General features: G+C 46.0%; 4 protein-coding genes and 1 long non-coding RNA gene across 7 annotated transcripts; 4 read left to right on the top strand and 1 right to left on the bottom strand.

The window, feature by feature from the left end:
• Nucleotides 1–56,322: 56,322 nt before the first annotated feature.
• On the top strand, nucleotides 56,323–60,452 carry LOC119825111. Its single transcript, XR_005287167.1, has 2 exons — nucleotides 56,323–59,032; nucleotides 59,804–60,452. It is a non-coding gene; the product is annotated as an uncharacterized LOC119825111 (long non-coding RNA).
• Nucleotides 60,453–73,458: 13,006 nt separating this feature from the next.
• Cldn5 (claudin 5) lies at nucleotides 73,459–74,875 on the top strand. The gene has a single exon (XM_038346170.1). It carries the CDS (start codon nucleotides 73,604–73,606, stop codon nucleotides 74,258–74,260), a length of 657 nt encoding a protein of 218 aa, XP_038202098.1. The 5' UTR covers nucleotides 73,459–73,603; the 3' UTR covers nucleotides 74,261–74,875.
• Nucleotides 74,876–77,230: 2,355 nt separating this feature from the next.
• Cdc45 (cell division cycle 45) lies at nucleotides 77,231–113,243 on the bottom strand. 2 transcript variants are annotated; one of them, XM_038345675.1, is made up of 19 exons: nucleotides 113,165–113,243; nucleotides 112,579–112,638; nucleotides 111,428–111,520; nucleotides 110,145–110,282; nucleotides 109,113–109,256; nucleotides 106,719–106,774; nucleotides 98,171–98,219; nucleotides 95,158–95,219; nucleotides 93,683–93,733; nucleotides 92,192–92,311; nucleotides 91,243–91,374; nucleotides 90,934–91,032; nucleotides 89,620–89,781; nucleotides 83,258–83,396; nucleotides 83,098–83,181; nucleotides 81,327–81,445; nucleotides 81,103–81,179; nucleotides 78,658–78,724; nucleotides 77,231–77,357 (listed from the first exon to the last, which is right to left on the bottom strand). In XM_038345675.1, the coding sequence occupies exons 1-18, from the start codon at nucleotides 113,165–113,167 to the stop codon at nucleotides 78,660–78,662; spliced, it is 1,653 nt and encodes a 550-aa protein (XP_038201603.1). In that variant the 5' UTR covers nucleotides 113,168–113,243; the 3' UTR covers nucleotides 77,231–77,357; nucleotides 78,658–78,659. The 2 variants fall into 2 exon arrangements, with proteins under 2 accessions (XP_038201603.1, XP_038201602.1); XM_038345674.1 differs by lacking the exon at nucleotides 113,165–113,243 and adding an exon at nucleotides 112,789–112,887.
• Nucleotides 113,244–113,536: 293 nt separating this feature from the next.
• Ufd1 (ubiquitin recognition factor in ER associated degradation 1) lies at nucleotides 113,537–133,740 on the top strand. Of its 2 annotated transcripts, none has more exons than XM_038345515.2 (12): nucleotides 113,537–113,674; nucleotides 116,236–116,368; nucleotides 116,747–116,779; nucleotides 119,614–119,735; nucleotides 121,819–121,949; nucleotides 124,513–124,585; nucleotides 127,147–127,215; nucleotides 127,992–128,057; nucleotides 128,489–128,536; nucleotides 129,242–129,330; nucleotides 129,863–129,944; nucleotides 133,624–133,740. In XM_038345515.2, the coding sequence occupies exons 1-12, from the start codon at nucleotides 113,672–113,674 to the stop codon at nucleotides 133,696–133,698; spliced, it is 924 nt and encodes a 307-aa protein (XP_038201443.1). In that variant the 5' UTR covers nucleotides 113,537–113,671; the 3' UTR covers nucleotides 133,699–133,740. The 2 variants fall into 2 exon arrangements, with proteins under 2 accessions (XP_038201443.1, XP_038201444.1); XM_038345516.2 differs by having other exon boundaries at nucleotides 113,656–113,674; nucleotides 116,236–116,342.
• A 2,623-nt stretch (nucleotides 133,741–136,363) lies between these two features.
• Nucleotides 136,364–139,747, top strand: C10H22orf39 (chromosome 10 C22orf39 homolog). Its single transcript, XM_038345731.1, has 3 exons — nucleotides 136,364–136,396; nucleotides 136,474–136,641; nucleotides 138,890–139,747. The coding sequence occupies exons 1-3, from the start codon at nucleotides 136,373–136,375 to the stop codon at nucleotides 139,013–139,015; spliced, it is 318 nt and encodes a 105-aa protein (XP_038201659.1). The 5' UTR covers nucleotides 136,364–136,372; the 3' UTR covers nucleotides 139,016–139,747.
• Nucleotides 139,748–143,027: the final 3,280 nt, after the last annotated feature.

The following is a 143,027-nucleotide window of genomic DNA, read 5'->3' as shown; positions in this document are numbered from 1 at the left end:
AAGAATAAAAAATAGGAAAAAAAACCCGAAGCTGCTGAGACCCTGTTTCTGGGATCCACGGCCCGGAGAACGGGCTCTAGGGAGAAGCATGTGGGAACGAATCAGTTTCCCAAGGCTGGGTTGTGTGCAGGAAAGCAAAGCACTACCCAAGAATTTTGATTGATTTTTTTTCTTTCCCATCCTACAAAGCAGTGTGCTAGTCAGGCATGGCAGTGTACACACGTAATCCCAACACTTAGGAGGTGGTGGCAAGAACATCACAATCTCAAGGCCAGACTTGGATATGAAGTGAGTTTGAGGCCAGCCCTTTCTACCGAGACTCTGTATCCAAAGACAAAAACAAACAAATAAATAAAACCACTATAAAAATACCTATCTGTTCAGGCCAAAGAACAAAGCTGGAGCCTTTGAGGACCACCCAATATCTGTGATAGACACGTCGAAGAACAAGTTAGGCCATGCTGTAGAGAATGTGAAAAGCAAGCCCTGTGACTTTATGTGAATACATATTCTGCTTACTCTGAAACTTTCCGAATTAGCACAGGGCAAATGTGAAGCTCCCTGCCGCTTCTCCAGAAAGATCTCGAACATTCCGTTTGCTTCTACACAATGCACTGCTTTGAACTGTTTATAATCTAATACAACAGAGGCCGGATCGCTCACGAACACAACAACTCAGCCCTTTGAAGCTGCCTGCCGTCCCTTATTGCAAGGCAGGAAGTAGAAGTTTCTGCTTTGATTTGTTTAAATGAAATTAAACATAACTGGAGGCCATGTTTCCTCTTATTCAGGGGACATTACAAAAGGCACAGAGCACCAAAAATACCAGGTGACTTGGAAATGATGAGACTGTCTTTGTATAAGCCCAAAGCAAACAAATACCGGCCTCCCACGTGCACTCGAAGGCCTCCTGTGAGTGAGCCTTGGAAAGCACAGCCCTGTTCAAAATCATTAGGAAATATGTGCTTCCTTTAAGTCAGAGGGCAAGTTGTTCAAACAAATGTAGAATCAAACTTTTTTTCCTCCTTTAAATCTAAATCTGCACTCAACGTGTTCAGCTGCAACCTTAGCTAGTTGAAAACCTTCTCAAGGGATACGATGACAGCCCACGGTGCCAGGGCTCCAAGGGTGGCTCCGCAGGGAATACCTGGTGTCACTGCTTTGTTTCTGGGCAGCACAGAAGCACAGACCTGAAACAAGGGGCACAGACCTAAGACCTAGGTACGTTGGTCTTCTGAAATCTGTCTCCCCGAGGGGAATCGGTCACGTGGGGTTCAGGTAGTTAGAGGGGCTCAGCCTGACGTCCAGCCTCTCTGCCCATCCCACAGGGCTCAGGGGCAGGCTCAGGCACCCACTTTCTGAGCCCTCTCAAGTCACAGTCAGAACTGCATTGCGACCGTGGCAGTGATTGCGACCACGGCAGTGCACACAGCTGCGTCTAAGTCGCAGAGTGGTGGAGAGCGTGGGCCTTGACTCTGGGAACAGGGGAACAGGGCCTCTCAGTTTTCCTGTTTGTGAAATGGGAAAGAGGCTTGTGAAGAATTTCGGGCAGTAAACTCTTAATTGTCAAGTTTGCCAAATTTTCCCCCAGCTGGTCAGGTCCTTTAACTCTGGAACTCATGGCCAGGGAAGCTGGCACAAGAGACAACCGCAGAATAAAGGAAGTACCACATTTATAGACTTTAGAGGGTATGGAGTGCTGACCTTAGCAGATTACTAAAGGTTCTCAATAGGACACAAAGGAGTCATTTAGGGAGTCAATCCTATTCCCATCGTACCTTGGAGACATAGCAGCTTTAGAAAGTTCTAGAAGGAGACAAGATTTGGCTGGTGCCTTTCTGTGGATTGCCTCTCTGATCTACATTCCAGGCGTTTTGCTTATATAAAAAAGAAACAGCTGCATGGAACAGGGCTTAAAAGGAGGTGAGGCCCATGGATTTTATGATCATTGCTTTCAATTCTTGCTACTTCCTGCTGAAACTGAGGCACTGTGGGGATAGGGCCAACTCCCCCCATTCCAACGCCTCTTGATGATCCCTGAGATGGGGCTTCCGTCCGTATTTATACACCAAGAGAATGATATTTATGTTAGTCTGTGTGGCATGGGGGATGGCGATATGGGTGAAAGAGACCAATTGGTTTTGAATGGGAGTTTGGGGTCCCCCAGAAGGCAACAGGAACAGGTGGAACCAGCTGAAGGGTGGCTCTCCGAGGAGTTCCTTTGGAATGGAATCAGGAGTTGAACTCCCTAGGCCTTGAACTCCAGCGTGGCTGTAATTCCAGTACTTGGGGGGCAAAGGCAGGTAGATCTCTATGCATTCAAATTATTCTGCTCTCCACAGTGAGTTCCAGCTCAGCCAGCCAGGGTTACATCGTAGACCTTGAGGAGCTGGGGGACTGGGAGGGACGAGCTCAGGACTGGTTTAAGTGTGGGGTATTTGCATGACAACCAGCTTTATCTTGCAGAAATGAACCTGGAGCAGCTTGAGGATTTAGCGGAAGTGGGAGTGGTGAGAAGGACCAGATGGGGTCCTGGTCACAGAGGTTGGAGGGCTCAGGGCTTAGGGTTTTTAAGTTGACAGAAACTCAGCCAACAGCCGTTGTTTCCTGCTGTGCTCTCTGTTCCTTGGCCCAAACCTGCTGTCTATCACTGTGTACCCACCCTCTCCACAAGCCTGCTGCCCACCATTGTGTGACCGGTCTCTGCCTATCCCTGTGTGAACGGCCTCTACCCACCACTGTGTGACCATCCTCTGCCCACCACTGTGTGAACGGCCTTTGCCCACTCTGTGTGAACAACCTCTACCCACCACTGTGTGACCGGTCTCTGCTCATCCCTGTGTGACCAGTCTCTGCCTACCACTGCGTGACCGGCCTCTGCCCACCACTGTGTGAACGGCCTTTGCCCACCCTTGTGTGACCAGCCTCTGCCCACCACTGTGTGACCGGTCTCTGCCCAGCACTGTGTGACCAGTTTCTGCCCACCACTGTGTGAACAGCCTCTGCCCACCACTGTGTGACCAGTTTCTGCCCACTTCTGTGTGACCAGTTTCTGCCCACCCTTGTGTGACCAGCCTCTGCTCACCACTGTGTGAACCACCTACCCACAGGCCTGCTGCTATGACTGAGCTGCTCTGCCTCATCCCCTACAATGGTCTGAATCTATGAGACAAAATAAATCCTCAGTCTTGAGCTGCTCATGTTTTGAATACTGTGGTCATGTGTGGTGGCATGCATGGCCCCATTTGTATTTACGTGGTTAGTCTGCAGTTGAACTGTTTGGAAGAATTAGGAGGTGTGGCCTTGGAGGAGGTGTGGCCTTGGAGGAGGTGTGGCCTTGGAGGAGGTGTGGCCTCGGAGGAGGTGTGTTGGGGGTGGGCTTCGAAGTTTCAAAAGCCCTTGCCAGGCTCAGTTTCTCTCTATCTCTGCTACTTGTACGGCAGGATGTAAAGCTCTCAGCTACTGCTCCTAAGCCATGCCTGCATGTGTGCCAGCCACCATGATGATCATGGACTAACCTCTGAAACTACAAGCAAGTCCCAAGTCAAATGCTTTCTTTTATAAGAGGTGCCTTGGTCATGCATTTCTTCACAGCAACGGAACAGTGACTGTGACACAATGTGCAAAAATAACTAGTCCACTGACCCATCCTCTTATAGTTCCTCACCTCCATGACCACTGAGCCCTTCCTCAGTCTGACTCACTGACCCATCCTCTCCCAGTTCCCCGCCTCCATGACCACTGAGCCCTTCCTCAGTCCGACTCTCCTTGTTTAGGGCAGCAATCACCTGGCACTTTGGACTACTCCCCGGTGAGCAGTGGGGAGACATCAGGGTTGTGCCTTTGGTCCTTCCCTTGTTCTAGTTGCTCCAGTTTTCAAGTCAGAACTGAAGGGACCAGAGTCAGCATGAGACACCCCGAGATCAAATTCTCAGCACAAAGGAGATTTATTTGCCCCAGAGACAAAGACCACAGATAGAGAATGACAGAGAAGGGGAAAGAACAAGGGAGAAGGGGGAAGGGATATTTGTTATTCTTTTGGTCCCCGCCCCTTTCCACGCCCACTCCCAGCGACCTCTGGTCTCTTGGAGTCATCCTGAATCTCTTCCCTCTCTCTCTTCTCACTGCCCCCTTTTGCGTGTGCACACGCGCCCTCTCTCTCTCTCCCTCTCTCTCTCTTGCTCCCTCTCTCTCTCTCTCTCTCTCTCTCTCTCTCTCTCTCTCTCTTAATAAAGCTTTATGTCTATTTTCTGTGTCTGTGCCATTAACCCGCCGCTGCACCGTCTGTTCACCCACCGCCCTGGTCACACGTGTTCCTCAGGACTCCGCGCAGCTACGCGCAGCTATCCAGCTACTAAGTCTTTAAAAAAAAAAAGAAGAACAACATTGGTGCCGAAACCCGCTTGGCACCAGCCTGGTTCCCCCGGACCGTGCCGGACCAGCTGAAGAACTGGAGACCTGAGACCTGAGGACCGGAGGCCCTATGGACTAAACCACCTGCTTCACATCTCAACACCTGCCTGTGCGCGGCTCTTCATCCAACACCGGCTTCAACTGTGAGTTCCCTTCTAGCTGGTCAAACGACCCTGGTCTACCCACCGGTCTCCATTGAGCGCTCGGCGGCCCGTGGGCTATTCCTAGGGTCGGGGGGGACTTCTCTGAACCCCTTCTCCGGCCTTCAGTCCGGCTTGCGTTCCCAGCTCTGACCGTGATTGAGACGGCGGGAAAGCCTCTCACTCCGCTCGCACCCGGGGCCCGGGGCTCCGGCTCTCTTTTCTTTTCTTTTCTTCCTTCCCTGCTTCTGACTCTCCACGTGATCACTACGGTGTGATCTCCCGTCCAGGACGGAGGCTTGGTCTTGCTGCACCTCTCCTGTCGGAGGAACGGTCCTCGTACACTTGGGGTTCAGCCAGCCAAGCGTAACATTCCGCGCGCGTGGCACCGGGACGCTGGGTCACGCGCCTGAATGTTCGTTCCATCTGCATGCATTTCACCTGCCAGGAACGGTCCTTCAGGTTTGAAGTGCTACGGTTTTTTTTTGCGGGCGTGTTCACGGTCTAGCTATGGGAGCCAAGCACTAAACTTAAAGTCCTTACAGCTCAAAAATTGTAACTTTTTCCCCGCAACACGTGGCTGCCGCCATCTTGGCTGAGAGCCAGGTCAGGTGACCAAGCTCTCCCAATTTCACCCTGCCTCTTCACCAGGTCTTCACTAAAATTCTCCTGTTAACTCTGCTACATGTGTTTTGTGCAAATGGTATGTCTCTGATAGGGCCCATCAGAGTCATCCACGTTGCTCAATTCCTGTTCACTCTATGTATAATAATTGTTCATTACATCTCATTTCAGATTACAAAATCCTAAGTCTCATATTTTAAACTGGTATGTACTTTTAAGTCTCTTACAAAAATGCCTTAAGCTGTTCTCTAACATTGTCAATTCTGACACTAACCTTCCATTGCCAACAGTTTCTTTCTGCCTTTTTACAAGTCTGGATCTTACCTGTTAAGAGCCAGTATACTGCAGCTATATTTAATCCAGCCCTCAACTGTTCAGAGATCTGGGGAATGTGATATTTAAATATTTAATTATTAAAAACTTTTTATAGCAAAAAGAGACAGGTTGGCTCCTAGCAGCAGCTCTCTGCTCCCTCCAAAGAAGACAGATGCGGCACACGAAACAACGTCCTGCAGTTTGCTTCAACTGCCAAGCGCTGACCATTAGGCAAAACTGCCTTTCATCCAAAGACCTCCAGACGTGGACAGAATCACTGGAATTGACAGCCTAGCTGCTCAGGTCAAGGTAGGCCTGTCTTCCTACAGATTTCTTAGCCCACAGAGTCTTCTGGAACCTGGCAGGACTGCGCTAAATAAAAAAGGTCAAGCACAACCTTCAGCGACCATGGAGGACCTAAAAAGAGTAGCTCTGGGTGCCAACCAAGTAAGTTCTCTTTCATTTTTAATCGGTAACTCAAGTAAAATCTTATCCTTCTCAAAGATCTCTGACAGTTTGACAGCTGAGAGGTTTTACCAGGTCACCTCACCAAACAAATTTCAAAACAAATTTATCTCTTAAAACTTCTGTTTTCACAAACCCAAGGAGTTCTTGTGAGTTCCAGGGAGTCAAATTAAGAAATCCATCGTAAACAGGTCAGATACCCACTCAATTCCCTGGTCCAAAAAATTTTTTTTCCTTCATTTAACTTTGTTCTTTGTTCTGCCAATACCTTAGAGACACCAGACATTTCCATGCCACAGACACCAGTCAGAAGCAAAGAGACCAGCTATGCCAGGATGTGACCGGCACCAGCCTTCTCTCGGGTTCCCCCCCCCCAAAGACGACGCCCACAATCAGCCGGAAGCAGTCTTGAGAATTCGCCGCCCCAATTCCTTCAAACTGTGATGTCTAATTTTTTGCTTTTTATTTGTAAGAAATACCCGGGAATGTTATTCTTTTGGTCCCCGCCCCTTTCCACGCCCACTCCCAGCGACCTCTGGTCTCTTGGAGTCATCCTGAGTCTCTTCCCTCTCTCTCTTCTCACTGCCCCCTTTTGCGTGTGCACACGCGCCCTCTCTCTCTCTCCCTCTCCCTCCCCCTCCCTCTCTCTCTCTCTCTTTCTATCTCTCTTTCTTGTCCCTCCCTCCCTTGACCCGCACTGTCGAGCACACCCTTCCCTAATAAACAATCTTCCCCGAGCACGTGGTCGCGTCCTGGGTCTCCCTTCCTCCGGCTCCGCGATACACCCCACGCCATAAGAAGAACAACAATATTTGTCCCAGGAGGACACAGGACTGCCTCTGGATAGAGAGGAGACAGATGGGGCCCATAGGCAAATAGTGGTTTATAAAGATAAAACGGGAGGGCTGGAGAGATGGCTCAGTGGTTAAGAGCACTGGCTGCTCTTCCAGAGGACCCAGGTTTCATTTCTAGAACCCACATGGCAGCTCACAACTGTCTGTAACTCTAGTTGCAGGGGATCTGACACTCACACAGACATATATGGAAGCAAAACACTAATGCATATAAAATAAAAATAAGCAAATTATATATAAAAAACGTATGGGGAAAACCCTGTGTTAGTATGAAGAAGTGTTTAGTTTTGATTGGGCATGTTAGTTAGGTGAGCTAAAGGGGGAATTTTTGATTGCTGGACTCCAGTATTTTGATAGCTGGACCTTGGTAGTTAGCCTCAAGGGGAGGAAGTGGCCAAACAAGGGAATAGATCTTAGTGGCTAGCTTTAGGAATGTAATCTAACAGTTTAGCAAGACAAAGGAGTGGGGGAAGGGCAAGGCCTGTTAGAGCCCTGTTTGCCGTGATCAGGCCCACTAGAGTCCTTCATGAACTTACCACTCTGGTGTCTTCATCACTCCATCTCCCGGAAGAGTCTATACCTTCCCACGACATCCGTTCCCACCTCTGAGATTTCCATCTTTAAGTCTGGGAACTTCTCCTGGGACCCAGACTCCTTCCTTGACTCTCATCTCAGGTCCTCCATTCTTCCAACTACCATGAAATATCTTGTAAAAATAAAAGTCCAAACAACCCACTTCCCACTAAAGAACAAAATTAATTGACCACATTTGCACAGGTTCATTTTGGAGACTCTTTAAATGGACATAGACGTTAGCGTCCCACACCCTCTCTGGATGACTGTGACTTTGTTTGGTTTATGCTGTTTTGTTTTATGAAACAAGGTCTCATGTAACCCAGATTGGTCATGAAACCTCTCTATATCTGAGGCTTGCCTTGAACTCCTAACCCTCCTGACTCTAGCTCTCAAGTGCTGGGATTACAGGTGTAGGCCACTACACTCACCTGCAGTAAACACTGCAACACACTGGTCCTCAAAGCCATTCTGTCCGTGGAGCTTCATGCTTTCCCTGTGAATTTTAGCATTGCTCATTAATTTCTATAGTAAAGGCTGCTGGGATTTTGTCTGGAACTAGGTTCAGTCTCTAGATCAGTCTGTGGGCACAGCCAAGCTACTATAGTTTGGATCTTGAGTACCCCTCAAGGGCTTGATCTCCACCACGATGCACTGTAGTTGGAGGCTGTTCATTCATTCCCAGCCACTCTGACTCGAAATAACCACACAGAAACTTTATTATTTGTAATATTGTTTGGCCAATAGCTAAAGTGCATTTCTGGCTAACTCTTATATCTCAAATTAACCCATTTCTATTAATCTGTGTATCGCCATGTGGCTGTGGCTTACCGGCATGGTTCCGGTGGGTTCCTGTGGAGGCATTTGTCTCCTGCAGACAGCTACATGGCTTCTCCATGACTCCACCTTCTTTCTCCTAGCACTCAGTTTAGTTTTCCTGCCTAGCTCTATTCTGTCCTATCACAGGCTAAAGCAGCTTCTTTATTCATTAAGCAATAAAAGCAACACATATACAGAAGGACTTCCCACACCAATGAGTTAGGGAGGTATGGCCAATTGGTGGAGTTCAGGCCACTGGGAGCTTTATAAGCATCCCAGGAACCCCCCTTCTTTCCCTTACTAGCCACATGCACCTGCTGAGGAGTGCCACTTTATCCCAGGCCCAGAAGCAATGGGGCCCCATTGATCAGGGCTAGAACTCTAGGGTCATGAGCAGAGACAACTCCTCTCTGTTTTGCAGATTGCCTAGCTCAAGCACTGTTATCTCTCTCAGCACAAAAGATGTTACTTTTCTCATTGCCAAGACCAACTCACTTCAGGCAGACAGCTTAAAGGAAGAAAGGTTTATTTCAGCTCAGTTTGAGAAGGGAGAACATGGCAGAACCCCTCAGTTCCTCTCTTGTCAGGCCAGGAAGCAGACGGCAAGACAGGAAATAGCCCAAGGACCTGTCCCCTGTGACTTGCTTCCTCCAGTTTGGCCTCACATCCTACTGACTCCACAGCCCCAGCAGCTGGGAACCAGGTGTTTAAAACGTGAGCCTGTTGGGACCACACACTCAGTCCATGAGGGGCTCCTGCTCTGTGTGAGCCAGTCTCACTGTGGAGCTGCAGCTGGCCGGGAACTTGCTTCAGCCTCTGCGGTGCAAGGCGTGCAGGCAGCGCCACACCTCTTCATCTCTTCATTTGGGTGAAGCTCTGGTTTTTCTCATCAGCGCTTTTGTAATTCTCAGGATCTAGATCTCACATATATTTTTTTTTTTAGGATTTTTGCCTAAGTAGTCCTTGTTTTTGCAAATGGAAGTGTTTTTGTTGTTTTTTGTTTTGAGACAGGGTCTTTTTACATAGCCTTGGCTGTCCTAGAACTCACTATGTAGACCAGGCTGGCCCTGAACTCATAGAGTGGTGGGACTAAAGGCGTGCACCACCATGCCTGGCTTGGAAGTGTTTTTACTTTAGTATCTATCTGATTATTGCAGACTGGCAGCTGAGTCTACCTATGCATTTTATTAGCTGTGGTGCAAATTTCTGGATTTTTCTACTTAGAAATTGATTACCTGCAAATTAAAAATGGCTAGAGTTCCTCAGATCGGTCTGTGTGCTTGGGTTTCTTTGCCTTCCTCGTGAACTTGCTAACCCTCCAGTACAACGGTGGGCAGACATGTGCCTTGTCCCCAACCTTGGAGGAAAAGTGACAGAGAGCTGCAGGCTGTGGGGACCTGGCGGATGCTCCTGTTAGTGACGCCAAGAGGATGCGCAGGCAGCCAGGAGCCCCAGGATACGCCGAACGCAACATAACCTGGATGTTAACAGGAGAAAAGTCTAGAAAAAACTGAGAAGCCAAAACAACGTTTAGGACAGACGGAAAATGAACGCCAGGCTTCCCTACTCCTACCCCTATCCCTGCAAGTGGCCACTGCAAACTGTTCACAGCCAACAACCGAGTGTTAGAGAAACCGAGTCATGCCATCAGACTGACTCTTCAAACCCAGCACAAGAATAAGGACTAGGAAGCAGCCCACCAATCACTTGTGGTCCTACCCTGGGGCAGCAAAGCTCAGGCTGCCTGGGGCTGAGGATTAAAATCTGCACGGGGGCTCAAGAACACACTTTCTCATGAGTGCAGTTTGTACAAATTTTAAAATGAAAATCTAAACTTGGATGGGCTTGGAAATCCATGGTGCAAGGAACATTTATTTTGTGTGGACACTGCACATAGCTGCATTCCCTCTCAATCTCTCACCCCTCCCCCACTCCTGGTGTCTCAATACAGTCCAGAGTGGCCTCAGTCTGGGGTCCTCTTGCCTCCGCCTCCGCCTCCGGAGTGGTGGGGTTACAGGTGTGCACCATGTCATCTTGTTTATGTGGCACTGGGCTCAAACCCACAGTCTGGCGCCTGCCAGGCAGGCATGCATTCTACCAGCCTCTGGGGCTTCTTTCTGTGTCAGCTGGAGTGGAGCCGTGGGGCTGCCCAGAATGATGTGGTAGGCCACACGTGGTGTGCTGGTCGGGGTGTTGTTCTGTGGGGTCTTGAAGGAATCACCAACAGTAGTGAGGACAACCAGGTGTGACCCAAGGCCCAGACCCAGGGGCATGGTGTGTGTTGTCTCACCTGGCTTTGCTCAGGGGTGTTTGGCAGCAGGGGTAATAGGGAGGAAGGATGGGAGGGACCTGCCTAAGTCCCAGCAGCATCAAAGAAGTGTGAGCTGGAGGAGTAACTCAGCCTGTGGGGGCCTCATTTCCTGTGCTCTATGTTGAAGGAACTGCGCTGTGTGGAGTGACAGTCCAAGGGCAGCTGGGCTTCTGAAGCAACACAGGCTATGCGCTCTCCCTGCCGTGGCTACCTATTGTGTGTCTACAGGGAAGTTGGCTGTTATGTTCTTAATCTCATGAGCTCAATTGATGCAGCCAAGCCCTGCCCTTGGTTCTTCCACCGGGGGCCAGGGGAGGGTGCAGATGGTGAAGTGGCAAGTCTAATGAGTACAAGAGAGCAGTGGCAGAAGCTGGCATTGACGACAGCATCTGTGCTCACGGCTCTGTTCTAAGCACGTACACGCATCCATTCTCTCAAACTTGACAACCACCTTGAGAGTGACCGTCCCTCATCTTGTCTGTGATTTGCAGGCCCAACAAAGAGGCTGCCCTTGAAATCCACTTCATCACAAGCATGCTCACAGAGTTTACACAGACTGTTCACTATACCCAGTTTTGAAGCTTTCTGTGTTGCTTTAGAGCAAGTGAAATGGGGCAGTCACCATGGAGAACAGTCTGACCATGTCTCAACCATTAAGTTATATCCAGCAGCATTCCACTTCAAAGCAAAGACTCAAGGGAAGGAAAGCAAGTACTGGGATAGCTCCACACCTCGCATTCATGGCTGCACTAGACATAGGGCCAAGAGGCAGAAGGAGCCATGTTTCCATCACAGGTAAGTGTGTGAACAGAACAGAATCTTAGCAACACAACATTGTGCAGCCTCAAAAAGAAAGGCATCTGAACACGTGGAACAGCCTTAAAAACTGCACAGAGAAATGACCCAAACACAAAAGAACGAATTGCATGGTCCCCCTGTGTGGGTACCAAGCCACAGGAGACAGAAAGTTGATGGTTTTCTCAGCTGAGGAGAGGAGGTTCAATAGGTACCAAGTTTCTGTTTGGAGTGATGTAAAAGCTCTCTCACACTCTTACACACACACACACACACACACCCTTGGTGTCCATGAAGCACTGGTTCCAGGCCCTCCCATGGAAACCTAACTGCATGATGCCCAAGTCCTTTGTGTAAAAGAACAGTATTTCAATATAACTAATGGTCATCCTTCTGTATACTTTAAATAGCTTCAGGATGGCTTATCAGGTCTAACACACTGTCAGTGCTGTGAGAGCAGTCATTATACACTATTGTCTAGGGAGCAGCGGCAGATGTAACTTCTGCTGCTGTTTCAATGGAGGGCCCTTGAATTTGCAATCCTCTTGCCTCTGCTTCCCAGATGCTGAAATCATAGGTGTCTGATAAAAATAGTTTCATTCTGAAGTTGGTTGGACCCAGAAGCACTAAGCCCTGGAGGCGAGCTGCTCCTGTCTGTGCACATGAGGAGTGGCTGTCACAGGCTTCGGTTTATTCCAGTTCAGATTGAAAATGTATTGATGGGGGGTCAGGAAGAAGGCTTCTGTTTTGTTGGTCTGTTCATCCTTGGACTGATTTCTGTCCTGGGTTCTAGGATTTGCTAACAGGACGGTTGACATCTCTGCCTGTAGCTGTGTACTTTCTTGGTTATGGATGTTTTGTTTCCGTGTGTTGATGCTGAGTTGGCTGGGTCCATATCTGGAGAGACTGTGATCTCTTCTGTCTGAGACTCACGCTGCATGCTCAGGACTTGGCTTGCAGTGTGTATCTGGTAAAAACACCCATGCACAGATAAAGTGCACAGGCTAAGGGCACTGTTGACACTCAGCTGTCATCCAAACATCAGCATACCCACCTCCAGAACATTTTCATTGCCTCAAATTAAACCCATCAAATAATATCTCTCCACTTTCTGCCTTTGGTCCCCGAGACCACCGTTCTACCTTCTGTTCCCATGAACAATACTCTGACCGCTTATTTCATTTAGCACATGATCTCCTCTGTAGCCACGTAGCACATAAGAATGTCTTTCCTTTCCAAGTCTAAATAATTTTCTACCGTATCTACATACTGTATTTTTCTTGCCTTTTCTCCAGTTCACAGACATTTGGGTAACATCTGCCTTTTGGCTACCATGAGTAGTGGTATGTTTGTTTGATGGTATGATAGTTTCCTTGCAGCCCTGTTAGATTCTCCGGTCCTACACCTGACAGTGACTGACTCTGACTCTTTTTGAAGAACTGCTGTGGATCTTCCACAATGGCTGTGCCGTTGGCTTGGGTTTTTTGTTTGTTTGTTTGTTTTGTGCTTTAAGACAAGGTCTGCTATATAGTCCAGGTTGATCTCGAACTGGTGATCTTCTTGCCTGAGTCTGCTCAATGCTGGGGTTATAGGCACTCTGGTTTTGGTTTTCTAGATAGTGGCCATTCTAATAGGTGTGCAGGAGCTTCTCATGGTGTTTTCTTTGGCTTTGGTCTTTGCTGCCAATTGAACCCGAGACCAAATGTACAGTGAGTGCCCTGCCACTCGTCTGCCTGGGTTCTCCCTTTATTACTATTTATCTGGTTTCCTGTGTGTGCCTACATGTGAGTGTGCATGGCACATGTGCTGGTGCCCATTGTGAATTCATGAGGAGAACATGGAAGGATATCAGCTCGTTGAAGCTGTAGCTGGACTGGCAATGAGCAAGTCCCAGCGATCCTCCTGCCCCAGTGCTTGGGTCACAGCTGCTGGTACCACAATTGGCTCACATGGGTTCTGAGGATTTGAACTCAGGCTCTCATTGTCATGCAGCAAAAGTGCTTTTACTGACTGAGCTATCTCTCTGTCTTTTGGTTTGATGTGTATTCTGCCACTTACAAGGAACTGGGCTGCTGGGCTGTTTGTACATCCTTAGAGAAATGTGTATTATTCCCTTTGCCCATGTTTGAATTGGTTCTTAAGTTCTCTCTTTCTCTCATAACTAGACATTGACTAGAATTCAGTCAGTGTCTCGCTGTGTAGTCCTAGCTAGCCTCGAACTCACAGAAATCCACTTACATCTGTCCCCAGAGTTCTGGGATTAAAGGTATGGGCCACCATGGCAGGCTGTATTAGTCAGGGTTCTCTAGAGTAACAGAACTTATAGAATGAATCTCTAAATATATATAGAAAGGGGATTTATTAGAATGGCTTACAGGCTGTGGTCCAACTATTCTAGCAATAACTGCCTGTGACCGGAAGACCCAGGAATCCAGTCGCTGTTCAATCCATGAGGCTGGAAGTCTCAGCTGCTCCTCAGTCGACACCGGAATCCTGAAGTGGGTTCTAATGCCCAAGAAGGAATGGGCTTGCTAAAAAGGTGAGAGCAAGCAGGCAAAGAGCAAAACCTTCCTTACCCCATGCCCTATATAGGCTTCCAGCAGAAGGTGCAACCCAGATTAGAGGTGGATCATCCTGCCTCAAAAGATCAGGATTAAATGTGTTTTTCCATATCAAAGATCCAGATTAAAAGTGGATCTTCCCACTTCAAATTCAGCAAAAATCCTTCCCAGGTGTACCCCATTTTGGAGTTTTAGTTAATTCCAGATGTAGTCAAATTGACAACCAAGAATAGCTATCACACTAGCTAAATTCTGATTTTTAAAACATAGTTTTTCATCAGGTCATAGAGTCACACGCCTTTAATCCCAGCACTAGGGAGGCAGAGGCAGGTGGATCTATGAATTCGAGGCCACCCTGGTCTACAAAACGAGTTACAGAACAGTCAGGGCTGTTACATGGAGAAACCCTGTTTGGAAAAATGCAATCTTTCTCCCTTTTTCCCTCCTTCTTTCCCTCCCTACCTCCCTCCCTTCCTCCCTCTCTCCCTCCCTCTCTTCTTTCTTTCTTTCTTTGATAGAGTTTTGTATAGCCTAGGCCTGCCTTGAACACATGATGCACCTGAAAATGACCTTCAGCTCAGGTCTTCTTGTCTCCACCTGTCACATGCTAAGACCATAGGTATGTATCACTATGTCCCCCTTAAGAAGCTGACTTTTTTTAAAGCTACATTTATTTAATCTCTGCGCGCATGTGTGTGTGTGTGTGTAGGCATGTGTGTGACATGACTTGGATGTGGAGGTTAAAGGACAATGTGTGGAAGTCAGTTTGGGGCCCTAGGGATTGAGCTGAGGTCAGCGAACATGGTGGTCAGCACCTCAAAACACTGAGTCATTTTGCCAACCTGTTTCTGATTTTTTTTTGACATGTATTTTACCTCGGTTTGTTTTAACAACCGAAACCTATTTTATGTTAAACTTCAGAAGCAGAGAAAGAGATTACAAGTCATATTTAAAAGTTTTTTGTTTTTCAAACTGGCATCATCATTTTTAACAAGCAAGACTTGGGTTCTGCGTGAGTGACCAGCCCCAGAGAGGGATGAGGATCACAGTTCTCATCTTAGCTAAGGCACCACAGGAGCCCTCTCAGCCCTGAGCAATGCAGAAGGTGGCATGCGCACTGCCTCCAAATGAAACTGCCTGGTTCTTTCTATCCGACCAGGCCAGCAGCTGACCTCAGCCGCAAACATCGCGGGTCGTGCTTCCTTTGAAGCAGTGACATCAGCCCCATCATAAACCTTGTTATCAGATCGAAGACCCTCTTTTCCTGTCAGCTTCAAAACAGTGACAGGAAATGGGAAAGGGGAAACCACGTGGGAGTCTGAGGCCAGTCGCTGAGCCTCTGACCACAGCGGAAGGAAATGACACAGGACACCTGTGCAGAGGCAGGAGTCAGGCTGGTCCCACTCGGATGTCATGCAAACAGTATGTCGCGAACACACACTGAGCGAGGTCCCCACCCGCCCAGGCTGGTCATGTGGCTCCTAGAAATTTTCATTGTCACATGCTGTCCTCCTTCCAGAAACTTCTCTCGGGACACAAGTTCTTGCCTAACGTTTCCTTGGAAGTCATGAGCAAATGTCTCTTTACCGCACATAGGATACCAGACCAAGGAAATAGTCCCACCCAAGTCCAACTTGTGACCCAGTGAGTTTTCTGGAATTACTCACAGGAGCCTGGATGGGAGCACTCACAGGTGGCAATTCCAAGGCAGCCACGTAACTGGAAAGTCCTGTTCCCACTTGAGGTAGGACTCATGAAAGCTGTTCCCCTGGAGCTCTGCTTTTCTTTAACCACCCTCCTTCCCTAGAATCCAGCACCCCACGGAACCATGGCAACTGGGAGCCAGGAAGGAGTCAAGGCTGGAATCCCAGTGAGAGCCCACCAGGCCTCCCTGCCTGCTATGCTAGGAAAAGGGTTATCAGAACCATCCCCTGTGCTGTCACAGGCTCCGCGCTCTTCTGCTTATTTCTCTGCATGACTGTGGAGCCAAGCAATTGCAGGGGGACAGTAGTAACCTCTGCCCCATGATGACTGTCTGTCATGTCACACCTGGAGGAGATCCCTTCACCCAACAGACGCTGAAATACTAACAGCGTAGAATGATGCTTATGGCTTGCTTCTAATTCAAGGCTCAGATTGGGGATAAGACAGTACAAGACGATGTTAGATTATCTGGGACCTTTTAAGGCTGCTCCCTGGGCATAGGGAGCTGAGAATTATTCTGTCGTGACTACACTTGCATATTTTTTCTTTTATTTTTTTTCTATTTATTTATTTATTTATTTATTTTTGAGATAGGGTTTCTAAAACTTTGGAGCCTGTTCAGGAACACACTGTAGACCAGGCTGGTCTTGAACTCACAGAGATCCGCCTGCCTCTGCATCCTGAGTACTGGGATAAAGATATGTGCCATCACTGCATTGGCTCACTTGTAGTTTTCTATACAATTGTTTTCTATACAAGTTTTCTAAACTTTTTTTAATCCTGGTTTTATTTTAGTTTTGGGTTATTAATTTTTTGAGGTTTATTTATTTCTTTTTTTGTGCATGGGTGCTTTGCTTGCCTGCATGTCTGTGCAGTATGCATGTGTAGTGCCCACAGAGGTTAGGAGAGGGCAATGGGTCTTCTGTAAACTGGAGTTAAAATGGCTGAGAACCACTGCGTGGGTACCCAGGTCCTCTGAAAGAGCAACAAGAGCTCTTAACTGCTGAGCCATCTCTCCAGCCCTAGTTTTGGGGGTTTAGAGATGAGTCCTTATGTAGCCTCAAGCTTACTATGTAGACAAGATAACCTTGAACTAATTTACTCCTGATCTGCCTTCACCTCCCAAGTACTAGGATTAAAGGTGTGCACTGCCATGCCCAGATAATAAACTTGTTGTTGTAATATTAAGTTGGCCCTCTAACACCCCTATATCCAAGAAGTCTGGGATGATTGGAAGTTACTGGCCTGGGAGTTGCCCCAGTCTGGACTCCATCTCCCAGTCTGCCAAGCGCTGACCCCTTGGAGGAGGGTCAGGACACTCCCACAGGCTATTTAGGCTTGCACTGGAAAAGAACGTGTGGTTTTGGGGTTTGCTTGGGTCCCCCCCTGTCTCTCTCTCCCTTACCATGCTCCCGGCCACCCAAGAGTGCTGTATTTATTAAACACAGGCGTTTTAATTTGGTCTAATCTGGTTTGACTGGAGTTCTTTTGAGTTGGCAGAGTGGCTTCTCTTAAGATTAAACCAAACAGTTGTTGCTTGTTTTTTGAGAATGGGTTTCTCTAGGTAACAGCCCTGGCTGTCCAGGAACTCGGCTGTAAACCAGGCTGAATTCACAGAGATACCCCCGCACCCCCCCACATCTGGAGTGCTGAGATCAAAGGTGTGGCCACCACCATCCAGCTAATAAACTTGCTTTTAAAAAGGAAGGCCAGGAACCTGGAGAGACGGCTTAGCAGTTAAAAGCATGTGCTGCCTTTTCAGAGGACTAAGATTCACCTCCCAGCACCCACATTAGGTAGTTTGAAATCATACAACTATAGTTTTGGTAAATCCAATGGCCTCTTCTGGTCTCCAGAAACACTAAATATGCATATGATACACACACACACTCTCTCTCTCTCTCTCTCTCTCTCTCTCTCTCTCTCTCTCTCTCTCTCTCTCTCTCTCTCTGTCTCTTACACACACACACACACACACACACACATACACACACACTCACACACATATGTAAGCAAAATAGTCATACACATAAGATAATTTTAATTGGAGTGGCGAGGGCTGGGCATGGCTCGGTTAGTAAGTGCTTGCACTAGGATGTGCATGATTCAGATCCCTAGCACCCATTAATCCTGCCAGTCAAGAATAAGACCGCTACCAGGATTTTGAGCCAAATCTGAAGCAAACTTTAATTAAATTCTAGCCAGGATGATGGACTCTGGCCAATCCATTCCAGGGTTCCAGGAAATGGTGACGAGTAACATTTTGCAAAGGCTTATAAACATTAACCCATATGGCTAAGTATTTCCCATCAGGTCCAATCAGGGGCAAGCATATAACCTGATGTACTTCCTGCCTGTGAACCTCCTGCCTATATCCAATCTGGGGCAAGCATACACTCTGACATATTTCCTGTCTACACATATGATCGAGCACATCCTGTATAGTTGGGTCAAACAAACTTGTTTAGGGGAATTAAAACATGTGGTTTCTTATCTTACATAAACAATAGCCTCCAGTATTTCAGGAAGTATCTGTCCTTGGGCAAGGGGTTTACCAGTAAGAGGCATTTTTGTTTTATGAATTTCTTAGGTACAGTAATTAAAGCTTAAAACGTAACTTTGTCTCTCATACACCCATTTGAAAAAAATCAGGTTTGGATCAACTAGAGAGTTGCCCAATAGCTAAGAGAGCTTTCTTCTTCTTCTTCTTCTTCTTCTTCTTCTTCTTCTTCTTCTTCTTCTTCTTCTTCTTCTTCTTCTTCTTCTTCTTCTTCTTTTGCTTTTTTGTTTTTTGGGGTTTTTTTTTTGTTTTTTGAGACTGGGTTTCTCTGTAGCTTTGGAGCCTATCCTGGAACTCACTCTATAGACCAGGCTGGCCTTGAACTCACAGAGAGCCACCTTCCTCTGCCTCCAGAGTGCTGGGATTAAAGACATGCACCCCCCCACCCCAGCCAAGAGCACTTGTTCTTACAGAGGACCAGGGTTCAATTCCCAGCACTTACATGGAGGCTCACAACCATCCATAACTCCAGGTCCAGAGGATTCAATGCCCTCCTATGACCTTGGTGGAAACTAGGCACGTATGTGCTGCAAGACAAACATGTAAACAAACCATTCATACACAGAAAAATGTAACAACAACAACAACAAAATCAGGTTCAGCAGTTATCTGGTCACAAGAAATCCCTTTTCCCAAAGCCTGGCTTTTAGACAAAAGCCAGCATCCTTAGGGATGTGAGTAAAGAGCTCCTACCTTTAAAAAGGAAGCATTCTCCTTACCTCTGGCAAAAGGAACCTCTGGCCCTTCCATAACGTCTGCCTGTGCAGCCTGTTAGCGTATCAAGGTTGATGTCATCTTCTAGGCTCCTCCAATCCCCACTCACAAGTACCTGTTTGTTTTGCACTTCAATTCCTCCGCCCCAGTGTACAGGTTCTCCTCCTCCCAGACATCTGGAAGTACCCCTCTCCTGCTTCTCTTTGCTTTCCTTAGTGGTTTGGAATAAACGTTTTGCTTTTCTACCTACACAGTGGCTCTTTGGTTTCATTCAGCAGTGAGAACCTGTAACCCCAGCAATGTGGACGCAGAGACAGGTGGATCCCTGGGGCTCACCATCTAGCTACTCCAGCAGTCTAGCTCTAGCTGAACCCCAGGTTCAGTGAGAAATTTCAGAAACTTAGGTGAAGGGCTGCAGAGATTGCTCAAGGTTTAGAGCACTTGGTGTTCTTGCAAGGCCTCAAGTTTGATTTTCCAGCACCCACTTGGCAGTCCATGATCAATCCTACCTCCAGTTGCAGATCCGCTGCTCTGTCTCTTCAGGCACCATACATGCACCCTGCATGCACAAAGTGCACATGCGTATATGTGGGCAAAATACTCACAACAGAAACTAAGAGAATAAATCTTAAAAAAATCAAGTGGAGAATGCTAGAAGAAACCTAATATTGACATCTAGATTCAGCATGTGCGTGCGGGCACACACACATACACACACACACACACACACACACACACACACACACGACATGCACACACATAAAAATGTGCAAACATATACTCACTAAAAAAGGTTAAAAAAATTAAAAAGAAGGCTCACACCTCTCTTTTGTTATTGTTTTCTTTCTATTTATTATTTTCACTTTATGTGTATGGATATTTTGCCTGCATGTATGTACATGTACCACATGCATGCATGTGAGTATGTGGACCACGTGTTTATAGTGCCCTCAGAGGCTGGAAAGCACCAGGTTCTCAGAACTGGAGTTACAGATAGTTGTTAGCCACCTTGTGTATGCTGGGAACCTAACTATGGTACCATCTCTGTGTCCTTATTTCCTAAATATAACATTCTCTGTGGGGTTTGAACACAGGGCAAAACATATGCTAAGTGTTAGAAGCAAACAAAGAATAATCACAAACACAAGAGAGCTTTGGCAAGGTATCTTACTTAGGGTTTCTGTTGCTGTGAAGAGATACCAAGACCATGGCAACTCTTGTTTTTGTTTGTTTTTGTTTTTTTTGAGACATGGTTTCTTTATGTAGCCTTGGCTGTCCTAGAACTAACTCTATAGACCAGGCTGGCCTTGGACTCACAGAGATCTGCCTGCCTCTGCTTCCTAAGTGCTGGAATTAAAGGCATGCGCTACCACCACCTAGCAACCATGGTAACTCTTATAAAGGAAAACATTTATTTGGGGTAGCTTACATTTTCAGAGGTTTAGTCCATTGTCATCATGGTGTGACATGTGGCATACAGGCAGGCATGATACTGGAGAAGGAGCTAAGAGTCCTACATCTTGACCCTCAGGCAACAGGTCTGAGACACTGGGCATGGCTTGAACATATATGAGATCTCAAAGCCCACACCCACAGCAACACACTTCTCCAACAAGGCCACCTCTTCCAACAAAGCTACCCCTCCTAATAGTACCAGTGTAAAGGATTAAGTAAAATGCTGTGGTTACCTGAGTGGCTGCAGTGGCAGTGGGCCATGAGACCACGCCTCAGGTCCTTGAGCAGGGTCAGGCAGTAGGCAGGGAGACAGAAGGTGGGGCAAGAGACAAACGGATAGACATGCCATGCAGAGTAAAGTGGGAAAAGAGAAAAAAAAAAGAGAGAAAAAGAGAGAGAGAGAGAGAGAGAGAGAGAGAGAGAGAAGGGAGGAGGGGAGGGGAGAAGTGGGAGAATGGATGGAGGCAGAAGCCTCCTCTTGTGGGGGGGGGAGATGGAAAAGGAAGAGACTCAGGTTGGAAGCTGAAGAGCAGCTTGTTTTATGCAGACGGGGGTGGGGTGGGCGTAGTTTGTCTCTTACAGAGACAGGACAGATCATTACAGCCAGGTCTTATGAGTTTCTGAGGGCTGATTACATTCAAACTACCACACAAGACAATTTTTATTGTTAAAAGGGTTCATCATGTCCCAAGTGGGGCTAGCAAGAACATGGGAGTAGGTTGCTTACTTGGGTTTTATTCCAACATAGGTGGTGACTGTGTTGTTTCTCCATTAGCTACATCTTTGGCAAGTCAAAGGTGAGGACTGGGCTGCCCCGGGCCAGAAAGTTTTGGAATATAAATTTCCCAAGTCCATAATCTCTATTACCCTGAAAAAACTTTGACTTATGCAAAGTCCAAACCTGATTCATAGATCTTTCTGGGGAATATTGACCCTTGCAGTGTACGCTATCCTACAAAACAAAACAAAACAAAACATTTCCACACTAAGCAAGCTCCTGAAGTCTCAATAAACTAGGCCTGGCCTCCCATCCCAGGATGCTGATTAAAGAGACAGGGAACAGCAGAGAGTAGAGAGAAGAATGTTGCTGGAGAATTGCCCATACAACTGGCCCACTGTACCAATAAAGCAGTCTTGAATCTCGGACAAAGTCAGCAATTTGCTGACCAGGATTAGCCATAAAGTTCTTGGAGGACTTTGTAGGGTGGTTAGAGGGAACAAGAAGACATTTGGGAGGAGTTTAGGGGACTTTTCTGATGCTGGAGGTTCTGGAAAATGCAGAAAAAGGGTCAATCACTTCGCTTTCCTTGGACTTTTAAGTTTTTATCTCAATTTCTGACTCCTGAGTTTTTATTATACCAGAACAAATTAGTCAATTGTTTTATCTGGCAGTTACAGAAGAATTAATCAGTTGGCATGGGGAAGAACAAAGAGAGGGGCCAAGTGACCCCATGTTTACCTTTGGGGTACTATGAGTTTCAAATTTAAATGGATGTAGACTTATGGCACAGAAGAGGTATAAGTAACCAAACTGTCCTAGTCTGCCAAGAGTTCAGCTCTCATCCTACCAGGTGGCCTGGAGGAAGTTGTTAATTGTTAGGGCCTCAGGTGGCCAATCAGATTCCTACAAGATCTGCCTCATGGTGTAGCCTCTGCACAGTAAATCAAATGCTCCCAGCTTTGGGGTGGTGGTGCCTCTGGTCTCAATTTCCCAGAACTCAAGAGCCTGCAGGTTGAAGATACTGACTTTTCTTTATGCCTCTAGCTAGGATGGGGATTCAGCTAGGCTGGGTGTGTGGTGCTGAGCAGGTAAGGGGTAGGTGCAAAACAAAGGCAGCAATGCACTTTGTCCTGGGTTAGTGATGGCTCAGGCTCTGAGTAGCATCTGCCCTCACAGCAGCTCCAATGACCTTAGGCAGTAACACAAGCCCACAGATTCAGAAAAAAAAAAAAACCCCGCTATAGTCAGTGAAGTCAGAAGAGGGCTATTCATTCTGCGTATGCTAACTGGGAAACGATCCGATGCCAGGGTGGCAGATGTGTGAGCTGATGGTGCTGGGAACTGAGCACAGAGCTGCAAACATGTTAGGCAAGTCCTGCTGATATGAGATACAGGGTCCCCGCCTAGTGTTCTTGGTCTCAGTAATTAAAAAAAAAATTAAGAATGGACTCAAACAGAAACTCGAGGAAAATTTTTATTTTATTTTATTTTTTTAATATGTAAGAATGTTTCGCATACCTCTATGTCTGTGCACCATGTGTGTGCAGTGCCTGCAGAGGCCAGAAGAGGGCATCAGATTCCCTGGAACTGCAGTTACAAAACCTCTATGAGGACTCAATGAAACTAACCCAGGTTCTCAGGAAGAGCTGTTAATAGCTGAGCCATCTCTCTGGCCCCATGAGGAAAATTTTATTAGCGTTTAAAGGAAGAAAACGCCAGGGCAGTTAATCTGTAGATCTCAACAGCTACCCAGAGAGAAGGGAAGAGTCCTGCCATTGGAGCCTTCATGGAGGCAGACGCATGGCCACATGGTAGGGGCTTTAGAGGAAGAACAAGGAAGCCGAAAATTCTGGGGACACCAAAGTGTCAAAGGAAGCCACTTAGAAAAGAGACAGACATGGGCATGACTGTCTGAATGCGTGCCAGAATCGTTCTCCGCTTCTTCTGGAAGATACTTCCTGGGTGCCCACGCCCTTGACAGGCATCACGGAAGTGGCTTTTCTCAGCAGACGTGTGAGTGAATGGGTGAGGGAGCGCTACATGGTGGTCAATGTCAGAGTGGAGGAGCGGGAGAGGGACAAGGCACTGGGCCGCATAGGTGCAGCTACCCTGAGGTTATTGACTGTTGCTCTGAGTGAGTGGGAGCCATAGCAGGTGTGGAGAGGAGAGAGGAGTGCAGGGGTCTTGCCTTCCCTCAGGCGTCACTGGTGAGAAATGCCTGAATGACCGCGGTTTGACCTTACTTCAGTGTTCCACGGGGTTTCCTAGGCAAGCTGTGACATGATGAGGGCTAGGGATTGAGAGTTCTTATACCGCTTCTGTGTGGATCCAGGCCACCTGGAGGTCTCTTCAGACTGCAGGGTGGAGAGGCTGTGGTCCCGACCACTACTGACACCCCAGCCTCCACTCAGAGCCACTGTGCTGAGTTCTCAGAGCTGCAGGACCGTGACTCACCAGGGTCCAGGAGCTCCCAGACCTGCTCCAGATGCTTGGCTTGGGGACTTCCTGGGAAATACCAGCTCCTTGAGTACCCAAACAGGAACGCAAGTGACTCCACCCGAACTCTGACTAAGCTACCCCAGAGAAGAGGCGGTGGGGTGTGCAGACCTTATAGTCATTAACATCGTACCCACAGCTCTCCAGTTCCTACATTAAATGAAGCTCTAGTGAGGAAGGGCACACAGCAGACGTGCAAACCATGGAGCCAAGTAGGGGCTGCCTGGCTTCTGCTGCCCTTGTGAAAGAAAAGCGACCCAGGGATTTGGATTCTATGAAGTGGCCTGTGTGTGCACATGTGTGTGCGTGCATGTGTATGTGTACCTGCTTGTGCATTTGTGTGTATGTGTGCATGTGTATACACACAGAGGCCGAAAGTCAACACTGACTTCTCTCTGATTCTCCATATTGTTTTTGAGACAAGATTTCTTCCTTGCTTCCATCCCTTCCCGACGTTCGTGTTACACTTGCACTTTCACGCCCGGTTCTTTACCTGGGTCCCTGTGGTTGTGCAGCAGGCACTTTACCCATTGGCCGGCTTTCTGTTTGTTTGTTTTTGAGACAGGATTTCTCTGTGTAGCCCTGACTGTCCTGGATCTTGCTCTGTAGACCAGGCTAGCCTTGAACTCAGAGGTTCTCTGCCTCCCACTGCTGGGGTTAAAGGCCTGCGCCACCATGACCAGTCCAATCCTCCTTTCTTTGAGAATGTGTCACACGTAGCCTAGATGGTCCTTGAACATGTAATGGAAGATGACTTGGAATTTGTTGATTTTCTTGCCTCTACTTCCCAAGTACTGGGATTAAGATGCGCATAACGTGCTGAGGGTCAGTCCCAGAACTCTCCTCATGCCAGCAAGAACTACAATGATCCTCCACTGAGATAAAATTTCCAAAAGGCTAATCCATTGAGACAAGAAGTTCATTAGCGGTTGAGAGGGTCTGGGTGGGACATGTAACTGTTCAAAGGTCACAGGGCTTCTTTGTGGAGTGTTGCGATGTCTTGACATTGATGGGTTGACGAGAGCTGCACAGCGCCGGGAAGACACAACTTCATCCCAGTCACAGAAGTCATCATCAAGAGGAGACGACAGAAGGGTGGTGCTGGTGCACACCGTCAGCACCAGGACTCAGGAGGTCAAAGCAGGTGGATCCCTGTGAGTTCAGGGCCAGCCTGGTCTACAGAGCAAGTTCAAGGCCAACAACATATGTTTATGTGCAGGTGAAGAAGGGGAACCATTATTTTCTGCTGCTGAGGATGAAAATAAGGAAAGCCATTATAGAAATTAAATGCGGGCCTCCCAAAAAATTAATAGAATTACCATATGAGCCAGTTCTTCCACTCCTGGATACATACCCAGGGATACCTGTGCATCCATGTTTACTGATGCACTATTCACAACAACAAAAAAGTGGAGCCATCCCATATGCCCATCAAGACATGATGGGATAACAAAAATGTGGCACGTATACACAGTAGGTTTATTTAGCTGGAAATAAAATGAAATTTGCAAGAAAGTGGGTGGACCCGGAAAGCATTATATGAAGTGAAGTTACTCAGACGCAGAGAAAAACAATCACGTGTTCTCTCTCATATATGGATGCTAGATTTAATGTGTGTGTGTGTGTGTGTGCAGAGGGGAAGTGAATATTGCCTGTGGGTAGAAAGGAGGCTGTAGATTGGGGAAGAGAGGTGCTGAGGAAAGGTGTGAGTGAGTGAGAAGGCCAGACGGTTGTCCTGGAAACAGAGGTGGCTACAGGAAAGAAAAGGTACAAGGTGAGTTTGGGAGAAGGAAAAACCAATTTTGTTTGAAAATGCCAGAGTGAATCCTAATACTTTGTATGCTAATGTCAACAACAGCAGGGGAAGAAGGGAGTGGCCAGAGAGGAGGATCACTCTTGAATGGTGGCTGCCCCTTCTGAACTGGCGGCAATTGCTAAATAAATGCGGACCAGATCCTCAAGTGCCCCCACCACAGGAGAGGAAATAGCACAGGAAAATTAGAACTAACAGCTTGGAGCACACGGAGACCAAGCAGGCCTCTAACATCTCAGAGGAACAAAGGGAATTCGATGGAACAATGGAAGACATGTCAGTTGCTCTGACAGAAGTGTACTGTGTGTCTGTCATCCTGGCACTTGGGAGATAGAGCAAGAAGAGCAGGAGTTCAGGGCCAGCCTCAGCTACATAGGACCCTGTTGGGAAAGAAAGCAAAAGGACAGCACAGGGAAAGTGCCCTTTGCTGCCTGGGGTGTCTCTGAGAGCAGGAAGCTCTGATTAGGGACCATCCAGGGCTGGGTGAAGCGTACTCTCTAATGTTATTGTGGTCTGTTTGCTTGGACTGGACTAACAAAACATGCTGGGCAAGTGTTCTTGTCTAAGAGGCTAGCTGTCCTTGTCCTGATTTGTGCATTAGGCTGTAGTTTGGAACATTTTCTTGTAAAGGTTTCCTCATGACTAACCCAGGTCCATTTTACCAAGGTTTGGCACAAGTGGTTTCCTTTTGAATCTCATTACTTTTATACAAGCTACCAAGGATGGGATGTTAAGGACCAAAGCCAGACAGAGGGATACAAGGGATGTAGGGGTTTGAGTGAGAAGTGTCCCCATAGGCTCAGGTATTTGAACACAATGCCCAGTTGGTGGCACTGTTTGGGATGTTATGGAACCCTTAGGAGGTGGAGTCCCACTGGAGGAAGTACATCATTTGGGGTGGGCTGAGAGTTTATAGTTGGCCCCATTTCCAGTTCACTCTTTGTGCTTCATAATTGTGGTTGAAGATGTGATCTCTCAGTCTCCTGCTCCAGTCACCTGCTGCCATGCCTCCCTCACCATGGTGGACTCTCCCTCCAGAACCAAAACCAAAATGAGATGTCTGATCATACTTTTGGTTAACATGTTTTAACACAGCAACGAAAAGTAACTAATACAATGGACATCTTTGAGGGTCAGAGCCCTATGGAAGCTTTCAGAGAGACCCCAGAGTGTTTGGTAGAGGCATTGGTTCAGGACCCAAGACAGGTCAGCTAATGAAACCCAGAATGGAAGATAAGATTCCCTTAGAAAATGCACTGTCCTCCTGACTTACCCCGTTATAGAACCACAACTTAAACTAATAACCTTCTAGCAATGTCTCACTACCCCTGAACCACCAGGTTTTATGGCTTTCTCCTAACAAAAATGATTTCCATGGTGTTTCAGTGCCTGAAAGACTGGAAGGTCCCACGTGTCAGGCAAAGTGTCCACAAGAGCCCCACCTCACCCTTCATGACTTCCTCAACTCATTTTGTCAAGTTTGACAGAAGTGACTCCATTTTGACTTTCACAAAGCTATCAAAAATGGGAGGTTAAGCGGCTCAGCACTCGGCACTCTTCATGTTCAGACAGCATCTTGTTGACATCAACAGCCCTTCAGTCCCCTAACTGGTCACCTGGGAAACTGAACAGAGGCTGGGCTCTTGATATTAACAGTGACATGTCCTGAGCTGTCCCTGGTGATGACCCTTTTCAGTACAATAAAAAGGTTCTTTCTCTAACATTAATAAACTATACATAATAAGAACAATTATTGGGTAAACATTACATTTACAATGTCCAGTTCATTTGTATTTGGCAACTTTGGAGAAGGTACTCTATTACATATACTATCTTGGTGAGTCCAAAGTTTCATACCTAAATTGCCTTCTATCATAACTTGTATTACTAACTTAACAATATCTTTTTAAACATTAAAACATTTTCTTATATAAAAAACTTAAGCTTTTATTTCTCTCAACCTCCATAAACTTTATATCTCTTTGGAGAGTTTCTTTTATGAATTTCGTTAACTAGGAAAAACGTAAAGATATAACTATCTAGTCTTCAACACCATTGTAGACCTGAGAATAAATTATTACCTGAGTAAACAGGAAGTATAGAGCAAGCAACTTCCAAAACTATATAAATGACAGAGCCCCCTGGCTGCCTGGGCAGCCACTCAAGGCTCCTCTGAAACATTGGAGCTTTTATTTTTGGCCTACAGGCCTGACAGACTTTTCTGTGAAGTGGGAATTTTGAAGGATTGACCTACCCTGTCTTGTCAAAGTTTAGCACTCAGCTTCCTTTCTGTACTACTCATCCAGTTTAGACAGCATCTGTCAGCAGTTGAAGCAAGGGTAGTTTCTTGCCCAGTGGCTAGCTTTGCTACATTTGAAGAAAACTCAATATGGAGATTCTTTGATGCCCATCATCTTCTTTGAATTAGATTGGTGCTGCCAGGAGCAGACCTGTCTCATTGTTATACAAAGACTTAGGTTATTAAAACACCTTAAATGTCATATTTTATAGATCCCTGAAGTGTTTGAAGACCATATCTCTATCTAAAATATATCTATTTAACATACCTAACATGACTAAAAATTTGATTGTTGTGGATGACTAACTACTAACCTGCATTTCTTTTTTTTTTGACATAAAGCTTTATTAAAGGAGAGGAGGGGGGGAAGCAGAGAAGTGGGGAGAGAGGGCTGCATTTCTTAATCATCCTAAAGAGTTTGTGTAATAGCTTTCAAGGACTAGAACTTTAAATTTTCAAATGAACTACATAGGAACTATACCTTAAATAAGAGTAGAAACATATACACAGTATGTTGTAAGAAAAATAACCTTAAATTTGTATTAATATACAAAAACCCATACCAATGTAAAATATTTGAGAATAGTAGTTGCTTTTTAGTTTAAAAGTAGATTCAATAATCCACCCTTTTATCCTATCATTCCTTTAGCCCTGTTTTTTCTTTTAATCCTGTACCCTTCTTTTTTTCCAAACACTAGATGGGGAGAAAGAAAGACAGAGAAAGGAAAAGGAAAGAAAGAGATACTTAAATTTAACCTCCTTTGCTTAGTTTTCTTCCTGACCATGACTAATAATTACTTGTAACCAACCCTTCTAAATGATGACAAACATTCATAACTCACCAAATGACCAAAAATTACCCACCCCATCTCTCAGGAATGTGTACATTATGTTTTTAAAATTGCTTCTTGATGTCTAGGAGGAACAGCATCTTTAGGGGACCCTGAGAAAATTGGGATGATGGTCCTGGGAGAGCTAGCTGTGTCATTTGCTGTCCGGTCAGTCTCTGTGTGGTGGGGAAGTGCAGAGCTTATCTGAAGTCCTGACTGACTGGAGTGGTCTGTGAGGCCGGACCCTCTCAGCGCTGAAGATCACCTGAATGTTGTGTCCAAATAACACCCCCCGCCAGAGAGAGACCACCAGAAAACAGAGCAGACCGGACTGCAAATTGCAAGGTTAATTACAGACTAGCCAGGAACAGGCAATTACAGACTAGCCAGGAACTTTCTCTTCACTATCTGAAACAACAAGGTAAGGAGAAAAGCTAAAAAACTCCTTTGCAGTATTTTTAAAGGTGGGACTTTAAAAAGGCCTTTTGAAGCTGCTTTGGCAGGGTGCCAGGTCTTTTGCTTTCTCCCATCCCTGCTAAGTCAGCTTTCTCTTTGTTTTCTTTATCACCATGTGGCTGGCTGGGCTGAGCTGAGCATCCTTGTGCTTGGAATCTCCCAGATTTGGGGGGGTGGGGAAAGTGTTGTCTCTCTGGGAATGTGAGGCTAGTCTGTGTTTCTAATTTTAAAACATTCTGCTGGGAAATTCTCGTCCCTTTGAGAATAAGGGGTGAGGGTCTCACACTGAATGCAGCTTTTTTTTTTTTTTTTTTTTTTTTTTTTGAGAAAATGACAACAGAGGTATTCTGTGAGGCTAGATCATCTGTCATCTGGGCTATTTGACTTGTCTTCATTGATGTCTGGTCCTTTTGTTCTGAAAACATCCAAAAAGGCATCTGTCAACTTTATAAGTTCATTTGGACTGCATAACCAAACTGTAATATAAACTTCCATTTATGTTACAAGAAAGGTTGACATGTACTAGCAAGTCATGAGGACTCTGTAGCCAATAAGATTTATCAAGTCTCCTCCAGTCTCAGAGCATCCTTGTACAGAGGGATCAGCAGATACCTCACCTGTCTTGCAGTTTTCCTTGTTTTCTTTCTTCATGTCTGTAGCCAAGATTTTCAGGAGGTCTCCCCCAGTCAAATCTGATCTTTATTAATTTTGAAGGAATCCATAGCTTTTCATTTCCTGTGGAAACAAAGACATAACCTCTTCCCCAGTGCAAGACATTTCCTGACTTCCATTCTGCAGTTAAGGCATACTTAAACTGAATAGACTGATTTAATTCAGCAACTCTCCCCCCACAGACACACAATCCAATGTCTCTCAACAACTGTTGTTTTTTGCTCATTGGTATTTCAAAAATTTAAAGTTAATAAAGCACAATATAGGGCCCTTACACCTTGTATTATAATATTTATCATTCTTACATGCCTTATTTTTCATAATACTTTACTCTCTTTAAAGACTTCACTTTATTATTTTCAAAGTATTTATTATTTTTTTCTTAATGACTGTCTATGCCTATTTTCTTTTCTTTCTTCAGCACTTAGGCACATTTTCAGGTATAGAGTACCTGTTCAGAGGTTTTCTCGGTCTGGACCTGGCTTTCTGCATGTCTGCAGTCATTCTTTGACTACATGAGATAAGCCTTTTAGGACCAGGCCATGCGCCACAACCAACCTGACAAGAAGGGGGTCTTATGCAGCAATTACTCACAAGGCTGCCAGAGAGACTGTGGTATGTGCACTCTGTGGCTTTTGCGCATCTGCAGGCTCTTTCTGTGGTTCTGCTTAGCACCTGGTGCTGGCAGCTGGCTTCATCCCCTCGGGTCTGTCCAGCAGACTATTCCACTCATTCTGGGCGGCCGCTACTGCTTGCCCTTCCTTGGGAGCTGAGCCTCACGGTGGCTGCACTGACCCACCCCAGCTCTGGACAGCTGCTGGTCCTGTGTTGGGCAGGCATTTCTGCCTAGTCTCCTGCCCAGTAGCTCTCCAGCTACTACAATGCCCAGCTGCACAGCAGGGTCTTCTAAAAGAACCTCAGCAAGTCACAAGCATCGGGCCTGCCTGAGAGACTGTGCTTGCTAGGAAGCCTAGGCTCCCTGTCTGGACTTCTCTCAGTCTTCTCAATATACTTGGATTTAGGTACCTCCATGTTGGATACCAAATATAATGGTCTTTCTTTATATCACTAGCTCTCGAATAATGAATGACATGGAGATCAAAAATCAGCTGGGCAAACTCCAAACTTGGCATCTCCATGTCTGATGTCAAAACACTCTTCAGATCTCCAACTCCTTTCAGCTTCTCTCTTGGGCTGGTTCCACTCCCTGTTAGCAGCTCTCCTTGGCAGGTATCCCATGGCTCTGGTGTCTCTAACATCTTGGGGTCTCCAAGGTATTATCTGAGTAATGCTGGTACCATGAGGGGTGGTGGTGGATCACCTGAGGCCTCGGCTGGTACCTGAAGGGTGGCCTGAGGCTCCATGGGAGACAGACAGATACCCCATGCAGAGAGAGCTTGAGTATAGAGTTTATTTAGTGGGTATTGGGAATGGCATAAGTGTAAGGGGTTATGGAAGGGGAGAGAAGAGGAGAGAGAGAAGGGGGGACAGAGAAAGCAAAGAGAGGGGAAGGAGAAGAAAGAAGGGGGAAAGGGGAAGAGGAAGAGAGGCAGTAGTTACTTCTTCGGAAGATGGTCGCATGGGGGTGGGGAGACTGGAGAGGAGGCAGGAGAAGCTTATCAGGCTGAAAAAACTTAACACTTGAGACTGGAACACACTACCCCCTTGTTAATTACATTTTCCCCAACTTTTTTTCTAATGGTTACTTTCATTACTTATGCTTTGCTGTCCTGAACTTACTCTGTAGAACAGACCAGCCTCAAAATGAGAGATCTGCCAGCCTCTGCCTTCCGGGTGCTGGGATTAAAAGCGTGTGCCACTATACCCAGCTCTAAGCTTCTCTTCAGTTCCCTTTCACAAGTTGGAAACTTAGCTGGGTGGAATTTTCCCTTGATCACCACATCCTTTGTTTCATTTTTAATCCGTTTATCTCCTTGAACACAGGACTTAGTTCCATTCTCCTTTCTGTGTTCCTTTTCTCTTCAAATTTTACATTTTATAATTTGCCCTCCTCAGCCTGCTCCTTTTTATTATAAATCTTCATTAGAGTTACCACTAACATTCACAGGACCGAGCCTGTACTAGGAAGTTTTGGAATTTCTTCTGCCAGTGGAATTAATCCAAAATCCTTCACTTAAGACTCAGGCAGACTCTTTGGACAAGGGCAAAAAGCAGTCACATTCTTCACCAAAATATCACAAGAACAATCTCTAGGCCACATATTAATATCCCTCTCCTCTGTAACCTCTTGAGAAAGGGCCTCACATTTCAAATCACACTCAGCACCACTGTCTTCCTTGCTCCTACCAGCATTGCCCACTAGTCAGCACTTAAAGCATTCAACCCTAGGTCCATATTGCTCTAAACAAAAACATGGTCAGGGTTATCACAGCAATACCCCAGTACCAACTTCTGTCTTAGGGTTTCTATTGCTGTGAATAGACAGCATAGCCATGGCAACTCTTATAAAGGAAAAACATTGAATTGAGGTAGCAGCTTAGAGTTCAGAGGTTCAGTCCATTATCATCACTGTGGGACATGGCAGTATGCAGGCAGACATGGTGCTGGAGAGGTAACTGTGAGTCCTGCATCTTAAGGCAATAGGAAATCAACTGGGAGTATTTGGGCATAGGTGTTATGATACAGTGCTAGAGGGACCTTGGCAGGTCCAAGGAGTCCCATGGTGTGTGAGAGACAGACAAGTCATGCAAACAGTGCTCACGTGGAGGGGTTTTATTGAGAGAAAGGGAATGGAAAACGGGGGAGGTAGCAGACTGAACTCTGGGTACAGGAGCGGTGGAAGAGAAGAGAAGCAGAGAGAGAGAGAGAGAGAAAGAGAGAGAGAGAGAGAGACAGAGAGAGAGACAGAGAGAGAGAGAGAGAGAGACAGAGAGAGAGAGAGAGAGGTCCTGGTTATTGAGGGAGGCAGGCTTAGGCTGTCAATTGGCAATACTTATCTGGTGTGCATCTGACTTGTAGGAGGTGAATCCAAATTGACTTCCTGGAACTTACAGGAATTCCTTGAGTTTGTGAAAGTTTTAGACACACTAGCATTCCCACTGCCATAGTCTGTATTAAATGTACACTGTAGGAGAGGCAGTGTCCTCATGCCAGAAACGATTTTGCTGGAAAACACTCTCTTTCTTCTATCCAAAAAACTGACAGCTGTTTCCAGCACAATGATCCTTTAAGTCTACAGTTAGGAAACATCCAAAGGGAATTTGAAATCTTGAGCTTGTGGCTATGATGACAGTGGTAGTCCTCTTCCAGAGCTAGATTAATAGCTCATCAGAATTTCATCGGTTAATATTAAGACTATGAACTTTTGGAATCTTAATATAACAGTAGTGTAATGAGAGAAAGTCTGGAATGTGTTTCTTTTAAATGTCTCAAATCACTTGTCTTTGTCATCACTTAAGATTTTTTATTCTTAGATCCTTATAATTTGCATTTACACATCTTAATAGCTTGCATTTGCACACCTTAATGGCCTGCATTTCCACATCTAAAAACACCTTCTTAGATAGGACATTCTTAGCTCCTCACAGCTTAAGCTTTCCTATCTTTACATGAGCAACCCTTAAAGCACCTGCTCCTTCCCCATCCTAGGGCATCTCCTCAACATGCAGGAGATGCAGGAGGTTGATTGCTGAGGGCAGACACTGCAAAGTCAGTTCCTTTAAGCAAAGGGATGGCAAGAAGTTGCACTAAAATTTGTTTTGTGAGTTTATCTCTTTTCTGAAACTGGTAACAAGGTGAACTGTGTCTAACTTGGTATTAGCTCCAGGAGAGTGAGGCTTGTGACATCAGTTTTACACAGAGAACTGAGAAGGCAGCTGGAGTCTGAGGAGGCACCTGAAGCCCTGGTTGCTTGTGCCAAATTGGTAAAGCTACCACTAGCCTAGTTATCAAACAGCATCAGAGTTCTGAGAAGGATAAATTCCACCTGAGTTAGTGATTAAAAATGTCAAGAGACTTACTTGCTTGGCTACCTAGACAGCTACCCCAGTGTTCTCCACAGTCGTTGAGGACAGAGGTCTCAGGGCAACATCCATCTTCGGCTGAAAGAGGTAGACTTGCAAGGCCCCAGAAGATCTCACAGGCTTTTGTGGAGTAAGGACTCATGGGAGGACCAGCCTACCTTTGTCTAGACAACTTGAGGCAGTCAGTTACCCAGTATCCTCTTTTCCATAGTCTGAAGAGGCTCTTTGCAGCAGGTGAGGTGGACGGCAGGTTTGCTCAGTAGCTAGTGCTGCCACTTTTGAAGCCAGTTCCCATCTGTCTTTTCTGGAGGAAATAGGATTGCTGTCAGGAGCTGGCATGTCTCTCTATTACAATAAGCCTTTTAATTAAACTGCCCTGAAAAACACCACGTGGTCTGTCAATACCTTACAACATGTGGGCAGTCACCATCTTGGCTAAGAGCAAGGACAGACAGGTCAGATGACCTAACTGCCAACTTTACTAAGATTGACCATATGGACAGTCGCCAGTTTGCTTGAGGGTAAAAGAGATACTTAGCCACTAATTTTAGTAAGGCAATACACACATACACACAATATTATATATGATAATAATTATTATTATTATTATCCTGCCACCTGGCAGGATGCACTCAGTTAGTACCCTGGCTATCCCAGGGTCCTATGGCTGCTACATCACACATATATGTGTGTGTGTACATGTATGTGAATTGGATTTAACCTTATATGTGTAAATGTAAGCTAGCTCTAACACTGTGTGTATATGTATGTAATTTAAATTCAATGGTCCATATGTGTTCACGTAGCTATTGTTTAGAAAAAAAATGTTTTAAACAGTCACAATGATCTCTTTTAAACAGCCCTTATGAGCTCTGTTCATTGTATCTCCTTTCAGACTAAGAAAACAAATCTCAAATATTTTAAATTGGTATGTATTTTTAGATGATGATAAAAATATATGGTTAGATCTATCACAACATACTGTATATATGATTCAACTCTGCTTTAAAATACATTCTATATGGTGGTAAAAATTTCAGGTTATAAAGATCTATGCAGACTGTTAAGGAGTAAATGATCAAGCTCTTTAGTTGTAGTCATGCTAACTACTGATGTAATGAATTACAGGGATAAAGCCTTACCTAGTCCCTTCTATGTTTTCAGAGTTCAGCTGAAAACAAATAACTAAAAATGAAGTTTGTTTACTCATATATACCCAATAGACAGCCCTCACATGCTCAGGAATCTGCAGAATATGGCATTTAAAGCAGTGAGTCCCAGGCCAGGGAGGGACTATGTTTGAATGTCCTTGTCCCCATGATCACATAGGGAGGAGCGGCACTATTAAGACTTGTGGCTTTGTTGGAGTGGGTGTGGCCTTGCTAGAGGAAGTGTGCCACCGAAGGGGCTCATTGGTTTGCCTATGCTGACTGGCCTTTGGGACCAGGAGGTTCACTTGTCTCTGCCCACCCCACCCTCCAAATCTTGGGATTACAGACATGCACTGCTACACATGGCTTTTACATGTGTGTTAGGAATGCAAACTCCCACCCCCAAGCTCACACAGCAGGCCCAGTGCCAGCTGAGCCATCTTCCCAGCCTCTCAGTCCATTTTCTTGCAACACCACAGCTTCATTCTCTTTCTTTACTTGTTTCTTGACTTGTTTTGTTGTTGTAAAGCAAAGTCTGTAGCCCAGATTGGCCTGGAAGTCACTTTATAGTCCTGGATGCCACGAACTCAGGGTGCTTGTCCTGCTTCAGCCTCCAAGTGTGGGGGTTACAGGTGTAACCAACCAGACTCTGCTTTTCCTTATGTTTAAATAAAGCTCCATTCCGTATGCTCCACTTCTATTTCTTAGTTATTTTCCTGTGTGTGTGAAGAAGTATCTAGAAGAGTCACATTAGACACCAACTCTGCATAAACAATGTATATACAGTCTCTCCACTTTCCTGGAGTCCCATGTAGAACTTCATCTTCTCGCTCTTCTCTAGGGTCCCTTCCTTGCAGATGAGCCCACTTCCCATCTATGCTCATCTCTCCCTCTGCAGAAACCAGCTCCTTCACCCACCACTCATGCCCCATGCAGCAGCCATGGAATTTCTGAGGGCAGAAAGCGATGGGCAGTTACTTCTGCCAATGGTCATCACAATTTAACAAGACCTGCAAACATCCCGCAGTGGCTTTGTCTCTGGTCTACTTAGGTTTTCTATTAATGAAATGAAACACCTTGACCAAAGTAGGATGGAGAGGGAATGATTTATTAGGCTTACATTTCTACACTGTAGTCCATCACTGGAAGGAGTCAGGACAGGAACTCAAACAGCAGAAACCTGGAAGCAGGAGCTGATGCAGAGGCTATGGAGGGGAGCTGCTTATTGACTTGCTCCTCATGGTTTAATCCACCTCCTTTCTTATAGAACTCAGGACCACCAGGCCAGGAATGGCACCACCCTCCACAGAGAGCCCAGCACTCCCCTATCCATCACTAATTAAGAAAATGCATTATGGAGATTGTATGAAAGCTTACGATTCTTAGTTGAGGCTTCCTCCTTTCAGATAACTCCAGCTTGTGTCAAATTGACATAATTCTATCCAGCACATCTGCTCTGTAACATTCAGAAGCAGGATTTGGGGGAGGGGAGGTCCTTGTGTCTGACCTAATCAATGAAGTAACCACTGGTGGATTGGTAATTGAGTGGATTTATTGGGAGGTGGTGGGAACTGTGGAGAGGGACTCAGATTGGAGGAAGTGGGTCCACGAGCAGTGTCTTTGAGGGGTGTATCTCCCCCAAGGCTCTTCCACTTGACATCTTTCTGCTTCCTGGCTACCGTTAGGTGAGAAGGTTTCCTCTGCCACATGGCCCCACTGCCACATTTCTGCGCCTTCATAAGCCTAAACGTAATGGAGCCAACCACGCATGTGCATGCGTGAGAAACTCTGGCTTAAAATGCTCAGGTCCACTCCTGAGTTGGAAACCTGGTTCTCTGTCTCTCCAGAATCACACAGTCTCTTCCTTCTGCCACTTGAGGACACACTCCCCATATGGCAGGGAAGCAGCAGCCAAAACGTCCACACCAGACACCAAATGTTGGTGCCTCCATCTGAACTTCTTAACCTCTAGAAGTGTGGGAGTTCATGTTTGGTGTGCATAAATTATTTCCATCGTTTGTATTTTGAGTGTCCCCAAGGTCCATGGGGTAAAAACTTGCTTTCTAGGGCAGTGATGTTGAGAGAAGGTGGAGGCTTTAGGGGACATGATCCGGGGTGTCTGAGGTCATTGGTGGTATGATCTTGAGAGGGAACAAGAGATTCCAGTCTCTTCTTCTCTCTCCTTCACCTCCAAGTTACACAAGGCAGTCAACTGTGCCTTGCCAGGGTCTGCCCTAATCACAGGCTTCAAAGCTGCCAGCCAAATCTGTGGACACAAAGCTCGAACTTGGGCCAGAAGAGGCCTTTTCTCTTTATAAGGCTTTTTAAAGACCTTTTTCTTTATGTGTAGGAATGGTTTTGCCTCTAGGTGTGTACTACATATGTGCTTGGTGCCTGAGGAGGCCAGAAAAAGGCACCGGGTCCTCTGGAACTGGAGGTAGAAACAGCTGTGAGCCACTATGTGGTGCTAGGAAACAGAACTGGGACCAGGTGCTGAGCCCTGTTCCCTGTTGTAGAATATTATTTTAAAGTGCGTTACGATTGTTTATGCTCTGGAACATCTGTTTAACCATGTGAAGATGTGTTGCTTTTGTTTATGCTGCATTTGTTTAGCTCTGTGGAACTGTGATTCTTTGCTTGTCTAAAACACCTGATTGTCTAATAAAGAGCTGAACGGCCAATAGTGAGGCAAGAGAAAGGATAAGCGGGGCTGTCAGGCAGAGAGAATAACAGGAGACATCTGGACAAAAAAAAAGGGAGGAGGAGCAAGAGAGAACAGAAGAGGAGGATTCCAGAGGCCAGTTACCCAGTCAGTCAGAATAAAAGTAAGATATACAGAAGAAAAGGAAAAAGCCCAGAGGCAAAGGTAGTTGGGTTAATTTAAGAAAACTGGTTTGAAATAAGCCAAGAAAGCTGGGCAGTGGTGGCACATACCTTAAATCCCAGCACTCAGGAGGCAGAGGCAGGCAGGTGTCTGTGAGTTCGAGGCCAGCCTGGTCAACAAAGTGAGTTCTAGGACATCCAGGACTGTTTCACAGAGAAACCATGTCTTGAAAGCCCCACTCAAAAAAAGAAAGAAAGAGAAAGAACAAAACAAGCCAAGCTAAGGCCGGGCATTCATAAGCCTCATTGTGTGGATTATTTGGGAGCTGGGTGGCAGGTCCCATCTCCAGCCCCACCTCATATCGTTTTGTTTTTTTTTTTGGGGGGGGGGGTGTTTGTTTTTCAAGACAGTGTTTCTCGGTATAGCCCTGGCTGTCCTGGAACTCCCACTATAGATCAGGCTGGCCTTGAACTCACAGAGATCTATGGTGTATGCCACTGTGCCTGGCTATGTAATTTTAACTTAAATTGTTGTTCATTTTTTTAAAGACCAGGTTGAATGTAGCTCAATCATCTCAAACTCATTGTGTGGTCACAGTTGGCTTCCAGCTCCTGCTTCCATTTCCCAAGTGCTGGAATTACAGGTGCATGCCACCATCTTGCCTTCAGTACTGGTGTTTCCGATACCTGACACAGCTAATGAGACTCAGATGCTGGAATTACAGGTGCGTGCCACCATCTTGCTTCATTTCCAGTGTTTCCGATGCCTGACACAGCTACTGAGACTCAGATGCTGGGAGGCAAACAGAATACGTGCTTGATTTTGGAATTAGTCTAATGCACAGACATGCAGAAACAGCAATGAGCCCCCACATACTCATCGTTTGGCCTCAGCAACTGCACGATTCTGTCATTTCATCTATTTGACCAGCCGTGTGGTTAATATGGACTGTCACCTTGACAAGCTCTAGAATCATCAGGTGCGTCAACTAAATTAGCCTCTGGCATGTGATGAAGGAGGTAGGAAGACCCACCTTTACTGTGGACAGCACCATTCCACTGGGTGGGGTTCTGAACTAACAGGAAAAGAAGTGAACTGAGAAGTAGCAGTCACCTGGCTGTGCTGCTGGCTGAGGCTGCGATATGACCTGCCGCCTCAGGCTGCTATACTGTGGCTTCTGCCACCATGACAGACCAACCCTTACTATATAAGTTGCTCTCTGTGTGTTTTGTCTCAGCATGCAAAGCAACGAATACACATCACATCACCCTTTCTTCCTTTTCCTTCTTTCCCTCCGAGGTCCTCAGTATTTAAGGAGACAAATGCTATTTTAAAAGAAACTGAATGTGTATTGGAGGCCACCAGGCCCCCGAACCGTACACAGCAGGAACTCAGTGCCAAGGCCATTGCGGAGCCTTCCCTTGCCCACACTTCATCTGTCTGTCTGGCCATCCTGGATGCTGCAAGCCACACTGAAGGAACAGCCTCAGGTTCAGGTGCTAAAGTGATTTGGCCTTGAGCCCAGTCCACCCTTCCAGGCCAAACAAACACAAAGAGATGCCTCCCACTGAGTCACCTACTTGGCTGAACTGTGCACCTGGTAACCTCCTTGGGAGCTTCCTTCTTGGATATTTTCCTCCACTACACAAAGTGCCTACGCCATCACTGGGGAATGACAAAAACAGGAAAGCCCCATCTTAGGAGAGCTAAGCGTGAAGGCTGGCGTGGCGCAAACCCGTGACGAAGACGCGAGGGAAGGTGGAGGATGTCATTGTCCACCTCCCACTAAATACGCATGGGAAGGAGAGCAAAGCTCACTTACGCCAACGGCTACACTTGCCGATCATACAGTGGAAAGGGACAAAGGTGTTTATCCTGATTGGTGTCACAAACCATTTCACAGCTGTTACTGTTGGCAGCCACTGTTGTGGAGGGCTTGCCATACATTATCGTCACCTTCGGCAAAGCTACCACAGGCCAAAGTTCACTGTCATGGGGAGGAGGGGACAGATTTTTTTTAAAGACAGGGTTTCTCTGTAGTTTTGGAGCCTGTCCTGGAACTCATTCTGTAGTCCAGGCTGGCCTCGAACTCACAGAGATCCACCTGTCTATGCCTTCCGAGTCCTGGGATTAAAGGCGTGCACCACCACTGCCCAGCAAGGAAAAATAGATTTGAGGGAGAAAGTCTTTCTTTTTTGAGACCAAGCTCCATGCAGCCAAAACTGACCTTAGGTCACTATGTGGCTGAGAAGGACCTGGAGCTTCTGATCCTCTGCCTTCACCTGAGATTGCAGGTGTGTGCCCCTGTACCAGATTTATATAGTACTGAGCCTGCTAGGCAAGCATTGTAGCCAGAACTTCTTAATAGCCAATATAAAAGTGTCTGAGGGCTGCTGAAGTGGTTTAGTGGGTAAGAAGTACTTGTCACTAGGCCTGGGGGCGCGAGTTCATCCCTGGAACCAGGGATGGCAGGAAAGAACCAATTCCTGTAAGTAGTCCTTTGGGCTCCACATGAGCACTGTGGTGTGCACACAAAGACGCACTAAACAAATACACGAACATTTTATAGCATCTGAAAGGTTCTCCACACAGAAGAGTCATATATCCAGACCCATGGGCGAGGGCAGAGGCTAGCATGGAATACCCGACTAGAAGTGCGACACCCAGACTTCTGAGTCCCAGTACCCGCAGGAAACAAACAGAACAATGAAGTCAGGCATCTGTGACAGCCAGTGGTTTGTTCATTTGTCAGTCCAGTCATACAACCATCACTAATGTTCTCATTTGGCCAGACGACCTGATCAAGCCGAGCATGGTAGCGTACAATGTAATCCCAGCACTTGTGGTAGAGGCCAGAGGAGTGCTGCAAGTCTGAGGTCAGCCTGGGCTACACATCACTCACAGGCCAGCCTGGGCTACACTGTAAGCCTTTATCTTGGTAAAATCAAAACCAAACAAAAGCCAGATGAACCTATAAGGAATCTTAGAAAATACGCTGCAGAGAGGACCAAAGCCTGTCCCTATAGGACACAGGTTCCTCCGTCCACGCTAAACCAGCTACCTCTGAGCCCCGTGTACTTGTCTTCCTCTTGCAAGGGGTATCATACCCTCCTCCAAATTGGCCACCTGTGTTGTAGCTAGGCCATGTGGGACTCAAGAATCCTAAGAGTCAGAGGATCAAGTGACAGTCATGCAGGATATGAGGCTGGGGGAAAGAGAGGCAGCAAAGACTGAGAAATCTGAAGGCCCCAATGCTACCGAGTCTCATTCTTTACAAAAAGAAATATTAACGTAGAAAACCCATCACTTCTTGGTCTTTGGCTAGCACTGAGTGTCAAGAAGTATTAATCCACGCACACGCTGGGCTGTCCCTCTCCAGCTGCCATTCTTGCTCCTTCCTCTGCTACCCGTGTTGTATGGTCACCGCCACAAGCCTGGCATGCTGTCCTCCTGAGGGCAGAGGCCAGGCTAAGCACTCCCTCAGCTCAAAGTAGCACAGTCCCCTCTCGCACACCCCTGCTTCAGTTAAATGGAGGAGAAAACGAACTCTCGTTTGCACACCACGAGCAAGAGGTGAAAGAGAAGGTGTATAAAGGCATGCCACTGTAATTTGAAGGCGGCGTTTCTTCTCAGTGCCAGGAGATACTGGGGGAATTTAGGGGTCCCTTTTGGGGGAACAAAAACTCCAGTACCATTTTCTTAGAGTTGAAAGGAAAAGGCCCAAGTCAGACAAACTGTACCTCTCAGCAGCCTCCAGAGAACGGAGGAGAGAAGGCATGAAGTCTATCACACAGCAGCAGGCAGCTGCACGGGCGTGTTGGCAGAGCTGCTTTGGAGAAAAGAAGTTCAAAGTGTTAGGGAAAGCATGCTTAGAACACAGCAGGAAGGAAGAGAAGGAGGAGATACAGTGAACCAGATAATCTGGAAAAGCTGGACGATCTATGAAGTAGTGCAGCTGGAGCCTGGTAATCTACCGCGCTGGGGGTGAGGAGGCTGGAAGGGAAGTTACAATGTCTCACTAAATGTCTCACTAAAGGACTGGTTAGCCTGGCAGAGGCGAGCCTGTCTTCCTAAGAGTGCTCCTTTAGCCTGGCCACGTGACTAGCCTAACTTGACCTGCCTCAGCTGAGGCCGGGGATTCTATTCTCTTAGCCAGAAATTTTCCCTCAACCTTCTTTTAGTGTTACTCTTGAAGTGACTAAGGTAACACCGTCTTGTCCAGACTCCATTTTGTGTCTGTTTATGTGTCTCTCAGTTGGCTACCCACACAACAGCCATGTCTGTTCTGGCAACCCATTTGTGATTTCCATGACCCTGACCATGGCCCAGATATATTAATCAAAATAATTAATGTTGGTGTAATCTAAACATAAAGTGAAATAACTGAAAAAGGTGTAAACCAAAATTGTTATATTTATCTGAAATACATACTATGTTCTGCCAGACACAAATGTCACAAGGTTAGTTTGACCCTCACCTTAAATTAATGTAATTCTGGTTTTTGTGGGTTTTGCCTTTAAAAATGCTGTACTCTGGAGCTTTGACACTAAGAGATTTTTCTGAGGCATTAGGTCACTCTTGGTTGCTGCCCAAATGTTGGGAGCAATGAAACCCCAGATCTTGAATTTCTTGTAATCCCCTGATCTGAGTGCCTGCAGCTGCTCTGAGCACGAGACCTTCAGGAGTTCCTGATGGCAGGAGAATGGTTTCTGGTGGGTTTGGCTGGGGCGTGGCTATCTCTATATAATCTGCCCCTGCAGGGAACCCTTACTGCTCTCTGGAGGAGGCGGAAATTTTTAATAAAAAAAAAATCTGCCCCTGAACACAATAAAGGGGGCATTCTTGGGGAATTCAAGGATGACCTGTGTTGCTGTCTCTCTGTCTGTGTGTGTCTATGTATTTTAACCTCCAGTCCCTTGCCCGAAGCTCGGTTACTGGGTTCAAGCGCACGGAGCACAGACACGGGGGTGCAGTGCGCGGCAAACAAAAATTAAGTGATTCTTATACTCTTCCTTTCTTTCTTCCTTCCTTCCTTCCTTCCTTCCTTCCTTCCTTCCTTCCTTCCTTCCTTCCTGTCTTTTTCTTTTCTTTTTCTTTCTTTCTTTCTTTTTTTTGAGCTAGCATTTCTGTTCATAGCTGTGACTGTCTTGAAACTCTCTCTGTAGACCAGGCTGGCCTCAAACTCACAGAGATCTGCTTGCCTCTGCCTCCCAAGTGCTGGGATTAAAGACGTGTACCACTCTGCCTGGCTGACTCTCTTTTATGTATACGAGTACTCTGTCTGCATGTAGCCCTGCATGCTAGAAGATGGCATCAGATGCTATTAGAGATGGTTGTGAGCCGCTGTGTGGTTGCTGGGAAGGACCTCTGGAAGAGGAGTCAATACTCTTAACTACAGAGTTATCTCTCCACCCCTATCTGACTGACTCTTGTACTCTTAATTGGCTTTTTTCTTGTGTGAATTATTTTACTCTAACATCAAGACTTGAGTTTAGATTGTTGAATTATAGCTGATCCAGTGAGATATCAGACAAATAAAATAGGGGAAGAATATGTCTGGCAGTCAAGGACTTAGCTTCTAAGCATTATGGATCAAGTTCAAAACCTGGTTCTGCCTCTCTCTAACTAAATGATCTTGAGATAAGTTACCTTACTTACTCTAACATTCTTACCCCTGCCCCGCCACTGTGGTTGGATGCGAAGGGTCTTCAGAGACTCAAATGGTGACCCAGCCATTGAGAGGTGAATGGATCATGAGAGTTCTGTCTTGGATTCATATTCATGGCCTCCTGTATAGGAGCCAGAGGAGAGCTGGAGGAAGGCTGGTGGGGACTTGCCTTTAAGAGTTCTTTGCCTTTGACTGTTCCCTGTCTTTCTTAATGATGTTTCCATTGTGGTGACAAAACACACTGATCAAAGCACTTTATAAAAGAAAGTGTTTAACTTGGAACTCATGGTTAGAGGGGTTGGAGTTCATGACCACCATGGTGGAGTTCGTGGCAGCGGGCAGGGCACTGTAGCAGTAACTGAGGGTGCTCATCTTGAGACACAACCATGAGGTAGACCCTGGGAATGGTATGAGTCTTTTGAAACCTCAAAGCCACTCCCCCAAATGACACACATCCTCTAACAAGGCCACACCTCCTAATCCTTCCCAAATAGTTCCACCATGTGGAGCTCAAACATTCAAACATGAGCCTAAAGGGGCCTTTCTTATTCAAACCTCCACACTCTGTTTGCCATGAGGCGAGCAGCTTTTCCGACCAGACTCTTTTGCCGCTGCGTGTTGTACCTGTTCGTGGTCCACCTTGCCCAGCTCTCCACACTTCTGTTTACCTTAGACCACCTTGCATCCAATTCCCTCTGACTGTTGGTGGAAACGAGTGACCACACTGAACACATGGGAAGTTATGTGGGCTAATCAAGAAGATGCAGCTGGGCAGTGGTGGTGTACACCTTTAGTTCCCACACTCAGGAGGCAACAGCAGAGGGTTTTCTGTGAGTTTGAGGCCAGCCTGGTCTACAAAGCAACTTCTAGGACAGCCAGGACTGTTACACAGATAAACTTTGTCTTGAAAAACAAAAAGAACAACAACACCAACAACATTAACCTGTGAGTGCTGAAGAGATGGCTCAGCAGAGGACCCAGGTTTATTTCCCAGCATCCACAAGGCAGGGCATAACTGTAATTCCAGTACCAGAAAATCTGACACCCTCTTCTGGCTTCCGCGGGCATTGCATGTACATGGTGTGTGGACATATATGCAAAGCATCCATAGTCAAAGAATAAAATAACCTTTTCTGGGATGGGAGCATCACATGTGGTGGTGTATACCTTTAACCCCAGCACTCAGGAAGCAGAGGCAGGAAGATCTCTGAATTCAGTCTGATCTGGTCTTTATAGCAAGTTCCAGACCAACCTCAGAGCTACACAGTGGGAGCCTGTTGAGAGAAAGGGGGGAGGGGATGGGGAGACAGAGACAGAAAGACAGAGAGACAGGTATTTCTTGTCCTTGGAGCCATTCACAACGTCTTTGGCCATCAGTTCGTACACTTTCTGCACCTGGGGCCCCCATTGCCTTGAAGTCCAGGGCTTCCTTCTTCAGGAAACCCTACCTCCCTTCACTTACACTCTGTCCTAAGCAAAGATAGAAGATACCTGGAATTAGATGGAAGGTATTCTGTGCACTAAAGATAAAATTATCTGGATATGCGCCTGCCTGTGACACTCAGTAATGAGCAAACTCTAGACCCTTTGTTTTCCTATCTCTGAGGCATGCACTTGGTGCCAGGTCTGCTCCAGATAGGAGCTCAGCCGTCTTGATGATCACAGCAGGTGTTTCACCCCAGACTCCACTTTAACCTGGAGCCACCAGGCCTGGCAATGACGATCTCAAATTTCTCTGGAACTCGGCTTCCTTCTCACTCCCCTCCACCCTCCAGGTTTGCTCAGGCCCTTTTTATTTCTGGAAGTCTGACTTAGGCCTTCTTCCTCTAATATTTGCTGAGCACAATTCCAGTTCCTGTCTGGTTCCTGACCTAGTGACTTCATTGAAGCACACATCTCCCGTAAGACCGAGCCTACATACCCTCTGCTCACACGCTTCCCATGTCTGCAGGTGAGGGAACACCCATGGCCTTTGACACTGCTTCCCACTTCTTGCCTTCTTACAGCTCCCAAACTGTTCCAGCAGCTGTTCCCAGGCTGTCCCGGCACATGCAAGCCCTGTGCAGACTTTTCAGACATCCCCTTTGCAAGGAGCACCCCACTCCCATCTCATTCTTCAAGATCAAATTAGTGTCAGTAAGATGGTTTGGTGCACAAAACCACACGTCTGGCAAGTTTGTAACCCAAGTTCAAGCCCCAGAACCCACCAGAGAGGAAGAAAACAGACTCTAAAAGTCTCCACATGTGCCTTGGCATGCTAATGCCCACATCCACTCACACATCTCATGGTGTGGGAGCTCCTCTGTGTATGAGTTGCTCTTACTGGTTAGTGAATAAAGAATCTGCCTTGGCCTGTGATAGAGTAGAGTAGAGTTAGGCAGGGAAAACTAAACTTAATGCTGGGAGAAAGAAGGCAGAGTTAAGGCAAAGCCATGTAGCCCTGCCAGAGACAGACAATGGATCAAACCTTGCTGGTAAGCCACAGCTACGTGGCGATACACAGATTACTAGAAATGAGTTAAATTAAGATGTAAGAGCTAGCTGATAAGAAGCTAGAGCTAATAGGCCAAGCAGTGATTTAATTAATAGAGTTTCTGTGTGGTTATTTTGGGGCTGAGCAGCTGGGAACAAACAAGCAGCCTCCTACTACAATCTCACACACACACACACACACACACACACACATTACATGTACATCACACAAATTACAAACACTACCTATATATCACACATATTACACACAAACACACATTGTATCATATCACACACATCATACACGTTACATGTATCATACACATTATAATTCACAATAATACGCACACATCTCATATATTACACACATACTACACACCACACATATTACACATACACACATATTACACACACATCACAATATTACACACATCTCACACATATACACACTACATACACATCACACACATACACACACATTACACACATTACATATACATCACATTATTACACACACATCATACACACACAACACATACATTACAAGCATTACACATATGACATACACATCATATACACCACACACACACAGCACACAGTACATATCAAGCTGAGAAATCTCTTGAGGAAGCGTGAGTCACAGCTCCTCCTCCCACGCAGATCTACACCTTACCTCCATGCTGACCCCAAGCCTCTTTAAGAACTGTTAGTCATTGCACTTTTACCCCAGCCCTCCTGGCACTCCACTGCAGCACCCAAAGCAAGTGCATGCAACGAGTCACTCAAGTGGCCATCCGTTTCCTTCAATTTAATAATCTGCAGAGTTCAACTTGTTCGCTGTGCGCCCTCCTCATCTTAACAATAGGAATAAAGACCTCCAGGGATATGCCGTGCCTGGCCCTATGCCACTCTGGATGTAGACTTGCCCATTAGAAATCTCATTTCTCCATGGCACTTAGCATTTGGCAGGGGAACGTGGGACTTGAAGACAGGGAGTGGTTTCCCAAGTGGACTGCAGGCCAGCCAGCTCCAGCACACTTGGGGCCCTCCGTACTTGGTGGACTGCAATATCCTCTTTCCACAGCCGAGGCAAGCTGGGCTGCTGTCTTGATGGCAGCTGTATGCCTGGCTGCCTGGGTTGACCAACCCAAGTGGCAGGCACCAGCTTACCCACAGGCCTCTGCTCTAGCGCTTGGCCTGACTCCCTGCCACTCTTGCCACAACCTTAGGTTACGGCTTAGCCATGTGGGTCTCAGGTCCCATGCAGGATCTCAGGTGAAAGATGTGTGGGCTGAGCCCCCCTCCACTGTCTGTGCAGCCCTAAGTCGGGGAGGTAGTGCTAGGTAGCAGTGAAACATTTCTGCACCCTGGTAAGCCTCTCCACAGACGCAATAATGTGAATCAGACCAAATCAAATCAAGTTAGAAAAAGCTTAGATTTAAAAAATACCAATGCGGGCTGGAGAGATGGCTCAGTGGTTAAGAGCACTGCTTGCTCTTCCAAAGGTCCTGAGTTCAATTCCCAGCAACCACATGGTGGCTCACAACCATCTGTAATAAGATCTGGTGCCCTCTTCTGGTTCGCAGGCATACATGCAGACAGAATACTGAGAATACTTATACACAATTAATAAATAAATCTTAAAAAAAAATACCAATGTTCCTGGATGGATCTCCAGCCCCTCAGAGAGGAGCTGGGGAAGGAAGACTGGAAAACCACGTGTTTGTCCTATGGGGCACAGTTTAAATACCCTGTAGGAGTGGTCTTAAGTATCTCTGGGGAAGGGTCATCATTTGGTGGGATTTCTTGGGGGTGGAGTCTGGACTAAAACAACACCCAGGGGAAAGTCCCGAACATTCCGGACTCTTTGGACATATGGATGCCAAGGACTGGGAGGAAGCATGAACACAAGCATTACTCTTTGTGTATTTGGCTGCCAGAGGCTGGGGTGAGGCTTCCACCCAAACAGGCAGGATATTGAGCCAGCTATAGGAGGGTGTCAATTGAGTGCTGAGGGTAAGTGTGTGTGTGTGTATGTGTGTGTGTGTGTGTGTGTGTGTGTGTGTGTTGTGTCAGTATGCTGACTGTCAAGCTGTGGGTCAGAGAGGATGGGCTGACATTTGTACCCCCCCCCTTTTGCTTTTTCAAGACAGGGTTTCACTGTGTAGCCCTGGCTTTCCTGAAACTTTATGGAGACCCAGAAATGTGAGCCTATTTCCACCTTGTCTAAAGGTCAGAGAGTTTTAGCTTATTCAAAGTTGTTGACAACAAGTGTGGCTACACACCCTGACCTAGGGTGTTGTTACTTGGTCTTTTTGATGGAAGATGGCCCATATAGATAGATCCTCTCCATCCTGACCAAAGGTTGAGATATTCGGCCATTCTTCTGCTCCTTCTTTTGAAACAGGAGGTCTGACCTTGGAGTGGCTACCTTCAGGATACTTGTTCTAGGGTGGGTTCACCGCCTGAAAACAGAATGCTAATGACTTGATATCTCAAATTATTGAAGCAAGTAACTGTTTTAATTATCCTTTGTATCATGTTAAGTCTTTTGCCTTCTTCCCTTTCTTTTTTTTAAAGATTTTATTTATTATGTATACAATATTCTGCCTCCATGTCTGCCTGCAGGCCAGAAGAGGGCGCCAGAACTCATTACAGATGGTTGTGAGCCACCATATGGTTGCTGGGAATTGAACTCAGGACCACTGGAAGAGCAGGCAATGCTCTTAACCTCTGAGCCATCTCTCCAGCCCAAACTCCCCCCTTTTATAGCAAGAAGCAACAAGCATTAGGTGTTATGGTTTTGGTCCCTGTCCCTTTAAGAGACAAGCCACGTCCATTCCCTCCCCACCCGCTGAGGCAGGCTGATCTTCAGCTTCTGGCCTGAGCTCATTCTCTTTTCCATCTTCCTCTCAGAGAGGCAGCTTCGCTTCTGCCTCTCTTCCCCCTTCTCTCTCTCTCTCTCTCTCTCCCTCTCCCTCTCCCTCTCCCTCTCCCTCTCCCTCTCTCCTTTAATAAAGCTTTATGTCTATTTTCTGTGTCTGTGCCGTTAACCCACCGCTGCACCGCCTGTTCACCCACCGCCCTGGTCACACGTGTTCCGTGAGTCTCCGTGCAGCTACGCACAGCTGCCCAGCTACTATCTTTTTAAGAACAAAATTATGTATGAACAAATTTTTGTATGGTTTTGATGCTCATTTAGCTTTCTTCTATTTTGTCTTTTAAAAATGTTTGTTTATTAAAGTTTGTGTGTGAGCCTGAATGCATGTACATGTACCATGTGCATGCAGTGCCTTCTGAGGTCAGAAGAGACATCGTATCTCCTGGAACTGGAGTTACAGACAGTTGTGAGCCACCATGTGGGTGCTGGGAATTAAATCCAGGTCCTCTGCAAGAGCAGCCAGTGCTCTTACCTGATGAGCCATCTCTCCAGTCTATTTTCTTTTTCTCTCTATCTGGATTGCAGTCCATGGCATGGTACCACCTGTAAGCATAAATCTCTCCACCGACGCAATAATCTAAATCAGACCAAATTAAACCGAATTAGAAAAAGCTCAGATTTAATGAATGCCAGCACTCCCCAGTGGCCTTCCAGCTCCCAGAGAGGAGATGGGAAGGAAGACCTGAAAATCATGCATTTGTTCTCTGGGGGAAGTTTAAATAGCCTGTGGGAGGGGTCTCAAACCTCTCTGAGGAGGGGTCACCATTTAGCTGGCCTTCTCGGAGGTGGAGTCTGGACTGCAGCAACTCCCAGGGAAGGGACTTGAGAGGACTTTCCACTCAAACAAACTGTACTCGACATTGTGTTACCTTTTGTCTTCAAAAGCATTTGTTTACTTTTGTGGGCACACAGGCCGTTAAGTTCATGTAGAAGTCCGGTCAGTTCTGTCCTTCCGCCATGGGGTCCTAGGAATCAAATTCTGGTCATCAGCCTTGACAGCAAGCACCTTTGCTTTCTGAGAATCTTGATATTTCATCAAAAATAATTAATTTTTTTATTTTGGTTCATGTGTACAGGATTGCATGTGTGAGTGCAGGTTCCTCCAGAGACCAGAGACTCTAAAATCTCCAGAGCTGGAGTTCAGGCGGCACCTGACATGGGTCCTGGGAACTGAACCTGGTCCCCTGAAGAGCAGTGAACACTCTCAGCCGCTGAGCGTCTCTCCAGCCTTTCTAGAACTTATTCTACTAGCACCTCAAAACTTATGAAATCTAGATAGTGAGTTCATTATTACATACTGAGGACCAGCCATCTTTCTTGTACCGTTTCCCTCCTTTTCCTTAATTCATTTCCATAGTTGTAACAAAAAGTTGGTTCTGAGGATTTTTGTTAATGTCTTCAGAGTTTAGAGCGCTCCACTGTTTGCGGTGGAGCAGACAAGATTTTCCCAGCTGAGCCAAGTAAGATGTCAAAAGGAAAGAGGGCCCAAGGAAGAGGGGCTCTGCCCTGACGCTGTGAAGCAGTGCGAAGTCAACGCGGCCAACGCTCTGAGAAGAGGCCTGAGATCTGCGCACCGGACAGGCTAGTCATCTCGAGAGAGACCTCACCCTGCTCTGCCAGTCCCCCAGGCCCTGGACTGTCACACAGCACTCACCTGCTTAGCTTTGCCACAGCTACAGGCCAGAGATAAAGAGATGAAGCGGAGGCCCTTAGCCCGTGCATAGGAGAAGGCTCCTGGCAGAGGGGATGTCCCCTCTAAGAGACCCTGTTCTTGAAGCCAGGGTCAATCCTTCACCAACTGGGAGAAGAACAAGAAGGCTCAGCTGGTGGCCCTGCTATTTGCTGCGAGTCACAAGAAAGGGGTCCCTATTACATCACCAAGGGGAAGGCAGGCTGGTAGCTGGTCCACAGGAAGCCATGCAGCTTTGCTGCCCCACACATGGATTGACTCAGGAAAAACCTTTCACAGTTGGGTGTTGTGGTACAAGTGCCTTTGATCCCAGCACTCTGGAAACAGGCAGGTGAATCTCTTTGAGTTCAAGGCCAGCCTGATCTTCACAGCAAGTTCCAGGACAGCCAGAACCACACACAGAGACATTGTTTTAAAAAACGAAGCAAGCCCCAATATTTTCTAGCACAAACCCCTCAAGACCACAGATGGATTATCAAACTCTGCCAGATCCTTAAAGATTTGCCATGTAATTTCTCAAATATTTTCAATATAGAGTGAACATTTGCAACTTTGTTTTGTGAATCCAATGTAAAGTTATGTCAAAGACAAAACATAAAAAAAATACAAGCCAATATCCCTCATAAGCATAGAAACAAAACCCTCAACAACTGACCAACAAATCAAACCTATAGTCAAGCAAGATTTGTCCCAGGAATAAAAAGTTAGTTTAATTTAATTAAGCAATCAACACATTGCATTATTAAAATAAAGAAAAGGGGGTCTGGAGAGCTGATGCAGCAGCTAAGAGCACTACTGCTCTTGCAGAAGACCCACGTTCAGTTACACCACTGCCTGTAATTCCAGTTCCAGAGGCTCTGATGCCCTTTCTGGTCTGTGAGGGCATATGCAACCTAATACACACACACACACATACACACACACACACACACACACACACAGAGAGAGAGAGAGAGAGAGAGAGAGAGAGAGAGAGAGAGAGAGAGAGAGATGCTCATGGGTGAGTATAATCAAAAATAAAAACAAGGCTGGGTTAGCCGGGCAGTGGTGGCACAAATCTTTAATCTCAACATTCAGGAGGCAAAGACAGGTGGATCTCTGTGAGTTTGAGGACAGCCTGGTCTACAGAGTGAGTTCCAGGACAGCGAAGGTCACACACAGAAACCTTGTCTGAAAAAAACAAACAAGCAAAAAAAATAAAAATCCCCAAAAACCCAAGGCTGGTAGTGCTTGACTTTAATCCCAGCATTTGGGAGACAGACAATACAGGTGGATTTCTGTAAATTCAAGGCCAGCCTGGTTTATACAGGCAGTTCTAGGCCAGCCAAAGCTACACAGTAAAATCCTAACTCAGGTAAATAAATAAATCATATTTTTTTAAAAAGAAAAGGAACCATAAAATCATTTATATAAATTTGGAAAAAAGTTAACACAGAAACATTTGACAAAATAAAATTCCCCTTCATGATAAAACATGCAACCAACTAGGAACAGAAGAGAGCCTCCTCAGTCTGGTAAGGATGCCTAGGAAAGCCCACAGCGAACAGACAGCTGTTTGGGAGACCCAAGAGAGCTGTCACACCTTTCGGAGCTATGTCTACTCTCGGCTAGCCTCCTATTGCTATGAAGAATTCAAACCTGGTTTTTCCCGAATTGCCAAACCCCACATGGCAACCTGTTTAAAGTTGTTTGTTTTGTCTCACTTATGGCTGATAATCAAGCACCTCCCCCACTCCATCTCTGGAGGAGGGAGGAGCCAATGCCAGGCACCTAAGGGGTCCAGTCATTTAAGATCCTGGAAGTCACTGGCTCAGAGTGACCTGGATGGGTTTTGAGTTTCCGAGGTCCTAGTTCTCTGGGTTAAGCCTACGTGAGCCGAGAAATGGAATCGACCACACTCATAGACTCCACAAAAAAAAAAAAAAAAAAGTTCTGGTATCAAACCAGAACTTTGTGAACACATAGAAATAAATGGCACTAAAGCACAAAAGGAGGGCTGCCCTGTGTCCAAGGACTAGGAGATTTACTCTCAAGATCTTCAAATTAGCTGGGCAGTGGGGGCGCAGGCCTTTAATTTCAGCCCTCAGGAGACAGAGGCAGGTGGATCTCTGTGAGTTCGAGGCCAGCCTGGTCTAAAAAGTGAGTTCCAGGACAGCCAGCGCTGTTAGACAGAGAAACCCTGTCTTAAAGCACCAAAATAGATAGATAAATAAATAAATAAATAACCCCTTCATATTAAATGCGATCCTTATTTACACTGCATTTGAAAGATAGAAAAGGGTAAGGTTTGTTATGATTGTTCGTACAAGCCACACCCACTCCCTCCCCCATCAGCTGAGGCAGGCTGATCTTCAGCTTCCGGCCTGAGCAAGCTCTCTTTTCCATCTTTCTCTCAGAGAGGCAGCTTTGCTTCTGCCTCTCTCCCCACTTCTCCGCCCCCCCTTCTCTCTCTGGGACCCACAGGCAAATCATAACAAGGTTATTCTAAGTTTCATATGGAATTGGGCAGGGCCTTTAATCCCAGATACTCAAATCAAAGCAGGGAAATCATAAATCCTAGAAGTTCCTGGGTTACAGAATGAGTTTGAGGTCAGCCTGGGCAAGTTAATGAGGCCTTATTTCAACATAAAAAGGACTGTAGATACTGACCCGTGGTCCAGCACTTGCCCTTCTTATCCAACTCCAGCACCACACACACACACACAGAACCAACAAAGAAAAACCAAAACAGTTATGCAAACAACCATGTTGAAAGGTTCTCTCCTGATCTGATAACTTACGAAAACAGTGACGGTAACAAGATTGTGCAATTCTTGTGTGAGCATTAACATAGACTCAGGGAGCAGAACTGAAAACCTAAGATAGGGAACTTTTTGGCTGATTTTGACAACGCTGCCTGGAACATTTAGTGGGGAAATAATAGTTTTTTTCAATGATGATATTGCGTGCCAAGAAAAAGAGAACATGGACCCTTACCCCAGAACATATATAAAAGTCAATTCAGCTGTGTGGCTCAGCTGTAGAACCCTGTCCTGGCATGCCTTTGATCTTCTGCAAAACAAATGGAACCAAAAGTGGCCTAAGTATCTAAATACAAAAGTTAAACTGCAAAACTCACATTAGAGCAGAGGCGATGTTTCCTCCATGCTGAAGCACCCTCTCCTGGAGCAAGGGAGGAAGGATAGACTCAGAAAGCTCAGAATCCTGGGGAGCAGAGTAGGGTGATGGCAGAAATTACCTCCAAGATTCACAGCCCCTCCCCCCCCCCTTCCCTGGGCTTGAAAACTGCAAACCACTGCTGGGGGACTCTGAGGGAGCCTGCTGCAGAGCAGGGAGCTGCAGAGATGCAGCTTTCCTGAGATGCACCCTGTACTGGGGTGGGCTTTGGTGTGATGCCACTGCGTTCCAGTCGCCAGATTCTGTAAGTGACCCGGTAAACTCGCCGAGCCAGATGTGGGAGCGTTGATTCTCCCGTCTGTAGTTAATTGCCTGTCTGTGGTAAGTAGGGGTTTGTTTGTGTCTCCCTAGGAAAATCACACAGCGGGTGAAAAGTCTTCCCCCCAAACACAAACAAAAACTATAAGCTACCATAGTGGTGCAAGCCTTACAATCCCAGCATTTGGGAGGCAGAGGCCAGCATGATCTACACAGTGAGTTCCAGGACAGCCAGAGAGCTACGTAGTGAGACCCTGTCCTGTCTCAAACAAACAAACCACCCTCAACCAAAACAAAAACCGGAAAACCAGGCATGTAACTCAGACCTGTAAATTGAGTACTTTGGAGACTGAGGCAGGAAAATCACAGCAAGTTCCAAAGCAGCCTGAACTACCAACAAGATCCTGTGCTAGTCACCTTCCCCTACCACAACCCCACCCAAAAAGAAACACACACAGAGACAAACACACAGAGACACAGGCAGACACACACAGACACACACAGACACACAGAGAGACACACACAGACACACAGACACACAGAGAGACACACAGACACATAGACATACACACATGACTAAATTGGACCCCATCAGAGTTTAAAACCTTTCTACATCACAGGACACTGCTGATTAGTGTAGACATTAGTCTTTCCTAGGGAACTCCACGGGGAGGCTTGCAGTAAGCTCTAGGACCCTGACCTGAAGCTAGATTATCTGCACACTCAGAATTGATGTTTGACCCCTCTTCAAACTCCTTCAAAGTGTCTATTGATAATTCTTTAAAATTATTTTCTGACTGCTCTGTGCTTCCTAGCTCTCCATATCTTCACTCGTGTTAAACGGGGCTTGGGAAGACAGGGAAGTAAATACATGGGTTCTGTCTGTTCTCTAGGACTTGGGTCCCAGCCCTGGATGCTCTGAACCCTGCCACACTCCCACCTCTGTATTTTGTTTTGTTTGTTTGTTTGCTTGGTTGGCTTTTAGTCATTTTTCTTTATTTGAGACAGGGTCTCAGATAGTTCATGTTGTCCTCAAATTCCCTCAGAAGCTGAGGCTGGCCTTGAACTTCTGCTTCCACCTCCCAAACTCTAGGAATACAGATTCCTGCATCTGTGTGGGGTTTGTTGTTTTGTTTTTGGTGGAGAGGATCAAACTCAGACCCTGACTGTTCGACTGTTCGCTGCTGAGCGCCGGACAGAATGCAAAAGGGCATATTCTCTTCCTAAACAGAGGCAGAAGCCTCTAGGGTTGGTTTGTTTTTTGCCGTTGTTGAGACAGGGTCTCTCTATTATTCCGCCCTGGCTGTCCTGGAACTCACTACATAGACCAGATTTGCCTTGAACTCAGAGACCTGCCTGCCTTTGCCTCCTGAGTGCTGAGACTAAAAGTATGTACCACCAAGCCTTATATACATACATACATACATACATACATACATACACCTATACATACATATCTATGTCTGTCTATATCTTCCCAACTCTGTTCTATGTTAGTCTATTTCCTATTGTTATAACAACATAGGACGGAACACTTCAAAATGAAAGGATTCTTTATTTCACAGTTTCCAAAGGTGAGAATTCCAAGAATTTCAAGGTCAGGTGGCCCCCCAGACTGAGCCTCTGGTAGGGGCGCCTTTGGAATCACGTGATTGTAGAACGCACTGGGTTGAGAGCGTGAGCACAAGGTCCTGGAGTGAAGGTGAAATGAGAAGTCAGGAGCGGTTTAGGCTTTAAAGCCTCTCTTTGCCTTGTTCTCGGGTTCCCATGGCAACCGCTTTAAGCCTTTCAAAGGCAAGACCGCTCACTGTTCTGACCACCTTCCCCCAGGCCCAGCTTTAAAGGTCCTACTACTTCTTAACACTGCCCACTGCCACTGGGCAGAGACCGACCATCTCACAGTGCACAGCCTCCAGTGACTTGGTTTCCTCTTTCCTCACAGCCTGGAGCGGCCACATCACTGCAGCCGTCTCTGTGGGGCTTTGGCCCCTAAGCTCCTTTCCGGTCCTCCACTGCATTGACTCCCGTGCTGTTCATGATGCTGCGCATGCCCAGATGCTCCCCCTGCCTGTCTCCACCTCCTTGGCTAGGTGGTTGAGAACTGCTGATTTCTCTTGCTGGCTCCGCAGCTTCCTGGGTGGGTGGCCCTGTTTTCTGTCATTTTAGGCTGTAGGGACTCCTTTACCCAAGGAGGAATGGAATGGGAACAAGTCAGCAAAGCGTGGGGCAGTGGCAGCCTTTTGGGCAACTTGAGGCTTGCTCCACAGAAAGTGCTGCGGGTGAGCCCGGCCAGGAGCCTGCTTTAGAGGCTCCATCTTGGGTGTATCTTCGTGTAAGATGAAGGATAGGTGTGTGTGTGCGCCCAGGCCCTGCTGGTCTCCCCACAGCTGAAGGGAGAGAAGGTAGAAGGGAGGCGCACCCCATCCCAGGGTGCCCCCGTTTCCAAGATCAGATCCTGGTGAGGGTTGCAAGCCTGAGAGAACGGCCTTATGTTCCTGGCACAGTATGGCCTGGCCCTGGATGCCCAGCTCTGGCTTCTGCCTTGTTTGGGCAATGCTGACCCAGGCCAGGTCTGGGTGCCAAGTCCTGAGGGCTGGACAAAGGCAGAAAGAGCAGATAGGATCTGAGGTCCAGCTCCTGGGAACTTGAGGGTGCCCGCCCTGTGCTTATACTGACTTCCTGCTCCAGGGATCTCTGTCTGGCAAGTTGGGCGCGGCCACAGTCTGAGGGTAGGGTGGTGGGAGGGGGGCATCCTCTCTCAACCCTCCTCATGGACTCTGCACACCAGGCACAGAGCAGTGGGAAGCAACAGTGTGTAATGGGGTTTAAAAACCCTAGGTTTCTGGTGTTTAGTGGGAAGGGGCCAAGGATACCAAGTTGATAAGTTATTTATTTATGTAGAGTGACAGCTGTGACAGACACAGGATGTGGGACAGACAGGACAATAGGAAACACAACACTACACACACACACACACACACACACACACACACACACACCAATTAATTTAAAAGAAGATGGAGTTGGCCTACCTTTAATCCCAACACTCGGGAAGCAGGTAGGCAGATCGCTAGGCGTTTGAGGCTAGACTGGTCTACATAGGGAGTTCTAGGCCAGTCAGGGCCACATGGTAAGATCCTGTTTAAGAAAAGGAGATGGAAAGAGACATGTAGGGATGAAACACAGGCTATTACAAATGAATTCAAATGCAGCTGTAATTACAAGATATGAAAGGTCACAAAAGGTCAAGTACTCTGGGTCAGAAAAAAAGACTGCACACTTAAATGACTTTATGCAATGTTTTATTTTATTTTATGTTGCTTAAACAAGATGACTGAGACCTGTTAATTTATACAGAATATTTTTTTTTTGCTCAAGTTTGAGAAGACCAAGAGTATGACCTTAGAATGTGCTTGGCTTCTATCGAAGACCTCGTGTGGCTTCAGCTTGTGATAGGAAGAGACAGGACATGTGGGCTCATGAATTGAAAAAAAAAGTACAGGAGCAGCCTTGTTTCATGGTGGTAACTAGCCCAGTCCGAGGGACCAAAAACTTGCTCCTTTGAAGCAACATTAAGCCTTCACAAAGGCCCTGGGCTGGTCCCCTAAAGACTTCTGGCTAGGAGCCACCTCTCAGCCCTGCCATGCAGAACCATGAAGACTTAACAGGTGCACCACTGTGGACGGATGTGTTCAAACCACAGTATACAAAAGGCCCTTCTAAGGCATCGACTACGGCCAAAGGACAGAAAGACACACTATGATGACTTATAAAACAGTGGGAGAGAGAAAGAAAGATGCCATTATGTGACAGGGCTCACGTGGAGGTTATTTTACTGGAGAAAGGGGAAGGGAAGGAGGAAGACCAGCCTCTGGAGACAGGTGTGGCAGAAGAAGAAGAGGAACAGGCAGAGAGGCAGAGAGGGGAGAAAAGGCACCTCTTTTGAGGGGATGTAGTTGTAGCCTCATAGCTGATGATGTTGTCAGCACCCTGAGCAGGTCAGAGTACTGCCTGAGTGCTGGCAAGTGCACCTGCCAGGTGACAGGGGGCAGGCCAGCATAATGCCCGAATACTAACACACACCACAAAAACAAAACAAAAGAAACAATCAAAAAAAAAAAAAAACCCACCAGCCGTGTCAGATCAAACAGCAGGCAGCAAGGATGCTAACAGCAAATCAAGTTCCTGGAAATTCTAGAAGAGACAGGGAAGAGACACAGATGAGAACACACAGAAAGAAAGGGGCTTTCTGTCTGTGGTATCTGAGTTGTGCTTCCTCTGTTGCTCAGGCTGACTTTGAACTCTTGGGATAAAGTGATTCTCTTGCCTCTACCTGAGAATTTGCTGATACTGTAGGTGTTATGGCCAAAGTCCAGAAATAACACCCTGAGCCCGAATCTGGTGCAAAAGCATACAGCCTTTATTGAGAGTTAACTCAGGTCCCTCCTTTCATCCTGAGTGGCAGCAGCAGTCGCTGCAACAGCAATAATAGCAGCTACAGGAGCAGAGCAGGAAAGACCCCAGTAGTAAGGGGGTGGGGGTGTTATAGAGTGGAAGGCTTGGGGAATTCCAAGTCTATAGGCTTGTGATTGGCTGCCCACTCTGGGCGAAGGTCCAGAAAAGGTTATGGTACATCTGTAGGTTAGGGGTTACTACTTCCCTAAGCTTAAGGTCTATGGGGTGTCTCTAGACTAGAGGTTACTAATTCCCTACTCAGAGACTGGTCAGTTTTTCCTGCTCAGGGATTGGTTTGTTTTGTGTCAGGAGCAGAGATGGCTCTGATTTCAAGGCCAGACTATGTTTCTTTCTCTGGTCCATTTTAGCTTTTAGGCTCCAATTTTAGAGCCAGGGCGAATTTCTTTAACAGGGTCTGATTCTAGGGGCAAGGTATGTGTTCTTTTGGCTCTGGCTTCGGACACAGGGTGTTTTTTCTCTGGCTTTGGGTTCAGGAATAAAGTATTTCTTTTGTTAGCTCAGGTCCCAAATCCAGGGTGTGTTTCTTTCACTGGCCAGAGTGTTCATGGATTGTGCTTGGGCTATGGATCACAGATCTGCTGGGGCCTGGGTCTCTCAGTAGGCACCTGCCATTGGTCTATTGATTTAGGAGTCAGTGGGTATTTTTACATTAATTTATTCGTTTTATTTTGTGTGTAAGTGTTTTGTCCACACGTGTGTATGTGCACTATGTATGTACTTAGCACCGAGGCCGGAAGACAGCGGGCTGGGATCCTCTGGAACTGGAGGAAATGGACTGTTATGGTTTTGGTCTCTTTAAGGGGTAAGCCACGCCCACTCCCTGCGACTCCTGCCCTCCTCCCGCCATCTTAGATTTCTCACTGTCCCCCCCCTCGTGGCGCACGCACATGTCTCTCTCCTCTTCTCTTCTTCTTCCCCCACACTCTCTCTCCTCTAAGTAATAAATATCCAATTCTATTCTATATGATATGTCTGCCCATGTGCCTTCCTTCTACCTGCTGCCTGCTCACACCCGCCCGCATGGCGGGACCAGCCTGCCCAGCCGCTCGCCTAGCTAGGACCAGCAACCACTCCGGGGTCCGGCAGCTGTCTCTGCCTGGGACTAGCTGCTCTGTGGGCCCGCCGGGGATCTTGCAGCATTTTTTAAATGGACGGTTGTAACAAGCATGTGGTGCTGGAAACCTCAGTCTTCTGCCAAAGAAACCAGCACTTTTAACTGCTTAGCCATCTCTCCACCTCCGGGAATCAGCCTTTGTGTGGGTGTTGGGGGTGCATGTGCACATGTGTGCATGTATGCCGAGGCTGGAAGTCAGGCTTGAATATCAGTCTTCAGGATAGTCAAACCTTGCTTTTCAGACAGGGTCTCTCACTGGCCCTTGCCAATTATGCCGGCTGACCAGGGAGCCCCACAGAGCCTCCTGCCTCCGCCTTCCCAACACCAAGACCACAGTGTGCTTTTCATGTGGGTTGTGGGAGTTGAACTTAGGGCCTCATGCTTGCCAATCAAGCACTTTACCCTGTTGGGAGCTGCGTGGCCTAGATTTGGACCAGTATTTGAGTGCTTGTCCAACAGGTCTCCAGATGAGGCAAAGCCCATGGGACAGTCTCACTCAGTGAGGACCAGAGGACTTTGGGACAGAGCTGAATACTGCTGGGGCCATGTGGCCTACACACTCTCTTTCCTCTCGTAATATTGATGAATCTCTTGGTCGTTTTTAGTGTTACTTTGTCAGTCACATGTGGGACAAATGTGATCAGTCTTTGAAATCACATTTTTTTTTCTAAATTATTTTCCCCTTAAAGTCTTTGGGAACTGATGTTTCTCAGGTTTCTTGTCTGGGGATGCCAGCTGTCACTCCAGACCCCGAGAGCTGTCTGATTCAGGGCTGACAGGATCGGAAGCAATTTGCCCCTATTTCTGTAAATATGCTTTGTTAAGATTTGAATGGGATTGTTGTTCTTGAAACTGTGTGCCTATGTTTATCACCTTTTAGTTTTGTAAAGACAGGATGTGCCTGCTCGATATTTGGCCAGACTAGCAGAATGATAAGTGTTGTTTTTGGTTTAAAAGTTGTTTTGATGTTAAAGTTGGGAGAAAAAAACATATTTGACATATTTGTTTTTGATGAAGGTTAATGTTGGAGGGTAAGAAAAACATATCTCTTAGTATGGAAAACATGTGTGTTTTGATATGTAAATTAAAGATGCCTGGAGCTATCTGAGGGGGTCACTTGTGTGAAACTCACCTGGTGGTTGGACAGTTCATTTCTTTGCACCGACACCCTGTGAGCTGTGGTGAACTCATGTCAACAACAGCCACTGAGTTCAGCTCTCGTGTTGCTGAGTTGCTCTGAATGCTTCTAAAAATGTCAGTTGGCTAAACTTGGGTGGGCCTAGTTCTGGGGTCACTATTGTTTCACTGAACACATGCATCCATCACCCCACAATATTATACAGTCTCTCTGTAAGCCTGAAAATATGGTATTGTGGTTGAGGGATGGCTCAGCAGTAAAGGCGCTTTCTGTGCACGTGTGAGTTAGAATCCTGAACACCAATGTTTTTAAAAAACAAGACATGCTGGGCATGGTGTCACACACCTTTAGTGCCAGGACTTTGGAGGTAAAAGAAGGCAGATCTCTGAGTTCGAGGCTAGTCTGGTCTGCAGAGTGAATTCCAGGACAGCCAGGGCTACACAGAGAAACCCTGTCTCTGAAAACCAAAACCAAAACCAACCAAACCGATACACAGCGGGAACAACTGTAATCCCAGTGCTTCTATGGGATAATGAGAGAGAGGTAGAGACTAAAGAGCTCCTGGAAGCTCATAGACCAGCTAGCCTGGCACAGACAGCAGAACACAGCAAAGGCCCGATTTCAAAACAAGGTAGAGGTGTTGCCTCCGCCACTCCACTCTGTTTACAGATGTTCTGTGTCCTCCTCCACGGTCTAGCCTAGTCTAACCTTCTCTACCTTCAGTGCGGAGGAGCTCCAGGTTTGGGCCAGGATCCTCCCTACCTTTCTGCCATTCTCTAGAACTCTCCCACCTCTATCTACCCACACATTCCTAGCCTGGAACAGGAAGCTCTGCCTACTTGCCTTAATACTACCCAAACTACTTCTAACTTCTATACCTAGCCTGCATCCATGCCCTCTCTTCTCTGCCACCCTGCTCCATCTATAACAAACTTAAAACTAACAAAGGAGGGCCACATGCTCAGATCTCATTGCAGGGTGACAGCAATTTAAAAGATCAAGTCCGTATCTTCTCTTCAAAAGCAGTGGAAATGGCAGCCAACGAGAATTACCTGGAGGAGCTCTAGGACACAGAAGTGAAAAATCAGAACAATCGCAAATAAATGGCTTAATGATGTAACTCAAAATTTGAAAAGAAGAAGAACAGAAACAAGAACAAGGGAAGTGGAGAGATGGCTCAGTGGTTAAGAACACTGGCTGCTTTTCCAGGGGATCCAGGATCAATTCCCATCACCCACATGGCAGCTTACAACTGTCTGTAACTCCAGGATCCAACACCTTCACACTGACATACATGCAGGCAAAGCACCAATAAAATAAAAATAACAACAGGCCAGTCTGGTCTACAGAGCAAGATCCAGGACAGGTTCCATAGCTACAGAGAAACCCTGTCTCAAAAAACCAAAATAATAATAATAACAACAAGAAGAAACCAAATCCAAACCCAGCCAAGAGCGAAAATAACAAAATCAAGATAGTGATGTCTTCTTGATTCACTGCCCTTGATTAGATGAAGTGTCTCTCTTCATCTCTTCTGATTAATTTTAGTTTGAATTTTATTTTGTCACATATGAAAATAGCAATGCCTGCTTGCTTCCTGATTCCTTTTGATTAGAGTTCTTTGTCTTAACCTTTACTCTAAAGCAGTGCCTATCTTTACAATTAAAGACGTGTTTCTTGTAAGCAACAGACAGATGCATTTTGTTTCTTGATCATCTACCGGTTTTTCTGCTGCCAGTTTTAAGTTTTAGTTCATTGTGGTCAGATATGATACGGGGAGTGGAGACCTATCTGTTGGAGAATTTGAGGTTTTGAATGGATTTATAGTTCACAGTAGACTCCTACCAGATGTTCAAAGAGTTACAGTCAATTCTTCTTTAGCCATTCAAAAAAAAAAAACCCAGAAATAAAAGGAACATTTCACTTCTATGAAGCCACTATAAACACTAATACCAAAGCAGGTAAAGACACAATAACAAGAAAAGAAAACTACAGGCCAATATCCCTGATGAATATAACCTCAAAAATACTGAATAAAACACTTGCAAACAGCTGAGCTGGCACACGCCTTTAATCTCAGCACTTGGGAGGCAGAGGCAGGCGGATCTCTGTGAGTTGGAGGTCAGAGTGAGTTCCAGGTCAGGCTCCAAAGCTACAGAGAAACCCTGTCTCGAAAAACAAAACAAACAAAAAGAAGAAACACTTGCAAACAATGTAGACATACATTTAAAATATTATACAACACGACCAAGTTGGCTTTATCCCTAAAATGCAGGGATGAGTCAACATTCTCAAGTGAATAAATGTAATAAACTATATAAATAAACTTAAAGACAAAAATTACATGGTCATCTCAAAAGACGCAGGAAAAAAGTCTATGACAAAATCCAACATGTCTTCATTATAGCAGTCTTGGATAATGTAGGGCTAGACAGAACATATCTCAACATATGAGAAACCCACAGTCAGTATCATCATAAACAGAGAAAAGATTAAAGCAACCCCACAAATGTCAGGGATGAGACAGGGATGCCCACTGTTCCTACTTCTTTTCAACACTGTGTTTGAGGTAGTAGTTGGAGCAATAAGGCCAGAGAGAGATTAAAGGGGTACAAATAGTGAATGAAGAAGTCACATTATCCTCGTTTGAAGATAATACGATCCTCTCTGTTGGAGATCCCAAAAATTCCACCAGAAAACTTCTAGAAGTGATTATCAAATGGAGTGTGGCAGGATACATAATCAACTTGCAGAAATCAATAGCTTCTCTGTACACCAATATCAAACATCCAGAGAAGGAGATCATGGGCACACTCCTATTCACAACAACCTCAAGAAAATAAGATGTCCAAGAATAAACCTAGGAAGTGAAGGACCTCTGCAATGAGAACTTTAAAACTCTGAAGAAAGAGATAGAGAAAGACACTAGAGAATGGAAAGACACCCCCTGTTCATGGACTGATAGGATTAACACTGTGAAAATGACCACTCTACCAAAAGCTATTTACAGCTTCAATGCAATCTCAATCAAAATCTTATCTCATTCTTCTCAGAAGTAGAAAAAAAACTATTCTAAAATTCATATGAAACAACAAAAGACCAAAGAAAGCCAAAAACAATCCTGAGTCTCCCTGCCCACCCCACAAATGCTGCAGGGATTAACATTGCAGATCTTAAAAGATATTGTAGAGACATCATAACAAAAATTAATATGGTATTGGCACCAAAACAGACACATAGATCAATGGAACAGAAATAAAAGACTCCAAAATAAGTACATGTAACTTTGGTCACTTAATGTTTGATAGTGATGCCAAATACATCTCACTGGAAGAAAGAAAGCATCTTCTGGAAAATCTGGAAGTACCCATAAAGAATGTGACTAGACCCGTCTATCACCTTGCACAAAAAGTAACTCCTAATGGATTAAGGACCTGAAGTACTAAAGTTGCTAGAAAAAAACATGGGCAGTAGCCTATGTGATACGGGTGCAGGAAATGACTTCCCGGATAATATTCCACTTGCCTGAGAAATAAGGCCAAAAACTGAGTAGTGGGATCTCATGAAACTTAAAAGTTTCTGCACAGCTAAAGAAACAGTCAATCAGGCCAGTTCCTGGGATCTCAGAGTGAACCTGATCAGAGTCCATCCTGGTCAGTATTTAATTAAAGCTTGTTTCAAATTTGGCTCAAAGAAAAAAAGAAGAAAGAAAAGAAAAAGAAAGAAACAATTAACCAAGTGAAGAGGAAGCAAACAGAATGGGAGAGAGATTCTGCTAAATCTGACAGAGGATTAATATCCAGAACACATAGAGAACTCAAAAACCAGGGCTGGAGAGATGGCTCAGAGGTTAAGTGCACTGGCTGCTCTTCCAAAGGTCCTGAGTTCAATTCCCAGAAACCACATGTTGGCTCACAACCTGGTGTATGTGAGCATTCACATACATAAAGTATTAATAAAGTTTTAAAAAAAGAAAAGAAACAGAAAAAGAACTCAAAAACAAGACCAAAAAAAGAAAGAAAAAAGAGAAAGGAAGGAAGGAAGGAAGGAAGGAAGGAAGGAAGGAAAGAAGGAAGAGAAAAGGACCCATTCAAAAAATTAAATAGGCCTGGGACCTGAATCAAGAGTTCTTAAAAGAAGAGAAAAGAATGGCTATGAAATAGCTCATAAAATGTTCATCTTCCCTAGAAATTAGGGAAATACAAGGCAACCTTTAGTAGGAATGGCAAAGATCAGTAGATACATCTTAAGAATACTCTTAGCCGGGCGGTGGTGGCGCACGCCTTTAATCCCAGCACAAGGGAGGCAGAGGCAGGCGGATCTCTGTGAGTTCGAGACCAGCCTGGTCTACAAGAGCTAGTTCCAGGACAGGCTCCAAAGCCGCAGAGAAACCCTGTCTCGAAAAACAAAAACAAAAACAAAAACAACAACAACAAAAAAAAAAGAATACTCTTGCACCCAAGACTCAGGGAACATTGCAGAAGAGTGAGCTGAAAGATCGAATGAGCCAGAGGACCAATGAGTTTTCTGAGAGATTGTGTCTGCTAGTAACATCAGAAGCTGTTCCATAAAGTCTCACCGACATGACTGCCTACATGTGAGCCCATGTGTGAGGACACCAGCAATCATGATGAACTGGACAGGGAAAAGGCCGGGAGGCCTCAGCCCTACACAAAGAACTACAGGCAACTGAGTGAGCTGGGAGTGAGATGGGCCTCCCTAGGGAAGAACACTCCAATTGGTTGTCTAGTACCGAAAACATGCATGCAAGCATCATTATATGGACTTTAAAAGTTATATTTAGAAACATATATGTATATGCAAATACATATATGCATGCAATAACAATTAATAAAAAAAGAAGTCATGGCTTTGAATGAGAGTGGGGAGGAGTATATTGGAGGATGGAAAGGGAAGGGAGAAATGTAAAACTACTTTCTCACGAACAAACAAACAAAAAAACCAAGGTTGAGTTAGGGTTAGAGTGCCCTCTGATCTCCATGTGTGCACTGCACTGCACGCACGCGCGCACACACACACACACACATGCACACACACGTGAACACATGTAGACATACATCATGCAATACATACACACAGACACTCATGATATTATAGTTTCAGCATATTATTCTGCCTACATAAATCCAAATTTTGTTGGATTTATACTTTAGTATTCCACTTCGGGATTAATTGTTCTGAAAAAAGAAAAAACAAAACAAAACTAAAATACGCCATTTGGAACCAGGCACCTATAATTTCAGCACTTGGATGTGGAGACAGGAGAAGCATGAGACTGGGGCTAGTGTAAGCTACACACAGAAAAACTGTACAATTCAGTGGAGTTTTAGCATGTTTGTAGACTTGTGTCATATGTTAAAACATATTAATGGCCCCCAAATAAAACTATGGACCCAACAGTAGTTAATTTCCAGTGTGTCTTCTCTCCCTGCCTGTCTCTCCCAGGCCCGTGTTAGCCACCAAACCACTCCATGTGCACATTTAGATTAGCTACTCCAGGCACTTCATACATTTCCGCTCATACAATGGAGAAGCAGACAACCTTTGAGCCTCTGAGTGCAGACTCTTCATTTGGTGTGTTTCCTAGGTTCGTCTGTGCTGCAACCCCTATATTCATCCCTTCTCACGGCTTGAACTATGTGAACAGTCTGTGGCTCTGTCATTCAACACATAATATTTAGAATCATTAAGCTTCTTGGCTGATTGGCCCCTTTATCATGAAGTAACATTTTTTTCTTTGATCCTGTAAAATTTCATAGTGAATTCTCTCTGATATAAACATGGCCCCGTATGCATCTGGCTATGTTGGTACGTCTCTTCCTCAGCCTTTAGTTTTCTGTCTACACAGCTCATCATACCTGAGTGAGTTCCTCTTAGGTTCAGTGTATTGGGCTGGGTGATTTTGTCCCCTCCATCAGTCTCCGTCATTGACTGCTGCTTGTGGATCATTCCTATTTGATTCAATTACTGTCGCAGTGAGGCTTAAGTCTGGTGTTTTGTTTTTGTTTTTGTTTGTTTGTTTTGTCTCCCCAGCTCTGTTACTGCTCTGTTATAGCCCTGCCTTCCTGAAGTTTACTTGAAAAATTTCTAAAGTTGTATTTTTAGTTTCTATAGGTTTGGGTCGTATCCCTTTCTTTGGTTTCTAAGGGATACGACCCTTAGAATTGTACTGTGTGTTTAATGCAGCAAAGTCTCTTGGTCTCTCATTCCACTTTGCAGGTGGAATGAGAAAGATTTCATCTCCCCTTTTCCTCATTCCTGACATCACTATGTTCAGGTTTCTCCATCTCCCCGCTTCCTGATGTCTTCATCATGTGCAAGCGTCTTCTACCAGTCTGTCCTGATGTCACTATGTTCAAGTATCTCTCATTTCCCCTCACTTCCTGATGTCACTGTTCGGGTGTCTTCTACCCCCTTCCTGATGTCACTATGTTCGGGTGACTTCTACCCCCCTTCCTGATGTCACTGTGTTCGGGTGTCTTCTACCCCCCTTCCTGATGTCACTGTGTTCGGGTGACTTCTACCTCCCTTCCTGATGTCACTGTGTTCGGGTGTCTTCTACCCCCCTTCCTGATGTCACTGTGTTTCGCTGTTGTCTCCTCCTTGAAAATGAGAGCCACAACAGGCACTGTAATACTTTTGCTTCACTTAGAAAACAGAGTTTGGAAAATGGAAGGGGAGGAAGGTCTATTTGTTCTTTATTCCTAATAGCATATTTAAGACACAATTGTTGAGGCTGGAGAGATGGTTTGGTGGTTAAGAGCACTTAATGTTTGTTTAGAGACATCTGACAACCTTCTGCAGCTGCAGTTCCAAGGGATCCAACACTCTCTCCTGGTCTCCTCAGGTACCAAGCATTTGCATGGTGCTTTGACATACATGCATGCAAACACCTATACACATAAAACAAAAATAAATAAATCTAAAATTCAAAAAACCCACAAATGTCCATTTTCTGTATTTGGGAATTATTAGTGGTAAGATGTCTTTTATAATTAATTTTCTAGGTTAACATACAAAGTATTGGGTTTCACTTTTTTTCTCCTATTTTACACTAGTTTTAAGCAGACTGTAATGATGTCCTTTAGTGTTTCTTATATTTGCTACGTCTCCAAGCCCTTGGCTGCCTGGCTGTTATGATGTTAAATGAACCTGATAAGTTCATCTGTTACACTTGGCTCCTAGTTGGTGGCACTATTTGGAGCAATTTAGAACTTTTCAGAAGTGGGGCCACCTAACTGGAGGAAGTGGGGATCCTGGGGACAGGCCTCAGGGTCACAGCCTAGAAGCAGCTTCCATGCACCCTGCAGCCATGCTTTTGCCACCATGATGGGCTGTATGCCCTGAACGTATGAGCCAAACACACCTCTCCTCCTTAAGTCAGGAGCTGGTCATACTTATTAGGAAAATCACAACTACACTACAGTGGGTTTATAGAGTTGAACAAATCTGCAAATTTTCAGTTAATGTTTCTTCAAGCACATATGATTCATCTCCCTTGACTTTTTTAGAGACTCTAATAACATGTCCACTAATCTGTCTGCGGATCTGTCTGAGCCTGGAGCGCAGCTTCCTCCCCACGCTGACAGCTGGCCCTTGTGTGCTGCACTGGATTCAGTTCCTACTTTTAGGTCTGTAAGTTCACTAACCATATCTTTCGCAAGCTATGCCAGATTTTTGGTTTTTTGTTTGTTGATGTAGGTGGGTCTGTTTTGTGTCGATTTCATTGGTTTAATAAAGAAACTGCCTTGGCCCTTTGATAGGACAGAAAATTAGGTAGGCGGAGTAAACAGAACAGAATGCTGGGAAGAAGGGAAGTGAGGTCTGACGCCATTCCTCTCCTCTCAAGAGAGACGCATGGAACCAGCTGCCAGGTCAGACATGCTGAATCTTTCCGGTAATCCACCACCTCGTGGTGCTACACACATTAATAGAAATGGGTTAAGCAAGATGTGAGAATTAGCCAATAAGAGGCTGAAGCTAATGGGCCAGGCAGAGTTTTAAAGAATACAGTTTGTGTGTTGTTATTTCGGGTGTAAAGCTAGCAGTACGGTAACAGGGCGGGATAAAAAGCAGGCCTGCTCGCCTCATCACTACAGTTTGTTTGATACAGGGTCTCACTATATAGTCCAGGCTAGCCTCTAACTTGAAATCCTCTTGCCTCAGTCTCTTGAGTGCTGGGATTACAAGTGTGTACCACCACATCCAGTGAATTAATAAACTTTTTTTTTTTTTTTGGTTTTTCGAGACAGGGTTTCCCTGTAGTTTCTAGAGCCTGTCCTGGAACTAGCTCTTGTAGACCAGGCTGGCCTTGAACTCAGAGATCTGCCTGCCTCTGCCTCCCGAGTGCTGGGATTAAAGGCGTGCGCCACCACTGCCCGGCTATTAATAAACTTTTGAAACTAAGGTTGCCTAATGCTGATTACAGGCAATGAAAGATAACAACATCGGTAATATGACCTCCTAAATCCAATGAGTAAGGACACTGATAATAGTATTGCTTATAATAGAAATGTGTCACTTGCAGGGGCTCAGTATGTAGATTGTTTGTCAAAGGGAAAACGATGATCACATATCAAAAGATGCCTGGAGGGATGGCTAAGTAATTGGCTGAATGCAGTCAGCTCTCTGGATCTACAATTACAGACTCAACCAACTGTAGATGAAAATATATGAAGTCAGGTATGGTAACATATACCTTTTATCCCAGCATTTGGGAAGCAGAGGCAGGTGGATCTCCAGGCCAGCCTGGTCTACATACCTGGTTAGTGGACAACCAGGTTTATAGAGTGAGACTTTGTCTTCACCAAGAAAAAAATTGGCACGTGAAATATATATTTATAATATATATGTGAAATAATATGTATTCATATTATGTATATAAAGAAAATTGTATCTGTACTGAACACTTCTGTATTGTTATGATTCTCTGAACAAAGTAGTGTACCAGTTATTCATACATCATCTGCAATGTTCTAGGTATCTACCGTAGCCTAGATATGATTTAAAGTACACAGGGAAATGTCTGCAGACTGAAAGATCACACGTTTATACACCAGCTCTGAGCATCTGTGGATTTGGGGAATGAGTCCCTAGGTGGCATCCTAGTATTAGCATTAGTTCAATGTCCTTTGAACCAGGACTCAAGCTCCACTAATCCCTTTGGGGTTGTGGTCATTATCATCTGTGACTCTCAGAACTTCAGAAGAGTTGGCCACATTCACACTCCACCTGCAAGTGTTGGGGACAGACACCACACTGGGCACCAGAAAAATCCCTAATCATGTGGACATTTTTAACAAAGTGGTAGGTGTTTCTAATCTAGTGACAAAGGAGACTCCAGAATGACTTGGTGATTTCAGATAGACAAGGGTATAAAGCTGTGCGGTGGTGAGTGTGACAAAGGACAGAGGTCATTGTAGACACTAGAGAGTGGAGAGGAAGGGAGTGGAACATCACTGCTACCTCTCTGGGGCTTGGGGAGAGACCAGGCTGGACTTTGAAGTCTACAGGACTCCAGGACTCTGTCACATGGAGTTCCCTACCCACCCTCACAAAACTCTCCTGCTCATTGACTCTTTGAAGATGCTAAAACCACAGCGACCTCTGATGTTGTTGGTAGTTGGCACCTACCTGGGCTTGAGGTTCAGTGAACTGCGAAGGTCAACTGAGCCAGTGAGTGACTTCAAGCCCCTCTTAGGCTCCCAGGAATAGCACTAGGGGCCTCCAGATTATAATTAGTCTCTTCTGCAAGTTTATAAAACTGAGGCAGGGGCTGCACTATGAATAGAGAAAGTGGCACAGAGAAGCCAAGCTATTAGATCAAAAAGTAAGGGTGACTCTAACTCCACAGAAGACACCCAGGCCAGCAACTGAGAGTAGACTGCAGGGCCCCGTGCCCTCCTACCCAGGCCACCCTGGGTTTCCAGCCCAATGGTTACTGACATGGGAGGTCTCAAGATGCTGTCTTTGGGCCAGCAAGAGCCCAGGCTCTTGGCTTCTGCCCGAAATGGCTCTGGGAAGAGGATTTAGCGGCTCTGTAAACATCTGTTGGACAAGGGGGAAACATCCTGGACCAGAAGCTGAAAGATAGAAGGAAGGCTGGCTTTTCACTCCCTTTGAAATAAAACCTGTTTGCTAAGAGCGTCCCAAATCCAAGCCTCAGGAACCTGGGGCCTAAATTTAGATTGTCCATGGAAGGTCAACGGATCCCCTCAGGGCAGGGTCAGCCAGCAGCTGCTGGAGATAAACTTTGCTTTTCTGCAGACTCAGGTCTTTCTCTCACACAATTAATGGGATCCTGTGCCACTTCCCCTGGGAAGGCAGAACAATAGCTATCAGGAGCAGGTGGCCGGCCTGGCAATCCCCCTGCCAGAGACTGGGATTCATGTCCCCATATAGTTCCAGACTCCCTGGTCCTGGCTCCCTGCTGCGCTCTAGCTGTTCTGACCTTCCCCTGCTCCAGGATCAGATCCCTTCGGAGCCTTGTCCTACCTCAAGGGCAATTTATTTAGCTTTATTTTATTGACAAGTGATGGAACTTGCTAAGCAAGTGCTTTCCTCCTGAGCTGCCTTTCCTAGACCCAAGCGCACATGTACAGCGGGATCTGTCTGCTCCCTGGGAACTTCTTCCTGGAAATCTGCTGAGATGTTCATCTTCAGGGAGCCCTTTGCTGCTTTCCTTCCTACCTGTGTGTGCTGTGTGCTCTGGTGGAGACAGTGCCCAGGGCGCAACAAATTCCCAAGGAAGAAAAGCACTTTTCTTGGGTCTGGGATGGGTCACTTGGACCACCTTCAGTCTCAGAGGAGGCCTGAGGAAGCAAGGTGAGCCCTAGCTGCCCCTTTCCGGAGTGGTTCTGCTCCCGCTGCATGCTAGGGAATATGAAGTCTGAGGTTCCACCGCCAGCTCCTAGGGATACCAAAGGTATGTGAACCTGTTGGGACCACACTGGGTGCCAGACTGGGGACAGTACCAAGATGGTGGCGAGGAGGGCAGGCAGGCAGGAGGGCAGCATGAGACTTGAGACACTGTTACGAAAGCCAACGGGTAAAAGCTATCCTGGCTTGGACCTTTAGGTCCTGAATATAGGGAGGTGTCCATCAGGTGTATCTGTCAGTGCAACCTTGCAGAACAGCAAGGCAGACAGATAGACAGATGGATGGACAGACAGAGAGACAGAGAAGTCATCAGCAAAAGGTAGACCTACAGGAAGATGGATCTGATCAACGTGTGGAGTGTATGCTCCTAGCCACATGGTCAGTCCAAAGCACTCACAGCCTCCTAAGTCTAGGCTGCTCCCAGAATCTAGTTCTTTGTCAATGAGCAATGAGAGCCATAGAGGATTGTAGATGAGGGCCTGCAGGAGTTGCCTTGTTGGGCAGTATGAAGAGGCTTCAGTAGTTGCTCCAGGAAGATGACATGGAGCTCTAAGGGAGGGGACTGACAAAACGCATTTTCCTGGCCTGAATCCAGGAAGTAGGATTGAGAGGGGAGCCTTGGAGTTCCGCACTCACTGGGCAGTGGAGAGGGTCTGCAGAAAGGCAGGGAAGGGCTTGCAGAAGGTGGAAGGCAGTAGACAGTATATGGTGGCTGGAGGAAACTATCCTATCCATCTGGAGAGTTGGCTGGGGACAGAAAGGGTGTGTATGTAAGGTTCTCCCTGCACCAAGGCCTGGCACCTTGTCCTAAGCATCTTTCCATGTAGGGTGAAGCAGGCACTGGGCTGGCTCCATTGACCTCTCACTCAGAGGCATCTCTGGAAGGAAGTTGGGGCCCAGAAGGGAGAGATTTACCAAAATTCCCACATCTGTGGCTGTTCTCAACAATGTCATCTTTTCTTTATAGAGGCCCTAAGTTCTTTTTGAGCAGAGTAAAATAACAAAACAAAACCCCAAACACAACAACGACAAAAAGCCCATCTGGAGTCTGGGGCTCGTTGGAAACAAAGAGAATGGGGAGGCGAATGGTGGAAAGCGGCTGGTGCCCTAGTTGGGCTGTGGGCTGTGCGGCCGGGTCCCCCACCTGAGCCTCAGGGACCCAGAGAGTCCAGCCCAGTGTACCTTTCAAGAAATGGCTGGGCCATTGTGCAGAAGAATGCCCGGAAATCCCGCGACTCCCCCTCCAGCGAGGATGGGGCTCTTCCTCCTGGCCAGGAAACTCCAAGTTGGCTTCCGGAAGGTGGCCTGGGGGCTGGGGTGGCAAAGTACCACAGATGCTTGAAGGCATAGCCTCTTTATGCCCCTGTGTGTCTCTGCTGTGCTGGGATCACAGTCTATGTGCTGGAGGAGACTGGGGACTGAGTGGCGCTGCCTGACGCACTGGACTTCAGAGGATGGAGGCAGGCAGCATCACAGAAGAGATTACACAGGCCCTCGCACCACCACTTTGTATCAGACCCGAGGTTCCAGGGAAGGAGTGAGTGTAGACAGTGGTTGGGCAGGATCTTGGAAGAAATTATACATAATACAACTATGGGAGTGACCAACACAGGCTTGCCTAGTATCTCTGCTTGGTGTGCGAGGGACAAACAGTCTAGAAGTTTGTTTCACCTGTGCACAGGGGCTCCGGGAACCTCCATGACAAGCCTTTGCTTGAAGGGGTCTGAATGATGTGGGGTATAGCGTGTGGAAATGGTTGGTGTCGGCTAGAGGTCATGCAAGTAAAGTGGAGAGACGGGGCAAGCAGATCACCTGCGAACCAGCCAAGGAGAGCCCCGACTTGGACAGAAACCGGTAGGGTTTCAAACTGCTGCCCTGCTGGGAGTGCTGGGGGTCGAATGGGACTTGTCCTGCGCACTGTGGTTTCAACTGTAACTGCCAAGGGGTCCGCGATTGGCTGTAGGCCGAAGGTCTGCTCATGGATTGGCTGGCCTAGCTCGAGGGCTGCGCCCTGGGGGCAGAGACCGCCCTCCTCACCCCCCAGACTTCAAATAAGAAATCCCCAGCAACAGGCACTGAAGAACGAGCTGGTGTTGGTGATCCTCCCTTCTGGTCCATTTCAGGAGGCTCCGGAACAGAGGCACCACAGAACCAGCTGAGCGCACAGCTCAAGCATCGCCAAGCGCACCCAGACGCCCCAGACGATCGTTCGATCTTTAGCCATGGGGTCCGCAGCGTTGGAAATTCTGGGTCTGGTGCTGTGCCTGGTAGGTTGGGTGGGCTTGATCCTGGCGTGTGGGCTGCCCATGTGGCAGGTGACTGCCTTCCTGGACCACAACATCGTGACGGCGCAGACGACTTGGAAGGGGCTGTGGATGTCGTGCGTGGTGCAGAGTACAGGACACATGCAGTGCAAGGTGTACGAGTCTGTGCTGGCGCTGAGTGCCGAGGTGCAGGCAGCTCGAGCACTCACCGTGGGCGCTGTACTGCTGGCACTGGTGGCCCTCTTTGTTACCTTGACCGGCGCGCAATGCACCACCTGCGTGGCCCCGGGTCCAGTGAAGGCACGCGTGGCACTCACGGGCGGAGCGCTTTACGCGCTGTGTGGGCTGCTGGCGCTGGTGCCTCTCTGCTGGTTCGCCAACATCGTGGTCCGCGAGTTCTACGATCCGGCAGTGCCGGTGTCTCAGAAGTACGAGCTGGGCGCGGCGCTGTACATCGGATGGGCGGCCTCCGCTCTGCTCATGTGCGGCGGCGGCCTCGTGTGCTGCGGGGCTTGGGTCTGCTCCGGCCGCCCGGAGTTCAGCTTCCCGGTCAAGTACTCGGCACCGCGGCGGCCCGCAGCCAATGGCGAATACGACAAGAAGAACTACGTCTAAGAGCGGTAGGCACGGCGGGGCACTTCCCGCAGCCAAGCCCGTGATCGGAGGAACCGACGCGGGAAGCCGCACGTGGATGGCAACCACCACTGGTTTGCGCATCGCAGACTCCGAGACAAGTCAGGCTGGACTCCGGCCAGGCTTTTCCGCGCCCAGAGAGTCCTCTGACCGTCACCATCTAGACTCTGCTCAGAACAGACACTTGTGAGGACTTGACCGACCTCATTTTCTATGCGCAGTTGGCCGCGGCATGGATGCGGCGCTCGGATTTCATCGGTGAAGCAGGCACTAAACTGCAGCTGACAGTTTCTATTGAGCAGTTCTGGATGCTGCCTTAATGTCCAGTAGCTCCTACTGACCTGAAAGGGCAGCTGGAGAACCCCAAGCCCGCAGACTGGGCTGCTAGAGGCATGTGCTATAAAGGGCATTTTCCTTGTTAGTGAAGAGGAGCCCATTGAACCAAAGGACTTGGTCTGAACCTCGTCTCACTCCAGTACTCCCCCCAACGGGGGCGCCTGTAGGTACCAGAGCCTTAGAGGGGCTGCCATCCTCGCAGCTTGGGGGTGGGGTGGGGCGGTCAAGAATTTGCTTAGTAAATGGTTTGAACACTCTCAACCGTGTCCTGTCCTCTGTCCAGCTAGCCACTCCCTGTGCCCATCAACCTCCTCAAAGTCTCCCATGGGGATTTTTCCAGTCCTCAACTAGGAGATGCAGTTAGACTTGCAAGAAGCTAAGAATGTGGACAGAAAATCCCAGGGCAAGAGCTGGATTCAGGCTGGGATAGATGGGGGAAAACTGAATCCAGGAGAGGATCCAGCTGGAACCTCAAATCATGGGAATGGCCTGGGTGGTGGGAAATGCTGACAGTAGGTAGCTAGCTAGCTAGCTAGCTAGCTAACCAGCAAGACTGGTCCCAAACGCATTTCTTCCCAGTGCTTGCTCAGTTCCAAGCACCACGAAGCGGCCACAGGCAACTGTACACAGCCAGCACTTCCCTCGTGTGTGCGAGCTACGGTGAATCAAAGATGTCACTGGTCCTCAGCTGTCTGCAGTGCTTAACTGTTAAATGGGAGGAGAGACACTTGCTCAGAAAATCTGGGCCTGACTCCAGCTCTTTGTCCCAGCTCCTCTCGTTAGTGTGGCTCTACATAGGGTCTAGCTAGGGTCTGTGTCCATGCTGTTGGTAACACATCTGTGTTGACAACCACAGGGGAGGGGATCTCGGGTGTGACTATCCTGGGAGAAAGAGGGTAAGGGGCCAGGATTTGGAAAAAGACCCCAGGAGGGAAAGGCAAGTAAAGTCACCAGAGAGACAAAGACAGAGGAAGGGAGGGAGGGAGAGGAAGTGTGCGTGGGTGTATGCGCGTGTGTGTGCGGGGGGGGGGGGGGGGGCGCACAAGCAAACAAGCTTATTGTTTCCCCCTATTTGGGTAGTTTTACCTTTTGCTAAAAGACTAGGAACAGGAGTGGATGGAGGAGGAGGAGGCTGCAATGAAGCCCAGCCATACTAAGCCCTGAGAGCAGGAAGACTTGGCATCTGCCTCCACCCTGACCTCCACATTCATTATCAAGTCTTTCAGGACTGGCTGGGTTCATCACAGTGAGGAAAGGAATTAATCCTGAGGATATGAGCTTACAGAGGCTCAGGAGAAATTCTGGAATTGGGGACAGAGAAGGCAAGGATGGAATTTACGAGGAGGCCAGCCCCAGTGAGACAGCGTCTGTGGAAACCTCACTGGACCAATTTGAACTTAGCCCAACAGGCGCATGTGCAGGAGGGAACAAGCACAGTCCCAAGCTTGGGGACACATGATCCTGTGCCTTAGCTGTCCCACTTGGCTGATGGTGTACTCTTCCCACAGAAGTCTTTACCAAGAAGAGTATGGGAAGGGAGCTGCTCCACCTGAGTTTTCCGAATGGCTAGGGTGGCCGTATGAGAGTAGTCAGCCGGGGCACTGCTAGTCACCAGGGTCGGGAGAGAGGAGCCAGTCCTCACCCAGCTCCCACCGGTTGTAGTCCCTCATTTCCCCAAGAGCAGCCTGGCCATTCGGGGCCCCTCTTCTAGACCACTTTGTGGGCTTCTCACAACTGACTTAAATTACCATCAGTACTTGGAGCAAGAGGGAGATAGGTGGCTTAGGCTACATAGTGAGATCCTGTTTCAAAACCAAAACTGAAAAACATTCGAGAAACCTGCCCAAACAATGCCTTCTAGGACTGTGTGCCATGCTGCCTTCCTCAGCTCAGATGCCTACAAATGGGTATCTCTTCCTACCATGTTTGCTTCTGCAGTACCCATGTGCCCAGGCAGTAACTAGCCCCTCTTCCCCTTCCCACCTCTCCAGGGACAATGACTGTTGGCTCTACCATTCTAGCTCCACCATAGCTGAAATGTGTGGGTGTGAGCAAGGTTGACAGGAGCCTGGAGCAGTGTTTCCCTTCAGGCAATGCTCGGCAGTCAGCCCTCCTTGATCTGAGGCCTTCCCCCATACTTTCCCATTAGCAAAGCAGTGTGTCAAGGCATGTGAGCAGGCCCTACATGCCGGCAGGGTTCAGGCATGTGAGCAGGCCCTGCCGCAGGGTTCAGGCATGTGGGCAGGCCCTGCACGCGGGCAAGGTTGAGGCATGTGAATAGGCCCTGCACACCCAGGGTGCCCAGGGTCGAGGCATGTGAGCAGGCCCTGTATGGTAAGCTGAAGGCTACGGTGGAGGGGTGGCCAAGTGTGTGATACAAGTAGTCTGGTAGGCAGTATCTGGTCCTTCCTGGCATTGCTGGGCAGTAGCCATCACAGGTACTGAAGGGCCGGCCCAGCCTCTGCCCATTGAATTAGGAAGCCAGGAGAGCAGGTGAGGGAGACCTGGTCCTAGGGCTGAGTAGAGAAGTCTCTGTACTTCCTGTGGCACAGAGAATGGCAGCACACAGGAACAAGGCTGCCCTGAATCCCAAGAAGGTTCAGAGTAGGCACAAAGGGAATGGAGCAAACGTTTTATTTTATTAAAAACCACATAGTTCCACACATCAAATGTATCTTGCAATCTACTAGAGGCCAGGTGATATAAATAAGGAAAAGGAGGTCACTTCTGGAGAAATCAGATTCTGGAAGGAAAAAAAAAGGTTTCACAAAATTCATCCTTTCTCCCCACACATCAAACAGACTGGACCGAGGCCTTCCCATGTGTGCAGGGCTGCTGCTTTCGAGCCGCTCCCATGGCAGGGTGAAGGGGAGTGGGCAGGTCTACTGAGGTACGTGCTGTCCTCTTACAGATTCTCAACTGTCCCCATCAGAGTACCCGGACCCTCCTCACCTGGTAGACCTTGTCTGGAAAGGTCTTGACTTATCCTGCCAGGGCAGCTTCATGGCTCGAGTACAGGCCTCCCTTGACTGGTCAGTCTCTACTGCTTTCCCATCACCTAACAGCCTCTTCCCCTTCCCCTGCCAGTTGCAGCCCTGCCGGATGGCCACATACACAGCAGGGCTGCTGACGCAGTGCAGGAGGGAGGTATGCCTCCATCCAGCCCTGGCACGGGCTGCTCCCCACAGCCCAGTACACACTTGCTACCTGTGGGCTAAGGGTGCTGTTGGCTCCTTTTTGGAGTCAGACTAATTACTTACTTACACAGCCCAAAGTCACTGCTGACTACCTGAAAGTCTGACCAAGGATTTCCTGGTCCAGTCTAGACACCTTCCTTAATATGGCCTTGAATGCTCAGGCTACTCTGATTGAATGAAGTTCCTAAGACTCACGAGGCCACTGTAGTCCCCTACAGCTCAGACTTTAACAAGGCCAGGGCAGCTCTCGTGTCAGAGCCTTGGAAAGGCCGCCTGGTCAAACAGGCTGAGATGGCTACATAGGCATAGGAATCACATGGTTCCTCAAAAAGAAGGGTCATGTGGAAAAACAGTGAGGGCTTCCCAAGAGAGCCATCTTGGGCCACATGCAGTAGGCCTTTCAGGATGGATAGCTGTCCACAGCTGAAGGCTCACGCAGAACCAGCATTTCATAGTCTGTGGCCGGGTAGTTGCTAATAGCTTCCTTTCTTACTGAGTGCAGAAAGGCTCAGAGTGCCACTTTTGTAGGCTCCAGCCTGGGGCTTGTGGCTCTAAGAAACTGGGTGACCGCTGGGGCTTGCACTGGGGTAATCACACATGATGCGCAGCCCCATGGTGTGGGCATTAGAGAGAAAATTTGAGGTTGTTCTGAGGGGTCAAAGGTACTTAATGAAATTAGGGTTTCTCAGAAGTGCTCCACTGTGGCCCTGCTAGAATTCTTAGGACAGACCTTCCTGGGAAAAATCTCCAGACCCTGCTCTGCTCTGAAACACAAGTAAAAGTCTCTGTTGAGGGAGACAAAGAAGGAGTCGGCTTGAGACCCAAGGACCGCCCACCGTGGCTTACCCTCAGGACAGCAGAGACACGAGAGCATCCAGGAACTTGCTCCGGTCCTCGACTTTCAGCTCAATTACTGAAGTAATGAAAGGAAAACATCTTGTGAGTGGGGAGGAGTGAGAAACAAGGCCTCGTACACGAACTCCCCCTCCTCCCTCAGGCTGACAACTCTCCATCGCATTCCACAGCCAGGCCTGGAAGGCTCTGCAGTATTTGAGTTCATCCCTTTCCCACTATACTCCCACTTCAGACCTGCTGGCTGCTCTGTGGAAAGGCCAGAGCCTTGTCCTGCAAGGACTCCCAGGGCATACAAGGGTCAACAATGTCAACCAGCAGAGGGGACACGTGACAGCTTTGATACAGACTTGGACAGGGATTGGCATAAATGCCTGTCCCCACAGTAGTGCAGGCCACATAAGACCTGTTTTGTCCTGTGCTTCAGCTTCAGCGCTGTCTTCTGCAGAGGACATAATACGACTACTTCTGTTCTGAAGGGCAGACAGATTCAGACAGGCATGACGAAGCGATGCCAGAGCCTGGTTAGGGCTGGTTTGGGACACTGCAGGATGTCCCACGCTGTTGACCAACTCCCCAGGAGTGCAAAGCCTTGCTTACCAAGCAGGAACTGGCCACAGCTACTTCCACACTCCCTGCTTAGGCTCTCCAATCTCCAGGAGAACCAGGGATCTTCCAACCCAAACCCTCCCTGTGTATAAAGATGGGCTGTGGTCAACCTGCCCATATCTCAAGCAGAAAGCAGGAGCTAGTGCTCATGATTGACTAACTCCACAGTGCCACAGCTACAGCTTCCTGGCACAAAGAAGCCTGCCTGAGACAGTGCAGACAACCTGAATATAGGTCAGTGTTAGGGAATCAGAGAGTGATAACATAATGTCCTTCCTGAAAGACGCGGATAAAATGCTGAGGTAGCCAGGTGGTGGTGGCACAGGCCTTTAATCCCAGAACATGGGAGGCAGAGGCCAAGCTCTGTTAGTGTGAGGACAGCCTGGTCTACATACTGAGTTCTAGGATAGCCAGAGCTACATTAGAGAGACCCTGTCTCAAAACAAACAAACAAACAAACAAAAATCAAACAACTAACCAACCAGACAACGAAACAACAAAACCCCCAAACAAACTGAGAGGTGGGATTGAGTGGGTTGTGTTGTCTAAGTTCCTTTGTTGAAACCCCAACTTCCAGCATCTCAGAATATGACACCTGGAGACAGGACCTTCAAAGAAGTAAATAAGGGTCACAGCCCAGCACAACTAGTGTCATTCTAAGAAGAGAAAGGCACAGATACACAGAGGGGTTTCAGAAAGGACAGCTTTGCAGCCAAGAACAGAGACTACCAGCCACGCTGACACCTTGATTTCAGGCACCAGGCACAGCACTGAGAGGATAGGCCATGCAAGCCACCCGGGCTACAGTATTTGCAGCCTAGTAAAACAGTGGCAGTAGTGGGTTGGTAAGCCAAGTCTGTTTACTTTAAAATGTGTCAACAGGGGCTAGAGACGGCTCAGCAGTTAAAAACTCTAGTTGTTCTTGCAGAGGATCCAGGCAGGCAGGCAAAACACTCATACACATAAAGTAACATAAATAAATCAAAAAATTATCAACAAGAAGATAGAGCTAGGTTTGGTGGCATACCACTTTAATCCCAGCACTTGGCAGGCAGAGGCAGAAAGGTCTCTATGAGTAGGCAGCCTCAACTACACAGTGAGACCCTGTCTCAAAAATAAGATAACAAGCTAGCGACAATGGTACTGCCTTTAGTTCCAGCACTCGGGAAACAGAGGCAGGTACAGGTGGATCTCTGAGTTCAAGGCTAGCCATGTCTACATAGGGAGCTCCAAGACAGCCAGAGCATCACAAAACAAAACAAAAACAAACAACAACAACAAAAACAAAAAATCAATACCTAAACAAACAAACCAAAGCCAAGGCAACAAAACCATTTAACTGAACCGACAAAAAGGACAGAGCACTTTGATGGCTCCATACTTGTAATCTCAGCACTCGGAAGGCTGAGGCAGGAAAGTTATGAGAACAAGGGCAGCTTAGACTATATAGCAAAAATGAAAAAACAAAACTATGTCTTGTGCTGCTATGTGGCGAAGCCATTCTCTGACTAACCAACACATGCGGTGTGACAAATGTTGAACTGCCCCACAGGTATAGTGTGCTACGGCCTCAGGTAGGGCTCTTCAAGCTGCCAGCCTTGGGTTGCCACAGGGTGTGCTGTTTCCTTGTCCACATGAGGGAGATTGATGAGTGGCCTCTAGGGTCATCACAGCCTGCCCTTCAGGGGTGGGAAATGATTTGCAGGGCAGTAAGGCTGCATTCAGACTTGTAGCTCCCAAGCTGAGAGCAGCTCACCGAGGACTGTCCAGGGCCAGTGCTGGCTTAGAGGGAGTGAAGGCCAAGGGTGGCCATGGGGCAGAGATACTTACCTGAGAGGTCAAAGTGGTTATGTAGAGTCCGAGAGCTGGTACTTTCTGCTGCCTTCTCAAATGCCCGACCAAAAAAGCTACAGGCACAGGACAGACATGTTGGGAGACAGACCACAGACAACACCCTTCCCAAGCCTGTCCCTGTGAGGGCGAATGGCACTCGGGCTCAGCAGAGCTGGTGGGCCAATGCGCTGACACACCCAGGGCAAGGAGAAGCTACTCACTTCTTTCGATCTGAGCTGTCAGTCTCTGGGGGGATGCCCACCACGGTCACCGTGCCCTGCTCTATGCTCAGGGGGGCAGCCATGACCAAGGGCAGCAGCTTGCAGCGTCGATTCTTTGTCTATGGAGACAGGGGCACCCTCAGTCACAGCACAGTTATTCTCAGCACTGCAGCGTGGGCCACATCGCTCAGGACCTAAAAACTGATACCATCAGGCTACCCCCTAATGCCTGGTGACAGGGTGCAGTCGCCAGATGATGTGCTACAATTCCAACTTGACATTTGGGCTCTTACCCTCCCAGTTATCTACGGGCCCAACCCTCTTAGCACCCTCGCTAGGCCTTGCAGGGACTCAGCCCTGGCTTTCCTTCTATTACCTCTTCCAGGTCTCTAGAAGCCCCTCCCAACATCCCTGCCTTGTTCTATTCTTCTTCCTCTCAGGGCTTCCTGTTTGAAACTCATTCATGCACTCACATCTCGTGGGTCCCTCCTGCACACAGTTAGGGTGGAGGTGGTGAGGTCTCTCTCAGTGACATACCGACAGCTCTAACAACATCATCAAGGTGACCACCTAGCTGCTTGGCTTATGTAGGACTAAGATATGACCCAGGACGTGAACTAGGCCAGCTGGGAGCTGTTGAGACAATGTCTGATAACTGACTAGGCCCTGTGAAGTGGCTGCCTTCTACAGATAAGGAAACGAAGATATGGGGTCAGAGCTCTTTCTCACAACTAATACATGAGGCCAAGATGTGAACAAAGCCACCAGGACTGCAAAGTTCTTGTTTGGTCCAGTTCATCTTGACATTTTAGTCATTTCTAGCAGGTGAAGGGATTGGTTCTAGGACTTCTACGGATACCCGAATCCAAGACTGTCATATCTCTCATGAAAACACTGTACCGCTCTAATCTATGCGTGCCCCTGCATACACTGCAATCATCTCGAGGCCACTTACACTACCTATACAATGCCTCCACGTCACTTCACTTGCACCAAGTCAGCGCACAACAAATACAAGTTTTGTTTCTTACAAATTTCTCCAAAGAATTCTTTCCAGGGCTGGGATCAGATATCCCGACAGGGCCTCACATATACTAGGAAGGCTCCACCACTGGGCTATAGCCCCAGTCTTCATAAGATAGCCGTGAGCACAGACTGCTGAGACTGAGGAGCCGAGGCCCAGGAAGACAGCACTAGCTTATCTTCAGGACGTCAGCTTCGCTGTTTTACTGGCTGACTCAGCCTAAGTCTCCTAACCCTCATCCTGAAGCAGAGGGGAAGACTGACAGCTGAAGTTATCAGGAGCCATCTTTTCTGCTTCCCTACCTAGAAGTCCTCTACTAGTTGGCTTAGCACCTGTCTAAATACCAACTGAGTTAGAATGCGTTCTAAGAAAGGTACAGGGCCACAAATCTACAGAGACATTATTCAGTGTCAATTGTTGGGAAGCAAGTCTATATGACTGACTCCATCTTTTCCTGATCTGCCACAGATGAACCTCAGTCCCAGTTGCACAGCTTTCTGGGTGTCCCTCCCTATCCAGCTGAATGACATGAGTAACAAGTGATAATACCAGAGCTTGTAGGGAACTGGAAGGTTCCTAGAGATTAGTTGAGTTAAAATAGGGCCCAAAATAAGGAATATGCCCAGTTCCCACAGCTGGTGAACAGCACGGGTAACTCCAGGCCATCATCTACCATATTAACCCGTGTACCAGCCCACTTATACCCTTGCTGCTGCCACCTCATCCCCACCCCATCCAGCTCCTCACCGAATGCACAAAGGACTTGAGCAGATGTCTGCTGAGCAGACTCAAGGACGCTGGCTTGGCGAACAGTGTCACATCTGGAGTGCCCTGGAGAGGGAAGAGGGACGGTCAGAGGAGGTCTCTAGGAGGTGTGCGTGGTATTGCATGAGTAGGGGATCCTAACCTCCATGAGTGAGCAGTAGAGAAAAGGGCCCTGGGAGGTGACAAGGTTGGTGCAGAGACAGCTGGCAATGGTCTGCTGGGTAGCTTGCAGATGCTTCTTGGCGAGCTCTAGACCAAGGTACAGCTTGTCCAGATTACTCCTGAAACAGGACAGACAACAGGCTTACATGCTGCTTGTTGAGTACCACTGCTAAAATACCCATGTTATATAAACTTTGATTTCTAGTTCAAGAAGGGGTTTAGGGATAAGAATTTATATTCTCAGCCAGGTGGTGGTGGTGGTGACACACACCTTTAATCCCAGAACTCAGAGAGGCAGGCAAATCTCTGAGTTCAAGACCAGCCTGGTCTACAGAGTGAGTTTCAGGACAGCCAGGGCTTTACAAAACAAAACAAAACAAAACAAAACAAAACAGAACAGAACAAAACAGAACAGAACAACAAACAAACAAACAACAAAAACTATCTTCTTTCTTTCTTGACATGAAAGGAAGAAACAAAAATATGTATAGACAGTGCTGGAGTAAGAGATTCAAGATCCTGGGATCAGAGGACAGAAGACTAATGGGTATGGTGCTGCACACTGTAATCCCACACTTGGGAAAACTGTAACTCCGAGGCCAGCCTGAGCTACAAAGCAATATGGCATGTAAGGTTCCCATAGGGAGGACCCAAGAGTGTACCTGGAGGCTCCAATAGTGTAGGCTTAGGCAAGCAGTGAAGTGTAAAGATTCCCGCATGTACCCAAGAGGGACTTTTATTCTTCTTTCCCAAGAGAGAATGTTCCCCTCTGAATATTTTAATATTTAAAGGAGCCCTTTGGAAAAGTAAGGGTGGCCTTCAAGCAAAACCTCTATGCTCAACAAGTTATGTCCAAACACGCAGGGCTCAGCCAAGATTCCATAGCTTCCTTCCTAAATACAAAACATATCAGATTATTTGAGAAAAAACTTATGGCTTTAAGAAGAAAATGATCCCGAAGGAAACAGATGGCCAGAGAACAAATGAAACTAGAGCAACTCCATCATGTTCTGAGAGATCTGGGTGACCATAACCTTCCTATAACAAGAACAGGATGCTATGAAAAAAGGCCAGAAACCAGGAAGTGTTGGCAGAAATGAACACTTTGGGAAGAAATAAAACATTTAGTCAAATGCTAAAGAACAAAGATAAGAAAAGCTACCTCAAGATCCACAATGAAATAAACCCATGGAAAATACAAAGCAAAAACATACAACGGGACATCTTTCCGGAAAGACAGAACACGACGAAGAAGCACTGATGCCGGAGGGTCCAGAAACTAAAGAAGCAACTGTGGAGCTGTAGAGCAGGGTCCACGAACTGAAGTGACTTGTCTGCAAACTGGGCACAAAGGGGGAAACAAGCTAGAACAGATCGTGAGAGTATCTGTCAGCGGGGCAAGATTGGTCATTGCAAAGAAACAATAATCGAAATGGGTGTGATGGCACAGACAGCAGCCTCAGCACTTGGGAGGCCAAGAAAGGAGGATCATAAATTCGAGAGCAGCCTGAGATATACAGAAAAATAAATAAATAAAAATTAAAAAACAAGAACAATTAAGAATCAAAAGGACTCCCACTTTTATTAGCAATGTTAGCTGCTGGAGGACAGGGCACAATGGACTCTATAGTCAATAGAAAACTACCTTCAATGAAACCAAAGATCATTTGAGGGTAGAAAAGGGCATTGCGTGACAAAGGATGCAGATGCCTACTATTACATGTGCTCCCTTTCCCTGAAGGTTATCTGAAATTGTGCTCCAGTCATATACAACTGTGGGGAGAGCAGGCAGCAGGCTTCAGCAGCTGCAGGTCCAAGCCAGGGTAGGAAGGCAGAGGTGCAGGTTCTCCTGGAAAGAGGGAGTAAAAGATGACGTGGGGGCTCAGTCAGAAGTACCTACCACACGAGTGTGAAGACTTGAATTCCATTCCCAGCACCCATGTAAAAAGCCAGGTACAGTGGGCACATGCCTATAACTCTAGCACTGCGGAGGCAGAGACAATAGGTCGCTGGGACTTGTGTGGCTAGCCAGCTGGCTGAACTGCTGAATTACAGGTTCAGCGAGAGACCCTGTCTCAAAACTAAAGTGAAGTTAATGAAGAAGACACCATGCACACACATACACATACACATACACATACACATACAAAGAGACTACTTATTGAGAGAACTGGGGAGAGGAAGGGACAGAAAATGGACATGAAGAAAGGAAGCAATTAAATCTTCAAACAGGAGCTGGAGAGTTGGCTCATTGGTTACGAGTCCCATCTGATTTTGCAGAGAACCTGAGTTTGACACCCAGTATCTACGTGGTGGTCCACAGCTGTTTACAAGTCAGTTCTAGGGGATCTTACGCTCTCTTCTGACATTCGTAGGCATCAAGCATGCATTTAGCACGCATACAGATATGTAGGCAAAACACTCATACATGTAAAATAAAATTTTAAAAAATTCTAGAAAAAAATATACCAAACCAAACAACAAAACAGAGCAACTAGATTATAAAAGCAAACACTTAGGTTCTAAACTTGCAGGAAAAAAAAAAGAACAAGGGACCACCATAAACTCCAAGATACAAGAAAAGTGACAGCAATCTGTCACACAGCCAGCATCACTGTGGGTGCTTGGATCCAAGCAATGAAAATTCCAGGCAACTCGATGTTAGATGACAAAACTGAGGGGAGTTCTGCCCTGTTCAACAGCACACAAGTGTAACAGGACACAGTAAACTACACAGAGCTGTGCAACAGAGCAGGAGAACTTGGTAGAGATTGAATAGTCAGAGCAGTGTAGCTCCAAGAGTCCGCCCAGAGCTGCTGTCTACACTGCCCTTTAAGAGGACAGTGGACAGAGAGCAGGAGAGGAACGGTAAGAAAATGAAAGAATGGGGCTGAGTGTGTGCTCAGGCAATACATACTTAGCATGTGCAAGACCCTCAGTGTAACCCCAGCATTAAAAAGCAAGAGGAAAGGCACAGGCAGATGGCACGCGTCAGGATTACACTGCTGATGGAGGACTGACCTATATGTGAGCTTTCCCATCCAAAAGCTCAAAGAGTCCACAAAAATGTCAGACTAATGTGTTCAGCGAGGCTGTAGGTACAGGTACATAATAAATACACAAAATTGCTTGTGGTAGCAATGAGAAAACAAAAATGAAATTGAGAAAACATCCAAACATTTATGTCAAAATTACCAAGAGATGGGGCTGGTGAGATGACTCAGGAGATAAATGTGCTTGCTGCACCAGCTTGGCAAGTTGAGCTCGATCCTCAGAATCGGAAGAAGAGAACAGACTCCACAAACTTGTCTTCCACACATCTCCACCCACCATGCTCGTATACACATGATAATAATACTTCAAGTTTTTAACAAAGCGAGTATAGAGTTAATCAGGCAACATTCAGCCAAGTGAAGCACTGCATGCCTGTAATCCCAGTGGTTGGGAGGCAGAGTCAGGAGGACTAGAAATTTAAGGTCATCCTTAGCTACATATCAAGTTCAAGACCTGGGCTTGAAACTGAGGGATCTACAGATTGAAAACAGGAATGGAAAATAGCAATGGAAGACTTCTCCAGGGACTGCTGGCTGCTGATCCCAAGGTTAAATTCAAGTTACCTAGAATAGCAAAGATAATCCTTTAAAGAAGAAAATGGAAGTCATGCTTTCTAGTTTCAAACTCGCCACAAAATCACAGTAATGGAAACAACGTGGTGCTGGCATAAGGTTAACGTTAGAGGATGGAAGAGAACCTACAGTTTAACACACACCTTTGTGCTTGTGGCCAACTGATTCTTAACACAAGTGTTAAAATAATTCAATGGTAGAAGAAAAAAAATTAAAAAACAAATATTCCTAGGAAAGGTAGGTGTCCACATTAACAAAATAAAATAAAGTTGGAAGTCGTTGAGATGGCTTAGTGAGTATAAAACCCGATGACCTGGGGGCTGGAGAGATGGCTCAGTGGTTAAGAGCACTGCCCGTTCCTCCAGAGGACCTGGGTTCAATTCCCAGCACCCACACGGCAGCTCACAACTGTCTGTAACTCCAGTTCCGGGGATCTTCACCTTCGCACCAATACACATAAAATAAAGTTAAAAAAAAATATTTAAAAAAAAACAACCCGATGACCTGAGATCAATCCTGGTGGAAGGAAAGAACCAAATCCTGCAAGTTGTCCTCTGACCTCAGGCACACATACTGTGGCATCCACGTGCACAGACAATAAATAAATGTAGGAATAAAGTTTTAAAAAAAATAAAGTTGTTGTATGCCTTTTTGTGCTAACCACAAAAATTAACCTCCAAAGAGTCATATACCCAGTGTAAGAGCTAAAAGTATAATACACTGAACAGAAAAAAAAGTGAAATTTTTGTGATTTGGATTTAGAAATGGATCCTTAACAACAACACCCGGAGCACAAGAAGCAAAAGGAAAACCAGATGATCTGGACACCATTAAAATTAGTATCTAACTTAAAAATGGGAGATTTGAATAGACTGTGGCACTTCAAACAAGCTGCACAAATGGCCCCATCCCCATCAACACATGGAAGGATGCTCTACATCATTAGCCTCAGTCAGACACAAACCACTTCAAATCACAGACCACAAGTGTTGGTAAAGATGGAGAAACTGCATCCTTCCTACACTGCTGGGACTGGAGCAACTATCACGGAAGACAGCCTGGCAGTTCCTCAGAAGGTTAAACCAAGAGCACACATAACCCCACAATTCCACTCCAGCAAAAGACGTGAAAGCACAACTACACAAAAACCCGTACAAGATTACAGAAGATCGTCAGAAGGAAGAAAAACCCACGTCTATCAGCTAATGAAATGGCACATAAAATGTGGCATATTCATCCAGTGGAATATGATTTACAACAAAGAGAAGTCCTTATATAAGCTATAGCATAGACACTATAACCACTATACTAAGTGAAAAAAATCAGATGCAAAGAACTACACATTGCACATCATACCAAAGCTCAGGAGAGCAATCTGCAGAAGCAGTTGCTCGGGGCTAGGAGGGCTGGGTGGTAATGGCTCAGGGGTGCAGGGCTGGGTGGTGATGGCTCAGGGGTGCAAGGCTTCTGGACAATGAAGAAGCTCGAAAGCTGCACAGTGCTGGCCGTTGTGCATGCTTTTCTTTGGGGTGTGCTGTACGTGTGTTTTGTTGTTTTAGGATAGGATCTCACTATATTGCCTAAACTGGGTATTTTTCAACTTTTGAGCTTCCTGCCTCCACCTCCTGAGTTCTGGGATTACAAGCAGGCACCACTACTTACGGTTGCACCATATACTTTTAATAAGAAAAGGTCTGACATCACAAGAACTATATATTAATAAAACTACTTAATTATAAAGAAAGAAGATAACAGAAGAGGAGGGGAGGGAAGGGGAAGGGAGGGAAAGGGAGGGGAGGGGAGAGAACAAACTGAGGAAACCCAAAAGGCAGGGTCCCATATTTTTTTGTCCTTGCACAAAACCAATGGAAACAATTCTATTAAGTTAGAAAAACAATCTGATTTAGCCTTTTTGTAAAAACCTATGGAATTAAATTTATAATATTTACATAAATTGAGTATTATGGTCCAGTCCCCATGAAGTCATTATTAAAAACAGAGTAACATCAAGCTGAACATGGTGGTGCACGCCTTTAATCCCAGAACTTGGGAGGCTGAAACTAGCAAATGTCTGTGACTTTGAGGCCAGTCTGGTCTATAAAGCTAGTTCTAGACCAACCGGGGGTACACAGTGAGAGCCTCAAAACAAACTAGCAAGTAAACAAACAAACAAAACAAACAAGCAAAAATCAACAAATAACAAAATGAGAAGCAGAATAAGATCACCTTTGACATACAAGTCACAACTCCAAAACACCAAAACTGGAATGTCCTACTTCAAGATACATTAACAACCCACAGGAGAATTAGAAGTAAAAGAATTGAAAATGAAGAATTAGAAGAAAAACAGGAGTGAATAACAATGTCTTAACAGAGTCAGAAGACATAAGAGAAAAGACAATCTAAAAGGGAATGTAAAGACTCAATTCCAGCTCTTGGGAGGGTGGGGCAAAAGGACCATGAATTTGAGGCCAGCCTGGGCTATACATTAAATGTGATGTCAGCCTGAGCTACAGAGACTTTATCTCAAAAAAAATACAAAAAGGGACCCAAGAAGTGATGAACCTGGAGCAGGGCCGGCAGTTTAGGAACAACAGCTTGCTTTCTGTGGTTGCCATAGGAGAGCCATTCTCATGCCCAGGGCATCCTTGTGATTGATCTTTCGTGCAATGTGGGACTAGGACCAAAGGATGGCTGCCCGGCTCATGCCCATTACCTGGAGAGGCTATCGAGAGCCTGGATGAAGTGGTCTGTCCCTGAGCCATCCTTCTCAGGATTCTCCATCAGAGACATGGTGGCAAAGACTACATCGCTGGCCAGGAATTTATGTTTGAACCCAAAATGAATGCTGAAAGTCTGCACACGCATGTCCTTCATCCTGTCAAGGGAGGAAGCAATGTGGCTGTCACTCTCAACTTGTCCAGATCAACAGATCACCCTAAAGTTCCTCACAGGTCCCCAAGAATGTGACCAATGCTTAGAGGATGAGGTAGACTAAAACACCCGGCCCCTGCAGCCAATTGCCCTGACCTCAGTTGCTTGGCTGGCCTAGGGATGAGTAGTACACACCCATCAGGCCTGAGGTATTAGCAGGATTCTCCTCTGTGTCCTAATGTTAGCTGGCCAGGCAGGAGCCCCCAGGCACAGGGCCTCAGTGGTGTCTGACTTCTGATTCCAGTAGTCTGTCTACACCACAGTCCAAGGATTTAAAGATCTTACACATGCCAGGCGTGTGGTGCACTCAGGAGGCAGAGGCAGGTGGATCTCTGTGAGTTTGAGTCTACAAATGGATTCTAAATTCTAAGATATATAGGACTATATGGAGACCCTATCTCCAAGAAAAAGAAGAAGAAGAAGAAGAAGAAGAAGAAGAAGAAGAAGAAGAAGAAGAAGAAGAAGAAGAAGAAGAAGAAGAAGAAGGAAAAACTCTAAACATTAAGGGCAGCTTAAGAAAGTGCATTATTTTAGTTTATTTTTTAAAATTATTTTTGTAAAGTTATTATGTGAATGTGTGTCTATGTGTATATATATGCCCAAAGAGGCCAGAGGAGGCTATAGAATCCCCTGGAGCTGGAGTTACAAGTAATTATGAGCCATTGGCCACGATGCCAATGGAACTGGAACTGGAACTCAGGTCCTCTGGAAGGGCAGTGCACACTTTAAGAAAAAAAAATTTACTTTTATTTTATGTGCATTTGTGTTTTGCCTGCCTGTATTTTTTTTTTATAAGAATGTTGGAAATCCAGGAACTGGAGTTACACACAGTTGTGAGCTGTCATGTAGGTGCTGGGAATTAAACCCAGGTCCTCTGAAAGAATAGTCAGTGTTCTTAACCACTGAGCCATCTCTCCATCTTTTCAGTCCAAGAAGAACTGAATCCAAGATCTCAAAACTTCAGAAACAGTCAAGTTTGAGTTAGTCATAATAGTTTGTACATTCTTGGGGTTTGTTCTTATCTTTGCATCAGTATAGGTGGACGGCTAAAGCAGAAGGCCTATCTTTAAGAGGCATAATCCAGAAAAGCATTTACCCAAATTTATTTGCAGATTCTTCAATCATTTCCCGCAAATTCTCCTTCAAGGAGACGTCCATGGACTGAAACTTCTGTTTCACTTGTCTCAGTGGGAGCCTGGAGAGAGCAAGCTGTGTGAATGAGACTCAGACACCACCAGCAGGGAAGAGGCTTGCATGGGCTCAGGGTGCATGCCCACCAGGGGTGCCCCGACACTGCATTCAGAACACATACTAGGACATGAAGGAAGAACTGTACTTTACATCCAAGTAAGTCACAACAGGGTAGGGACAGGATAAGAGGTTACAGGGCCAGGCAGTCACTCACCCCATGTCTGCAAGGAATTCCTGGAGTCGCTTCTGCCCGTGTACGGACCAGAGCTTGAACCTGGCTGCAGTGTAGCTGGTGTTGTACAGGCTTTCGTGGAGGGACCAGTGCTGGTACAGCACCAGGCGGAGGCTGGGTCCAAGGTCAAGGAGCACATGTGGTACCCACTGCCCACTACCTGCTTGGAGCCATCAGTGGCTTATATCCTTCGGTTGGTACGGACCCACCCAGAATTCTTAATGGACAGTCCTGTTTGTAGGAACCTTTTGTTGGGGGCCTTTCTGCATATCTATGTTGGCAGCTTGAGAGCAGCAGATATCAGAGCTGCTTGATTCATAGAGGGAGCACCTGAAGTTGAATCATTTCCTCCTTTTTGCACCATTTTCTCTCTTTGACAGACAAGATGCAGAGTTCGACAGCCAGCTACTATGGTCACAGCCCCATATACCATGAGAAGCAGAGTAAGCAGCCCAGGTTACTATTTTGGTCTGTTGCCACGGTCTGCCTACCCCAGCCCAACTCTCCCTATTCTTAAAGCCCTTTCTCCATCCCTTCCTGAACTGGCCCTTCACCAACTACAGCCCCTTGAGTACACATGGACCCCATCACAGGGTCTCCTCTACAGGAATCAGGCTAACTTTGTAGTCTTGCTGGTGCCTTGCTACTGCTCCACTGGATACTTGGTGTTTATTGTCTTCATCAGTGCCCCTCCTTCCCAGCTCCTGGGGCCCAGGGACTGGGCAAAGCTGTCCACTTTGCTTCAGCTCTCAGTAGCCTCCCACATGACCTAGACATGGTCTGTGGCCAGCAAATATACCATAATCACACTGCTTATAGGAGGACAGGGACAGCTCTATCACCATAGTGATGGAGCAGAAAGCACCTACTGAGCACATGCAAATGGCAGCGAGTGATGCCTCAGACCCAAGGCGCCGAGCTGCAAAGATACTCATACTCAAAGGAGATCCGGGTGCAGTCTACAGAGAGTGTGTTCTCCTCCGCCTCATTCCGGTGGTTATGCCGGGACACGTGACGTTGCAGGATACCAACGTCAGTCACATACTTCATTCTGGAAGAAAGCATGGCAGGCTGAGCCAGATCTTTCCCCAACTCAGGGGTCTCCCCACCAAACAGCTGCTCCTGAATGAGGACCGAGGAAGCTTGTTTAGGTATAAACCAGCCAGCCAGGGATTGACAACAGAGAGAGAAGGGCAGGGTAGCCTCTGGCCAGGCTATCTCTCATCTTTAGGTATTAAGACACCTTTTGTGAGCATCATGGAGGGGGCTGGCTACCAGCCATTCAAGCAATGACCCCCAAAACAATGATCCACACAGAAAGTAGAGCAGCACACGTATCACCAGCAAGTGCAGACAGGGTAGGCAGACCCCACTGGGATGGGCCACAAACCACAATGGTGACAAGGTCTCATCTGAGGCCACCAGCAGGGGAAGTTCCTAATGCTGTATGCACTATCATTTCTAAATGTCACTCACATGCTCTCCCTATGCCATCCTTTTTAAACAAAAACTATTTCCTTTTAGTGTGTCTGTAGGGTGCCTGCAGCCTCCCAACATGGGTGCTGTGCTGAGAACTGAACTCAAGTCCCCCATAAGAGCAGCAGGTGCTTTTACTACTGAACCATCTTCCTAATGCCTCCACGCCATCCTTAACAGGGAAGGACTGAGGCAGAGCAAGGCCGGAGGCTGGCTCAAAGAGGAAACCCAAGCTACAGATCTGTGACTTCAGCTTGAGTTCTTTAAACTTCCTGGGCTACCTAGAAGGCCTTATACACAGTGGGGGATTCCAAAAACTGCGCAAGGAAGAAGGGGAGCAGTTGAAGGCAATGTTTAGGGCACTTGTGGGGTCTCCTGAAGAGGGTTAGAACTGCAGGCCTGGCCTGTTCATTCATGTCCCACTTGATATCTAGGAGGCTGAACTGCCTACGGGAGGCAGAGAGCTAGTACTTTCCCCAGTTCATAGAGTCCAGCAGAAGGGAGCCTACCACACTCACAGAGGACCAGCCCTTCTTAACCCTGCTTACCTTTTGAGAGCAAACCCATACTCCCTGGCAGGACCCCTAGGCCTTCACTTTCTCTTCCTTACTTCTTCCATGCATCTACGTCTCCCCGAAGCTCTAACACGCATGGGCTGCTTCTTATTGCCTGCCTCCAGGACACAGAATAAGGAAGTCAAACAAGTCCTTCCACCCGTTGTTGGCTCCACCCAGTGGACTTCACAGGGTGATAAAGAGGCCAAGCTAGCCAGAAGTAAAGACAGAGAACTGGTACTGCGTCCAAGAGCCCAGGCAAGAAGAAGAGCCACCCTTCTCTTCCGTCTCCATAAGCTTTACAATGACATTGCCTCCCATCTCCTCGTGACAAACTCAGGGACTGCCACATAGCACAGAACTGTCCCCCAAACTGAGGGCATCCTCCTTACTGAGTGATCTTGTCATGCACCCACTGGTCCGTCAGTCCAACAATGGCCCACCTGGAAGGAAAGCAGAAGATGACGGAGTCAGCCATAAGCTGCCTGTGCTCGGTAGGCTATGTGCCATGGAGCCAGCTACACGAGGGACAACCCAGGCTCGACATTCCCTGAAGTTTCTTGTTAATATGGACTCCCCACTCACTGTGCCCACCCCAGGATTTGTAAACGATCAATCTTCGGGCTTCCTTTCTACTGAAATATTTGACTTTGAAATACTGACATTTAAAATTGTGCCTTACATCTTAATAAACAGGACATCTTAAGCAAGGTTTTTCCTGAGATACTAAATAAAACATAAGGTTAGGCTTCCAGGTCTAGGGCAAAGCTTAGGTAGACATAAAGTATAAATGGGTCAGACAGAAGCCACCAGTGTAAACAAGTGACCTAAAGGACCCATCACGGGTCAGACAAGAAGGCATTAGGCCATCCATCCAGTAAAAGAAGTATCCTATGTAAGCTACACTGCATATTCCCAGGCCCAGCCCTCCCCAGTTCCTGTCAAGACTGGTTGGTACCAGCTTAGTAAGAAACTAATTTAGCTTGAATACCAAAGCATTGTGGCCAGCAGGTCCCAGTCACTGGTACAGGAGCCCCGCCTCACCTAACTGTAAGATCTTTTCATGTTAGACTCCAACTCAATACTAAGCACTAAGCGCCCTGACTGGGGCAGTGGGTGGGCAAGTGGCCAAGTAATGGCACAGAGTGTAAGAATGACAGCTGAGACCTGGTGAGGCAATGGAGAAGCATCCTTGCACCTGAAGAATGGTGGAGCACCCTTGGACTTAGAGGTGGCCCTGCAAAGTCCTAGCCTGTCCTGGTTCTTTGTAGACCTGTGTAACTATCGCAGTGGTGATCAGAGCTGAGGGGCCTTGGCGGACTGCACAGAAAACAAGGACCACAAACAAAGGACCAAGGAAGTGAAGCCAGGTCAGATTTACATGCTTCTTCTCAGTTATAAAGACCAGATTTTACTTCTAGATTAACAAAGTTGGCAGTGACTGGCAGGCCCATTGGTCTGTGTGTTCAAGGCCCTGGTTGCAATCTCCACAGAGAAATAGCAGGCTGGGACAATTCTGCACTGGATTGTACCAGTGCCAGGGCAGCAAGGATGTCTAATAAGGGATATCTTACTCAAACCTCAAACTAAAGTACTTATAGGACAGAAGACTAAGCATTAGGGTGGAGACAGGAGCTGCACTGGAGCCTGTAAGGCTCTGTCCTCTGTAAGGTTTTATATGTTTCCTAGCTTCACACTCAACCCCAAGAAACCTAGGGTTATAAATCATTCTGGGGAGGGGCTGTACCTAACATTCCTGGGGGAAGCAAGGGGCTATCATGTGACACTGACGTTTGCTGGTAGCCCGGCTCCCAACATGGATGCTGCAGTGTACAGGAACGCGTGTGTGCGTGTGCGCACTACATACCACAGCATGTCATTCAGGTCCTTGGACATCATCCATGCCAGGTCAAACATCACCATGGCTGACTGCAAGGAAGAAGAAAAGTCTGAAGCCAAGTCACTGAGTTCACAGAAGGGGCACTACAATGGAGACAGTTCTAAGACAAGGAGCCCAGCCAAGGCCCGTAGATCAGGGCATTCAGGCTTCCTTCCAGTATGTGAGAAAAAAGTCCCCATCAGAATGAAGGAAGGAAGACCGAGTAATTCCACTGACCCGAACATTAGTCTCTGCTGTCTAAAGTCGCTTGTATCTGTGCTTTCACCATGTAGCAAATGAAGAGTGGAAAGAAGGTGCCACCCAGCGGGAAGCCCAGGCACAGCACTGTGCAGAGACCTGTACACTTATAGGTCATCTCAAGGCTAGAATGAGAACATAGGCCCGGAGGCCCTATTGTCTGACTGTCCACACTGACTGCACCTGCATCCTTCCTGCTTGGAGGCAGCTTCCAATTCATCCCCAGAGAGGCCAGATGAGGCAGGGCTCTGGTTCTGGTCACCCGGACATTAAAGTGGGAGGGGCTTCTGGACTCCCCTTAAAGTCTTTCAGGGACAGAAGAGGTAAGCAGGCTGAGTAGTGAGAGATTGTGAAGGTATCTGACCAGCACACTTAGTGTGAACATATGCTTCGGAGAGAACATTTTCAAGGGAATTGTCCACTTGTCTGGAGAAAGTCAGACATCGTTTCTAAGCTTGTCAGTTCCCTTCCTAACCCACTGCAAGGGCTGAGCTTGTAGTCAAAGGATGTAGTCAAAGGCTGTAGTCAAAGGATGGCAAACCTTGACTACAAATGAGACAAGGGAAATATAATATCAAGAGTCCAAGGTCTAAGAGCCAAATTTGAAGACTGAATACAGAATTTTTATTGAAAACAAATTTAATTTGTCCTGAGCATATATCACTTTTGCACTATCAAAAAGTAAACAGAAAAATCTTAAGTCAAATTAACATATGCTAAGAACCATGTATCTTCTAGAGCTACTGAAGGCCCTAAATTCTGGACAACACTAACAGAGCCTAGCCACAGGCTTCCCACACTAAATTCTATTTAAAAATCAGTTGTGCCACTGTAGCTCTACAGTTTAATCTTCTTGCACAGATATTAATACAGATTACTTATTTATTTTGAGGTAAGTCTCATTATACAGCCCTGGATTGCCTGGAACTTGCTAGGTAAATCAGTCAGGCCTTGAACTCAAAGAGGTGTCTGCTTCAGACTCCTAAACTCCGGGATTAAAGGCGTGTGCTACTGTGCTATTAAGGCAGTTTAGCATAAACTGAAGTCCTCTGAAAGGAGCGAAGCCTCAACTGAGAAAATGCCTCAGTAAGATCCACAGGCCTATAGGGTATTTTCTTATTTAGGGGTGGTAAGAGAGAGCCCAGCCCATTGTGGATGGGGCTATCCCTGGTCTGTGTATTCTAAAGCAGGTTGAGCAAACCATGAGGAGCAAACACTCTTCCACAGCCTCTGCAACAGTTCCAGCTCCCAAATTCCTGTTTTGAGTCTTTGCCCTGACTTCCCTCAGTGATGCCCATTCCTCTCCAAGTTTCTTTGGTCATGGTGTTTCATCACAGCAATAGTAACCCTGACTAAAACAGTCACCATACCCAACTTAATCTGTATTTTAAAGATCTGTTTTGCCTGCATGTGTCTGGGCAGCACATGTGTGCCTGGTACCCACAGAGGACGGGAAGGAGGCAGCTATCTGGACCTGGATCCATGGACAGCTGTGAGCTGCCATGAGGTGCTGGGACCCAAACCTGGGTCCTCTGTAAGAGTACTTGCTGCTCTTAATTGCTGAGCTGTCTCCCTAGCTCCATTACTTTGTATTTTTGATGATGAACATAAAGAACAGCTGCCAGCAGCTACATTGCATGAGGGTAGACTACCCGAGCAACTGCCTGAGAGGAGTGGGGGTGCTCTCTACTTGTAGTGGGCACACCCAACACTGCAAAAACAAGACAAAATAAGCAGCATTCAGCACATCCAGCTTGCCCAACATCCTAGCTTAGCTGCGCCACCCTGTGGAGCAGGCTTGGTATTCCTCTGGACCTTCTGGCTGACTAGATGCTTGAGACCACTATGGCTGTGAGGCACAATCTGAGAGCAGCCCAGAAAAGTTCAAAATTCAGAATGTAAAGCACAGAGAAAACACACTTTCTCTCGGAGACAGGGTATCTCTTTGTAGTCCCGGTTGCCCAGGAATTCACTCTGTAGACCAGGCTGGCCTCAAACTCAGAGATCCACCGGCCTCTGCCTCCTGAGTGCTGGGACTAAAGGTATGCGCTACCATGCCTGGCTTTACTTTATGAAATAAAATTTTGCTTGATTAAACACTAATTGGAAAAGTGTTGGGGGGGTAGCTCATCGGTAAGCACCTTTCTAGCAACAATTGAGTGCTAGGTTTGATCCCTAGCACTACAGAAGCTGAGAGGAAAACCAGCAATTATTATTATTATTTACAAAGGGGATTTATCTTGGATTGCAGTTTCAGTCACCACAGTGGGAAGGGCACAGCAAAGCAGAACAGCTCATGTCAAGGCTCCCAGGAAGCAGAAGGAATCCAGTATGGTCTTTAATCTTGGTAGGTACAGTAGTGTATAACTACATTCCCAGGGAGGTGGGAGGATCACTTGAAGCCAGGAGCTCATGGCTATCAGAGCTGTATAAGAGGTCCTTGTCTCAAAAACATTTGATTTCTACTGAGCATGTACCACTTTTGTTCCACCACAAAGTTAGTAAATAAGTAGAAACATAAGGTGAACCATCAGACTACACTGGGAAGCACCCGTTCTATTCAGCTTCCAGAGGAGGAGGGGTGGACAGCTCAGAGACGCAGTACCACCCCCCAAAGGTACAAGTTGGGGAGCTGCAACTCAAGCCAGGTTCTTCTGGCTGTAAAACCTTCTCTCTCTTACACTCTAGGACACTGCCCCCTAGAGTCAGAACTTTGCAGTGCGTCAGGTCTACTCCCACTTACCGATGTCCCATAATATTCATACTGCTCGTAATCAAAGAGGATGTCTCTCCTGAAACAACACAAAATGGTGTCTGACTAGAGGTGGCAAGACAGGAAGGCAAACATTTTAAAAAGGCTAAAATTTTAGTTAAAATAATTAAATCATGGCACCATTTGTTTTCACTTACTGATTCCTTAGCAGGATATACACATATATTTTAGGCAGATCTGGTCTCAGAATCTTGAGAAATTATCTCAAAGCAATTCAAAAGAACAAGAAAGACACACTGGTGTGTGAATGAAAAAAAAAGAAATAAAAAAAAGGAAGGATGGCTGCTCCTAAGTATGGTAGAGGAGAAGGTTTATCGGAGATAAAGGAAGAGCACAGGCAGAGGAAGGAACACCTGGGAGAGTCCAGAGTGGACGTGAACAAGCTGAGATGGGTCATGTGGTGAGGGAGGGAAGGGAAAGGCAGACCAAGAAGCCAGGAAGGTACAGGGTAGACGAAAGGGGCCAAGTCACCAGAATGGTTGGATTATATAGGGAAGGGCAGCCCAGCCCCTGGGCTGGAGAGTACAGGGTAGGGGGCAGGGTATGTCAGCCATACCCTGCTACAGGTAGGGACTGAGGATGCTGAGAGAACCTGGCAGCCAGGTCTGCTCTGATATGTTAAATAAGCACCACAGCCAGTCATTCATCCAGAGTTTGAGACCCAACACTGTGTACACAATGTTATTAACTGCAAACTTATTTGCAATGGTAAAACGGATCATAAGCATACTGAACACAAAATAGATTGGAAGTCCCCTCACCATATAATAATCAAAACACTAAGAAAGAATATTAAAAGCTGCAAGGGAAAAAGACCAAACAACATGTAAAGGAAGACCTATTAGAATGACACCTGACTTTTCAATGGTGACTCTAAAAGCCAGAAGGGCCTGGACAGATGTCCTGCAGACTCTAAAGTCAAATTTAAACAAATATCAAGCCCTACAGAAAGTACTAAAAGGAAAACTTGAACCCAAGGAGGGTAGCTACATACACCCATGAGAACACAGGAAATAAATAATCTCACACCAGATAAACCAAAAGGGTGCGCACACACACACACACACACACTCTATTACCACTACCAACAACAACAAAATAACAGTAATTAACAATCATTGGCCATTAATATCTCTCAATATCAATAGACCCAATTCCCCAATAAAAAGACAGAGACTAAAAGAACAGATGTGAAAACAGGCTCCATTCCTTCTGCTACATGCGAGAAACACACCTCAACGTCAAAGATAGAAATTACCACAGAGAAAAAGGTTGAAAAAGATTTTCCAAACAAATGGACCTAAGAAACAAGGTGGTATAGTTATCCTAATATTTTACAAAATAGACTTCGAACCAAAATTAATCAAAGGAGATGGGGAAGGAGATTTCATACTCATCAAAGGAAAAATCCACCACGATGATCTTTCAATTCTTAACACCCATGCCCTAAATGAAAGGATACCCATTATCTGTAAAGGAAACACCACTAAAGTTTAAATCACCCATCAACTCTCACACATTGACAGTGGGAGACTTCAATACAGCACTCTCACCAATGGGCTGATCATTCAGACAAAAACTAAACAGAGAAATACTGGAGCTAAAAGACGTTATGAACCAAATAGGCCTAACAGATATTTAATAAAACATTCCACCCAAACACACACACACACACACACACACACACACACACACACAAAAATACACCTTCTTCTTAGCACCTCACAGAACATTCTCCAAAACTGACCATATACTCAATCACAAAGCAAATCTCAACAGATATAAAGAAATTGAACTAATCCCTTGCATCCTACCAGACCACCATTGTTTAAAGCTGGATTTCAACAACAGAAACAGAAAGCCTACAAACTCATGGAAACTGAACAACTCTCTGAGTTACCACTGGGTCAAGGTAGAAATTCAATGAAAATGAATATACAACATACCAAAACTTATGGGACACAATGAAAGCAGTACAAAGAAAGAAATTCATAGTACCAAATGTCTATATAAAGAAATTGAAGAGATCTCATACTAGTAATTTAACAGCACATCTAAAAGCTCTAGAACAAAAAGAAGCAAGTCCACCCAAGAGAAGTAGACGGCAGGAAAAAATTAAACTGAGGGCTGAAATCAATAATGTAGAAACAGAGAACAATACAAAGAATCAATGAAACAAAGAGTTGGTTCTTTGAGAAAAATCAACAAGATAATAAAACTCTTATCCAAACTAACTAAAAGATGGAGAGAGAATATTCAAATTAACAAAATCAGAAACAAAAAGAGGGACATAACACCAGATACAAGGGAAATCCAAAGAATACTCCACAAAGTTGGAAAAATCTAAAGAAATAGATAATTTTCTTGATAGATACCACTTACCCAAGTTAAATCAAGATCAGATAAACAATTTAAATAGGCCTATAACCCCTAAGGAAATACAAAAAATAGAAGCAGTCTTTATAGTCTCCCTATAAAGCTCAAGGTCAGATGGTTTTAGCCCAGATCCTACCAGAATCTTTCAAAGAAAAGCTAATACCAATACTCCTCGAATTATTACATGAAATAGAAACAGAGGTAAATTGCCAAATTACCCAAACTAGACACAGATTCAACAAAGAAAGAGAATTACAGACCAATTTCCCTCGTGAACATAGATGCAAAACTGCTCAATAAAATACCCAAAAACCAAATCCAAGAAAACATCAAAAAGATCATCCAGCATAGGCAGGTGGTCTTCATCCCAAAGAGGGCTGATTTCAACATATGAAAATCAGTCAATGCAATCCACCATATAAACAAAGACATGATCATCTCATTAGATGCTGAAAAAGCCTTTGACAAAACCCAATACCCCTTCATGATAAAAGTCTTGGAGAGATCAGAAACACAACAAACATACCTACACAAGGCAATTTACAGCCAACATTAAATTAATAGAGACTCAAAGCAATTCCACTAAAATCAGGAACAAGATAAAGCTGTCAACTCTCTCCATATCTATTCAATATAATAGATGAAGTTCTAGCTGCAGCAATAAGGCAACTAAAGGAGATCAAGGGAATAGAAATTGGAAAAGAAGAAGTCAAAAGTATCTTATTTGCAGATGATATGACAGTATACATAAGATGACCCTAAAAGTTCTGCCAACAAACTCCTATAGCTGATAAAGACCTTCAGAAGTGGCTGGATACAAGATTAACTAAATAACCAGTAGTCCTCCTATATACAAATGACAAATGGGCTGAGGAAGACATCAAGGAAGCAACACCCTTCACAATAGTTATAAATAATATAAAACAGCTTGGGATAACTCCAAGCAAGTAAAAGACTTGTATGACAAGAACTTCAAGTCTTTGAAGAAAGAAATTGGAGAAGATATCAGAAGATGGAAACATCTGCCATGCTCATGGATCAGTAGGATTAACATAGTAAATGGCCATCTTACCAAAAGCAAACTACAGATAAAACACAATCCCACCAAAATTCTTTACAGACCTTAAAAGGACAATACTCAATTTCATATGGAAAACCAAAACCCCAGGATAGCTAAAACAATCCTATACAATCAAAGAACGTCCAGCAGTATCACCATCCATGATTTTAAGCTTTACTACAGAGCTATAGTAATTTTTTAAAAAAAGCATGGTATTGGCATAAAAACAGTCAGGTTGATCAATGGAATCAAATCGAAGACCCAGACATAAATCCATGCATCTATGGACACCCACGGATAAAAAAAGTCAGAAATACACATGCAAAAAAGAAAGCATCTTCAACAAATCGTGTTGGTCAAACTGGATGTCTGCCTACAGAAGAATCCAAACAGATACTTACCACCCTGCATAATCTCCAAATGGATCAAAGACCTTAACATAAAACCAGATACACTGAACCTGATAGAAGAGAAAGTGGGGAATTCTTGGATGCATTGGCACAGGAGACAGCTTCCTGAACAGAACACTATAGCACAGGCACTAAGAATGACAACTAATAAATGGGACCTCATGAAACTGAAAAAGACAAAGGACACTGTCAATAGGACACAACCAAAGCCTACAGAATGGGAAAAGATTTTCTCCAACTCTACATCCAACAGAGAGCTAATATCCAAAATATATAAAGAACTCAAGAAACTAGACATCAACAAACCAAATAATCTAATTAAAAAATGGGGTACAGATCTAAACAGAGAATTCTCAAGAGGAATCTAAAATTTCTGAGAAACACTAAAAGAAATGTTCAATATCCTTAGCCATCAGGGAAATGGCTATTCAACTTACAATTTGTCGTGCCTGCAAGATGTGCAGAACTTGTGTGAGTACCAACTAATGACTGGCCCAACTCGAGGCCCACGGAGGGAGTCGCCATATGACACTGCCTGGTTAGCCAGGAAACAGAGGTTGGACAGCCCAGAGACCCAGGATAGAACTGCACACAACTGGCCAAAATAATCCCCCCAAAACAAAAACAAATGAAATGAAATGATTCCTTTTCTTTTTTTTTTTTGGTTTTTCGAGACAGGGTTTCTCTGTAGCTTTGGAGCCTGTCCTGGAACTAGCTCTTGTAGACCAGGCTGGTCTCGAACTCACAGAGATCCGCCTGCCTCTGCCTCCCGAGTGCTGGGATTAAAGGCGTGCGCCACCGCCGCCCGGCATGAAATGATTCCTAATGATATTTTGCTATATGCATAGATCATTGCCTAATCCAGTTGTCATCAGAGAGGTTTCATCCAGCCACTAATGGGAGCAGATGCAGAGACCCACAGAGCAGATGCAGAAGCAGAGCCACGGGAATCCTGCAGAGGAGGGGGAGGAGGAATTGTAGAAGGCAAAGTGGTAGAGAACACATGAACAGGTGTCATGGGGACCACAGAATCCACGGCTCATAGGGATTCAGAGACTGAAGGGACAATCACGGCCTCTACGTGGGACTGGGCGAGGTCCTTTACATATATGTCATGGTTGTGAAGCTTAGTGTTCTTGTAAGACTCCTAACAGTGAGTGTGGTGGTGGTGGTGGGGATGTCTGACTCCTTTGCCTGTACTTGGGAGCATTTTTTTCCTGTGGGATTGCCTTGTCTAGTCTTGTAATTTTTTTCTTTCTTTTTTTTTTGGGGGGGGGGGGTTTCTATGTAGCCCTGGTTGTCCTGGAACTCGCTCTGTAGACCAGGCTGGCTTCCAGTTCACAGAGATCCACCTGCCTCTCAAGTGCTGGGACTAAAGGTGTGCACCATCCCCACCAACTTAGTCTTATTGTAATTTGCTATGCCAGGTTCAGCTGGTATCTCTGGAAGGCTGGATTTTTTTTTTTTTTTTTGAAGGAAAATGGAGGAGTGGATTTGGGGGAGAGGGAAGGCAGAATGGGACCGGGAGGAGTTGGGGCAGGGGGAGACTGTGGTGGTGATGTAATGAGAGAAGAATTTTAAAAAAGAAAATGAAAAGAAAAGACAAACACCCAAATGTGAATCTCTGGCCTGCTGTGGGATACGTGTACAGTGTGAAGGTATACTTCTGTGACTGGTGTAACAAAAGCTACATATGCACATATGTGTAATAAAAAGGTCAGTAGCTAGGCAGGAGGTATAGGCGGGACTTCTGGGCACCGAGAGAACTCTTGGAAGAAGAAAGGTGGAGCCACCATGGAGGGCAGTACAGAGTAAAGGTAACACTATGTGGCAGAACATAGATTAATATAAATGGGTTAATTTAAGTTATAATAATAAATCTCCATATTGTTATTTGTGAGCTGGTGAGGCTGCTTCCTGGCCTCCATACAAATGTACACACCTATATATATCACATCCAAACAAACACATCGAAAAATTCTTAAAAAATAATAAAATCAGCAAAAATTTTTTTCTTTTTTCAGTGCTACGAACTGAACCCAGAGGGTTGTATTCACTGAAGGACATTATCACACTAGACCCTATTATGCACAATTCATTTATCAATTAAAAATAATACCAAAAGGGGCTGGAGAGATGGCTCAGTGGTTAAGAGCACTGCCTGCTCTTCCAAAGGTCCTGAGTTCAATTCCCAGCAACCACATGGTGGCTCACAACCATCTGTAATGGGGTCTGGTGCCCTCTTCTGGCCTGCAGGCACACGCACAGACAGAATATTGTATACATAATAAATAAATAAATATGTTAAAAAAATACCAAAAAAGGAAAGAAACAAATAATTAGATACTAAGCTGCTTCTGGGTTCTTTTTTGTTTTAATTTTTTAATATTTATTTTATGAGTATGAATATGTACCCAGAAATTATGATGCTTGTAAGCCACCACATGGGTGCTGAGAATCAAACCCAGGTCCTCTGCAAGAGCAACAATTCCTCTTAGTCACCGAGTCACCCTTGTTTTATTTTTTGAGTTAGGGTATGATTAGGTGGCCATAGCTAGCCTGGAACTTGCAGAGAACCACCTGCCTCTGTTTCCCAAGGGCTACGATTAAATGGGTAGCGTATATCACCACAGCCTTAAACACTAAGCAGTTCTAAAAAACTATTCAGAAGGACAAAAATCTGTGACCTGAGGATGTGGCTCAGATAACAGTGCCAGTCACAGACCACAAAAATCGGTCATGGTGGCACACACCAATAATCTCTTGAAAACCCATCACTAGAGAGGTAGAAAAAAGGTTAAAAGTCATCCTTGACTACACAGCAAGTTTGAGGCCAGCCTGAACTACATGAGACCCTTGTCTCAATATCAAACAAACAAAAAAAATGAATTCATTTATGAATATAGAAAGTGATTAGCCAGGCGGTGGTGGCGCACACCTTTAATCCTAGCACTAGGGAGGCAGAGGCAGGTGGATCTCTTTGAGTTCGAGGCCAGCCTGGTCTACAAGAGCTAGTTCCAGGACAGGCTCTAAAGCTACAGAGAAAAACTAAAAGACAAAAACAAAAATAGAGCATTCAGGGTGCTGAGGGTTCTTCACCAGAGCCCAGACCTCAGCTTTTCTGTATGTGTGTCTGTTCTTCCTTCATTCCCTTGTCAGCAAAAAAGTGATTATAGCCAGGAATAGTGGCACATGCCCATACTCTCAGCACCTGGGAAGCTGCAGGTAAATCGTAAGCCAACGCCTGATTGGGCTATACAGTGAGATCTTGTCCCAACTATTTTAAGGAGAAAGTGCAAAATTAGTTGCGTAGTTTGATAGTAAAATATGCACAAATATAGATAATTCAGAGAAATTCAAAATGTTTCAGAGAATAATTCAGCAAAGAAAATCCAAACAGCTTAAACTGCAGTCAGCTCATGAACTGTTTTCCACTTATCCATCCTTACACTTCCAGAAATGGCCTGACATTGTCTTCTATAGGAGGGCAGTCTTCTTTCCCATGTTGGCAGGCAGAACCTTCAGCTGAACCAAGAGGATGACAGCTAAGACCTTTAGCAAGCAATTCCTCCTGTGCCCAGTTCAAATTGACAGCCACATGTTTACTTCAAGCTAGGATGACCATTCTAGCATTTTCATCTCAAAGCACCTCAGCTTTTTTTACACATACAGTAAGATAAATTATGGGTAACTTAGTTTGTGCACTGTCCTGGAACTTACTCTGTAGACTACACTGGCCTCAAATTCACAGATTCGCCTGCCTCTGCCTCCTGAGTGCTGGCACTAAAGGTATACACTACCATGCCCAGCTCTGTTCATATTTTTTCCATGAAAAGTTTTATACAAATGGCAGGTATGTGCTCTTTTATAAAAAAAGTTATAAATGAAAGTATGTACATCTAAAAAATATCTTGTGAAAGCATCATTCCTAACAGAAAGGCCTGGATTTAGGAGACTGTCCTGTCATTCTAGGAACCCAAGGAATCACAGGGTGATTCAAAGTGGTTTTCAGGTGATGGTCACATACTCCAATGTGGCTGCCCCAAGATTCCTATTCTCTCTCTCTCTCTCTCTCTCTCTCTCTCTCTCTCTCTCTCTCTCTCTCTCTCTCATTTTCAGACAGGGTTTGTCTGTCTGCGTAGCTGGTGTAGGAGGTCCTTCTGTTTGTTGCTTTCATTGGTTAATGAATAAAGAAACTGCCTTGGCCTACTTGATAGGGCAGAACTTAGGTAGGTGGAGAAGACAGAACTAAATGCTGGGAAGAAAAAAATGCAGAGTAGGAGACACCATGGAGCCACCAGAATCAGACATGCTGAATCTTTTCTGGTAAGCCACTGCCATGTACTGATACATAGATTAATAGAAATGGGCTAAATCAAGGTGTAAGAGTTAGCCAATAAGATGTTAGAGCTAATAGACCAAGCAGTGATTTAATGAAAACAGTTTCTGTGTGGTCATTTCGGGGCTAAGCTAGCCGGGCAGCGGGATGAACAAGCGGCCCGCTCCCTGTAACACGTAGCCCTGGCTGTCCTGGGATTAAAGGTGTGCACCACCACCACCCCGCAGCCCCAAGATTCTTAACTAAGGGAATGTGGCATTCAGGAAGCACTAAAGGTACCGAGGCCCATAGAGTCTAGGCTCCTGCACCACAGAGCTGCTTCATAGGACTCACCTCCTGGCCTCCCACTCTCTTCGCTGCCTCCTCTTTGTGGTTCGTGCCAGAATCTCCTGAAATAGGGACAAACAAAATAAAAATGTGGTGTTTTGAATGAGAATGGTTCCCATAGGCTCATATAATAGGTCTGGTTCCCAGTTGGTGGAACTGTTTGGGAAGGATTAGCAGGTGTGGCCTTATAGAAGAAGGTGCGCCATTGGGGGTGGGCTAAGGTTTCAAAAGCCCACTCCAGTCCCAGCGTGCTCTTCCTGCCCCCTACTTGCAGCTAAGAATGGAAGTTCTCTGCTCCTGCTCCAGTGTGATGCCTGCTGCTGTCATGTTCCCTGCTGTGGTGGTGAAGACTAAACCCTCGCAACCGTGAACTCTTAACTAAATGTTTTATTTTATTAGTTGCCTTGGTCATGGTGTTTTGTCACAGCAATAGAAAAGAATCTAAGACAAAAATGTTAAGCTTGAATGGGCTGGAGAGATGGCTCAGAGGTTAAGAGCACTGACTGCTCTTCCAGAGGTCCTGAGTTCAATTCCCAGCAACCACATGGTAGTTCACAACCATCTGTAATGAGATCTGGTGCCCTCTTTCTGGCATGCAAGCTTACAGGGAAGGAATGTTGTATACATAATAAATAAATAAATCTTAAAAAATATGTTAAGCTTGAAGAGGCACATTGAAAAAAGCCCCTAGGCACACACTCCCTGAGGGAGAATGCAGAGTTTGTCCATGATCTGAGTCCAGCCTATACCTGGAAACCTGAAGAGCAGAGAAAGAAGATGGCTGAGTCACTTGGTCTCCAGAACTTGGCAGAAACCACACAAATACTGAAGAGCATAGGCTTTCCTCACGGGTGCTCCACACAATACTCAGCATCTGGCTACTCTGCCTATCTGGCATTCAAAATACCTAGCTATTATAGCCAGGAAGATGGAGCTGTGATATCCCCAGTGCCTGCTAGACATACCTAAAACCCTCAGACATTATAGAAACTAAGTATGATTCCAAAGGTGGGAGCACAGGCACGGCAGAGAGGGACCTCTATGTGGCCTGGTTTCCATTTTTGGCTCACCCAGACTTGAAGGCCAAGAAGCTGCCAATTTGGGCACACCAACAGGAAGGAGGAGAATAAAGCGTCCAACAAAAGCTGCCTTATCTGGAGGTGGGGGGTGGAGGTGGGCAGGGCTACATAGTGAGACCATGTCTCAAAAAGAACAAACAAGCCACCCAAAAACCAAATTCCCCATAAAAAGTCAAAGGAAGCTCACACAAAATAAACTCAAACTTATGATGCACACACACACACACACACACACACACATACACACACCAAACAGCAGACAAAAAAAAAATCCCTTATGTGTATGGGAAAGCAGAACAAATGACTGGATGTCTTATCAGAAGCCATGGAGGCACAGACACACAGGCTCAGCATTCAGAAGGACAGGAATCAAAGTCTGAGGCTAACCTGGATTATACTGCAAGACCCTGCCTCAAAAATAAAACCTAAAAATCGTCAGGGGACGATTATGCTTTCATGAGAAAAAAACAGCAAGTCTGCCAGAAAGTGAAGGGACGGCTAGAAGAAAAACAAGAAAGCATCCCGAGACTACCCAAAGCTCTTGGGAAAGGAAGACAAGAAAGGAGGTCTGGAGATAGCAGGCCACTTTAGTTTTGAAGGACTCTGACCTGTCTCGAACTGACCATGCCTTGAATGTCACAAATATGGCCAGAAAGGGTTCCATTAAAGCACATTCTTGGAAGCACCAGGCCAAATCTAAAAGGGAAACCCTAAGGTATTCCAGAGGCAAATCCCAACTGTGCCACAAAGATCAGGAGGCACAGGCTTCTTCGACAGTAATGCTGAACAGAACAAAATGTAGCTGTCCACTCTAGAGGGACAGTCCCCACCTATCTGCTGTCCTTCAGCCAGAGGAAGCCCGTGCTGCGCAGACCCCTCCCACTGGACAATTAAATCACAAAAATGCCTTTCCTGGAGTGTTTACACAGAGCTGGCCAAGGAATCACAGACACACTAAAAACCACAATGAGCAATACTGTGGGGGAAGCAGGTATTTAGTGTTTCTCCATGGTGATTTTTTTTCTTTGAATATTGGCTACCTTTTTTCTACATAGGTCTAAACTGACCTAAATTTCATTTCCTCTGCCAGGATCCTCCAGTAAGATAAGACACAGCTCAAATAACTCCAGAAATCTGCCTGAGGCCACAGACACACAGAATAGAAGTCAGAGTCATACCTAGTACCCATACCTAGTAACTTCTCCACTCCCCACTGCCTGGTCCCCCCAGCTATGCCCAGGCCCAGCTGCCATACCTGGCTCACACAGAGCTCTCCTAACTGTGCTTCCTTCCACCAGGATGCCCATCCACCCAAACGTACCTCTTCTAACCGTGTACGCTTCTCAGAAGGCTCTGACCCATCACTGTCACTTCCTGAAAGATCTTCATCCTCTGCTTCATCCCTAAAGATGTCATCATAGGCAGGAACTTCAAGGTCATCCTCTTGTTTAATGAGTAATTTGATCTAGGGTATAAAACAAAAAGCAATCAATTTAACTAGATATGGTTCATCCCCCAAAGGATCCACCAAGTCAGAAGCTTGCTGCCTGTGTAGGGTGTTGAGTAGAACCATTTAAAGGCGGTGTCTGGAAAGTATTAGGTCAGTCAGGGCTCTCCCCCTACTGACGCAGTAACACCATCTCTCGGAAGTGTGTCAGGTCTCGTAGAGGCCTAGTCTCCATGTGCAGGGTGGTTATAAAACTTCCTCAGTTTGCTCTGTTGTTTCCCATCTAGCCATGGAATCTTTCTCACTCTCCCCCACACTCCCTCTATTGGGAAACCATTCCCCATAGGGGTCTCACAAGAGCTCAGCGGATGTTTGCACCATTCTCCTTAATATTGAGGACAGTAAGCTAAATGTAAGTCTTACCTATGAAGAAGTGCCCAGTCTCAGACATTTTCTTATACAGAAACAAATGGGTCAAGACAGACGTGAACCCCTAAGCCAATATAATTCTCTAACAGCAATTCCAAACTGATTTCTTTTGAAGAGGTTGAACTTTTATGAGGATTTCAGAGTTGAAAGCCAGGTGGAAGGAGACTGAGTCACAGAATGTAGACAGGTGGTCTGTGCTAGACTGCATATTTAACAAGGAGAAGTTCAGATAAGTATAATAAAGCCATTTTGGGCTAAAATACTCTGACCCTCCCCCTTCCAGATGATGCAAGCTCCACAGATGTGCTGTGTACATACCCACGAGCAGATTAAGATGAGGTTCTTGCACTGAAAATACCCCATAACCGGAGAAATGGGAAGCATACTTTGCAAACAAGATCCTTGCTATGCTGCCACAGCATAAAAAGACACAGACTGGTTAAACGGAGAGCACATATAAGGGAAGGCTCTAGGTACCTGAGTGTCATTGTACACATTCACAACGTTGACTGGCCTGTGGGTATCACACACAAAAAATATACTGTCTTCATCAGGTTGAAGGATTTCCAATAGGTCGACGTTGGCTCCACAGTTTATGAGGATGAAATAGGAGAACTGAAAGGAGATGGAGACACGGTAAAGGAACTGCGCCAAGGAGGCCCCTCCTCCTTCAGCCCTGTCAGTCTCTGCGCTCCTCTGCCAGCACGTACAGCAAGGCCCAGGAGGAGTGGTGCGGCTTGAAAACTGCCCACAGCAGGCTTGGCTATTGCCTTTCTGAGGTCACACTGTAAAACAGGCTCTGGGGCGCTTCTTGCTTCCACAAGATCGTGCTGAGGCTTAGCAAACTCAAGACTTGTGCAAAGATTCAAACAGCTAGTGAAGAACAGAGCAAGACTTTACACATATACTAAAGGCTCTCTGAATATTGCCGAACCATACCCTCCTCTGCTGCCTTGCCGCATTAATGACATTGTGTGTGTTAGGTTTGCAGGAAATCTTGGGCAGCCCATACTTCATGGCCTCCTAAATATTAAGTCCTTTATCAAACTACCCACTACAGCAAAACCTTTCCTTAGTAACACCCAATTGCCTGGCTGTGGGCTCACATCTGCACTATAACCCTTAGAAGGCCAAGGAAGGGGGACTGCCCAAGAGTTAAGGTCAGCCTGGGCTATCAAGAAAGGTCTCATCTCACAACACTGAGGGAGAAAACTCAATTGGTGTAGGTGCTTCAAATTATAAATAAATCTCTTCCAAGTCATCCTAGAAGTGGCCAGGGACTCCAGAGACCCTCTGAGGTGCCCTACCCACTCCCTATCGGTCCCACAATGTCCCATATTTTTGTATGACCCCAGGTACAGGTAAGGAGTCTTGGTTCTGCCATTTAATTCCAAAGGGAAAACATGTATTTGGAAACTGGAATGGATTTTCTTGGAGATAACAGAAAGAAGTAGTGTATCCTAGGAGAATAAGTGAGGTCAGATCAGGTGCTGTTTATATCCATATCATTTTATTTTTGAGTCATGATCTTGTTATGTAGCGGAGGCTGGCCTCAAACTTGCTATATGTAGTTCAGACTTGCCTCAAATTGTTTTTTTCTTTTTTTTGGCAAATGTTGATTCTGCCATAACTTGAAATGTAAAGAAATTGATACTTTCAAAACATACTTATCCTACTTTAGAACTACAAAGAACACTAAATATTAAGAAACATCAATCAAATAGAGAAGCCTAATTATTCTAAAATTCATTATTTCATACCTGTTCTTTATGTTCAAGAAATGCAGTTTCAAGTTCTTGCCACCCAGAAACTGGAACCAGCGTATATTGCACGTGGTCACACTGAAACAGGGCCTGGAGGGAGAGCACACTGTTAGAACCCATCATTAAGGATAACTTACCTTGAGTCACCAGAAGCAAACAAATTAGCTGAGCTGAAATAAAGATCTACATGACATGCTATTTGGTAAAACGTCAGGAGGTTGGCAGTGGTGGCATAAATCTTTAAACCCACACTCGGGAGGTAGAGACAGGCAGATCTCTGAGTTCAAGGCCAGCCTGGTCTACAGAGCTAGGTCCAGGACAGCCAAGGCCAGAAAAGAAAAAGAAAATAAGAAAGATAGATAGATTTGAGGCTTTAGTATGTTTTACGGGTCTGAGAAAATAATTCTTAAAAATAGTAAAACTTACAGACTGCCAGGAGATGGTGGCACACACCTTAAATCCCAGCTCTTGGGAGGCTGAGGCAGGCAGATCTCTGAGTTCAAGGCCAGCCTGATCTACAGAGTGAGTTCCAGGACAGTCAGGGCTACACAGAGAAACCCTGTCTTCAAAAAACAAAAAACCACTACCAACAACAACAAAAAATCATCAGTAGGAAAGGCTGGGGGGGGGTCAGGGTGTGAGTGTTCAATGTACAGTTCTGTCAAATCTGTCAAATTTTGCTAGAGAAAAACAGTGAGAGAAAAGGTAATTTTAATTACTGGTGTTCTGAAAAGTTTCTGACCCCCACTCATTGTAAAAACCACAGTCAAAGCCCAAACTAATGATCTCTAATAGACTAGGGACTCCAGTTTTTCCAGCACTCATTGTGACACCTCGTCCAGCTATCACAGCCCTCTCTCAAATTCCATCTTGAGAGGTCATTTACGGGTTCAAAGATTTCAAAAGTGAAACCCTTTTCATTTGAGTTAATGTAAAACAAAACAAGATACACTACTTGCCTCACCACTTACACTACACTCCTCTAGTCCCAGCATATTTCAGAGGGGCGGTTGGGCCCCTCTTTGGGTCACCAGCTCCTCAGCTCCCTCTGGTCCCTCCCCCTCTGTGTCCCACCTCCTGCTGGGGTCCAACCCCCGTTGCCTCACCTCTCATTCCTGCGCTACCTTCCTAAGGTATTCAAAGCTCACCTGAAGAATCTTGCAAGCACACAATGCATCCACATCCGAGGCCACGAAGAGAAGGACCCTCTGTTGAAGGAAACGCGGACAGGTAGATTGAGCACAGGGACCTCAACTCTGTGGCAACACCCCGTCCTCCTGGCCCATTCATGGACACTCGCCCTTATTATCCCTTCCCCTCAGATAGGATTTGGACCAGGATCGTGAAATGGGAGTAACCTGATTGTGGACCAGCTCGTAGAACTCCTTGCGGAAATCGGACACGAACATAGCCACAACAGCCGGATACCCAGGGCTGACGCTGAGACACCGATAGCCCCTGACGTGGTCAAGACTCCCGCCAAATCACGGCTCTCCCGATTGGCCCACACCAGCAGCCAATAGTTCTTAGCCTTTCTTCCTTTCTGATTGGGTCCTTTTGGGGACAGCCAATGAAGCTCTGCTATTCGCAGTTAGAGAAGTCCCGCCCGCCCCCCTAAAGAAGCATCATATTGAGTCAGGCTACGAACCTTGTTACTCCCTTTGACGCTAACTTCCAGTTACCCAAAGCTCCCTACGCTCGGCAGACATCTTTACTTCGGGAAGGGATGCCTACCATCTCACCCTGGGAAAAATATACTCGTAGGCATAAATAAATTCAGTTACATATCGTTTGAGGACGGCAATTATGTTTTCAATGGACTGGTCGAGTTGGAACGTTGATACTTCCGCCCGAGTCCATAATGGCTGAAGCCAAAGCCGGAAGCTCTAGTTGCATTCTGGGTATTGTAGTCAACAAGACTGGGTCGTACCAAGTTTATTCGGAAAGGACTACTATCTAGGCATTATAAATAATCGCTGTTCTGTGAAACAAGAATAAGTTATTAAGTGTTTTAGTGTTTTCTCTGAATACTTTTCAAACTTCAGGCCTCTCTGTGACTTTCTGATTTTCGCTGCCGACGCCAAACCGCGGTACCCTCCCTGAGGTCTCCCTTACGTCACTTCCGGAGAACCTCTCGCGGGCTCTGGGTTTCAGAGCGGCGGCCGAGGCTGTGTAGAGGGAGCTCGGGGGTTCTATTGTAAGGTTAACGAAGAGAAGCGGTGTCACCAAGTGCTGTCAGCCATGGTAAGTTGGTTGGGGATCGTGAGCCGGGTGAGGCCGGTGCTGCCTGCGGCGCTAGGCGGGGAGGGACTGGACCTGGCGGCGGAGGTGCCGAGTCACCCGGCCTGCGTCCGGCTCGTTCTGCTTTCCTCCCGAGCGAGCGCTTCTGTCCCAAGTGGGAGCCATCGTTACGGGCCGCCACTTTTCCTCTTAGCTTGTCGGAGTTATGACTCGTATGCTTCTCGGCGGTACTGCAGCCCTTGAGAGTAGAAAGGAACCTGCTACTTTGTGTTCATAGTTCTCCTAAGAGCTCGATACGCAACAGGTTTCCATGAATTCAAAAGTTAACTGGAGAGAGTTCCTGGGGAGTGGCGCCAGGGAGGAAAATCCGAAGGACATTCAGCTTTGCCCAAGTTCTGCGGCCTTTTATGCAGTGGAGATAATGTCTTAGGATATGTGTCACATTGTGTTCCTCACGTTGTGATAACAACAGTAGATAATATTTTGGGCGCTTTTTTTTCTGTCAGTGCATCCTTGTTTAACTCCTGCGGTCTTCTGGGAACATAGGTAGTTGTTATACGTACAGAGGTAGTAATCTCGAAAGTGAGGCCCTGAGATTTGAAGTCACACCCATCTGGCTGCAGCGATGTTTCATTACTGCTGTGTGTAGTGTTGACTCCATGTCACTTGTTTGTTAAAAAACAGGAAGTGCTTAGATTTTACCCTGAGTGTCACTGCTATCCGATTTCTAAGTTCGCTTATGTAACCAGCACTGGGTACTTGATGTGTTAGGCATTAATCATGGACGATAGACGCAGTAAAGGAGGAGCAGGCAGTCATGTAACGTAACATAACTCTCTAAGTGTGTTATTTATGTTTCAGAGAAGCAAGTAGCGTAGATAGGTGGCTTAGGGAAGGAGTTTTGATGAGCGCACGTCACCCCTTCATTCAGAAGGGGTTTTGTGGATTATGCACCTAAGACTGAGTCACACAGTTCTGATGCTTAAAGAAAAAAATAAAAGATTGAGAACGTCTGTGCTAATAGCTGAAGAACCATCTTTTAAGATTTATTGGTGGGGATCTGTGTGTGTGCACATGTGCTTGTGCAGTAGAGGTAGGGGGTTATGTGTGTCTTTGTGCTTGGGTGCACGAGTATGCACGTGGAGGTCAGCAGACCACCGTGAGCGTGGCTCCTCACATCTTGACTTTGCTTGCTGGTGTGAGAAAATACTTGAGACAGCACAGGGTGCGTGTGTTCTGGGCTGGGAACATTCTGGAGAAGCACTAACCCTGACTCATGGCCGAGCAAAGGAGGCTTGCTACAGAAAATAAAGGGTTGTAGTAAAAAGCCGGATGAGGGCAGGCACACATGGGTGGGCATACATGCAACTGCTTTCCCACCACCCGGAATGCCTTTTTGTTCTCCTGCCCCGTTGCCTCTCGTGGCACGTGGGTCTCTAGTGAGGATCTCCTCCAGAACACTTGTTTAACATGCGTCCATTCTCGGGTGCTCTCTGCCCCCATACTTGCTTCTTGTCTTTAAAACTCCCAGGCATTCATATTTTATTGTTATATTCCTTGTCTTTAACATGAGATTCACCAGGGCAGAGGTGGTATTTGTCTTGTTGGTACCAAATATTATGAAAGTGATGTTCCTTAAAACCCAGATCAGATCTGCACAAATAGTAGGCACTCAGTAAAAGAGGTGGTTATTCTGAGTTAAGGGCAGAGGGGAAAGGGCTCCAGACAGAGTTACAAGCCCAGACAGGAACGTGCCAGGTTAGGGGGTGGTGGGTGGTCAGTAATGAGTCTCTGTGAGGTGTGTGTAAGGTCTGGCCTTGACCTGAGACTAGGGAGTAGTAGCAGAAAGATGGGAAGGCCTTGTATAACTAAGTCTCACATTTTAGTAAAGTTCCATTGTCTACAGATAGTGGAAACTGGACCTGAGGGAAGAGACTGGGGGAGCAAAAAAGGATGAGGTTCATTGTGCTTCCTAGGAAATCAGGACATTCTGGTTAATGAGAGTTTAGTTTATTGTAGTCTTTGGCCACATTTATCAGCACTGATGACGTGACATGTCCAGTATTTGGCCTGAAGAAATGTACCTTTGAGCTAGACACAGTGGCTGCACTTGCAATCCTGGTTGTGTGGTGTAGCGCAGATAATAAGCCAAAGATGGAAATTGTGGTTCAACCCCAAAACCAGAAAAACAAGGCAGCGAAACCACTGGTCTTCAGACAAGATTTATTTATCAATATACAAATAATAAACCAGGCGGTGGTGGTGCACACCTTTAATCCCAGGACTCAGGAGGCAGAGACAGGTGATCTCTGTGAGTTCAAGGCCAACCTGGTCTACAAGAGCTAGTGCCAGGGCAGGCCTCAAAGCTACAGAGAAACCCTGTCTTGAAAAACAAACAAACAAAAAACGAATAATACACCACTACAATGTGGGAGGCTGAGTCAAGGTCACTCGAGAGCAGGACTTCACAACTAGCCTGGTGAGCATAGGGAGGCCTTACTTTATGATTTTTTAAAGTGCCTTTGTTTGTTTTGATAATAATACCATTTCTTTCTTCCTTCTAGTTTTCATTCAACATGTTTGATCACCCGATACCCCGGGTCTTCCAGAACCGCTTCTCTACGCAGTACCGCTGCTTCTCTGTGTCTATGCTAGCAGGGCCTAATGACAGGTCAGATGTGGAGAAAGGAGGGAAGAGTATGTGCTTGTTTTTATTTTGAATAGTTACCTTTCCTGCCCCCAAGTCTGTGAATGAGCATTGTAGCCTTCCATAACCCTTATTTTGCATGTGGGCATCAGACACTCGCATTATAGTAAAAATGTCACTCATCCTAGGGCAAGGGTGGTGGGAGCAGGGTGCTAATTATTTTTGATGACCAAGTGCCATTCAGAGCACAAAAGTTATTAACGTCAAGTAAGATTGTTTATGAGAAGTCATTATGAAATTCTGATTACCCTGAAACCACTGTTTAAAGCTTTAAAAAGATGCATCAGAAAATATACATCTTGCCCTGACTTTGTTATATCCCTTTTATTTTTATTTACTTAACATTCCTGAACTGTTCTTTTTCACAGTAATTATGCCGCCCTCGGCCCTCGATCAGCTCAGTAAGTATGTTTTAAGTGACTCCCTATTTGGGCAATAGAAGGGTGCAGGCATGAGCATAGGCTCTTGCTTGTGCACAGGTCTAGGAGTGCTGGGCTAGAGGGACCAAGGCAAGGTGTGGTTGAGCTTTCCACTGCCTGGGCACTATAAGCACCCCTCCGAGAAGGATACTCCTCTCTCTCTCTTTCCTCCCATCCAGCCCTTCACCTCATTGCCTGACTTGCCTCAAGCACTTGTCCCAGTACAAAGGTGCAATGCATAGTGTTTGAGCAGTTCCTATGGTGGTGTGGACTCACTCGGTTGTCCCCTAGAAATGGTTGATTTACAAGAGGACTATGAGAAGTAGGTCTTCATCTCCTCTCCAGATAGCTCTCCAGAGCTTCAGACCGCCAGTGTGGCGTTGCATCTCAAAGAAACTAGAGGCTGAACTGTCGCTTTCTTCCTATGCAGATAAGGCCTCTTGTGAGAAGAGTCACAGGCTTCCTTTCTTGGTTATGGATAGCTTTAATTATTATGGATGCGCTCTTGGCTTTTGGAGCTTGATGTTCCCACTTGAATTCACCCTGTGAAGATTGGTTATGGGGTGAAGTAATGACTTGCCGAGAATAGGTGCCGCTTTGCAGTGTTTGGGCTTTGTGCTTTGCCCTGCCCAATTATTGACTTAGTGGCTGGCTTTCCATAGTATCCCCTTTAAGCAGGGACACTATCAGTGCTTGCTCGTTGGAGCTGCAGTGTTAATTGGGTACATATCAAGCCCTTCTGGTTCTAGTGACAAGTGGGGAGGTGACCTATGAGTCAGCTCTAGCTGGGACTGTGTCCAGTGAAGGCTTCTACTTAGGCATCAGGTAGAATAAAAGCCACAGAGTTCACAATAGGCTGTCATTACAGAGGAAGGATGGGTCCTTGGTTTTGCTTTTGGGGTAAACTGACTAAGGAGCCCAGGTGTGTTCCTTAGAACAGTGTCCTAGAAGATGCTCAGGAACTGGACCAGTGGCCTTCAGACCAGATTAGATCTGTGTTCAGACCTTATTTAAAAAAAAAAAAATTTGTTTGCTTTTGCTGTATTGGGAATTCAGGTAAGCCAGGCAAGTACTTACTCAATGAGTTATACCCTGAGTTCTTTAAAAGGTTTTCTTTGAGACTGGGTCTCATCAAGTTGACTAAGCTGGCCTTGGACTTAAAATCTCCGGTCTTGACTTTGTGAGTATCTGGGGTTACAGGTATTGCACTGTGCTCAACTGTTGATTTCTTAAGTTACTCTTCTAACCAAGGAAGACTGAGGGAGTCCTGATTTGTGAAATGTAGGTTATTTCTCTGGCTGGAGGTCTGTGGAGCTCCAAGTCAGGCTCTCTATCCGTCAGGGGCTAAGGGATACTACAGCAGTCTTGGGTCTGTTGCTGGAACCTGGTCTGGGGCACCCAAGAACATCCAGGGGTCAACTTGTAGCTTCCACACCTGGCAGTGTTTTAGTGATGGAGAGCCTAGCTCCTTGGCCCTGGTCTACTTGTCTTGGTCACCCTTATGCTAGCAAGGTCACCTTAGTGACACTGTTTTCTAAGCTGCTGTGGAGCACCCTTCTCAAGCCCTTCCCCGATTCACCATATTCTTTCAACATTTAGAGAGAGGCCAGAAGTCTGTTACCTCTCAATGCATAGAAAGATGGATGTTTCTTGCCAGATGTGGTGGCGTACAACTGCAATCCTGACACAGGAGGTAGGGACAGGCCTCTGAGTTGGAGGCCATCCAGGACTGTGGAGGAAGTCCTGGTGTGTGTGCTTGACCTGACAAGCTGCAGTCTACTTCAGTGGTAGAGTTCCCAGACTGAAGCAGATTTGTTCTGGATCCTGACATACCATTCCTGAGCAGGGTAGTTTGGGACATGCTACTTTACCCACATGTCTCAGTTTTCCCTATTATTTGAGAAGGGAGAGATGATAGTGCCTGTTCTGGGAGGATTAAGCAAATGCCCAGGACATGGCAAACACGATTGGTACCCTCTCAGACCCTTCTCCGAGTGCCCCGGGCTCTTCCTGTCTCTTGTGGCCAGGCTCTCCTTTCTCTGACCTTGTGCCTTTGGAGTCAGTGTTCCACCTGTCCTGTTTGCTGTCTCCTACCCTCTGTGCAGCCCTAACGGAACTCTTAGACCACTGCAATGTGGAGACATAGCATGTTGTGGACTTGCTGAGCTGGGGCTGCCCACTGGGTCTAGATATGTGCTCTGTTCCATGTGTTCTCATCGTAGGCTCTCCCTTCCTGATTCACACTCACACCTGACCCCAGCCATCTTGCCTCATTGCTGGCCATTCTTTGAACTGGCTGAGTTCTTTATTTCTTTGCTCAGCTGCCCCCTTCCTGGATTGTGTGTTTGCTGGCTGACCTGGAAAGCTGGCTCTTCAGGGGCTAGGAAGCCTGTTCCCTGGTCTTTCTTGCTTCCCACTCTTTCCTTCCCGGGTTCCTGCAGTTTCTGCTGGTGCATATCAGTTCCCAGTCTCACCTCTCTAAAAGTCCTTTAAAGGAACAGATTTTTGTGTGGCACATGGTTGGCACTTAAACTGTTAATGGATAGATAAATGAACATGCTACTTTTATGAACCATGAATTTAGAAAATTATGTCTGTGCTGGTGCTGCTTAACTTAAGTCACCAAGTTCCTCTAAGGCCATGTGGTGTGTTCTTGCAGACAGTGACACCCTTATGACTTAGCAGAAGATGTGAGGGCAAGCGCTGAAGTTTGGGTACAAGGCCACAGCACAGGCATTGGGTGAATACGGTTTCCTTCACAGGAACTGGTGGTGGATGGGATCCCTGACTGTATCTTACAACCTCTTTGCTCTTAGGCCGGCTCAACATTACCTATCCCATGCTGTTTAAATTGACTAATAAGAATTCAGACCGAATGACACACTGTGGTGTACTGGAGTTCGTTGCTGATGAAGGCATCTGTTACCTCCCGCACTGGGTGAGTTGTGCTGCGAAGGTCTGTGGAGAGTTTCTCATGGGACCTTCGTAAGTAGAGACAACCTTTCTGCATATATGTGCATGCCTGAGAGTCCTTCCTTCAAGTAAGAAGGCCCAGGAAGAGGAGAACATCTTCAGCACTGTGTGGACCATGTTTAAAACATCCTGCTTAACTGTGTAGACAGGTCATTGCAGACCTGGGTGCCTCATCAAGGACCCTGGAGCAGCGCCCATCAGAGAGGCTAGAAGAACTACCCATTGAAGGAGGATCCCGAGGTGGCATCATTCTGTAGGGTGGTGGTGGAGATTTCACAACTCTTTCCTTTCTTTCCCTCCCTTCTTTCCTTTGCCCACTTGACAAGGTCAGCTTTGGGATCTTCCCAGGGAAGCCTGTATCCTGTTGTAGTAGCTGGCCTGGTCTCTGAAGCTGCACTGGATGGATGAAGTGCAGGGTGGCCTCTCTTTCAGTCTCCTGCAGAGGCCCCTGTGGCTCACCTGTTGAAGTGGGGGGTAGAACAACACTGCTCTGAAGATCCTCCCTTTAAGTCTCAGGCTTGCAGTTGGGGTGGCTGCTTGCCCAAATTGTTTGACAACTTTAGCTCAGGAAACTATCTGAATTCCTTTCTCTGAGATGCCACATGGCACCTAGGAAACCTGTGTGGTATGGAGCTATTCTCCCTTTGTGGGCTGGCCTTCTAGTTCATGGCATGGGCAGGCATTTGTCTACTGTCTCCCAGTTCTAGCTCAGATGACAAGGGGGTATGTGCGTGGGTGTTCAGTGCGCTTTATCTTACCTGGAGCTGCCAAGTTTCAGGGAGAACCAGGCTACAACAAATGCTAGCCTGTCTGCTAGCTGCTGGACCCTCATCTCTTAACCGTTTGCCTGCCAGCATTGGGGTACTACAAGGCCAGGGCCTGCTATGCTATCTGCATCAAAGTGCCCACTAATGGGCCAAGCAGAGAGTGACATCTCAGGTCCTTTTGCTTCCTTGTTGTCCTCAAGTCATTTCAGAAGTTTATTTGTTCCCCGGGGCTTGGTCTGACACTTTTTCCTGCTTTGTGCTACACTCCATTTCTGTTATTACCGGCCTTTTAGTACAGTGTGCTGGAGTCTCTGGAGCCTCAACCTGGGGCTGCTGCTCAGCACACCCCGTTCTTCAGTCCTGGGGCTGCTGCTCAGCACAGACTAGTGCCTCCTTACTTCCATCATGGCCTTCTGTCCCTGTTTCTTATTTTGGAATATTCTCTAAGAGATTTGCATCCCTAAAGACTTGCTTCAGTTAGCCTTTCATGGGAGGAGCCAGCTTTGGGGCCTCTAAAAATAAAAGGAGGTAGCTGTGTCTTAATTAATGTTGAGGTGTTAGGGAAGGCCAACAGAAATTCACTTTGCAGTTCTTTTGACTCATCCATCTATGTATCCAACTTTTATCCAAAAACAATTTAAAATTAGCAAAAAACCATTCTAGGACCTGCAACTGATCCCTCTTCCCTGACCATGTCTCCCTGCCTCTGACTGAAGACTTGGTGGTACTACAGTGCCTTAGTTTCCTACATGCCAGATTCCCCCCGTCCTTTGTTCATGTCTATCTGTCCCCATCCTCAGTCATTATCGGCCTTATTGGGTAGTTCATCAGAGCATGTCTATTAGTGTTTCTATGACCCTCTGTAGCAACATCTCTGGGGCCTTCCATGACCTTTCATCGTGTGTTCATTCTATCATAAGTGTAGTCCTTATTACTTGGGGCGTTGAATGCTGCTTATGGGATAGCTTTAGAGCTGGGAGGTGAGCATCCCAGGGAATATTGTGTACAGGGGTCTGGAAACTGATGTCCTGTCTAGGTTGCCTTGGCAGAGACAGATCACAGTGGCTGATGATACAGCCTCAGTTGAATCCCTTTCTTGGTCTGCTTTCCGCTTGATTTTTCTTGCATGGCATCATATTACAATTAAATTGCTTGTTCCAGGTCTCCAACCTGGGCTCTTCCCTGCAAGGAAAACTTTGACCTGCTCAGTGTACTCACTGGCAGATGTTAGCTATAGAGGCTTCTTAATTGTTGAGTTTCAAGCAGATTTTTTCTTTTTAGATGATGCAGAATTTGCTATTGGAAGAAGGGGGCCTGGTTCAGGTGGAGAGTGTCAACCTTCAAGTGGCTACCTACTCTAAGTTCCAGCCTCAGAGCCCGGACTTCCTGGATATTACCAACCCTAAAGCAGTGTATCCTTTTGACATAAGAGTTTCTCTGTAAAGAAAGGGTTCCTGGCTATCACCAAACAACATGGGAACCACATGTGTTTCTGATTGAAATTGTGATTGATGGTAGCAGCATTTGACTAGCTCATCCTCTTGATCTTGACCAAACACATCTTTTCCAGTCACTTTACAGGCACCTTTTAGTTTTGTGGATACCTAGATAAGACCAAGACACACAGTATATCCAGTGGATCAGCAGAGTGGCTTATGAAATGGTTCACAGTCACCTCTAACCCAAGGGACCTAATGCCCTTCCTTTTCTGGCCTCCTTGAGTTACTGCATGCACATGTACATGTATCCACACAGACATGCCCCAAAGAAATGCTTTTAGTCTTTAAAAAGTGCCAAAAGCAGTCTCATGAGTCTGCATTATAACATGGGAAAACTCAAAGATCCTAGAAGGTTATAGTGAAGACAAGACCCCTCCTGCAATGACAGCAAAACTTCATAGACTCCAAAGTCCGCCTTAACCACAGACCCTCTGTGGAATCGTTGGCCCAAGTTCAACATGAACTAGGAAATTAAGCCCAGTTTGTGCTTAGAGTCAGGATCCATTCACTTGAAGACGATAAAGGTTGGCTGAGTATGTTTTTCTGTTTTAACAAAGAAGAGGCAAAAGTTTGTGTTTTTTATTATGATTTTTATGTTCACCTCAGCTTAAACTGGGTATATGTATTTATAAATGTGACCTGTGTGAGCTAGGGACAACTTTGTGTCAGATGTGAATAGCAAGATTTTGTCTAAAAGAAAAAACAAAAATCTCAAACAGCAGTATGGACATGTAGAACATTTACAAACAAAACACACAGAAACTGCTCTTCCTTCCCTCCCAACCAGTTAGCTCTCCACTTTAAAAACAGGCTGTTGTGTCCAGGGTCCATTCCTGGATGCCAATGGGCCTTGGCAAAGACATATTTGCTGAACAGGTTCTGGGCTGGGTGGCCATAGTGAGCCCCTGCTGGCTGAGTCCTAGACAAATGGGCATATTGGATGCTTGTCTCCACAGTGTAGACAGTGGTAGCAGTGACCTGTCCTGCAGGCAGGGGACATCTTTGGGAAGAGCTGCTTAATCTGTCCTTCAGAATGACCTACAAATGTTTTGCTGTCAATGCAGGAGGGAGTCTTGTCTTCACTATAACCTTTTAGGATCTTTGAATTTTCCCAATTAATAGTGCAGACTTATAAGATTGCTTTCAGGGGCTTTTGTTTTTTTCTGAGTATCCTACTTTATTATGTCTCTACCAGATAAATCAAAGTAATGCTTTGAATACACACAGGGGGTATTTAATGTTTCTTATATTCTCTTCTGTTAAGCATTTTGACATTAACGTTATTAAATCATGTGGACAAACCATCACACATTTGGAGTGCATCATCTACCTGTGGAACTGTACTCGAGAGGCTGACATGAGGATTATGAGTTCAGATGTATGCCTGAATAATTACTGACATCCAAGCCAGGCCAAATAACAACAAAATCTAAAGGGAATTTGTGAAAATACAAAAACCAAAATTAGGAGCAACAGCCCACCATCCTTTTAAGACATCCTTACTTGAAAAGTATGATGACACCCTTTCCGGTATTTAAAGAAACTCTGGACCACTTAGATGATGAGCGTCCCATTCTGTACACTACAGCAGAAAAATACCTATCACTAAGTTAAAAAAAAAGAGGATGGACAACACCACAGAAGGAATAGGGCCACAAATTAAACTTCACTAAATAGATTGGTCGCATGTATAGCACACTTTAGTATCTACCTCAAATGGTTCAAAATAGTAACCTCAGTGCAGTGATCTCTGCTGTCACTCTTGAATGAACATGGTAATTTACTTTCTTCAAGGCACAATGAAAATAAGTGAAACAAAGTATTTGTCTTGAACCTGAAAACAACTATGACATTTAAAGTCTTTACCAAATTGTTTTCATGAGTAGGGTTTTTCTCTTGTATGAGTTTTGCCCTATTTACTAAATTCAAAATGATATAAATAGGCTTTAACATATTTGCTGGGCTAGAGACATGGCCAAGCAGTTAAGAAAAGTTCATTTCTAGAGCTAAGGTCTGGTTTTTGACAACTTTTTGTGATTCCTTCTATAAGAATCTAACGGTCTAAGGTCTCAGGAGTGAGCATACACATTCACATACCCACACAAACACCCATGACATCACATAATTAAAACAAAGCTTCAAACAGTTTTTCACTCAAGAAAGATTTTCTCTTGCAAGGTTTCATTCCTGTAACACAGGTGTTGAGGCATTTAAAGACTTACTTTCAGAGGTTTTCATGAACTGGTTCATGTTAACATCATGTAGGATTAAAGTCAGAAATCAATTCTCAGTTGGTATCATTTGGGAAGATTAAGGAAATGCTGCTCTGCTAGAAGAAATAAATCACTTGGGTTAGGCTTTGTGAAATTACATTCACATACCATCTGAGATGAACAGCCACAACAACTTCCCACAGACACTTGTTTCCAATTGAAGGTATACGCTCCGTCATGTTGCCTTGACAGTATGTATGCAGATTAGAAAATGCATTGAGAAACTTTGCCTGTCTGACCACTGGGGATGTGATCGCTATCAACTACAATGAGAAGGTAGGTGAGCCTGGCTACTTTACCCCTAAAAGAATGTTATGTTACTGTGCCTTTTTTACCCCAGAGGGAGGGAAATGACAGACCAAAGAGATGATTCTATCTGTTTTGGTGATCCAGAGAGTTTATTGGAGTGAGTTACAGGAGCATGGGTGAACTGGGGTGTGGCATGGAGGCTGCATCCGTGGAGTTCTGTAGGTGGGCTTCTATTTCCTGCCTGCCAGTTCCCAAATAACCAACACGGATACTTAATTATAAATGCTCGGCTGCTAGCTCAGGCTTGTTACTATCTCTTAGAACTTAAACTAACCCATTTCTATTAATCTGTGTATTGCCACATGACTCGCGGCTTTACCTGTCCTCCAGCATGTCTTATTCCCTCTGTGTCTCCTGACAACTCTCTGCCCTTCTTCCCAGAATTCTAGTCTGGCTCTCCTGCCTGACTGATAAGCCAGTCAGCTCTTTATTAACTGGTGAGAGTAGTATATATTTACAGTGTACAAAGATTGTTCCCCAGCAGAGTTCCCTGTACAGTTTACAGGCAGCTACTCGCAGGGAGGGGCCTCTTGAGTCTGGGAACTTACTTCTGGTCTTGGTGGGCTCCAGGAATGCCTATGGTGCACATAGATATATGCGGGCAAAACATTCAGAGACTTAAAATAGAAACAAATGTTTGAGCCGTGCGGTGGTGGTGCATGCCTTTAATCCCAGCACTCGGGAGGCAGAGGCAGGCGGATCTCTGTGAGTTCGAGACCAGCCCGGATCTACAAGAGCTAGCTCCAGAACCGGCTCTAAAGCTGCAGAGAAACCCTGTCTCGAAACACCAAAAAAAAAAAAAGAAACAAATGTTGTTTGTTTGTTTTAAAGCCTTTGCTGGCTAAGCCTGGTGGTGGCGTGCTCGTAATCATACCATCTAGGAGGCAGAGTAGGGTTGTGGGTCCAAGGTTTCATGAGACTCCCCACTCTCTCCACAAGAGAATGTTTGAGTCCATCATCATTGTCCACTCTGGTATTGAATGAGGCTTCTTTCAAAAAATGGGGTTTATCACCTAATTGCTGCCTATTTGATTTTTTTTAATTTCCTGGGTTCATATTTAGAGTCCTAATTCACTCGGTGTGATAGAAAGACGTGTGTGTGTGTGTGTGTGTGTGTGTATTTATCTATATATAAAGTAAATCACTGGGCCATCTCCCTATGGTAGTTAATTTTGATTGCTATTTAATAGGATTTAGAAACACAGTGGGATCAAACCTTTGAGCCTGTCCATGAAGGAAGGATTCTTGACAAGGTGGAGATGGGAAGACCCACTCTAATTAAAGGTGACTCCGTCCCGTAGTTTGGGGTTCTAGACTGAGTGAAAATACTATAGGCTGAGTGCTCTATCCATTTCTGACTGTGGAAGCAGTGTGACCTTGAGCTGCTTCAGCTGGGAGCCAAAACAGACCTATCTCCTTGTTGTTCTTGTCAGCTATTTGTCAAAACAGTGAGAAAAGTCACGGCCGTGCAGAAACTGTTAAGGGCTTATTACATATTAATAAGCTTAATATTTTTATATTTACTCATTATACCTCTACTTTTAAAAACATCTGTTAATGGGCTGGAGAGGTGGCTCAGTGATTAAGAGTGCTTGTTGCTTTTGCAGAGTACCCAGTTCAATTCCCAGCACCCACATAGATGTTCACAACTGCCTATACCCCTGGTTCCGGGTGATCTGACACTCTCTTCTGGCCTTTGGGCACCAGGCATGCATCTGGTGCAAATACATACATATATCCAGGCAAAACATTCATAAACAAAATAATCTGTTTTTTAAAGCCTTTGCTGGCTGAGCATGGTGGCCATGCTAGTAATCTAACCATCTAAGGAGACTGAGGCTGCAGGGTTGTGGTTTCAAGGTTGATCTAGACTACAAAGCAAGTTACTTCCCTCTTCCCCCCACCAAAGGTCTTTTCTGTCCTTTATCAAAGTCAAGCCTTTTGCCATGCTGAGAGTAACCAAAGACAAGCTAACTGTGTCCATGTCCTTGTTACACCCTCTGTTGAAAGCAGGCAGCCCTTTGAGGAGCAGAGCCTGCTGTGGGACAGACTGCAGTTGGTGACTTTGGAAGTAGAATTTAGCTGCTTGAGGATAGTGCCTCTTAGGCTCTCATGGGTGCGTGCATTTTCCTATATGGATCTTCCATTAGCTGCTTCCTGACTTAGGTCTGTTGAATCTGAATACTGCTTATGTTCATCCATGGTTCTCTGCTTCTTAGGTCTCTTAGTCAAGACAACTTAGTTAGTAGATGAAATGACAGGTGAGTTCCCACAAAGCTCACAAAGGCATCACTTCCCCACTATCCACAGAGTATGCTGATGGAAGGTGTAATACAAGATGTGAATTTCTGGGTCACCCACACTGGGGACCCGTAACTTTTGATCCGACCGCATAGCAGCATAATCAGTGCTGGAAGGGATGATGTGTGAAGCTGTGTCTGAAGAGGCCAGGCAGTGAGCCACAGTAACGGAGATGTTGCTAGTCCCTGTTACTACCTCAGAACTTCGACTTTCTTTTCTTTCTGCAGATCTACGAACTGCGGGTTATGGAGACCAAACCTGACAAGGCTGTATCCATTATTGAATGTGACATGAACGTGAGTGACTTTTTCAGATTTTTAAGGTCAGGCCAGGTGGTGGTGGCGCACGCCTTTAATCCCAGCACTTGGGAGGCAGAGGCAGGTGGATCTCTGTGAGTTCGAGGCCAGCCTGGTCTGCAAGAGCTAGTTCCAGGACAGGCCCCAAAGCTACAGAGAAACCCTGACTCGAAAAACCAAAAAAGAAAAAGAGTTCAGGACCCAGGAAGGTATGCAGAAGAGGGAGAGGAGGAAGATGCTGTCATGAGTGTTAGGAGGAGGCCATTCACCTAGTGGTCCCTAGGGAATGGGAGTGACAGACAGTTAACTACTTAGGGTAGCTGGATCCACAGTCCCCTCAGACCTGCCAAGGAGTGAATGTTTGATTATTAAGAGCTAAGTGGAAAGACATTATTGACAAGACGCCTGGTTGTCAGAAAAAAACAAAAGGTAACATCTCCTTTCATTTCTGATACCCTAACGTGTCAGACTTTAGGACAGAAGACAGATCGAGGGCTGCTGGCAGCGTCGATCGTTGTAGCACGGTTGGTGTCGTCCCTGTGGCAGTGAAGACGCCGACCTCCGTGCTGATAGTTCTAGTTAACTAATCCACACTCAGAACTCCCAGTAGCAGCGGTGTCTGTAATGCTGATGCTCCGGTAGTGGTGCTAACCTGTCTAAAGTGCCGCTGTTGGGAAGGCTGTTTTCTAGAACTCTCGAGCTGCTGTTGTCTGATGAGTGAGGGAAACTCAGTGTGGCTACATTTCAGAATTTCACCTTTTGTTTTCAAAACACAGGTGGATTTTGATGCTCCCTTGGGCTACAAAGAACCAGAAAGACCAGTGCAGCATGAGGAGTCAATAGTAAGTAGTTTTCTTGAGTTCCTCCTGATTAACCATGTGTGTGATATTTATACCCATGCTTCTTTTTGTTTGTTTTCATTACATTTAAATATGCTGTGTGGGGATTAGGGGCACATGTGTGTGATGGTTAGAAGACAACTTTTGGGAGTTGGTTCTCCTTCCACCATGTGCATACCAAGGATTGAACTCGGGTCTTCAGGCTTGGTGGCAAGTGTTTTTACCTGGTGAGCCAACTTGCCTGGCCCTTTGTTTGTGAGTGGACTCTGCAGGGACTGCCAGGGTTACGGTGCCTGCTCTTTTCAGGCTTGCCTCCTAGGAGTACTGGTGTTTTAGTTGATGAAGACTGGGCAGCAGTGGAAACAGGAGGCTCTGGGGAAAATTGACCATCCAGTCTGAGAAACTCACTTGCTGTTTTTCTGTCTTCCCGTCAGGAGGGAGAAGCTGACCACAGTGGCTATGCTGGAGAGGTGGGCTTTCGTGTGAGTACCAGGCAATGTGTCTCTGCATCCTGATACCAGGAACTGTTCTCATTGATGCTTTGTGAACATGTGCAGGATGTTAGCTCTGGGTACCCATATGAGCAAACAAATTAGGAACTTGTTTAATTACCAAACCTTTCAATATATGTTTTCTCCTGGAACCTTGACAACTCTAGAAGGCTTCCAACTTCTCTTGTTTCTTTCAAAACTTACACCTAATATAAGACTTGGGTTTGGTCCCTAGATAGGTGTGGGGGCAGTGTGTCTACCAAAAGTTCAGTTAGTATAATAGATACACACAGTCCTTCCTTTAGGCTCACCAATTGTTAGTACATCCTGCTTTTAATTAACTGTACCATTTGAAAATTACCTGCATGTTTGCCAGCCAGGCTCCCTGATAAACAGGTAGAAGTGATGCATGTGCAGGCGCCAAGGTGCTGGGTAGAGTGGGGGAGGTATGACTAGACATGGGGAAAGGGGCCTGGCAGGTGTTTGCCACAGAGGTCTGCCATCACTGCTGCTGCTTGTTTTAGATGGGTTTTTCCTGCATTTCTCGGTGGGGTTGATAGAGATATCTTGGCTGGCAGCACTTAAGGGGATCTGGACAATGCCACCAGCTCACACCTATTCTGGGGTCTCTGAGTAGAAGACGCATATTGTTCACTATTGAACTTTAGTATATATCCTCTGGACTTCTTTGTCTAGGCCTTCTCTGGTTCTGGGAATAGACTGGATGGAAAGAAGAAAGGGGTTGAGCCCAGTCCCTCCCCCATCAAGCCTGGAGATATTAAAAGGTAGGTCTGTCCTAGGGTGTCCCTGCTGAATGTTTGCCCTATTGCAAGAAAGGTCTGGCACAGACCTTTGTGCCAAAGCTCCCAACACAGGAGAACCTCGTTCCAGTGCTAGAAACAGACCAGCATGCTACTGGGTAGGCTTAAATTCTTGCTTGCCCTCTGACAGTGGTAGAGCACGATGGTGTTGTTCTAGGGATTCAAGGTAAATCCTCTTCTAGTAGCTACCAGGTCAGGGATAGGGATGTGTTAGCTGTCTACTATTTGTGTGACCAGAAAGAGAACACTGGGGATGGGTTCCAGTGAAGAACTATCAGAGGAAGTCTGAGGCTGGGCCCAGTGCCCACAGTCCCCTATTTCACACCCAGTGTTTTTACTTTGTGGTTCCCTCCTAGTGCGGAGAGGGTAGCACAGTCTATGCCAGAGAGCTACAAAGAAGGCACTTGCCGTCTCTCCCCACTTTCCTCTTGATTGTCGGAAGCAAATCTTAGTCCTTCTTGGAACTAACCTTTCTCCTTGTTTATTATCTTCACAGAGGGATTCCTAATTATGAATTTAAGCTTGGTAAGATTACTTTCATCAGAAATTCACGTCCATTGGTCAAAAAGGTTGAAGAGGTGAGTTTATTTCATTGGCCATCAGTTTTACTTACTTGTAATGACTAGTGTTTTTGTCATTCAAAATGGGTGCTTCTGTCATGTTTAATCACCTTCTTGTGGTCTTGCTGTTCTTTATGGCCTGGTAGCTCTGTAGATCCATTGCAGGTCTAGGCAATGGATCTGCTAAGGCCTGGCAACCCAGAGGTCAAGAGCTGACTCTAGGTTTGGCCACAAAAGATCTAGGGCTCCAGGTGGGTCTCATCTTCTGTTTGCTTGCTGTTTGTTTCAGGATGGTAAGTTGAACCCAGGGCCGTATGCATGCTGAACTAGACCCTTGCTTAACTCTGGTTCTTTCCAACCTAGAACTAGAACTTGCCACTTCTGTATAGTGACTTTTGAGTAAGTGGCATGGCTGTAAGGTAGGGACAGTAGGGCTAAGAGTCCTGCAGAAATGAGCACTGTGAACACATCCAGCTGACTTTGTGATACCTGGGTGTAGGTGCATGTGCTTGATCAAATTGATCAAAATCATCAAGACATCGAAAGTTAGCATGAATACAGTCATGGATGTTCAGGCCTCACCTACAGGCCTAGCACTACCTAACAATGGTGACTAGCATGATACTAGCTCACAGAGCCCTTGTCAGGTGCTAGGTACCTTCTGTGTACATCATAAATAACATCTCATTGCTGGGATATATTTGTGAGCCTGATGCTGTGATTGTGTTTGTACAGATGTATGTTTGCAGAGCCAGATCCCCTGACCACCACACATGATGTCAGTGTCACTCCATTGATAAAATGACCTTCACAGAGATGCCAGGACAGTAGGCCTCTATGACCAGCATGTTCCTGTCACAGGTTGTGGTATGGAGGGAGGCTGCCTTAGAAGCAGGAGAAACTTACTCTAAGGCGTTGGGCATGTTATAAGTGGCTCGTTCTGCTGCAGATTGCATTCTACACAGCAGTTGTATCTGGTCTACAGCTACCAGAGGTGTTTCCCAATGGCAAAAGGTTACCTTGTCTGTCCCCTGTTGATCTACATTCTTTAGTCCAATGTCAGCCTTTGCCACACCTTTTGCATATTCCATATGAGAGGGGCATTCTGCTTGGATTATTCTTGGAAAAAACTTTGTTTTCAGGAATACCGTGCCTACAGTTCCTTTTTAGGTGACCTTGTTAATCATAATTAAAACATCTGGCATTTTGATTTTTCTTCAAGCCTCTGGAAATCACCTCTCCTATCCAAGCATCATGATGGTTATGAGATTCAATATTGACTGTATCTTGGATCAATTCCTGTGGGGTGCTAATCTTGCCTTTAAAGGCCTAATTATCCTTTTGCATTGTAAATTAGCATTTTCAAAAGTAGAGATTCAACTATTATTTGTCTAGCTTCTGAATTTGGTATCATTCTATTTACTGATGAAGTCAGTCTTTGAAAAAAATTAGTGAAGGTTTCTTTCGGGCCCTCTATAATTTTAGTAAACAACTCAGTTCTCTTTCTGACTTCTTCAATTCTGTCCCAAGCATTCAAAGTTGCTGCATGGCATAGAGCTAGGGTATGACCATCATATGTAGGTTGTCTTTGTACATCAGCATAATTGCCCTCTCCAAGAATTTGGTCTTGGGAAATTTTAATACCTGTAACCCTACTTCACTGTTCAGTGGTCCAGCCTCATCTTTCCACCAGATCCTCCACTGTAATTGAGGACCAGGCTTCAATACTGCTGTAGCCAAGTCTCTCCAGTTTTGTGGAATAACCAGTTAGTTGGCCATGAGTTTAACATCTGCCTCACAAAAAGTGAATGCATACTAAATGCAACCATTGCTTCCTTAAATCTCCTCAAATCTAATACTTGCATGGTTGTCATCATATAAACATCAAATTAACTTAGAGATACAGTGAGTCACGTACAGTAGGTGTGAAGATATGTTTTGAAAATTGCAGATGCCTCTACCATAGGAAACCAAGAGATATTCCTCAACTCTCCAGCAGTTAAAAGCCTGTTGGGGGGAGGGGCGCCCTGTTTTTTACGGTGTTGAAGACAAATCTTGCTGCTTGTAAAAAAAATTGATTCGAGGCCAGCCTGGTCTACAAGAGCTAGTTCCAGGACAGGCTCTGAAAAAGCTGCAGAGAAACCCTGTCTCGAAAAACCAAAAAAAAAAAAAAAAGAATTGATTGGTAGTGGTTTTTTATGGTTGCTTAGTCTGTATATAAAGAGCTTTTTGAAACATGTGCACCTTGTAGTCTAGAAAACAAAAGAGAGCAGAGCTGTGTGCAGAGAGTAAGCTGCTTATCTCAATAGATTAGCGCATTGCCACCCTGGAAGTAAGGAATTTAGATTAGAAACTCAAGGGTCTGAGATTTGGGGATTAAGGAAATGTGCAGAAAAGTGCCTGGAAATAACATTTGGGTTGGTGAAGTAAGTGGACGGTGATTTTTCTCTTGTGGAGTGCTACACTTTTTACACTGAAAATGATTGTTTAAGGCTGGAGAAAGGGCAGTGACACAGAGACCCAGGATTCAGTTCCCGACACCCACATGGTAGCTCAAAACCATCTGTAACTCTAGTCCTAAGGGGAATCTGGTGCCCTCTCTTGGCCTCTATGGGCACTGCATGCATGTTTTACACTGATATATGTAGGCAAAACATTCATACATAAAAATTTTAAAATACAGTCTTGCGGTGGTGGCATATGCCTTTAATCCCAGCACTAGGGAGGCAGAGGCAGGTGGATCTCTGTGAGTTCAAGGCCAGCCTGGTCTACAGAGTGGGTTCCAAGACAGGAATGCTAAACAGAGAAAACCCTGTCTCAAAAAACCAGAAAAAAAATAATTTTAAAAAAAGATACAAAATGATTATTGTATAAAAATCTCCCAGACTATCATGGTTCGGTTTAGAATTTTTTAGAATTTCTATTGCTGTGAAAGTGATAAATGTTGAATGGAAACTATATTTAGAGTTTTAGATTTTGATAATTTCCTGGGCTAATAAGTGGTGTGATCCTTCTGGGTGCTGAATAACAGCAAGGAGCCATAGGTTCCCTTCCCTCTCCATGGCCCAAGGGAAGCCACCAGAACACTGGTGTGGAGTAGTTGAGCTGGGGTGTTCGGAAGGGAGATGTAGTGAAATGCCTTTTCACCTTAATGACAACCTCACCAGAGAATGGCTTATCAAGACATAGCCCCTCCATAAGCTGAGGAGTAGTTGTGCAGTGAATCTAAAAAACAAGGTGGTAGAGACTCACAGCTGTGATCTGTGCGTTTCTCACTGCCATAAAATCCAGAGACCATGTGTGTGTGTGTGTGTGTGTGTGTGTGTGTGTGTGAGAGAGAGAGAGAGAGAGAGAGAGAGAGAGAGAGAGAGAGAGAGAGAGAGACGGTTCGTGAATATACGCTGTGTATATATGCTCTCTGTGCACGTGCCCTAGGATCCTAGAAGAAAGAATCAAGTCCCTTGGAGTTGGAGTTACAGGCAACCCAGCATGGATGCTGGGTATTGAAACTGAATCCTCTGAAAGAGCAATATGCACTTTTAACCACTGAGCCATCTCTCCAGCCCCTCAAGAAGCCTTTCTTATCATGAATAATGACGCAGGGAAAGTAGATAGAGGACACATGAGCTCATAGAATAAAGCAGTTGCTGTAAAGTTTGAGGAGTTTCTGAAAGTGCTATTCTGTTTTTACACCTAGGATGAAGCTGGGGGCAGATTCGTTGCTTTCTCTGGAGAAGGACAGTCACTGCGGAAGAAGGGAAGAAAGCCCTAAGTCCAAAACTGTCAGCTGGAAAATAAAAGATCGTTTGCAACACACTGGCTGATAGTTACTGGCTCTGACAAGTTCAGAGAATGCGCTCTTATTTATGGCTTGTTTAGAGTTACCTAAGAACCATTACGCTTGTTCTGGGTACAAAACAGCAGAACTGGAGGGTATGTGCTTAACCTGGGGAAGAGAAATGGCTCTCAGGTCCCCTAGAACCTTCTCTTCCTCCGTGCATTCTGTTCCAGGGCTCTCCCAGGCCGTGCAGAGCAGTTCCCCTTCTACCTTGTTCTTCCTTCCCGGGTCTGTATAGGGCGGTGACTTAAGCAGAGTATGGCTTCTCAGATCAGGAGCTGAGTACCTGACAAAGATGGCCTCTTTGGGGTATATAAAGTACCCAAAGATGGCCCTTGTTGACAGTGACTCTTCAGAAAGGATCTCATCCAGACGAATTTACTCTCATTTTGTGTAATTCCTGATCTACTGGCTGTCAGGAATTCCATGGTGAAGCCAAATGTGAAAATTATTATGAATAAATGCTGGTTATGCCTCATTGCAATTTTATCTATTACCCAAAGTTCTGATAGTTTATCTGTTTTTCAGGTACTAGGATTGAACGAAAACCTCATGAATATTAAGCATGCCACACACTCTGCCACTGAGGTTCACCTATGCCCCATTTTCTTATTGTTTTATTGTCTCAGATCTGCACTTTGTATGATGTAAGATCTTTTGACATGCTGATCCAATTATTTAAATTTTTTTCCTTGCGAATAATTCTTATTCAAAAATTAAATAAACTGATTAAAACTTGCCTCTAGCTGTTTGATAAGGTATGTCATGGATTTGTGGTTTGGACCACTAGTGAGAAGTCACAAGAATGCCCACTTATAATTGCCCCGCGCTTCATCCTGTCATTAGAAGTGTTGGGGTCCAGGCTCAGTGGGTTTGTATGCAGGGTGGTTTAGAAATATTAGGCAGAAAACAACAAATATAAAAGAAATACACAGAGACACAGAATAGAGTCAGGAGGGCAAGCCAGTGAATATTGAATTTGCCCTTGTTTATTTTTCACACACTTTATATACCCCAATCCAAAACGGGAAGAAGGCAAGACTTCTTTACCATGATATAAATAAGGAACAAACAAAGTAATTACCTCTTCAATACTGGAAAGAAGCATCAAGTATCTATATTCTGAGTTAAATATTCTGTTGTTTAGACAGGATGTGCAGTGACCACATCCTGTAGTCAACCACACCAAGTCAAACTTGTCATAACCTTAAAGGAGCAAGAATAGGCTTGAACTCTGATCTTTGGTCAAGGTGGAATGGATTCACTTCTGTGGGCCTTGATAAGAAGACCTCTAAGGTTTGTGGAGATGGTAGGGATGAATGACAGTCCCTGACGCTTGCAGTGGGGATGGTCAGGACTAATAAAGTCCCCATGGAGGATGCACTTTCCCTGTAAGTTGATGGCTCTAGAGTGTATCCATTCACTCTTAGTGAGAAATAGCCATAAACACAATTGGCTCCTATCTCTGTGGCACATAACTTGTCACTGGCCAGTGTGGCTTGGGGAACCTGCCAGACCTGTCATGGGGACATCTCAGTTTCACTAGCAGTAAGGCAGCCTTCATTTGTGGAATTCTGTTGGCTTACATAAATTTTGTCAGGCTGGAAAGATGGTGCAGTAGTTAAAAAACAAAAAAACAAAAAAAAAAAAAAAACGCTTGTTCTTGCAGAGGATCCAGGTTTGGTTTCCAGCACCCACATGGTTCCCAGCCACCTGTAATTCCAATTCCAGAGCTCTGTGTATACGTGGTGCACATACATATTTATACACTTAAAATGAGTCTATAGTAGAAAATATGTGACTGCATGTTCAGGTGTGTATATGTGGAGGTTGGAGTACAGTTCTCAGGGGTCAAACTTAGGTCCTTGGTTCCATTCACAAGTGATCCATGTCACCTTATGACTGATGTTAACCTCCAGTTAACATTCTCCCCTCGGCTCCCCTCCTCTTCCCTCCTCTCTTCTCTTCTCTCCCAGAAGTGTTTTGTCTGCACGCATGTTTGTACAAGAAGAGGGCATTGGATCCCCTGAAACTGGAGTTTCAGATGCTTGTGAGCTGCCACGCGCGTGCTGGGAATCAAGGGCAGCCAGTGTTAACTGTGAGCCATCTCTCAAGCCCCATAAATTGGCTCTTGTTTTGAAACAGGGTCTCACGGTATAACCCTGACTGACCTAGAATTCACAGAGGTGCCCGTTTTCTCCAGAGTGCTGGGATTAAGGGTGTGCACCTCTGCGCCTGTGGCCTCTAGAGCTTCTTTCACCCTTACCCACTCCGCGCCTGCTCCCTCCTCCTTTCCATACACCGAATCCAGTTTATCGATAGGCTTCCTGTATGCTCAGGCCAAATCCCCGTATTCTCAGATCACGAGGTGGGTTACTCGGAGTTCAAGACTCTGCACTTGCAAAGATAAACTACTTCGAGATTTGAAAAATAAAAACCGGGCGAGCTGGCCGGAAGGGCTGTCAGTTACGTGGCTTTGAAGCCAGTCACCGGCTCGACACCAGGTGAGGCCTCTGATAATCGGCCACTCAGTGAAGACGTCCTGTTAGCTGCGAATTTACTTGGAGCTCATTGGTTCATGTCTCTGTCAGTCACATGGGGCCTGGACATGGCGGTCGCGGGCAGCTGGCAGGTTAGTGTGCTGGGCTGCTGGGCTGGGTGGTGTTAGGCTACCGGTTGTGCTCGTGTTCACGCTGTCCCTTCCCGCAGCCTCCCCGGCCCTGCGAGGTCTACCGCGCCGAGTGGGAGCTCTGCCGCAGCGCCGGCCACGTCCTGCATCACTACTACGTCTACGGCGAGCGGCCCGACTGCAGGCAGTGGCTGCGCGACCTGGCCAGCTGCCGCGAGTGGGAGGAGAGTCACAGCCCCCAGGCCCAGGTGCGCGCAGGGTGTGGGTGTGTGCACAGATCTTTCGGGGACATCCCCCTTGTGCTTCGCTCCTGAGAAGAACCCCAAACTGCGGCATCGAAGGGACTTTAGACCGCGTCAAGTACTAGGAGGGAGGCAGAAAGAAGGGAGGTATAGAGAGGCTTGGGGAGAGGAAGGACTACGGGCCCAGCGTTAGAGTTATCCGGCCGGTCCTTGGGGACAGGAGAGAGAAAAAGTTCCAAGGTGCCTGGAGCATGAGGGTGGGCTGTAAGGGCATAAGAGTGAACCAGAGAGTACCTCAAAATGTGCAAGCACGTGTAATTGGAGTTACCTTTGGAGGCCAGCCTAGCTCTGAGAGCGTTGAGAGCACCGTAGAGGACAGAGACCAGTACTGAGGCTGGACCTTCGCTAGGGAGGTGTGAAGAAGCCTCTACTTATTCCGAATGGCATGCGGAATGGGGGACCAAAGAAAGGCTTCTACTTAATCTAGCTAAGTGAGCCAATGACTCTTTTGGGTCACGACAGGAAGGCAGCAGCATTGCCTGAAGGCCCAGCATGCTGACACCTTCCCTTCCAAGTAGCTCTAGAGTCTCCTCTCCCAGTCATTGTTACTGCTTTTATAGTTTTGGGTAGGGAGCTGGTGAATTTTTAACTCTGAGCGAAATTTCATGTGCTTCCTGCGTCAGTGAGCCTCTCTCCTAACTCCAAATGGGAGTGATTGAAAGCCTAGGAAGAGCTAAGACACATTAATGAAATCCATTCATTACATGAATAGTTTAGGGATCCATTCATTAAACAAGTAGTTGTCTCCTTGAGTGATTTCTGATACTGTGTGGAAAAGTGAGCCCTGCCTTCCTGGGGCACACTCCAGTCTGGTATTGCTTTTGTGGTCACTGTGATGGGCTAAAACTTTTTTTTAAATGCAGAAAACAGAAACCCCCTAAGTGAAAGTAAAAAACATGACAGAAAGCTTGTTTGTATGGCAAGAAACTGGAGACTTACTGTCTGCAACTATAGATGAGCTATCATAAAACTGATTTTAAAAAAAACCAAAAAGAAAACAGCGTTTCTGAATAGAGAAATGGGCAAAGGTCATGGAGAAGCAATTCACCATGAAACAGCACACAGAGTAGTTATTTCTTTACAGTTTTAAGGGCTTTTACTCTTATTTTATGTGTGTTTTGTCTGCATATGTCAGTACTAAGTACATATACTGCCTGAGGATCCTTGGAACTGGGCTTCAGATGGTTGTGAGCTGCCACATGGGTGCTGGAAATCCAACCCCAGTCCTCTGGAAAAGCAGCTGGTGTTCTTAACTGCTGAGTCATCTTACCAGCCCCTATAAAGAAAAATAAAAGTCTTTGTATATGTATGTGTATGTCACATGTATGTGTTTGCATGTGCACATGCGCATACATGGCATGCAGAGGCACTCTGTTGGCATCGGACATTTTCCCTAGTCACTCTCCACCTTATAAATTGAAGCAGGATCTCTCACTGAATGCTGGAATTACAGGCATGCGCCAACACACTCAGCTTCTGTTTGCTTCTTAAACAATAATGATCTTTTTAGAGACAGGATTGGTTTGAAACTTCAAATCCTTTTGACTATGCCTGCTAACTTCTTTGAATACAAATAGTCACTACCATGCCCAGCTTAAGAGGCCTGCATAGTACCTAACACCTCACCAGGGTCACCCCTGTCATAATGAGGGGGACCTTTTACACCCTGTGCAGAGTCCAGGAGTAACTTCAGACTGCTGTCTCTTCCTCACTTGGTGTCCCCACTCTACAGACTTACTCCAGACTTTCCAGGTCAGCTGTAGCTGAGGCCTAGGAAATATTTGTTATCAAATGGCTGAAGTCAGAGTCTGGACATGGTTGTGCATGCTTATTTGCTTAGGAGATGGAAGCAGCAATATCAGAAATGGAAGGTCATACAGAGTGATCATGAAGCCAGTCTGAGCTACTTGAGACCCTGTCTAAAACCCCAAAGGACACAGTAAAACTGCTGAATAAGATGATATATCAAGATGACCTGTGCTGCAGAGAAAGAATGGCCTAGAAGTGTGTGTGCTAAAATGGAACAGTTGTCAAGGTCCGGTTTGTAGAGTCAGCTGAGCTGCAGAGCTGTGTGTACTCCCATCTGTCCTCTCTTTAGCAGAGTGCCGAGGAAGAGTGGTGTAGGTGCCATGTGATGGTACTGGGGTGTTGGGAGCCAGTGAAGCAGGAAGTGACCAGAATCTCATTTGTACAGCGATCCCTCTGTGAGAGTGAGCAGGCACGGGTCCAGGCTGCTCGGAAGCACACCCTGGTATGGGCCTTGAGGCAGAGGCCCCCTGCAGACTGGAACCTCCCTCTACCACCGGAGAAGGACAAGTGATGAGTGACGAGCAACTGTAACCCTGCCCTTGCCCAGGACTTGGACTAGCTTCCACCTGACCTGGAACACAGTGGAAGGCATTTCCAGGTCTGACTGCCATTGTCCACCTGTACCTGGGCGTCTCACCACTTTCAGACACCTGTGTCCGCAATGGCAGGAAGCCAAGCACCGTGGCAGGTATCTGTGAGCAGCCTGGTTGGTCCATCTTGTCCATGCCACCACCCCTGAGAACAGCCACACCAGAGGTGGCAGTCCTGATGTGTGAGAATCTCAAGTATACAGTGGCAGCCCTGCCCTGTGTGGGCATGTGGCACAGTAGTCAGAATAAGGTTGCTAAACGGTTCTGCTGCAAATGGCTCTCTTTGACCATGAGAAATGGATCTCGACGGCTTGGGTTTGCTGATTACCATGTTATCCAACCATGGAGCTCTTACTTGCTCGGCTGCCCTGGAGATATAGTAGAACCTGCTTAGTGGGCAGGGCAACTTGCCCCTCTGCACCAGCACCTTTTACTGGTTTTTGCAGACTTTTAAAAAGAAATACACATGGTCTGTAGGAACCACAGAATCTGGGGTCAAGAAAACCAAGTCACAAGCAGAGTCAGAGTTCAAGTCCAAGGAATATGGGATTTAGGTCTTCTGATTTCTCCTCGTCGTTATTTTATTAAAAAGTGTTTCACATGTTCAATTCCAAAAGCAACCTGAAAATTAAAGCCACGTTTGTTACACTTTATACCTGTCCTAGTTGGAGTATCTATTGCTTCGATGAAACACCAAGTTGGGGAGGAAAGGGTTTATTTGGTTTGCACTTCCAGATTGTAGTCCATCATTGGAGGGAATCGGGATAGGAACTCAAAGAGGGCAGGAACCTAGAGGCAGGAGCTGATCCAGAAGACATGGAGGGGTGCTACTTACTGGTATGCTCCTCATGGCTTGCCCAACCTGATTTCTTATAGAACTTAGGACCACCAGCCTAGGAATGGCACCATCCACAATGGGCTAGGCCCTTACCTATAGATCACCAAGAAAATGCCCACTGGGTAGTGGAGGTACATGCCTTTAATCCCAGCACTCAAGAGGCAGAGGCAGCAGGTAGATCTCTGTGAGTTTGAGACCAGCCTGGTCTAAATAGCTGCAGGACAGACAAGGCTACATAGAGAAACCACTTATCAAAAAAGAAAACATACAAATGCCCTACAGCTGGAACTTACGGTGGCATTTCTCAATTGAAAGAAAGATTTCCGCTGGGTGGTGGTGGTGCACACCTTTAATCCCAGCACTTGGAGGCAGAGGCTGGCGGATCTCTGTGAGTTCAAGGCCAGCCTGGCTACAAGAGCTAGTTCAGGACAGATTCCAAAGCTACAGAGAAACTCTGTCTCGAAAAACCAAAAAGAAAAGAAAGATTTCCTTCTTTCATATAATTCTAGCTCAGTGATTCTCAACCTTCCTAATGCTGTGACCCTTTAATACAGTTCCTCATGTTGTGGTGACCCCCAACTATAAAATTATTTTTGCTACTACTTCATAACTGTAATTTTGCTAGTGTTATAAACCATGATGTAAAAATACCTGATATGCAATCCCTGTGAAAGCATGGTTTGACCTCCAAAGAAATTTCAAACCACATTCATAAGCACATACAAACATGCCATTTTCAGGGGTAGTCACTGCGAGGTGGGGAGTCTTCAGCTTAGCTGCCGCTGTTTCAAAATAAGCATTTTTTGACAGTGAGGGCCAAGAAGGTGCTAGAGAGTGGCATTCTGCATGTTCTCTCTAGAAGGGCAGCTGTTACCTTGAGCCAGCTCCTATGCCAGTTCATAAGGGAGCTCTGGTGCAGGGACACTTCTGTCACCCTGCTTTTTTGTTCCAAGCTGTAAATCCCACACCAACATAGAACTTGGAGAATTTTCCTGCACTTACACTGTGTTCATTCATTTTTGTTCTTTTTTCAGTCTTGAGAAACAAAAATAGGACATTACGTAAGGGGGCCTCAGAGTCAGTACAGAATGTATCTCAGCACCAAGATTTATTATCCTGGAGGGACAAGTGTGTGTGTGGGAGGGGGCAAGGGGGCTGCCTCTGGATTGAACAAAGACAGCAGGTGTTTCTGCAGGAGTGGTTTTTAAGGAGAAAGGGGAGTCTGTGCTAGGGTGAGTTGGTATGTCTTGATTGGATAGGTTAGTCAGTGGAGCCGAATAATGAATTTTAATTGCTGGATCTTTGAGTTTTAGTGAGGCGTAAGGAAGTGGCCAAATGAGGGAACAGACCTGTGTGGCTGGCTTTAGGAATGCAAGGGGCAGGGAAGGGTGAAAGGACAAGACCTGCGGGCTCCATGTCTTGTAACTACTACTTGGGCTTGTTTAGAAAGCCCTTCACACTGTACATGCTAGATGCATACTCTGCCACTGAGCTATGCCAAACAAGATCACAGCTTTGAAACTGGCAGTTCAAAAGTTCCTATGGTACTTTACGGGAAAGACATAAACATTAAACATCAGTAGTCTCTGGTTGGGGGTCTGGCTCAGAGGTACGAAACTTGCTTGCAGGCACAAGGACCCAAGTTTGATCTCCAAGCACTCCATAAATAAAAATAGTTCAAACCAGTGTGATGGTGTGATGTGCTGTGATCCAAGCACTTGGGGGGCAGAGGCAGGAGGATTAGGAGTTCAAGACCATCTTTGGTTATATGAGACCTTCTCTGAAAAACAAACAACAACAAAAACCAACCAAACAAACAAAAAGTTCCTAAAAACAATGGTAAATAATACAACATAAGTGGACACAATGAAAGTGGAGCCGTGCCTCAAACTCTTTGGACGGACTCCATAGTTAAAGTGTATCACACAAACTTCACATAGGGTTTGTTTTGTTTTTGAGACAGGGTCTCACTACATATCTTTGGTTGTCATGAATCTCACTCTGTAGACCAGGCTGGTCTTGATCTCACAGAGATCTGCCTGCCTCTGCCTCCCAAGTGCTGGGGCTAAATGTGTGTGGTACTCTGCTTGGCTATCACAAGGGTTCTTTCTTTCTTTCTTTTTAGATTTATTTATTATGTATACAACAATCTGCCTCCATGTATGCCCGCACGCCAGAAGAGGGCGCCAGATCTCATTACAGATGATTCTGAGCCACCATGTGGTTGTTGGGAATTGAACTCAGGACCTCTGGAAGAGCAGCCAGTGCTCTTAACCACTGAGCCATCTCTCCAGCCCCTATCACAAGGGTTCTTATTTAAACTGTGGAGAACATATTGCTGTTTTCATGAAGTTGATATGCACATAACAGCAACTTGGATAAAAGCCAAAGAAAATACACTGATTTTGAAGAAAAAAAACAATTTAGGGGACTGGAAAGATGACTTAGCCATTAAGAGCACTTGCTGTTCTTCCAGAGGATGTGGGTTCAAATCCCATCACACACGTGGTGGTTCATAACCATCTTTAATTCCAGTTGCAGGGAATCCAATACCCTCTTTGGACCTCTGTAGGAATCAGGCATGTAGTAGTGCACACACATGCATGCAGGCAAAACACACATAATAAAAAAGTTGTATAAGTCTAATAAAAAGTTAAAATATATTCTAGTATTTTTTTTTAAAAAAAGATCTTAAAAGGATACACATAGAAGTCATGGGGCAGGGATATAGGGAGTGGGAGATCGGTTAAGGCAGACCATAGTGAAAAACCCACACAGCTGGGTTGTGATTCTCCAGGGCTACATAGTGAAGTGTGTACAATCAGATGCACACATAGGTGAATGCAGGTAGAACTGAGGGAATTGAGATGCTCTGTGGAGTAACAAGGTGAGTTTCTGGATCCTGACACTGTTCTTTAGTGTGTTGTTTAAACACATTAGTGACAAACTGAGTCACAATAATGTGTCGGTGTTCCATTAAGGAAAAGAAATAAAGACTTACCCTTAGCGTTATTAAACCTAGAGCAAGTTCATATTTGAATTGTCTACTTTTTGTTCCCTGTGTCTCTGTCTGTTGTATGAGTCTGTCCCTGTGT

The sequence above is a fragment of the Arvicola amphibius genome, chromosome 10, assembly GCF_903992535.2.
Source record: "Arvicola amphibius chromosome 10, mArvAmp1.2, whole genome shotgun sequence".
NCBI classification, from domain to species: Eukaryota; Metazoa; Chordata; class Mammalia; order Rodentia; family Cricetidae; genus Arvicola; species Arvicola amphibius.
Note: the sequence above shows the minus strand (reverse complement) of the source record. Positions and strands in the feature narration are given on the sequence as shown.

Coding starts and splice junctions, on each gene's coding strand:
- Cldn5 (XM_038346170.1), top strand. CDS start 73,604: ATGGGGTCCGCAGCGTTGGAAATTCTGGGTCTGGTGCTGTGCCTGGTA.
- Cdc45 (XM_038345674.1), bottom strand. CDS start 112,839: ATGTTCGTGTCCGATTTCCGCAAGGAGTTCTACGAGCTGGTCCACAAT. Junction 91,033..91,242: donor GAATTCCTTGCAGACATGGG/GTGAGTGACTGC, acceptor TGCTCTCTCCAG/GCTCCCACTGAGACAAGTGA. Junction 83,182..83,257: donor TCTACTGCTCACTCATGGAG/GTTAGGATCCCC, acceptor TTCCCTCTCCAG/GGCACTCCAGATGTGACACT.
- Ufd1 (XM_038345515.2), top strand. Junction 116,780..119,613: donor CTCGGCCCTCGATCAGCTCA/GTAAGTATGTTT, acceptor CTTTGCTCTTAG/GCCGGCTCAACATTACCTAT. Junction 119,736..121,818: donor TCTGTTACCTCCCGCACTGG/GTGAGTTGTGCT, acceptor TTTTCTTTTTAG/ATGATGCAGAATTTGCTATT.
- C10H22orf39 (XM_038345731.1), top strand. CDS start 136,373: ATGGCGGTCGCGGGCAGCTGGCAG. Junction 136,397..136,473: donor CGGTCGCGGGCAGCTGGCAG/GTTAGTGTGCTG, acceptor CCCTTCCCGCAG/CCTCCCCGGCCCTGCGAGGT. Junction 136,642..138,889: donor GTCACAGCCCCCAGGCCCAG/GTGCGCGCAGGG, acceptor TCATTTGTACAG/CGATCCCTCTGTGAGAGTGA.